This window comes from Syngnathus typhle, linkage group LG12, assembly GCF_033458585.1.
Source record: "Syngnathus typhle isolate RoL2023-S1 ecotype Sweden linkage group LG12, RoL_Styp_1.0, whole genome shotgun sequence".
Classification (NCBI taxonomy): Eukaryota; Metazoa; Chordata; class Actinopteri; order Syngnathiformes; family Syngnathidae; genus Syngnathus; species Syngnathus typhle.
This window is the reverse complement of record NC_083749.1, coordinates 2,657,705-2,798,460: the sequence shown is the minus strand read 5'-3', so window position 1 is coordinate 2,798,460 and position 140,756 is coordinate 2,657,705. Positions and strand designations below refer to the sequence as shown.

The 140,756-nt window shown below is 41.3% G+C and overlaps 12 protein-coding genes and 1 long non-coding RNA gene across 28 annotated transcripts in view; 7 read left to right on the top strand and 6 right to left on the bottom strand.

The window, feature by feature from the left end:
- The window catches only part of lpar1 (lysophosphatidic acid receptor 1), a 14,040-nt gene extending 6,945 nt beyond the window's left edge, over nt 1-7,095 (bottom strand). Inside the window, exons 1-2 of one of the 2 annotated variants that reach the window (XM_061292837.1) lie at nt 6,748-7,095; nt 851-1,599 (exon numbers count right to left, since the gene is read on the bottom strand). In XM_061292837.1, the coding sequence (XP_061148821.1) occupies nt 851-1,589 (739 nt within the window). In that variant the 5' untranslated portion in view covers nt 1,590-1,599; nt 6,748-7,095. The remainder of the gene's footprint in view (nt 1-850; nt 1,600-6,747) is intronic. The other variant, XM_061292836.1, reaches the window with a different exon arrangement.
- LOC133163199 (dynein axonemal intermediate chain 2-like) overlaps nt 1-11,172 on the top strand; it is a 15,349-nt gene extending 4,177 nt beyond the window's left edge. Inside the window, exons 3-14 of the mRNA XM_061292845.1 lie at nt 8,355-8,552; nt 8,634-8,795; nt 8,874-8,995; nt 9,074-9,216; nt 9,281-9,394; nt 9,450-9,580; nt 9,645-9,767; nt 9,881-10,104; nt 10,229-10,364; nt 10,437-10,583; nt 10,667-10,837; nt 10,909-11,172. Of these exons, the coding sequence (XP_061148829.1) occupies nt 8,355-8,552; nt 8,634-8,795; nt 8,874-8,995; nt 9,074-9,216; nt 9,281-9,394; nt 9,450-9,580; nt 9,645-9,767; nt 9,881-10,104; nt 10,229-10,364; nt 10,437-10,583; nt 10,667-10,837; nt 10,909-10,920 (1,683 nt within the window). The 3' untranslated portion in view covers nt 10,921-11,172. The remainder of the gene's footprint in view (nt 1-8,354; nt 8,553-8,633; nt 8,796-8,873; nt 8,996-9,073; nt 9,217-9,280; nt 9,395-9,449; nt 9,581-9,644; nt 9,768-9,880; nt 10,105-10,228; nt 10,365-10,436; nt 10,584-10,666; nt 10,838-10,908) is intronic.
- An 8,525-nt stretch (nt 11,173-19,697) lies between these two features.
- LOC133163023 (uncharacterized) lies at nt 19,698-22,784 on the bottom strand. Of its 2 annotated transcripts, XR_009716315.1 has the most exons (4): nt 22,635-22,779; nt 20,786-20,882; nt 20,361-20,473; nt 19,698-20,156 (listed from the first exon to the last, which is right to left on the bottom strand). It is a non-coding gene; the product is annotated as an uncharacterized LOC133163023 (long non-coding RNA). The 2 variants fall into 2 exon arrangements; XR_009716314.1 differs by having other exon boundaries at nt 19,698-20,473; nt 22,635-22,784.
- Nucleotides 22,785-22,837: 53 nt separating this feature from the next.
- Nucleotides 22,838-26,893, top strand: stbd1 (starch binding domain 1). Of its 2 annotated transcripts, none has more exons than XM_061292534.1 (3): nt 22,838-23,169; nt 23,657-24,000; nt 24,202-26,893. In XM_061292534.1, exons 1-3 carry the CDS (start codon nt 22,980-22,982, stop codon nt 26,227-26,229), a joined length of 2,562 nt encoding a protein of 853 aa, XP_061148518.1. In that variant the 5' UTR covers nt 22,838-22,979; the 3' UTR covers nt 26,230-26,893. The 2 variants fall into 2 exon arrangements, with proteins under 2 accessions (XP_061148518.1, XP_061148517.1); XM_061292533.1 differs by having other exon boundaries at nt 22,839-23,253.
- Nucleotides 26,894-26,895: 2 nt separating this feature from the next.
- On the bottom strand, nt 26,896-35,935 carry LOC133163020 (phospholipid-transporting ATPase ID-like). 6 transcript variants are annotated; one of them, XM_061292526.1, is made up of 29 exons: nt 35,796-35,935; nt 35,113-35,195; nt 34,922-34,980; nt 34,737-34,850; nt 34,570-34,668; nt 34,416-34,477; nt 34,225-34,297; nt 34,090-34,160; nt 33,927-34,009; nt 33,705-33,863; nt 33,556-33,644; nt 33,270-33,463; nt 32,999-33,207; nt 32,881-32,924; nt 32,659-32,824; nt 32,406-32,594; nt 32,160-32,275; nt 31,925-32,089; nt 31,705-31,816; nt 31,485-31,590; nt 31,242-31,392; nt 30,990-31,173; nt 30,708-30,931; nt 30,550-30,633; nt 30,238-30,483; nt 30,026-30,164; nt 29,808-29,938; nt 29,332-29,583; nt 26,896-28,706 (listed from the first exon to the last, which is right to left on the bottom strand). In XM_061292526.1, the coding sequence occupies exons 2-28, from the start codon at nt 35,165-35,167 to the stop codon at nt 29,332-29,334; spliced, it is 3,576 nt and encodes a 1,191-aa protein (XP_061148510.1). In that variant the 5' UTR covers nt 35,168-35,195; nt 35,796-35,935; the 3' UTR covers nt 26,896-28,706. The 6 variants fall into 6 exon arrangements, 4 of the variants coding, with proteins under 4 accessions (XP_061148510.1, XP_061148509.1, XP_061148512.1 ...); XM_061292525.1 differs by lacking the exon at nt 26,896-28,706 and having other exon boundaries at nt 28,851-29,583; XM_061292528.1 differs by lacking the exon at nt 26,896-28,706 and having other exon boundaries at nt 28,851-29,583; nt 32,659-32,821.
- LOC133163021 (phospholipid-transporting ATPase ID-like) lies at nt 35,916-41,709 on the bottom strand. 2 transcript variants are annotated; one of them, XM_061292531.1, is made up of 26 exons: nt 41,651-41,709; nt 41,468-41,581; nt 41,290-41,388; nt 41,160-41,221; nt 41,015-41,087; nt 40,861-40,931; nt 40,705-40,787; nt 40,458-40,616; nt 40,271-40,359; nt 39,999-40,192; nt 39,719-39,927; nt 39,593-39,636; nt 39,364-39,529; nt 39,105-39,293; nt 38,899-39,014; nt 38,674-38,838; nt 38,437-38,548; nt 38,256-38,361; nt 38,016-38,166; nt 37,764-37,947; nt 37,478-37,701; nt 37,323-37,406; nt 37,011-37,256; nt 36,815-36,953; nt 36,589-36,719; nt 36,293-36,514 (listed from the first exon to the last, which is right to left on the bottom strand). In XM_061292531.1, the coding sequence occupies exons 5-26, from the start codon at nt 41,066-41,068 to the stop codon at nt 36,293-36,295; spliced, it is 3,138 nt and encodes a 1,045-aa protein (XP_061148515.1). In that variant the 5' UTR covers nt 41,069-41,087; nt 41,160-41,221; nt 41,290-41,388; nt 41,468-41,581; nt 41,651-41,709. The 2 variants fall into 2 exon arrangements, with proteins under 2 accessions (XP_061148514.1, XP_061148515.1); XM_061292530.1 differs by lacking the exons at nt 41,468-41,581; nt 41,651-41,709 and adding an exon at nt 35,916-36,057 and having other exon boundaries at nt 36,282-36,514; nt 41,290-41,363.
- Nucleotides 41,710-42,866: 1,157 nt separating this feature from the next.
- Nucleotides 42,867-77,711, bottom strand: LOC133163019 (protein unc-13 homolog B-like). 3 transcript variants are annotated; one of them, XM_061292522.1, is made up of 41 exons: nt 77,470-77,711; nt 73,587-73,616; nt 71,484-71,583; nt 70,139-70,265; nt 69,865-69,988; nt 69,385-69,458; nt 69,242-69,299; nt 68,291-68,501; nt 57,964-58,233; nt 57,771-57,861; nt 53,824-53,870; nt 53,604-53,682; nt 52,697-52,771; nt 52,397-52,616; nt 52,096-52,323; nt 51,893-52,034; nt 51,533-51,702; nt 50,819-50,934; nt 50,580-50,743; nt 50,345-50,495; nt 50,149-50,217; nt 49,962-50,051; nt 49,621-49,758; nt 49,402-49,532; nt 49,205-49,290; nt 48,990-49,116; nt 48,819-48,915; nt 48,604-48,747; nt 48,411-48,488; nt 48,243-48,320; nt 47,360-47,386; nt 47,235-47,285; nt 46,174-46,262; nt 45,947-46,093; nt 45,741-45,864; nt 45,618-45,671; nt 45,472-45,549; nt 45,242-45,389; nt 44,797-44,889; nt 44,552-44,711; nt 42,867-44,484 (listed from the first exon to the last, which is right to left on the bottom strand). In XM_061292522.1, the coding sequence occupies exons 1-41, from the start codon at nt 77,489-77,491 to the stop codon at nt 44,199-44,201; spliced, it is 4,794 nt and encodes a 1,597-aa protein (XP_061148506.1). In that variant the 5' UTR covers nt 77,492-77,711; the 3' UTR covers nt 42,867-44,198. The 3 variants fall into 3 exon arrangements, with proteins under 3 accessions (XP_061148506.1, XP_061148507.1, XP_061148508.1); XM_061292523.1 differs by lacking the exons at nt 47,235-47,285; nt 47,360-47,386; XM_061292524.1 differs by lacking the exons at nt 47,235-47,285; nt 47,360-47,386 and having other exon boundaries at nt 70,148-70,265.
- A 548-nt stretch (nt 77,712-78,259) lies between these two features.
- stoml2 (stomatin (EPB72)-like 2) lies at nt 78,260-80,650 on the top strand. Its single transcript, XM_061293650.1, has 10 exons — nt 78,260-78,430; nt 78,709-78,861; nt 78,933-79,032; nt 79,113-79,171; nt 79,238-79,339; nt 79,427-79,561; nt 79,631-79,775; nt 79,882-79,961; nt 80,045-80,173; nt 80,235-80,650. The coding sequence occupies exons 1-10, from the start codon at nt 78,386-78,388 to the stop codon at nt 80,334-80,336; spliced, it is 1,050 nt and encodes a 349-aa protein (XP_061149634.1). The 5' UTR covers nt 78,260-78,385; the 3' UTR covers nt 80,337-80,650.
- Nucleotides 80,651-81,043: 393 nt separating this feature from the next.
- On the top strand, nt 81,044-87,868 carry pigo (phosphatidylinositol glycan anchor biosynthesis, class O). The gene is made up of 11 exons (XM_061293648.1): nt 81,044-81,230; nt 81,326-81,804; nt 82,805-82,948; nt 83,018-83,141; nt 83,362-83,521; nt 84,014-84,196; nt 84,262-85,843; nt 85,905-86,108; nt 86,274-86,458; nt 86,541-86,611; nt 86,849-87,868. Exons 1-11 carry the CDS (start codon nt 81,217-81,219, stop codon nt 86,976-86,978), a joined length of 3,276 nt encoding a protein of 1,091 aa, XP_061149632.1. The 5' UTR covers nt 81,044-81,216; the 3' UTR covers nt 86,979-87,868.
- Nucleotides 87,869-93,791: 5,923 nt separating this feature from the next.
- On the top strand, nt 93,792-104,976 carry phf24 (PHD finger protein 24). Its single transcript, XM_061293498.1, has 9 exons — nt 93,792-94,176; nt 98,679-99,082; nt 100,089-100,274; nt 101,308-101,386; nt 101,600-101,802; nt 101,874-102,040; nt 102,608-102,640; nt 103,007-103,084; nt 103,666-104,976. Exons 2-9 carry the CDS (start codon nt 98,681-98,683, stop codon nt 103,760-103,762), a joined length of 1,245 nt encoding a protein of 414 aa, XP_061149482.1. The 5' UTR covers nt 93,792-94,176; nt 98,679-98,680; the 3' UTR covers nt 103,763-104,976.
- Nucleotides 104,977-106,507: 1,531 nt separating this feature from the next.
- prkab1a (protein kinase, AMP-activated, beta 1 non-catalytic subunit, a) lies at nt 106,508-110,310 on the top strand. 5 transcript variants are annotated; one of them, XM_061293787.1, is made up of 8 exons: nt 106,508-106,639; nt 107,227-107,412; nt 107,643-107,812; nt 107,900-107,993; nt 108,060-108,174; nt 108,316-108,449; nt 108,554-108,622; nt 109,088-110,310. In XM_061293787.1, exons 2-8 carry the CDS (start codon nt 107,263-107,265, stop codon nt 109,163-109,165), a joined length of 810 nt encoding a protein of 269 aa, XP_061149771.1. In that variant the 5' UTR covers nt 106,508-106,639; nt 107,227-107,262; the 3' UTR covers nt 109,166-110,310. The 5 variants fall into 5 exon arrangements, with proteins under 5 accessions (XP_061149771.1, XP_061149769.1, XP_061149770.1 ...); XM_061293785.1 differs by having other exon boundaries at nt 106,511-106,639; nt 107,205-107,412; XM_061293786.1 differs by having other exon boundaries at nt 106,513-106,639; nt 107,182-107,412.
- Nucleotides 110,311-110,466: 156 nt separating this feature from the next.
- On the top strand, nt 110,467-111,817 carry LOC133163681 (phospholipase A2, minor isoenzyme-like). The gene is made up of 4 exons (XM_061293789.1): nt 110,467-110,697; nt 110,798-110,945; nt 111,024-111,157; nt 111,560-111,817. Exons 1-4 carry the CDS (start codon nt 110,649-110,651, stop codon nt 111,676-111,678), a joined length of 450 nt encoding a protein of 149 aa, XP_061149773.1. The 5' UTR covers nt 110,467-110,648; the 3' UTR covers nt 111,679-111,817.
- A 1,111-nt stretch (nt 111,818-112,928) lies between these two features.
- On the bottom strand, nt 112,929-114,604 carry ppp1r3c2a (protein phosphatase 1 regulatory subunit 3C2, duplicate a). The gene is made up of 3 exons (XM_061294087.1): nt 114,380-114,604; nt 114,161-114,238; nt 112,929-113,995 (listed from the first exon to the last, which is right to left on the bottom strand). The coding sequence occupies exons 2-3, from the start codon at nt 114,172-114,174 to the stop codon at nt 113,215-113,217; spliced, it is 795 nt and encodes a 264-aa protein (XP_061150071.1). The 5' UTR covers nt 114,175-114,238; nt 114,380-114,604; the 3' UTR covers nt 112,929-113,214.
- Between the last annotated feature and the right edge of the window lie 26,152 nt (nt 114,605-140,756).

The following is a 140,756-nucleotide window of genomic DNA, read 5'->3' as shown; positions in this document are numbered from 1 at the left end:
TAGAAAATCAAAATGGAATTGGATCAGTGAATTGTTAAGAGACCGTAAGGTGCTTTGACGCCGTCCGGCTGCCGGCGCTGCTTGTGAAATTGAGAAATGTGTGATGGGCGTATTCTGGAAAATTCTCTGCCTCAGCCTAAGATGTGTCAAGATGAAGTCACTCATCAGAATTTAGAACATAGCGCTGTTGTGAGATTTTTGGGAAGCCTTCCTGATTAGAAGTGTGGACTCGTTGTTCTGGTAACAGCAGCATAAGAGCTTGGTATTTCTTAGCAACAAATTCCCACCTTGTGTCCATAGTTTTAGGAGGTTGTGACAACAGGATGAGATAGCAAACACATCAGAGATAAATCACATGGAATCCTCTGGTATGTTTTGTCTAGGACCAACACATCCTGCTTTTCCAACATGTGCTTTTCCCACCACTTGAATTCACTTTTTTGCTAAGCTTCTTAGTGAACTGTAGCCAATTTGAAAAACTCTAAAAAAGCTGCTGCCTGCACAAGCAAAGAGTCTTGGAACCTTGCAAAGTGGGAGCCTTTTCTCTATGGAATGCTTGGACGTAAAACTGTCAAGACTTTACACACTGCTCAACTGGAAGATAATCCAGGCACCCTCAAGAGTACAGCCGTGGCGATTTACAATGCCAAAGCAGTGAAATGTAGCTAAACATAATTATGATTGAACATAAAGTGAGTCTTGTATACATAGCTTGACCCTAACCCTAACCCTAACCCTTGAGAATTTATCATCTGGTGCGGAGTATGGAATACGTCTGTTCGAATCACATTCAGTAATTTCAGGAACCATGCAATCCACAGATTAATATGAACAAGAGGATGATGCTTACCTAAAACGATCACCACGGTTTTCAGCAATGACATCATCGTGTCTTTGTTACGTCGTGGTCCGGAGCTGTGACGTGACATCCTCATTGTCCTTTGGCGTACGTAAACAAAGATGTGCGCGTACAGCGTCACCATGACAACAAACGTCACTAAGTTAAAGACAGCCCAAAAGACCAGGTAGGAGTTACTGTAAAGCGGCGCCATGTTGGAGCATGACTTGATACTACAGATACAATTCCAGCCCACACTTGGAATGGCTCCCATGACGATGGACATGGTCCAGATGATAACGATGACCACCACCACGCGGCGGTTGCTCATGCGTGTGTGCAGTTGCATTCGGAATACTGTGATGTGGCGTTCGATGGCGATCGCCAGGAGATTCGCCACCGAGGCCGTCAGGCTGGTATCGATCAAGCCTTGGCGGAGAAGCCACGTAGAAACGGTCAGACGCCTCGTGTTTGGTCCCGTGTTGAACATCAGGTAGAAATAGGCCAATCCGGCAAAGAAGTCTGCAGCTGCCAAGTTGGCCATCAGGTAGTAGATGGGGAAATGGAATCTTCGGTTGACGTAGATGGCAATCATCACCAGGAGGTTGGCCAGCATGATGAAGATGCAGACCGTGATGCCCAGACCCATCACCAAGCGACTGACCGTGTTCCAGTCGGTAGCTAGGTACTTGCCGCTGCGGTTGTAGAAGAAGGCGATGGTCTCGTTGTAGTAGCACTGCTCCTCGTCCATTCTGAAGTCTCTGAAATGAAGAGTCACATCGAATTAGTTCCTTGCATTTGACATATGGAGCCTGTGGAGCATCTCATAATGGCACATATAATCATACTCGCCCCCACCCCATCCCACAAACACTTAGGAATGAAATGTGTCTCATTAGACCACTTGTCTAGGACACTCCCTTTTACCGCACCCGCCAGCCGAGCTTGGCGGAGCCCGGTCTTCCAAATTGCCAAACTCCACTCATCTGTAAACAAAAAGAACAGCCCTCCCCCTCTTGGACTCATTTTTGTAAATACTTTGCTAATTAAAAGGCAGCATAATGGGGCCACATCGAAAGACACGAAACTCACACTCTTCTTGTTTGTTGCATATTAACTGTAAAAGAAGTTCCTGATATGTAACACATTTATGGTTAGCTTAAAAACCATAACACAATTCCTGAATGGATATTTTTTTTTGCCCACATTGCACAATAAAATCCAAATTTGGCCCATTTATTAGGAAGCCAAAGACAATACAGTACTGACCAATATACCGGCTGGGAATGCTGGCAACGTAATATATTCCAGTATTCCTCGGCCAAAACGGGGGTGTGTGTTAGGCATGGCAGTCCACCAATAATAGCAAAAAAGTTCTAATCAATCAAATAAACTTTATTTTGGGATGGATGTGAAATCCCATTTCAGTCACTGAATAAATTCTACAACCGCAATAATGCAGATGATTGGATGATCAGTCTCAGCGAGAATTTGAATTACAAAGCAGAGAAAGCTTCATCCCAATGGAACAAATTGCATCCTGAACATAGCCAGACACTTCATGTCACATTTTAGTGTTCTGTAAATATCGATCTTGATATTTTATCCAGCCTTCCTGTAAACCGCACTTGTTGCATCTCCAGAGGGAGTCGCGGCTTGGCCGTTAAAAGCACTCAAATGAGAGTCTGAGTGACAGCGGCAGCCCTAATGTCCGATAGATCCATAATGAGGCGGGTTCTATGACAACTAGCGCCGCAGATGAAAGCCCATTTCGTCCACTTGTCATCTTTACCCATTAAGTATCTGGAGGAAGCAGTTTAGCTTTTAGATGTCTCGGGCCAGTTGTCAGGATTAAAGTGGATGAGGAAGTGACATCATCAGAGTGCATTTTCCACTTTGATTTGCTTGGTGCCATTACAGGAATTGTGGAACATTAGGGAAAGTGTGTGTGTGTGTGTGTATTCTGAACCCTAGGCGTTAGACAGACACAGAACAAAATGCTCACTGTGTCGACACACTCGTTGCATGCTTGTTAGCAATGTGTGATAAGGTCTGGCTTTGCGGGGAGAAAGAATAAAGTGTGTGTGTGTCCATGTGAGCCCGACAGGCAAAAAAAAATGAAAGGGCCACCCACAAATTGCATGAGGTCATTTTCAAAGCATCCAAAGTTTTTGCACGTAAAACATGACCTTTAGCGCGACTCCCAATTGGACGAGCATTTTTGCGCTTCTCGCGGAAAAGTCCAAAGGTCAAGAGGTCACGGTTCACAACGACACGCGAGCCCTGCGCTCCGGTGTATCTCTTGAGATTTCCGCGTGTGTGGCGTCACCATTGAACAAAGAAACAATATGATAATGAAGACTTAAATGAACCTTTGACTGTGAGGATAAGCTGTAAATTCTATCCGAGCCCCCTCGTCACGGAGGGGCTAACGTAAGAGTGACAACTCGGCCATATGTCTTCAATCATTCATTGACTCTCTTTGTTTCATTTGCTTAGTGTGACCTTGCGCTCCCTTTGCCTCACTCCTCACTTACTTATCACCTTGGGAGCTTTTTTTTTTTTTATGCACGATACAAAATTACAAAAATGAATTCTAATCTAATGGCGCACTCCCTTTCAAACTTCTCCCTTGTACTTAACTTTCTCCTTGTGTTTCCTCTGCTGCTCCATGGCCCCCTCCACCCCTCCTCAGCCCCTCCCTCCCGGTCCACTTTGCCCTTCACACAATGTGCACATTGTTCGCATTCCCCCCCCACTCCAGAAAGCCAAGAAACGGCGACGTCTAACAACCCAGAAAACACACACATACACACATATACAGTACGTACATACAAGCTTTTCATTCTCTAAGTTTCTCTAGTGCGCGGAAACCACACACGCTCACACATAGGCTCGGCTGATTAGTGGCAGGGCTCAGCACAAGGGATGGATTGAGAGTCAGAGGTGAGTCACGCGTGACTGCCAGCGTGACTGGATTCTCGTCATCGTACCGTACCCCAAAACACTTCCACCAGCTACTACGACTACACGTGGTTCAGTCTTTAAAGAGCATGTGTGAGCTAACTCGTAGAAAAGCTAGTTTGTAAAATCAACATTTTCTTCTGGTTTGTCAAGCGTCTCTAGCTGTGTTGTCGAGTTTCTCCAAAACATCCAGAGTCATTCATATATCATGCAAACCCTTTAATTTAGCTTCCCGTTTTTTTTTTTCTTCTAAGATATCTTGGGAAATCATGGGGACAGCTGCAATCTGACCGACCGACAGGGGGTTGGAGAAGCCAACGTCGAGCCCTTTCATTTTGCTTTTCCACTTTTTGGTTTCTATGAGCAACTTGCTGAAGTGGACCAGCAAAAATTGCGTGGATTGCATTTTACATCCTAACACGGTGGTGACATCATGTTGTCATTCAGACCTCCCAGAATCCGACCCATTAAAAGTGATTCTTTCATCTGCTCACTTGCATTGATTGATTCCAGAGGGTGTTAAAATAACATACAAAACATTTCTCAGGAAAACAATTTAAACTACTCTGCCTCTCTCCATCGCAGAAACACAATTAACAAGGCTGCCATTGTTGTCCCATGACAACACAATGGGATGAATGCAAGCCAAAAAAAGTATCCCAGAGGGGGAAAGTGCTGCTTTTGCATTTTATTTCGTAAAAGTTTCCAAAATAAAACACAAAGCTGACATGCAAAGTGTCATCTCGAGGTGTACTAAAATAAAAAGTACACAACTGCTCCTTGAAGCATATTTGAAGCTTCGTTTCCCCACCATTGCTAACAGCAATCTGATTTACAATTGCAAAGCGTAAAAAGTAAAAGCCAAACACTCTACAGAGTAAAACCTGCTCTTTGCAAGACAAGACAAAATATGATTGCGAGTGTACGCAGTCACACCCTAATTGCCAGTTAGATTGACAAACGGCCAAAGCCGTCTGCATTGTTTCCATTCTAAATAGATACATTGTGACAAGACAGCTTATTTTAACACCCTCGGGTCAAGATAAACTTCACTATGCGTGTCAGTTTTATCGGTAGTGTAATGTCAGCGTGTCATCTCGTCTTCGAAAGAAGATTCCAGAGATTACATAAGCAGAAACTCAAAGAGTCAGTGAAATATTTCATGGACAGTTCTGGAATCATTCAAGATTGCTGACATCCCTCCTAATCGTGAGCTTACACCTTTTGCAAAACTGTAAATAGAAGACAAGCAAGATCTTCTTGTCAGGGATTGACCATGGAATGTTTCTGGCTAGCTGCTCCAATTAGCTCCCCTCAGGCCGTCTGTCAGTCAACGTAGGTTTTTCATGTTCTAGTGTAGACTAAGGGCAAGCAAGCGCATCACAAAGTACTTCACATATTCAAGTATTGGATTTTCTAAAAGGCTTTTTTTTTTCCAGAAAGCGTCTCTTAAAGCTGCTTCGGGACAGAAGTTGAAGGCACCAAAGTGCTTTCTTGGGTTTCTTCCAGTCATTATGTGCTTTAACAGTAAACCTTTGCTCATCTTTAAAGGAACACCACCCAGATTTAATTCCACCTACAAAATGGAGGCGGTTATTTTTAAGCAAAAAGCACAGACTTGCTCCTGATGATGTTGGCTCGTCTTTGCAAAGCTCATCCGATGCCACACGGAGCCAAACTCCATTTTGGCTGTCATCATTTTCCATCGGCTCAGGCTCCTTTAAACACGCGTGGCATCGGTCAGCTTCTAAACATGTATCATGACATGCTGGAGGTTGCTGGAAAGCTTCTTGGAAAAACTTTGTTTACTGCTGAGGAAAACACTGAAGAGTGTGTTGGGTATGTTTGGGGAAACAAATGTCCTCCCAATTTAGACACTGTAAGTAGAATTGCAAAAAATATTATTTTTTTTTTACTGTTTTATGCCCCAAAATACAAGCTGTGTTTTTTGTTTGTTTTGTTTTACTGTGTTCTTACTACCTGCATGAATGTGAAAGCAATCTGCACTCTAAGACGAAGAATGGGTGGAATGCAAGTCTTTAGGCAAGGAGGAGGAAGCTTGGAATAATCACAACACAGATGTTTCAAGGACCCACTTTTTTTTTTTTTCTTCTGACGGATGTCAAAGTCCATGTCAGGAAACATAAAACAGTCTTCCCAAGAAAAGTCAAGGAAACATAAAACATTCTTTCCAAGAAGAGACAATCAGTCTTTGCAAGCGACCTTTGTTTGATTACCAATGTCGGAAATCAGACATAAAATAATCCTGTCACTTTTAGTTTTCTTCGAATGTGACTTTTCAAGTAGATTTAATGTCTGTGCAGCTTCTCTGGTTGCCAAGGAAACCAGTGAGCTCACATCAAACCCTCACATCATATTTTGGCCGCTGGTTTGTGTTGGTGACAGAGTGTCAAGCAGAAAATAAGAACTAAAAATCATTGACAGTACAGCCAATTATTATTATAAAGTGAAAGGGGGGAGGTGAATTTAATCTCCATGATTAAAACATCTTGAAAAAGCACTGACCCTGAGCCAAAGTGTAAATGCTTTTCACACTCTTCAGTATCATCAAAGACCCCCTGAAGGTTTTGGTCTTAGGTGGTAAGTAAACAGTGACCTGAAATGCCTAAATTTCCAACACAACTGAATCTAGTCTTACAAGCCTGTTTAGATGATTAAGAACAGTTATTTGGATCCACGCAAGATCCCAGCCTCCGTGGCGCAATAAGTCGCGCTGCTGTGCTTCACAACTGCGCACAAACAAGCGTCAACTCATAAAAAAAAAAAAAAAAAAAAAAAAAAGCACAGGGCACATTGAGGCATCTGCTTATGTCATTATCAAACAAGCCTTTATCAGAACCAAATGCACGTCTACGTGGCAGGTAAAAAATGCCCAATAACCAAATTATTTTTTTCCGCTGTATGAATCAAGTATTCTTTTATACCTACACTTTGTTTTCCCAGTGAGAGTTGTAGAAAGATGCTACTTCCCGAGTGGCTCCTGGATGTCCAGACCCCAAAAGTTTGATTCGGAGGGGGAAAACCCGAAATTCCTCCCACAGAGTTTACAAACTCGGGCTGCACTCCTGTCAAAGTGGCGAGGTGTCAAAATCCAACATAAAGCCAAGTAGTCGCATTGTATGTCCCGCAAAACACGCAGCACTTGTTTTTCCTGCAGAAAGTTGCTGTTCTCCTTCCCACATGAAGTCGCTTGATGCTCTCCTCCTGGTGCCTGGCGCGCCGCGCTCCCTGCGACTCACTTTCTCCCCCTCCCTCACTTGCTTTTCGCTCAACGTTGCGCGCGCGCGCACGCTCCAGGAAGAGCCCCTGTTGTCTGCTTATGACGTCACCGACGCGCGCACGACTGTGGAAAACGAGTGCTAAATAAACTGACGCACTCGAGTTTGCTGCCATGTGTGCAAACAAATACAAAAATGTGCCTGTTTGGAAATTTGATCATTTGTCTGCATGCAAAACGTGCAGAAATAAATGAGAAAAAGCCACACAAAAGTCAAATCAAGTCATCTCCTTTCACAAAAGCACTAAAAAGATCCTCCTGGAGGTACTGTGGACTAAGCGGAGCCTCAGCGGGGATCGAACTTAGGTGTGAATGAGTGTCAATTGTTATTTATCTACATGTGGCCTAGCAAACATCCAACTACTATGGCTTCCAGTAAAAACAATACAACAAAATATTCTTAAAAATGAAATAGCCAAGCATTGCTTCAAGCCCGTTTTTTTCCTACAGTAGACCAAAATCAGCTTTTCGTCCCTTAAAATTGCCCAGCAGTTGCGAGTCCATCAACCCCCCCCCCCCCCCCCCTTGTGCTTAATTGGAAACAGATTTTTTTTTCCCAGTAACTTGTTAAACGAGAGAAACAGGAAGGGAGTGGGGAGGGGACCCAAAACTCTATATTCCTTCCCGATTAACCTTTTCTATATTATCAAAATATTTCCTCCTGTCTGACTATGCTGGCTCAGCTTGTATATGTCCCATTGATCCTAAAAATGGTCTCATATTGAATTTCTCCTGCCATGAGAAACTATTTGCCATGGAGACATTTTCATCTGGCAACTGAGCGAGCGCCATCTGTGAGCACTTACTAAGGTGTTTTAACCTGCTGCTTCTCGCGTATTATAAAAGCGCTAAAGCCGCAAAACACTGAACAATGTGCTGTTCATTTGTCTCGCAACAAAATGACATGTTGCTTACATTTATTCGTTTGAAAGTTCTGCAGCCTCTTTCTAAGTTGTCTGGCTTTCGTGTGGCAACTGAAACCATCGATTCTTCACGTGGCATGTGAACTGAAACTACCGTTGAAGAAAATCGACATCACAAATGTCATAGTTCCTCTCTTTGACATGCTGTTTGTATCTCTATGACATTAGCGCCCTGATTTTTTATTGCCCTTGAGTTCAAGGCTTAGTCAAGTTTGATGTCATTTTTCCCTTGAAGGCGATCCTTTCATTATCAACGACAAAAGTAGAAGCTCATAAATTCCCCGTTTCCCGGACATTGCACTCCTTCCTACCTTTCTGATCTTCTTTGAAGGCGTTCCTGAGCGGGATGGAGATCGTCCATGAATATGCGAAGGTCCGCAGTGACTTCGGCCGTCAGTGTCTCTTTTCAGACCGTCATGTGGAGATGCTAGTCGATATTCCTCCCAACCCAAAGCTGGCATCGCAGTTTGTCCTGAAGACGACAAGAGACCTAGGAGTGCAAGGCTGCTATGAAATGTCTGAGCATGAGGTGACCAAAACGCAATATCACATCATGACAAAAGATATGTTTGGAGAAGTTAGCAAACTTCTTGATTATATTTCCTTCCAGGTAAACACAGATAGATTTGAGTATGAAAACCAGGGGATAAATCACGTGGAAGGAGGCTGGCCCAAAGATATCAACTCACTTGAGATGGAACAAACTATTCGTTTCAAAAAGAAGGTGGAGAAAGATGAAATTTACATGAATAGCGTCCTGGTGCTCGGCGAGGTAAGTTCACAAATGTGCACCTTCAAAGAGAATACCTGATTTTTGCTCCCACAAATCTCGAAATGTTCTGTGATTCAGCTTATAGCACAATGTGTTGGACAGAACAACGCTGTGGACATCTACCAAGAGTACTTTAAGAATGAGCAATTATTGGACGAGCTTCAGGAAGTCCCTTCTATCGAGATTGTCAATAAATACAGGCATTTACGTTCTCCAAGGAGCTCTTTCCAATTTGACACTTTCCGTCTCTAAACGTTGATTATGAAATATTTCCTCAGAGATCGCAGTAAGGTTAAACGAAGCATCACCTGTTTTTCTTGGCAACCTGGAGGAGGCTCAAAGCTGGCGGCTGCTTACTCCTGCCTCGACTCGCGGAAATTTACAGCAGATATGAGTGCAGACTCGTACATCTGGGACATCGGTGGGTCAAATGGACAGATTGAAAATCACACAACAATCTGTTGATAACCATCGCTGCTTTCCAGAGAGTCCCAACTACCCTCAGGCTATTCTCCAAGCGACGTCTCAACTCGTATGTCTGACTTACAACCCTCGAGACTTGAACACGCTTGTCAGCGGGTGCCGCAATGGACAGATTAGTGAGTTCTCCTCAAAGAGGTTCTTTGACCCTCAATGACGTCTTGTTTCTTTCAGTGTTATGGGATGCCCGTGCTGGACATCAAGCTACGGGGGTTTCCCCTTTGGAGGAGAGTCACACAGATCCTGTTTACAAGGCGATGTGGTTGGAATCCGATGAAGCCTTCTCTGCATCCACAGATGGACAGGTTGATAGGGCAATGACACACTGAATGTTTTGTTTGGATCATTTAACTGAGTCTTCTGAACCAGATTCTGTGGTGGGATGTTCGCCACCTGAGCAAGCCCATAGAACGGCTGATTCTAGACATCAAAAGGAAGGACGACCTCGATAACGCTTTAGGAGCCATTTCTCTGGACTACAGCGCTACCTCGGTGAGTTCCTGACCTTCCACTTCTCAGCATATTGAATGTTAAGAAGGTCACACCCTTGATCAATTCAGGTTGATTCAGAAGCTCTTTCTAAAACCGTCCCTGTTTGTCTACAGCCAAACACGTTCATAGTGGGGACAGAACAAGGGTCAGTTTTGTCCTGTAAAAGAGCCGCTGAGATTCCGACCGAGAGGATTATATGTACGTACGATGGCCACCATGGACCTGTCTATGCCCTCCAGAAGAACCCTTTCTTTCCCCAGAACTTCCTAACTGTGGGAGACTGGGGGGCCCGAATTTGGTCCGATGAAATCAAGGAGACGGCAATCATGTGGACAAAGTACAATTTTAATCTCACGCCTAATTTCTGTCTTCATAGTCTGTCATTGTCTTTACCATTGTTGGTTGCTTAATTCTCTGGTTCTTTTGGGGAGAGGTCAGTGATGAGTCTTTGTTGTGATCAGGCACCAGAATGCAAATCTAACAGATGCCTGCTGGAGTCCTGTCAGACCCTCGGTCTTCGTCACCGTGAATATGGACGGATGGCTGGACATCTGGGACATCTTGTTTAAGCAGAACGACCCCACTATTAGTTTCAAGGTGTTATGAAGTTCTCTCATGTTTCTGTGACGGTATTTTGTTCTCACTTAATCTTGGCGACGTTGATTTCAGGTGCGGGAAGAACCTCTGTGTACCGTCCAGGTGCATGAGGCTGGGTCCAAGGTGGCCTGTGGTTCTCAGCTGGGTGTCATCTCGCTCATGAAAATCTCCTCAGGACTGTGCATCGAACAGAACAATGAGCAGGACCTCCTGAGCGAAGTGAGATATGCCAAATGTCGACTTATAGTTAAAAGCAAAGATTCGTTTTTGCTAAAGGGGATGTCTTCATCTTGATGTTTTAGATATTAGAACGTGAGGCGAAACGCGAAAAGGTCCTCAAGGCTCAGAGAGGAGGGGACGAGAGCGAGACAGACGATCAAACTCTCAAGGAGCTGGTCCTGAAACCCGAGTATGACTTCTACAATTTGTTGGACTCGGAGCAGAGGAGGAAGCAATGGGAAACCAGACAGCGGGTAAAGCCACATTTACATCATTTTGTAGAAAATTCTGTCATCCCATCTTCATCTTTATCTTCTTGTCACAGCATTACAAATAGAGAAGCAGACAGCAGATGACGACAAGAGTCCAAGAAGGACTGGCAGAACTTTGTGGTGCTCAGCAAGATGATCATCATTTCTCAAGTTGCATGAAGAAATGCACCGTTATGCAACAACGGGGGAGATTATGCTTCTCTTTGGGTAATCTTGATTTTATTACACTTGTAGTCGTTTTTAAATAACGTGTATGCATATATTTGCCTGAAGATTGTTACCCAATTACAGTTACTACTGCAATTTCACATTGGATCGCTGGTTTGTAATTTACTTTTAATATTATTTTTAATAAACATTTATGTTAAAACTTGTCTGGTGTTTTATTCCTTGTTTTTATATTCGCCAATGAAAACATAAAAATCAGACATTTGGTTAACCTTATATGACAATATGTGGAGGTACACCTCATGGACATTTTAATAGGTACACTACACGAGGTAAACAAAATAAAATAAGTGGTTAATAGTACAATCAAAGAACATTCAGATATGGTCTCTCACCTGGGATCGAACCAAGTCCCTACCGAGCAAGAGCCCTTGTCACTAACCAGTTGGCTATTTCAACCTAGCCTTCCAGGGTCATCTGCACTGTTTTGTACTAGTGATGTGCATTGCAGTTTGAACACTAGCATACATTCAGTCATACATGCATGCATACATTCAGTCATACATTCAGTCATACATACATACATGCATGCATGCATACATGCATACATACATACATACATACATGCACGCATGCATACATGCATACATACATACATACATACATGCATGCATGCATACATACAGTCATACATTCAGTCATACATACGTACATGCATGCATAAATTAATTAATACATACATACAGTCATGCATACAGTCATGCATACAGTCATGCATACAGTCATGCATACAGTCATGCATACAGTCATGCATACAGTCATGCATACATTCAGTCATACATACATTCAGTCATACATACGTACAGTCATACATTCAGTCATACATTCAGTCATACATACATACATGAATGCATAGATGCATGCATACATTCAGTCATACATACGTACATGCATGCATACATTCATTAATACATACATACATACATACATACATACATACATACATACATACATACATACATACATACATACATACATACATACATACATACATACATACATACATACATACATACATACATACATACATACATACATACATACATACATACATACATACATACATTCAGTCATACATACATACATACATACATACATTCAGTCATACATACATACATACATTCAGTCATACATTCAGTCATACATTCAGTCATACATTCAGTCATACATACATACATACATTCAGTCATACATCAGTCATACATTCATTAATACCAGTGCTTCTCAAATAGTGGGGGCGCGGTGCTATTCCTGGGGGGGCGCGTGTGACCCTGGGGAACAGGCTTTTTTTTTGGCAGTACTAGAATAAAGTGTAATTGCACGTTTACTACAGCAGGGGGCAGTGGCGCTCTCATTGTTACTTCTGTCACGTTTGCGACAGTGCAACATTTTACGACTTACAAGACAAGTTAGGATAGTCACGGTGGGGAGGGGGGGCGCGAATAGTTTTCTTCTTGCTAGGGGGGGGCGAAACAGAAAATAATTGAGAAGCACTGGTTTAAATAAAGGTTAACCTAAAAAAAAAAAAAAAAAAAAAAAAAAGTGAACCCTGAACTTTGACCCCGCGGTGACCCCGCGGTGACCCCTGGTGACCCCGTGGTGACCCCGTGGTGACCCCTGGGTGACCTTTGAACCCTGAACTTTCAACTCTAGTTAAAAATCGAAAATGTGCACATGACCCCGTGAACTTTGAACCGACCTTTGACCCCTGGGTGAACTTTGAACCGTAAACTTTGACCTTTGACCCCTAGCTAATTACGTTTTTTTTTTTTTTTTTAAACCGGCATAGCAGAACGATCCATGGTCTTCAGATGCCGCGCTGTCGCCATCTCCTGGTCAGTTAGTGAAATGCTTTTGCTGATGGTTTTTTTTCTCTCAATTAAAACAAATCAATTAGCCAGTTGGTTTTCTTTATTTAATATCTATTATCAGACAAAACCAAATTGTGAATCAGTCACCTAGGCTAAAAAAAGTGAACCCTGAACTTTGAACCCGCGGTGACCCCGCGGTGACCCCGTGGTGACCCCGTGGTGACCCCTGGGTGACCTTTGAACCCTGAACTTTCAACTCTAGTTAAAAATCGAAAATGTGCACATGACCCCGTGAACTTTGAACCGACCTTTGACCCCTGGGTGAACTTTGAACCGTAAACTTTGACCTTTGACCCCTAGCTAATTACATTTTTTTTTTTTTTTTTAAACCGGCATAGCAGAACGATCCATGGTCTTCAGATGCCGCGCTGTTGCCATCTCCTGGTCAGTTAGTGAAATGCTTTTGCTGATGTTTTTTTTTCTCTCAATTAAAAAAATCAATTAGCCAGTTGGTTTTCTTTATTTAATATCTATTATCAGACAAAACCAAATTGTGAATCAGTCACCTAGGCTATAGCAGAACAAACAATCCATGGTCTTCAGATGCCACGCTGTCGCCATCTCCTGGTCAGCTAGTGAAATGCTTTTGCTGTTTTTTTTCCCTCTCAATTAAAACAAATCAATCAGCCAGTTGGTTTTCTATATTTAATATCTGATATCAGACAAAACCAAATTGTGAATCAGTCACCTAGGCTATAGCAGAACAAACAATCCATGGTCTTCAGATGCCACGCTGTCGCCATCTCCTGGTCAGCTAGTGAAATGCTTTTGCTGGTTTTTTTTCCTCTCAATTAAAACAAATCAATCAGCCAGTTGGTTTTCTTTATTTAATCTCTGATATCAGACAAAACCAAATTGTGAATCAGTCACCTAGTACATACATTCATTAATACATACATTCAGTCATACATACATACATGCATGCATACATTCAGTCATACATACATTCAGTCATACATACATGCATACATACATACATGCATGCATAGATGCATGCATACATTCAGTCATACATACATACATGCATACATACATACATGCATACATACATTCATTAATACATACATTCATTAATACATACATACATACATACATACATACATACATACATACATACATACATACATACATACATACATTACATACATACATACATACATACATACATACATACATACATACATACATACATACATACATACATACATACATACATACATACATACATACATACATACATACATACATACATGCATGCATGCATGCATGCATGCATGCATGCATGCATACATGCATGCATGCATGCATACATGGACATGCATACATTCAGTCATACATTCAGTCATACATTCAGTCATACATTCATGCATACATGCATGCATACATTCAGTCATACATTCATGCATACATGCATGCATACATTCAGTCATACATGCATGCATACATTCAGTCATACATTCAGTCATACATACATACATGCATGCATGCATACATGCATGCATGCATACATGCATACATACATACATACATGCATGCATGCATACATGCATACATCCATACATGCATGCATGCATGCATACATACAGTCATACATTCAGTCATACATTCAGTCATACATACATACATGCATGCATACATCCATGCATACATTCAGTCATACATACGTACATGCATGCATGCATAAATTCATTAATACATACATTCATTAATACATACATACATGCATACATACATGCATACATACAGTCATACATCAGTCATACATTCAGTCATACATACATTCAGTCATACATACATTCAGTCATACATTCAGTCATACATTCAGTCATACATTCAGTCATACATTCAGTCATACTTTCAGTCATACATTCAGTCATACATTCAGTCATACATTCAGTCATACATCAGTCATACATTCAGTCATACATTCAGTCATACATCAGTCATACATTCAGTCATACATTCAGTCATACATACATACATGCATGCATAGATGCATGCATACATTCAGTCATACATACGTACATGTATGCATACATTCATTAATACATACATTCATTAATACATACATTCATTAATACATACATTCATTAATACATACATACATACATACATACATACATACATACATACATACATACATACATACATACATACATACATACATACATACATACATACATACATACATACATACATACATACATACATACATACATACATACATACATACATACATACATACATACATACATACATACATACATACATACATACATACATACATACATAGTCCCTACCGAGCAAGAGCCCTTGTCACTAACCAGTTGGCTATTTCAACCTAGCCTTCCAGGGTCATCTGCACTGTTTTGTACTAGTGATGTGCATTGCAGTTTGAACACTAGAATCGGTTCATTCAAGTCTACCTAATAACAGGCCACTTTATTAGGAAAATAGCATGGTCAAAGGTGACAGGTGTCAAGCTCTAGTAAAGCTCAAGACACCTACTGGTTGAAGTCATATGAACTGAAATCACTTTAAGAAGTGATTCGTTCACTCTCGTTCACTGAAAAGATTCGTTCTTTTAAACCCATCGGAGCAACGTGGAAAAAACATTAACATGTTACAGAGGTGCCTTTTTTTTCCCCACATCTAAGCTCAGGTTAACATCAGGAACCAATTACTTCCAAGTGCTCGTCTCCCCCACTTTCTCAGATCTCGTCTTCTCTCCTGGGCCAGTAGCGCTATCCTCTATACCTCTTTTTATTCCTCAATTTTTCTCCCTTTCTCGCGCATCACGCAGGCACCACCACTCTTTATCCAACCCTCCTTTTCCTTCCTGTCTCTATATCCCCTCGCTCTTTTCTCACCCCACCCTTTCCTGCCAAACGTACCTTACTTTTTTTTTAAAAAAAACTGTTGACTCGTTCCTCTTCACTCCATACCTCCCTCTCTTCCACTGATCTTTCTGCACTCGCTTTCAAGTCTTATTCCACTCCCCGTTTTTTGTTCCCTCCGACCAAGCTTTCGCCGGGTTCCCACAACTCCCTTTGCCTCGTCTCCTAGCTTACTGTGCATAATGTGAAAAAAAACACAGAGATAATGTTGTACTGTGAGTGAAAAAATTACACCCTGACCTGTCACCGGGGAGACATTCAGCACATTCTTGTCTGCTCGGCAGATTCTTTGTTAGAGAAATGGAATACTTGGTGTTCATAAAAAATACTTGTAGTGATCTGTCTTTTTCTCCACTTTTTCTCCAGCAGACAAATTCTATCTATTTAGTTTACTCAAATGTCAATCATTTCGTCTCTGAAGTGCATGCCTTGACTTATCGGCAATATGATGACGTGCACATCACATTTGTCTATTAATTGTGAATGTACACACCTCATTATGTGAGAAGAGGTCAAGAAATGTATGTCTGTTCTTACAGGCACACACAGTCTGCACCAAAACAGGGAGACATTCTTGGATAAAAAGCTATTTGTTTTACTAGCTGAGGGGAGGATGTGGATCGACCACCCGTTGTGATGCTGTGCTGACTGCTGTGCTTCTCAAGCAAAGAAAATCCGTGATAGATAGGGCTTAGGGGTAGGGTAGGTAATTAGCTTACGCGCTTACGCACTCACTCACTCACTCACTCACTCACTCACTCACTCACTCACTCACTCACTCACTCACTCACTCACTCACATACAGTCATACATTCAGTCAGTCATACATTCAGTCAATCATACATTCAGTCAATCATACATTCAGTCAGTCATACATTCAGTCAGTCATACATTCAGTCAGTCATACTCAGTCAGTCATACTCAGTCATACATTCAGTCATGCATGCATACATGCATGCATGCATACATTCAGTCATACATTCAGTCATACATTCAGTCATACATTCAGTCATACATTCAGTCATACATTCAGTCATACATTCAGTCATACATCCAGTCATACATTCAGTCATACATCCAGTCATGCATTCAGTCATGCATACATGCATGCATACATACATGCATGCATACATGCATACATACATTCATTAATACATACATTCATTAATACATACATACATACATACATACATACATACATACATACATACATACATACATACATACATACATACATACATACATACATACATACATACATACATACATACATACATACATACATACATACATACATACATACATACATACATACATACATACATACATACATACATACATACATACATTTTATTTATTGTTTATTGTTACTCTTATTTATTGTTTGTGCCTTCTTGTTTTTTATATTGCGTTGTTTACTTGTGTGTCTATTGTGTAATATGTCTTGTCACCGTGGGATAGGGAAAACGTAATTTCGATGTCTTTGTGTGTCTCGGCATGTGAAGATGTTGACAATAAAGCAGACTTTGACTTTTTTGACTTTGACATTCATTAATACATACATTCATTAATACATACATACATACATACATACATACATACATACAGTCATACATACAGTCATACATACAGTCATACATACAGTCATACATACAGTCATACATACAGTCATACATACAGTCATACATACAGTCATACATACAGTCATACATACATACATACATACATACATACATACATACATACATACATACATACATACATACATACATACATACATACATACATACATACATACATACATACATACATACATACATACATACATACATACATACATACATACATACATACATACATACATACATACATACATACATACATACATACATACATACATACATACATACATACATACATACATACATACATACATACATACATACATACATACATACATACATACATACATACATACATACATACATACATACATACATACATACATACATACATACATACATACATACATACATACATACATACATACATACATACATACATACATACATACATACATACATACATACATACATACATACATACATACATACATACATACATACATACATACATACATACATACATACATACATACATACATACATACATACATACATACATACATACATACATACATACATACATACATACATACATACATACATACATACATACATACATACATACATACATACCTACATACATACATACATACATACATACATACATACATACATACATACATACATACATACATACATACACACACACACACACACATACCCACTGATGGCGTGTAAATGAAAGACTGTCTTAATTCATTTGGCAGAATCTTCAGAGGGAGATGGGAAGAGAGACAGATGGAAAGAGCAAAAGGCTGATTGAAAAGAGCCGATGTGTCATCTTGGAAGACGACAAATGGGGGAGGGATATAAAAAGGGGGTGAAGAAATGGAGGTACAAGGACCCCTTGTCTATTTTTAACAAAGTCACGATTCAGGTTTTACTCTTGCCCAACTCTTTCAGAGATTGTCATCAAATAATAAAAGCTCTTCTTTTCAAATATGTTTCAATTTTCATTGCTCAATACAAACTGTCTGTTATTTTTATTTCTGGCATTTCAACTATTAAAACAAGTGGAAAAGATCTGTCCTTTTCCTTGTCTCTTATTTTGCCTCCACGTCCTCCACACCAATATAATCGACTCCGAAATGTTTTAAGAATAATTGCGAGGTAGCAAATAAGTTCGAATTGAGTTTTGTCTGTCACATAACCAACAGCGGTTTGCTGTATGGATGTGTGTGGTCCTGGTGGTTTGGAGCTTGCTTTAACATATGTTCTACAAGAAAGTCGGCGTGTATGTAGGTCTGTGTGACATTCTTCGTGGCATGTTAGGAATTCTTGAATGACGACACGCACACACATGGCTTGTTGTACTTTCACTTCAAAGTGGTGACATTGAGGATACAACTTCAATAAAAAAAGGTCAAGCGTAGCGGATCACCCACTGTCAAAGCACCGATAGGACTATAGCTCGTACGTATGTGTGAGGGTGATTCAATCAAAGAGTTAGATATTATATATTATTTGTATATACAAACACATACACCAATACACACATACATACATACGCACATACATAATTACATTAATGCATGCATGCATTCATTCATGCATACATACATACATTAATACATTCATTCATACACACACACATGCATGCGTTCATTCATTCATTCATGCATACATACATTCATTCATACACACACACATACACATCCATACACATCCATACACATACACATACATACATACATAATCCATCTTCTTCCGCTTATCCGAGGTCGGGTCGCGGGGGCAGCAGCTTTAGGAGGGACTCCCAGACTTCCCTCTCCCCAGCCACTTCATCCAGCTCTTCCCGGGGGATCCCAAGGCGTTCCCAGGCCAGCTGAGAGACATACTTACATAATATAATTAATATTATATACACATTATATATTATTGTGTAAATATGAATAACATATAATTAGACGTGTGTGCTATTTCTGTCCGTTTGCATGTAGTTTAATTGCCGCTGGAGCATTTATAACAATACAAACCTTCCCTGACGTGAAGAGAATCCCATCACAGCAAGAGTCGTCACAATGATGAGATTTTACGTTCAAAGCGGGATACATAACGGTGAAATATTGGCGGTTTGCGCGGTCTAAAGCATGGCTTGTGAAAATACGCTGCAGGGTTATTGGCAACCATTAACAATGTGTTCTTTACCACCGCAATGTGTTAGTGGAAAAGGGAGCAGGGGTTGTAAAAACGGAAAGACAGCGAGGGAAAACAACAAAATACATCAACGCTCCAAAGGTGCGCTTGACAAATCAGGAAACAAGGCTATTGTGGTTATGGAGAAGTCATATTTTTATTCGGTGACTTTACAGTTGTGAGGCAAAACTCAAGTCCCACTTAAGTGCAATGTTCTGGCACTCTGACCTGGATTCTTTCTATCAGTGGTTCAATCTGAGGTCAGCGAGAAAGCACACGTTGTTCTCTTCTGTCAAAGTCATTTGCTGCTGTTTTTTTCCCTCATATCTCCGAGATGAATAATCAACCCAATTTTATATTTTATACCGAAACATCTAACAACTGAAACCTGGACCAGAACCTGAAGTTTCTCAGCTTCTTCACGGCATCTTTCGTTGTCTCATTCTTCACACACTACTGCTCCGTTAAATGAAATGATAATCAACTGTAGAAATATAAACAAATATATGAAGTCAACCTCCAATATGTAGCATAAAGAGACTCCGAAAATGAGAAGATCTTTGTGATTCTGCCATCAATTTTCATTTTATTGTCAAGCATGCTGACCTTAAAGTGCACAACTTTCACTGTATGGATGCATATGCATGCTTTGAGGGCACAGACTGTGATTGTTCTCTCTGGGTGTTACCTTTCGGAGCAGGAAGTGCACTCTCGGGTCGGGGGGAGTGGGGGCACACTCAGTCTGCAAGCACAACGCCGACGAGCTTTCAATCGGAGGTCACGTTGAACATCTGCTGCATTCTGAAACGACGACACAGACAATAAAAAAAAGTCAAGCCCAGTTTGAAAATCTTTGGTTTGAATTTTTTTTTTCTATGCTAGTCACTAATAGAAGTGTGCATCCGCCATTGCAGCCCAAAAAAAAGAAGTAAAAAAAATTATAAAATAACTCTCCACTGCATGGAAACACAACACAGAAGACAAATAGTCAACGTCAAAAGAGCATCTGGTTATAAAATGACTACAAAGTCAAAGTCTGCACGGAGAAGAAAACAGCTGGTTGCCATTCCGTTTTAGTGTTTAGTGAGTCCCATATGGTTTGTCGAGTTTTACCTTTTTTTTCCTCACCAAAGCTCCAACATGCACGTTGGTTTTATAGTGTTGGAGTAGTCGTGTGCTTGGCTCTGACCGTAAAGAAACATCACAGGAACTGCATTTAAAATTGAGAATAAAAAAAATGGTTAGGCTACTGAAGGTGTAACGGTTCACTCACTGGACTTACAGTAAGCTCAGGCAGTACTGACTCAGTTCAGATGGATACAAATAAAAGGAACAAGCTGAATGTAGCTTAAGGTAACCAGAGGCGGAGCTGGGGGGGGGGGGGGGGGGGGCACCCCCTCCGCACACACACAGAAAATATGCTTGGCTAATTTGGGGAATTATTTTCAACTTTCCCATCTGTCTCCTGTAAGGAACATGAAGTGAATTCTCATCGGCATTTTCGGAAGAATTCTTTGGGTTTGTAGATAATTTTTTTGAAGACTCCCTGAGACATCCTGGACCCCATCCGCATGCCCCCTCCTCAGGAAAACACCCTAGTGAATGTGACAGTAAAATTAATTTGTCTCACGAGGAAAATACATTTCATTCTAAAAATGACTTAAGATGTTAAAAATCTGTCTCTAGTCCGCTTCAAGTGGCAAAGACACCGTGTCGAGTTGAGTATTCCAGCACATTTCCAACATCTTAGCCCGACTTTAAAAATGAATCATGAAAACAAGATGGTGAGAAATTGACTCATTTCGCATAAAATTGTCTGCATTTGAGTCTTCAAAGCAGAGTGTTGTGGTTTCATGCGGTGAATCAGTACCCAGCAGGGTTTAACGATGAGGACCGGTTTACATCTACGTGGCACCGCGTCGACATGGTAGCTGTAATGCTGTTAACATAACAGGGCCAGACATCACACGTATGTAAATGCACCAAGACTGCATGATGAGGGTTTGTGATGGCAATAAAAGACGTCTGACTGCAACCCACCCCGTTGAGTAATGCTCACTTGGTGTGGTGTGATGGTTCCGAAGGGTGGAGGAAGGCAAGAGAAGCTTTCAGTAAAATCGGGACGGACATAAAAGGAGCCGGTAAACGCTACAAGATGTCGTCAGATAGAGACTTTAGAGATAGAAGGGCCTCATTTTTTGGTTTGACTGGATGGAAACGAGGAGTGGGGTGGTTGGTTACAAATATGAAGTTGAATGATTGGGCCCCAAACTACCTAACTGTTAGGTAGTCTGGTGACCAGACTGATAACTGTTAATTGCACTTTAGGTCCCTCTAGCGGACGCAGGTGCTTACTACACTTAAGCAAAAATGACCCATATTAGAATCAGTGTTTTTAATGCCATTTTGGTAAAGAGTAATTCACTTCTATAATATTAGGTATTATATTTAGTTTCGCTGAGTGGTGCCAAAAGCTGGTTAGCAGATCTGCTCAGTTCAGAGGTTAGGTAGAGGTTCTGGGTTTGAATCTTGTCTGCAACATTCCTGAAAAAGTGTGTCGATTTATCTAACAAACTGCAATAATTAAAATTATTGTTGATAAGGAGTGACTGAAGTTATGAAGGTGAACTGACTCTTGTATTGAGAATCTCAGCAGCGGAGATGCCAAGGTTATGTAGTTATTTCTTTGATACTACCGTTATTGTCCGCTAGAGGGCAGCATTGCTCCATAGATTGACTGAAAAAATCTTTTGGGGCTAAATGTGTTTGGTCTTTTTTCAGTCGACAATTTGAGGGGTTTTATTCTCTTGCATCATCCATTTTGATATTTTAAATAATATTTAAGAATCACTTTGCTCCATTCTATTTCACACTAGTGCGTCTTTCTGTGTTTCTGCATTGATTATTTGAAATGCAATGAAACAGAGAAGGGGAGAAATTATGTAATGACCCATTTACTTACAATATATGTTTAAAAATCCAATCCTAGAATCCGACACGAAGAAGTTAACAAAAGAAAATGCATGCACTATGCGTGAAATAATCGATCCTCTGCATGTGAGCTCAACGTGAATGCATACGTGAACTATTTTTATGAATGAGTGTCGCGGTCCTCGTGACGCGATCAGCCAATGAGCCGCACCTGCAGCCGCCTGCATCAACAAGAGGTGCATGCCCACGCCACGCGCCCATCGTGCACGCTGCACAAATCCCGCAGCAATCGCAATCTGGCAGACTCGCTCGCTCGCCCACGCGAGCACGCACGCACGGACCGATCACGTCACGCCCCAACCATCGCTCGAGCACGATGTCTTTTAAAGGCAGTAACGGCGTGGCCGCGGAGAGACGCGTCGATCTGGCGTCCCTCTTCTGCATGATCGGGCGACACGGTCCAGCCGTGGCTCTGGCCGTGTTCGCCATGGTGTCCGTGCTGGCGGGTTTCGTCATCTACCGAACCGTCAGGGGGAGACGAAGGGGGAGGAAGAAGGCCACCCCAGGTGAGGGAGAGAGCACCCCCGGGGAGACCGACGAGGCGGTGACGCAAGCCGGGGGTGAACCGCAAGCGTGTGCGACTTCCACAGGTACGCATGTCAAGTGGGCACGATGAGCGTATAGGCTTTTTAGTTTTTGCACATAATTCTCTCATAATTAAAAGCAAATGACATTATTTTAAAACAACCTTGACCTTTAATCCTTCCTACCATTCCTCATTTTTTTTTCCCCAGCGCGTTTTTTTCCCCAACATTAACTTGCGTCCATTCCCACAGAAATAAATAAGAAGCAAGGTTATTATAGTGAATGGATACTATCAATAATAAAAAAAGAAGTAATTGTGACATCTTATGTTAAAGAAACTGTTAAAAGTAACTGAAATGATTCAATAAATTAAAAATGAACTGTAATGACAAATCCAGAAGTGTGATTTTTAATGACACCAAATTAAAAGTAGTTTACAAATTTAGAAATATATGTTTTGTGCCATAGATGATGGTGATGTGGCAAAAGAGGAAGATGATCCCACTGGCACTCACCTCCAAGTCAGACGCCGTGCTGCTGCCGTTGTGAAGAGCCTGTCACCATCTGACGTCCAAGCACCGCTCAAGCAACATGCCCCATCGTCACAGCGAGTGGAACCTGTGCCGACATCTTTCACGGAAGCCCGGCTGTATTTGGAGGAGCCCAGTCAAAGTTCTGTGGCAGAAATACAGGCGGAACCTGCCACTGTTTGCCATTTATATGCAACAGAAGACTCATTAAAGGATGAAGAGATTTCAGAAGTTAGCTTGAAGGAGCTTGAGTCTGGTCAGGCTCACATCGAGCATGAAGAAGTAAGATTTTGTCATTATTTATTGTTCAAATTATAATTTCACTTTAAAAAGAGGGCAGTAAAATTGTAGGATTTTTTTAGCATTTTCAAAATGATAAAACTATTAATTTTTGCATTGTATCAGATATTTGAAATTCATTTAAATGTTAATAATAATTTCAAATAAAAATAATCATTTCAAATGTCATATTTTCCCATTCAGGGATACTATGCAGAATGTCAAGAAGGTGAAGACGTGAGCACGAATGATACCACACAAGCGGAGGAAAACGATCAGCCTTCCGCCGAGCAAGACAACGAAATCGTGGCGGAGACTGGGACAGTGGAGCTCGGCGACGACGAGGTGATTCACCACCAAGACGGTGCAGATCCCAATGAAAATGATCACCTCGCTGAGGAAGAAGAAAAACACAATGAGGAGCTGGAGAAAGAATTTGACGGCAACATTACTTTGACCGATGAAGCAACTGTTGCTTTTGATGCTCAGTCACTGCAAGTGGAACATCCAGAAATCCAAGCTGAGCCTAAAGAGGAACATAACCTGACAAGAAACCAAGAGATGGACCTCATAACCGATGGCGGGCTTGGAGAAAGTTCCGATATTGTTAGCAACAGTTCAAGTGTGCCACCTATACTTGGCGACGACACCTCTGATCCAACAACCCCAATTGACTCCGACATGTCAACTAATGATCAAGAAGCAGAGAAAGTAGATGTTCCAACTCTTGAAGATGAAACGGAAAATCTTTCTGCCACGACTGCAGAGGCCGAGGAACCTGTTGAGCCGTTACGCGAACCCTGGTCATCTCCCGAAGCTCAAGAAAGTTTTCCAGAACTTGACATCGAGGTAATCCCAGATGGTAACAATGAAGACCCGAATGGTGATGACACCAAAAAATCCACAAAGTCAAAGTTTGAATCGGTGGGTGGCAAAGATGAGCTCTCCCATGAGGACATTGAGTCTTCCTCTCAAGACCAACAAAATGATCAAAACCTTGATGAAGATTCCTTTGTCTTCGCGGCTCCTCCTCCTATCGTGACCAAAGATCCAACAAATCCACCTGAGCTTCGAGTTTGCCTGCCACTCTTTGAGCCGAGCGAGCTGAGGGATGACAACGTAAGTGGCGGGGGTGAAGAAAGTGGGATCTCCAGCATGGCCGTCAGTCCCGAACTGCCCGATCCCTCAAGTAACTTTGACATCATCGAGATGCCGGCGACAGATCACGAATCTCCAACTGAGGCGAGTCTGGAGCTTCAAGCTTGCCTTTTGCTTAACGACACAACTCCATCAATCTTGGAGGAAGAGGCAGAAGTTTACGAGCCTCACCCGCCTCCACTGCCTGAGCAGCTAGATCCCTCGAGTAACTTTGACACCGTCGAGATGCCGGCGACAGATCACGAATCTCCAACTGAGGCGAGTCTGGAACCTCAAGCTTGCCATTTACTTGACGACACAACTCCATCAGTCTTGGAGGAAGAGGCAGAAGTTTACGAGCCTCACCCGCCTCCACTGCCTGAGCAGATATGCAGTTGGAACGTTAAGTCATCAGCAAAAAACAAAGACACGATTGGCCACGTCAATGACAACCAGAGAGAAACGGTCCCGGTCCAAAATGATGAATGGGAAAGACAGGTAGATGTGAAAGTTGTTGAAGTTTCTTGTGAGAATGAGAAATTGGAAAGTGCAGAAAACAAAGAGCCACAGATGGAAAACGACGTGAAGACCGAAATAAATATCATGGAGGCAACTATGGACCATAACGAGTGGATCACAGATGGCAACCCAACGTTTCCCTGGATGAATCTCTCCACCCCAACTTTTGGAGGTGAGAGCCAGCAGCTTCCCACTCAAGAAACCAACTACCCAGATTCCGAGCCTCAATCTGTTCCTCCAGTCAAACAAACCGATAATTCCGAAGAAAACAGAAAAAGCCAAAAAGCAAACGTCACCTTCCGCGTCCACTACATCACCCGTTCACCGTTCCAGATGTTGGCCGTAACCGGGAACCGGCGGGAGCTCGGCAACTGGAAGAGCTTCGTCCCTCTGGAGGACACCAAGGATGGATACTGGTCGGCCGTGGTGAGCCTTCCCGCTCAGAATCACGTGCAGTGGAAGTTTGTGGTTGTGGAAAAGGGGGAGATGCGTCGCTGGGAGGAATGTCGCAATCGGCTGCTTGATACGGGATGTGGAGAAGACCTGCTCGTACACAAATTGTGGGGATACCTGTGAGAAATGAAATCACCGGGCCTACTATGTTCTATTGAAACGGTAACTATGTGACTGTCTACAAATAAAATGGATTTAGAAATATTAATACGGGCCATTTTAAAACCGGGACAGGTTACGCAATTTTGGGAGCATATCGGATAATCAACTAATTATCTGTCAGGTTAACTAACGATCGGGTTATCGAAGAGTCTTCCTTTACCGTACGTCATCATAATAGTGTCCACAGAATAGCAGCTTTGCTAAACGTTAGCCGTTGTACTCTTGCTCAAATGCAATCTATTTACGCAATTTTTTTTCTTCTTAAATTCGGCGAGTTGCAGTGCAAGTGCGATGAAATAATTTGGAGACTGCAAAACTGTTTCTGCTGCCGGACCCACCCCGATGTGAAAACAAGACTTTTATACTACCGCAATAATCAAAGCAATAATTAGTGTGAATTAAAGGCCAGAAATTGTAAACGAGTAAAGTGTGATGCTGCTTTTTTGACCAAACGCATGCCTCGTCGTTGCTCGGATCTATACTAGTGCCTTGATGAACATTGAGAAAGTTTGATATGTGATTTTTAAATCTGTCTGGTCTCTTGTAATATTATGCAATCTTGTGATGTTGTACCTTATGTAATTTCATAGATGTGATGCGTTTATTAAAGGCCAGTTATTTGAAAGGTTGTCTGCCACTTGTGATTTTTGACATGAGCATGTTTGCATGTGAAGTTTTTTATTTGGGGGGGTGCAAACAAAAAGGAGCCACATAACGATCTAAGTTCAAACTGCAAACATTCCTGACAAGACTTAGCTTGCATATTGAGTCCAACGTGCACCAACTGGAACTGACCACTGTTACTAGTTCTAATGAGTAAACACATTTCATTTTATTTTCCCTTGAGGCGAGAACAAAAAACTTGAATATGCATCCAAATAGCTAATTTGGAATGACTCAGAGGGCAAAAAAAAAAGTCGTATTGTGCTGGAGGTTTGTTTACAATGGCCAACTCTGCAAATCATTAATCTGCACTGTTTGTTTACAGAGAATAAAAAAATAATTGCAATTCAACAAAGCAATCAAATACCGTGAGCTTGCATAATGTTTTTCCATTTTTCTTTTTTTTTCAAGATTGCTAGTTTGAACTTCTAACTCTAAATGGAAGCGTATTGAAATAGGATCCCTGAGGTGCCTCTTCATTTAGAAGGCCTTTTTTCTTCAGTGTGAGTCATACGCGCATGAGCTGCCGCTTCGATTTTGGACGTTGAACCTTGGTGGGATCAACAACCTGCCTCTCTTAGCCAAGAAAGGCCCGTTGGACTGACACACTTTAAAGGAGGTCATCAGGACTTTGCCCTGATTTTTTTTTTTTTATCAGTCCAAAACACGAGTTCAGGACGTTTTTATGCATTGTGCCAAAATGACGAAGCAATCTCCCAGGTAGAATCCCAAAATCTGATATTAGCCTCATTATGATTAAGCAAAAACAATTATATTCCGGAATAACTGATAAAAAATCATGACAGATGGATCACTTCCAAGTGGAGATTTGCGACGGGTATAATTCCTGCCGATAACGGTGTGGTTTAGAAATCTTCACATGATATCTTGGGTCTTCTGACATGCATTGCACTCCCTTGCCTGCTAATGTGTCAGTACAGACTGCACACTTTATAAGGTCGGGGGGGTAATCCTTTATTTAGATCTGAGGTTTACAACTGACACCGCTTAGTCTCGAGTCATTCGTCTCTCTGTGTCACACTGGTCTGTCAAGTATACTGAGAATGAAACCGCTGCCGTGGTTTGATCTTAACCCAAATGACGGACGAAGAGGCTTAGCTTATTCTAGCGATGTGCAAATGCAAACCCCTTTGGAGTTTAGAGAATCCCTAGGGCAGTGGTCCCAATCTGCCATGATGCGGACTAGTCCTAGGTGGGATTGAACAAAACTTTTGATTCATTATAGCGACCGAAAAGGGTTTTATTTATAAAATCAGGTGCATCTAAAGGAAAGTTTGCCGTCTGTAATGTAAATGGATCGATGGGCTGTTCAATTTAAATTGTGGGCCAAATTGGGTTAAGCCAATTGAGGAATAGAATTAAATAGGACCGCATCAGATGGCCACTCCGGTCCTGCTTCCAATCTGACTGCGTGTTTAACTTGAACTTTAACTCTTTGAAAAGTTTATATAAAAGGTGAATAGATTTATTCCATTCAGTTAATCGGCCATCTCATGCATGTCTTGCTGAGTCAGTGCTCAATGCTACCTATAGCCTCACTTGTAGGTAAACATAATTTCAGAAGACCGCATGAGATGGTTTGGGGGGGGGGGTGAATATGTTAGTGTCATGTTTGTGGTTAGCATGAGGCTATTTATAACACATGGCGGCGCCCACCATGCAGCAGGATCATGCGGTGACCTTCACTGAAGGATGGTGAGCCATCTGACAGCACCGCGTGGCCTTTTGGGAATATGCATGGAATTTGAATGTCACTGTAATTCAAATAAGAATCAACATTCATATATTTTTTAATTGTCTCAGTGGAGGCTTGTACACAAATAAGACCTGTGTGTCTTTTTTATAGCTTAGATATAAATTAGTCTGCTTAGGTGAAGTGACGACCACAGATGCAATGCTCCTTGAAATGATGCCCAATTTAATGCCTCTGAGAAGGTAAATATTAGTTTAAAATACAACACTGCCCCTTGGTGGTATTTTAGTAGAACTGCAAATGGGAAACAAGTTGACTGTAAAAGTCTCTTGTGGACAAAGTGAAAATGAATAAATGAATCATTACTCCAGAATATGTAAAATAATTTTGTCAATACTAATCATGTAAACAACAAAGCTGACAAAATGAAAATAATAGAAAACACAAAATGCATTTAAAATTACAACTGGCACAATGACAGTTCAATATAAATATAAAAAAATAACCATGCTGTAAAATTAATCAAATTCATCCCAAATTAGTGAATGTGCCAATCACAGAGTGCATCACTGCACTCATTTTTGCGACATCATTTTTAAAATTAAAACCAGTACTGAACTGTATAAACTGCAGCAATTTTTCTCATATACATGATCCCCCACATCAAAACCTAATTTTGTTTGTACCTAGTGCTGCTCTGACTCCTCTGTGATGGTCCGGTAGTGTTGCGGCTGGTTCTGTGCCAGGGGAGAGTCCGTTTGTCTGAACAGGGCGGGCCGATTCTTTCGAGGACGCAGGAATCTTCCAGATGTCACCAGGTCGCCGTAGCCTTTAGCATGAGAGAACGCGTAGCCCGAGCGCCTCGTGCTGATTCGCCGGACCGGTGGACGACGAGGAGCAGGGGCTGGCAATGCTTCTTTACGCAACTTATGTCTCACCTGAAGAAAGAAAGGAATTCAATGAATTTTTGGGAAAATTACGACAAATTAATGATGGGGAAACGAAGCTTCAAATTCGCTTCATGAAGCAGTTGTATTTTCTGACTCCTCTAGATGGCGCCATTGATTTCATTAAAGAGGCAAATCAGCATGAAGGAGACATGCAAAACAATTTCTGCGAGCCAGGTGCTAAATGAAACTCTGACTAATCAAGATTTTCATACCTTGTCATTGGCGGTAGGACGAAGCTGAATGACAATGAAACGGAAAGCAACCACTGGCAGACTACACAGGAGTGTTGTCAAGAGTATAAGCAGCCACACATTCGGCTGGTTCAGAGAATTCCTCGCTGTACCTGCAGCCCCCCCAAAAGAACACGGGAAAGTGTCAGTTCAGTACCAAATTGTCTTTTATTTTTGTGTAGCAAGTTGCAGTGACTTACCAATGAAGGGGAACGTGGAGGTAAAAATTAGAAACATTCCGTTGCTGTACATGGTGAACGTGGTCGCAAAGTAGGCTGCAAGGCTGCCCCACACGAAAAACTGGTTCACGGCGGTCCAGTAATGCGTGTCGAGACACAGCTGGAAGTACATCAAAATAAAGTATTTATGGTTGAAAGAAAAAAACGATTGACTAAAAAGTGGATCTTCTTACCTGGATGCTGACCACAACAAGCAAACACGTCTGCGCCAGTAAAGCGAAGGACTGATAATCCGCAATGTCTTTGCCATCGTCTCGGACCGTGTCATGCATAGCCGCCCACGGGATGAAGAAGAGGATGAGGGAGCTATAGCAACTGTGGATCATGCAGCGGACAAAAACTTTCTTATTGAAGTAAATGTTCAGAGGCCCTGGGGAGTAGAGCTGTGGATACTGGAAACTCCATCGGTCATTCACATCCTGTGGCAAAAAGAAAGGAAAAAATGTAGTATGCAGGTGTACCTAATGAAGTGTCCTGTTACATACCTGGTCAAAAAGACTCATGCCCAGGACAGGGAGAGCCGTGTACACGAGGTTGTACAAGGTGATGAACCACTCATCATACACAGTCTATGAATCATAATACCAAAAGGTAAACAACTTTATGCTCAGTCATCAACTTTGAGCTCTCGAATGTTTCTCACCTGTGCCGAGAAACCGCAGAAGAAGGCGTACCAGAAATGCACAAAGGTGAAGGTGAAGTTTTTATAAAAGAAATACTGCAGAAACTTGCACATGCGCAGGTATGACCAGCGCCCGTGCACCAGCAGGAGGCGCTGTAGATAACGGAACTGAGCAAAGGAGAAGTCGCTGGACAGAACCGCCTGCATGCCTTCTTGACCGCTGATCCCGACGCCGATATGTGCAGCTGCAAGACCAGAATTGAACCGGGAACTTTTTCTTGCATTATCGGTGCGTGAAATTACCCTTGATCATGCTGACATCATTGGCTCCGTCCCCGATGGCCAGAGTGACCGCCTGTTTGTATTTCTTCACCAGTTGGACGACTTGGGCTTTTTGCAGTGGAGTGACCCGACAGCAGATCACCGTTTGGCACATGCATGCGGTTCTCAATAGTTCCAACTCCAAATCTTTCTCCAAGGCAAAGGCCTGAGGAATGCAAACGGAGGATAAGGTAGAAGACCAAGAAATATGAGGGGCGATGAAAACCCTCTTACCAGACTGTGTCCATTTATAACAAGGGCGTATTCTCCATCCACTTTGTCATCATGCACAGTTTCTGTCTTCTCAAGCCAGAAGAGGCCCGCACGAGCTTTGGTCACAGTCGGTGCATCGGCTCCTTCTGGACACATTTTCCTCCTTGCACACCTAAAAAGAGTACAGCATGGAATCATCATCAAGTCATGATAAGAAAACTTCCTATATATACATATTTTTAACGTATATTGGAACTCACGTACACAAGCTCCTTTTTCACTTCTTCTGCTGTATTTGCTGACACAGCAAAAATGTCCTTCATCTCCTCTCGCAGCATGTTGCAGGAATAGCCGATGTTCTCTGCCGTCTCTGAGAGATTGGTGAACATTCAATTGAGCAAAACGTGCAACATAAATTTTGGCAAAACACTGAGATTGCTCGTAAAGTAGGCCGAAAACCGAATAATAATAAAAAGACACCAACCTTGTTTATCTCCGGTCAACACCCAGATTTTGATACCAGCTTTGGCCAGCTGCTCGATTGTCTGAGGGACACCATCCTGCAATTTGTCTTCTACAGCCGTTGCTCCCAGAAGCTAAATCAAAACGTGCCAGTATGGCGTTTGGTAATTCAGCTTGACTTTAAATGGAACATTCATGCAACCAAAACAGTCTAAACCAACAGAAGAAGTCAGCGTACTCACCAGCAAGTCTTTCTCAATCTCTTCATACAGCTCATCGAGTTTCTCATCCCTTTCGTCCATGGCAGTGCTGGCCACATGGTGACGCTGCATCCACTCCTTCAAATAGCTCTCATCCAAATCCTTGTAAGCCAGAACCAAAGTGCGGAGACCGTCGCCTGCGTATTCCTAAATTAAGGGTTAAAAACATCAATGAAGATCCATGTGCGACTTTTCCGAGGAGAAAATAAAAACTCACGTTGAGATGTCCGGTGGTGATGCCCATGAGTTTGTTGCAGGAGGTGTGGAGCCTCTCGTAGATGATGGTGTCTGCTCCTTTGCAGTACAGAGTCAGCTTGCCTTCAGGATTCCGCACTGGAAATCAGAAGATTGATAAAGACAATTTAGTCTTCAATTAACAGAACATTTGGGAAGGAGCCAGATGAACCAGAGAAAAACCATCGAGCTGAGACTCGAGCCGAGAACATTCCAACAATGGTCTCACCTATGACTGACATCCTCTTGCGTACATTATTGAAATCTAAAACAGCCAAAAGATCATAGACGACTCGTTCGCCCATCTCCACCACCGTGATGGTCTCCGGTGTACGTGAACGGAACACAAAGCCGAAATTTCTCGCGGCGGTGACCAGAGCGCCTTCATCAGGTGACTGAGCCTGGTAGTAAAGCTCTCCTGGAAGTAAAAGAGATATTTAAAATATGGTTCCCGTTTCGACTTTGCTTACAAAGAAGCTCACCCTCTTTCTTTTCTTCGGGCATGACGGTGTGGCACAGAGCTAACAAACGGAAAAAAGCCTGAGCTTCCAAATTGCCCTCCCTGATGGTATCTGCCAAACTGCGGTCATGAAAAATGAATTTTGGATCGGCCAGCTGGTTCCACGAGAAGTCGACCCTTGGTGTCTTCTAGAGAGGGAAGGATGTCAGAAATGATTGCCGAACCAATCACAATCATAACTCACCTCTGTAATTTCCATCCTTTGTCCCGCAAAATCTAAAAGCTCACCTGACAAATAAAAACAGCACAGCCAAATATTATTTTCTCTTATATTTGCACACCTTCAATTATTTGCTCCTCACCATAGTTTTTGCCATTGATGGAACACTTATTAAAAGCCATGATGTTCTGCGTCAAGGTGCCAGTCTTGTCGCTGAAGATATATTTGATCTGACCCAACTCCTCGTTCAGAGTGGTGGTCCTGGCCTGAGCAGGAGTGTCGCTTTTGGGGTAATACATCTTCCTGTCCCAGTCGATGTAAAAACTATTCCCAAGACGGATGATCTCCACGCTGTCGTATCAAAAATAATTGTCAGGAAGTGTCGTTGTATTTTCAGGCGCCCAAATTCATACCTGACATAGAGCGATATCGGCACCACCGTGTTGAGAACGATGACGTAAGACCAGAAGGTGAGGAACGATGAAAGATGAGCGTCAACCCCGGGTTCCCGTGGGAGGAACATAGTGAACGCCGAGCCTTCCTTTATCTCCCAGATTGCGTTGCCGATGGTTAGAACGGAGCACATGGTAGCCAGGAAGCCAAAGATCTGAAAGAATTTCAAGGAGTTCAAGAATGAAGGTCCTGAATTATATCTCAGAGTTTTGAAAAACAAACTTTATAATTCAATTCATAACTCACACAAAGCACCAAAACATTCATAAGGTGATCAACGCTGGTGCGTTTGAACGTCGTCTTTCCGCTGTTCTGCATCAGCTTTGTGTCCGGGCCTTGAAAAATAAAATCGTGTTGAATCGGACTGCACCTGAAATGAGTCGTCAATGGTCTACCTCCAAAAATAACCAGTCCGAAGCACCACTCTGTGTTTCTCAAAGTGCATCCACGTAGAAGCACTTTGTCGTTATCCAAAGAGTACGTTTGTCCATCTACTGCTAGCGTCCCTTTAAATTTGTCCAGGCGGTTGTTTGGCGGTTCGCATCTGACTTCACCTGAGATTGAGAAACATCTTTGAGATTTGTCACTCTCAAATAACACCTCATTAAATGTGTCACCTTTGAAGCTGGCCAGTGCTTCGATGGTGTCTCCCATCTCTCCAGTGAGAGTCAACGCCTGTTTCACCTTCAGATTGGTTTCACTGGGGAAGACCACGAAAAGAAGAATTAAGAGAGAACCAGACGGCAATACTTATCGATCAAATATATATTATGGACTCACCCGTCGAGTTCTGCAGTTTCCACATAGACTAGATTTAGAGGCTCACTGCTCGAAAGCAGGAGGAGGTCTGCCTGGGGAGAAGAAAAATTAAAAAAATCCACAAAGAGATGTATGAAATGTTATCGTGGCACTTACTGTAACAAACTGGTTATTTTCCAGTTTAATGACATCTCCAACCTGAACATTCATCCATTTTTCACTTTGAAGTCTGCCAGAATGAAAATATAAATTTAATTTTTGTGTGATTTTAGTTTAAAAATACAGTTTGGAATTAGAGGACAATAAAAAAAAATATATATGTATCCCAAGAAAAAAAAGTGACTCACTCCCCATCGATGAGGACGTTCACTTTGCGGTTGTTCACTTGGTTGTCACTCTTGTGCCTGTTCTGTTTCATTTCAATTAAGAAATATGTCATTCTTACAATTAGACATAGTTGCGGCTTATAAAAGTGACTTTGTATCAAAAATGTCCTCTCACAATATCATCTGTGGCATCTTTGACGGCTGTTATGGAAAGCACCAAAATAAGCGGCACGGCTGTGGTGAACCACGAGAGCGAGGCGATTTGTGGGATGAGCTGGAAGCACACGTACACACAAATTTGTGTATCTTAAGATGTGGCTGCTATCACATTATCTGGCTTACCTGAAGTACAAAGAGGAAGAGGAAATAGCTGTTGGCGAGCCTCCTGAACTGCTCAAAAAGGTTAAGCGGAAGGAAGGTAAAGATGTTGTATTTGGATGTCTTGATGGCGTTATTCTGAAGATGGAAGAAGTGACAAATGAGGGTTCCATTGCTGCTGTGTTATTTCTTCAATCTTGTGTACTTACGGCATAGTTGTAGGACAAGTTGAAAGGTCTGTCATTGGCTCGCAAAAGTCTCTCCTCCTCTGTTGGTAAAGAAAAAAATAGAAATATTAAAAAAATAAAAAAATAAATATAATATATAAAATGAAAAAATAAATATGAAATAATAAAGAATAAATAAATACATAAATAAATATGAAAAAAATCAGACGTACCTTTGTTTTGCTGTTGCCCACACAGCCGTCCAAAGTAGGATTCCACTGATCCCATTTTATTTCTGTTTCTTCATAATGTACAGCTAGAAAAAAAAAAAAAAAGTTTTATTACACCTGTACGAAATCATGGAGGAAGCAGAGAGCTATTTGATTTGCAACTTTCCACTCTTTGTTAAATACAAGAATCCTATCAGCAATCTTGAGATAACGATAGTCGGGGATGATAACTGTGTACTTTCTTGTCTTCCAATAGAAGGGCAAATGTGGGCCAGGTATAAAAGCTGTGGCGTCTTAATTTATGGGGGGAAAACTGGAGTTTTTCAGAACCAAATAAATGCAGCCACTCCCCACTCAACACTTTGCACCAAAGTAAAATCTATATGGTCGGATAGTTTATAACCACAAAGATTATAAACGGTGATATGACCCAACCATGGTCATTTAGTTTACTTGTATTTATAATCCGCTAAAAGGGGGAGAATGGAAATGGTTTCAAGAAAAATAATATTTTTAGTCAATGAATCAGTTTTAACTCTAATATGCAGTTTACTCAAGACGGAACTCTTGATTTGATTCAGCTAGGAGAAATAATGTGGCTCAAATAAAACGTCGAGACATTTTTTGCATGTACTGTAATTTTTTACAACTATGCTTTAACAAAGAGATTAAACAAGAAGACATACCTCCAACAATAATCCTTTAAGGTCTTCCACATTCATGGAAACATGGCTGAAAGAAAGAAAAATGTTCCCTAACAAAGAACGCCTTCACTTTGGACTTTCAGACTTCAGCCTGGTACAAAGTACTGAACAATTATCGCAGGATGGAGCAGGTGCCTCGCGAGGAGCCACCAGTCGTTGTTTTGGATTCAAAAAGGAAGAACAGAGATTCCCGGGCGAGCTTCACTGCTAACCGCTTGGGTAAACAATAAAGTGATCTTTGGACCTGGATGGGCAGTAAAACAACGGTCGTGATGAACGGCCAATCAGAGCAAACAATGTAGCTTTGACTTGACTAAGCAGGTATGAAACACACCCCGGGGTGAGTGCGCATGCCTGAAAGTGACATTTGGAAAAACTACTTTTTCATCCCAGAAAATTTATTTGGAAAACAAAAATACACAACGTTGACTAGAATTTTACAAGAGAAAAAAAGAATACTGTACAAACATCAACTTGTGCTACTGTGGTTGAAGTTCTGACTCCCTCGTGATGGGCCGGTAGAATTGTGGCTGCTCTGTTTGTTTGCCCAAACCATTCTTGAATCTTTGCGATGTCACCAGATCGCCATAACCCTTCGTATGAGAGAAGGCGTAGCTCGAACGCCGAGCGCCAACTCGCCTGACTGATGAACGGCAAGGAACAGGACCTGGAAGCCCCTCCTTCCGCGCTTTATATCTCACCTGCACAAAAAAAAGTCACACCTCAAGATTTGTTTCAATTATTCATCAAGCGGTAAAATATACGACTGCCATACTTTGTCATTGATGGTGGGCCGAAGCTGAATGATAATAAATCGAAAAGCCAGCACGGGAAGACCGCATAAGAGACATGTCAAGAATATTGTCAGCCACACATTAGGTTGCCTCAAAGAGTTCCTTGCTGTTCCTGCAGTCCAAAAAAAACGGACGTATAAACGTCCTACATAAAAGCACAAATAAAACAAAATGGCGGCGGTGTAACGCCAACTCCGCGTGACTCACCGATGAAGGGGAATACAGAGGTGAATATGGAGAACATGTCGTTGCTGTGCATAGCGAAGGTGGTGGCCAAGTACACAATCAAGCTGCCCCACATGAACGACTGATTCACAGCGGTCCAGTAATGTGTGTCGAGACACAGCTAAAATGTTGACAAAGTATCAGAGGTCTTCCGAGTATATATGTACTTCATCCTCACCTGGATGTTAACGACAACGAGAAGACACGTCTGCGCCACTAAAGCAAAGGACTGATAATCAGCAATATCTTTTCCGTCGTCCGCCACAGTGTCGTGCAAGGCCGCCCACGGGATGAAGAAGACAACAAGTGAGCTGTAGCAACTGTGAATCAGACACCACACCATGGATTTCTTATTGAAGTAACTATTCAGAGGTCCCGGTAAGTAGAGCTGAGGATACTGCAAACTCCAGCCATCATTCACATCCTGCAGAAACCAGGAAAGCCGATAAAGTATTGTTGACAGGAATAGTATGATGCTAACGTTGCGTACCTGGTCAAACAGACTCATTCCGACAACAGGGAGGACTGTGTAGAATACATTGTACATGCTGACAAACCACTGGTCGTAGACAGTCTAGGGATTAGAAGAGACAACAAGAGTTAGGTGTCAAAGGTTTTTCTTAAGAATTCCTTCTTGGTCCTCACCTGTGCCGAGAAACCGCTGAAAAAGGCGTACCAGACATGCACAAAGGTGAAGGTGAAGTTTTTATAAAAGAAATACTGCAGAAACTTGCACATGCGTAGGTATGACCAGCGCCCGTGCACCAGTAGGAGGCGCTGTAGATAACGGAACTGAGCAAAGGAGAAGTCGCTGGACAGAACCGCCTGCATGCCTTCTTGACCACTGATCCCGACACCGATATGTGCAGCTGCAAGACCAGAATCAGTTTGAACACGGAGCTTTTCTCGTATTATCGGTACGTGAGTTTACCCTTGATCATGCTGACATCATTGGCTCCGTCCCCGATGGCCAGAGTGACCGCCTGTTTGTATTTCTTCACCAGTTGGACAACTTGAGCTTTTTGTAGTGGAGTGACCCGACAGCAGATCACCGTTTGGCACATGCATGCGGTCCTCAATAGTTCCAACGCCAAATCTTTCTCCAAGGCAAAGGCCTGAGGAATGCAAATGGAGGACAATGTAGAAGACGGGCAAATATGAGGGGCGACGAAAGCCCTCTTACCAGACTGTGTCCATTTATAACAAGAGCGTATTCTCCGTTCACTCGGTCATCATGCAGAGTTTCTGTCTTCTCAAGCCAGAAGAGGCCCGCACGAGCTTTGGTCACATTTGGTTCCTCCGCTGCTGTTGGACACATTTTCCTTCTCGCATTCCTAAACATAGAGATGGAGATGATTCTTACTCGTTTGATTCATGATGACCGTACTTGATTAAATATGCCAACGTGAGATCGTGAACATACCGAAGCTCCTCTTTGACTCCGTCTGCTGTATTTGCGGATACGATGAACACATCCTTCATGTCCTCTCGCAGCATGTTGCAAGAATAGCCGATATTCTCTGCCGTTTCTGGTGGGAATAAGATTTTCAGAATTTCTTAAACTGAACACACGCAAAAAAATTAATCCTACAGGACGGATTAACCTTGTTTATCTCCGGTCAACACCCAGATTTTGATATCAGCTTTGGCCAGCTGCTCTATTGTCTGAGGGACACCATCCTGCAACTTATCCTCTACAGCTGTTGCACCCAGAAGCTTAATCAAAAGAAAAGTAAATTTTCTTCCAAGTTTGATGAACCGATTTGACCTCAGCTACCTCCACCATCTTGTGTCAGATAAAAGTCAAGGTTTCTAGCAAAGTAGTTAACGGTCGAACCAACCAACAAGTCTTTCTCAATCTCTTCATACAACTCATGAAGTTTCTCATCTCTTTCTTCAATGGTGGTGCTGGCCTCATGGTGGCGCTGCAGCCAATCATTCACGTAGCGCTCATCCAAATCCTTGTAAGCCAGAACCAAAGTGCGGAGACCATCGCCTGCATATTCCTATTAATTAGGAACAGGGATTACAACAGACTCTTCCTTTTGGAGGAAATGAAAACTTACATTGAGGTGTCTGGTGGTGACGCCCATGAGTTCGTTGCAGGAGGTGTGGAGCCTCTCGTAGATGATGGTGTCTGCTCCTTTGCAGTACAGAGTCAGCTTGCCTTCAGGATTCCGCACTGGAAATCAGAAGGAGCATATCAAGACAAGTTAGTCTTCAATTAACAGAACATCGACTTGAGCCGAGAACATTCCAACAATGGTCTCACCTATGACTGACATCCTCTTGCGTATATTATTGAAGTCCAAAACAGCCAAAAGTTCATAGACTACTCGTTCGCCCATCTCTACAACCGTGATGGTCTCCGGTGTACGTGAACGGAACACAAAGCCGAAATTTCTCGCGGCGGTGACCAGAGCACCTTCATCAGGGGACTGAGCCTGGTAGTAAAGCTCTCCTTGGAGGAAACGGGACAGATCATCAAACATGTTTTATATCCCAAAAGCAGTTCTGAAATTTTTGCTGACCATCTTTTTTTCCCTCGGGCATCACAGTGTGGCACAGAGCCAATAAACGGAAGAACGCTTGAACCTCCCAGTCGCCCTCCCTGACGTTATCTGCCAAACTGTGGTCGTGAAAAATGAACTTTGGATCGGCTTGCTGGTTCCACGAAAAATCCACCCTTGGTGTCTTCTACAAGAAGAAAGACGTGTCTGGCAAACTGAGATGTTTGTTGTAACTCTTACCACATCTCACCTCTGTTATTTCAATCCTCTGTCCTGTTAGGTCCAAGAGCTCCCCTAAAACAGAAGAAGAAGAACACCAAACTAAAATGTGATTCATTTACTGTTTGCGTTGCGTGGCGTTGAATCATCCACTCACCATAACGTTTGCCGTTGATGGAACACTTATTAAATGTCATGATGTTCTGCGTCAAGGTGCCAGTCTTGTCGCTGAAGATATATTTGATCTGACCCAACTCCTCGTTCAGAGTGGTGGTCCTCACCTGAGCAGGAGTGTCACTCTTGGGGTAATACATCTTCCTATCCCAGTCAATATAGAAACTATTCACCAGACGGATGATCTCCACGCTGGTGGGAAATAAAAACAATGGAAGCGTGACAAAAACGGAAAATGTGTTAATGATGCTGTCAGTGCGTACCTGACAAAGAGAGACATGGGCACCACAGTGTTCAGAAGGATCATGTAAGACCAGAAGCAGAGGAATGATGAGAGCGGAGAATCAACGCCGGGTTCTGAAGGGAGGAACGCGGTGAAAACCGATCCATCCGTCGTCTCCCAGACTGAATGACCGACGGCCAGGACGGAGCACATGGACAGCAGGAAAACAAAAATCTGCTCGGTGAAGGAAAAAAGACATTATGAAGCAAAACCTGCCTGCTGGTTATGCTTTTACGTGATTCAAAAACTCACACAAAGCACCAAAAGGTTCATGAGGTGATCAACGCTGGTCCTTTTGAACGTCGTCTTTCCGCTGTTCTGCATCAACTTGGTGTCTGGACCTGGAAAATTATTTAAAGTTGAACGCGATACAATTTGGAATCGAACCGAAACAATTGATTAAAAATGACTGAATAAAAAAAAAGACATGATAGTTGACCTCCAAAGACGACCAGTCCAAAGCACCACTCTGTGTTTTTTAACATGCATCCACGAAGAAGCATTCTGTCATTATCCAAAGAATACATTTGTCCATCGACTGTCAGCGTCCCTTTAAAAATCTCCAGACGATTATTTGGAGGCTCACATTTGATTTCCCCTGTAAAAAAAATACGGGCTTCGTTAATTTTGTGTTCATTTGAAAATACCTGGAAAAGCTGAATTCAATTGCTCGTTGAAGTTGTCACCATTGAAGCCGGCCAGTCTTTGAACGTCGTCGCCCATTTCGCCAGTGAAAGTCAACGCCTGTTTTACCTTCAAATTGGTTTCACTGGCAAAGACCGTGAAGACGTTCGAAGGGAATTATCAAATTATTAAATATTCATAATCCATCCATAACTTACCCGTCCAATTCAGCTGTTTTAACATAAACCACATTGAGAGGCTCGCTGCTGGAGAGCAAAAGGAGGTCTGCCTAGAAAGCAAACACGTAAAAAAAAGTAGCAGAACAACATTTTTAAAGAACTCCCAAGAGTTTTTATTTTGGGTGGCACTTACCGTGACAAACTGGTTATTTTCTAGTTTGACGATATCTCCAACCTGGACATTCATCCATTTTTCGGTTCTAAGTCTGTGAAAATAAAAGCAGACACTTTAACAACTCAGATTGACAGGTCATTTTGAAAAGAGCCAACAGACTCACGTTCCATCAAGAAGGACGCTCACTTCACGGTTATTCACTTGATTGTCGCTTTTGTGTCGATTCTGTTCATAAAACAGGAGTGAAGATGTTAGATTGCTAAAAAGGTCACGGTGTTTTGTAATCTGCTCACAATGTCATCTGAGGCATCTTTCACCGCCGTTATCGAGAGCACCAAAATGAGAAGAGCAGCTGTGGTGAACCAGGCCAGCGAGGAGATTTGAGGAATGAGCTGTCAAAACATATATCAAGCCCATATCAGGAACTGTATTGCAGCATTAGAGGGGCAACTGACATTTCAAAAAGCCCACCTGAAGTGTAAAAAGGAAGAGGAAGAAGCAGTTGGCGAGCCTCCTGAACTGCTCGAAAAGGTTCAGCGGCAGAAAGGTGAAGATGTTGTATTTCGATGTCTTGATGGCATTGTTCTGGAAAAATAAAGTCGTGAGAAATGTAAAACAATTCCATTGTCACTTCTTTCCATGTTGTGGACTCACGGCATAGCGGTAAGAAAGGTTGAAGGCTCTGTCGTTGGCTCGCAAGTTTCTCTCCACCTCTGTTGAGAAGAGGGGGGGGGGGTGGGGGGAAACATAAAAGAAAACACAATACATGTAAAAAAAAAATAAAATAAATAAAACTAAAAATAAATAAATAAAACTCACCTCGTGATTTCCGCTGCCCACACACCTCACCGAAGTAGGACACCAGTGATCCCATCTTATCTCTGTTTTTCTATCCCAAAACGTGGAGGAACAATTCTGATTGTTAATCTTTACAAATATAGACTTAGTTGGATGCCTGACTAATGTCGGGCTACTCCCTGCTCAAGCCTTTGTACCAAAGTTAAAGATTTATAACAAGAAAGATAAAGGTGGCGGGTGATATGATTGCAGGATGGCAGTCACTTTTCAAACAAACTCTCTACAAAGCACGTTGTCTCACATGCGGGACGCTGGAAAGTTGCTCCTGGAGATTTGAGTAATAAAAATGTTAAGATACAATATCTGCAAGTTCAGCGAGCACTTAAATCGGACAGGCGAATGCACAAAAAATAAGGGACTGTTAAGCGGATTTTATTTTCATTACTAATTGCAACCATCAATGAGTTTGGATTGTTTTCTAAATATTAAAAAATAGATTTATAAATTAAACCACAAGTATAAAAAGTGGTCAAGCCTAATTTTTGATTTGTTTTTTTTTTTCTCCTTGATTTTCAAAGAGAAAAATCATATCACATCAAAAATAAATCAGTACTTGCATAGTGACACATGGAGAAAAAAAAAAGAATGAATTATTTGACAACAACAAAATGAAACCAACAAAAGCAAGTCATTGCATGGACTCACTTTGGACTTTCAGCCTGGTCCAGAGTTGAGAACCAGGAGGTTCTCCCAGCTGGATGAAAGACCCACAAGATGGAGGAGGTGATGAGAGTGGAGCCAGCGCTCAAGCGTTTTTGCATCAAAAGTGAAGAGCTGTGATTCCAGTGAGACTCCCCGCTAAGAGTGTGAGTAAATAATGAAGCAATCTTTGGACCTCGATGCTGACACAGCATGGGCAGTAAAACATTTGTTGCGATGGTAATTACAAGCAATGCTTGCAATTAAACTTATCAATATCATTAAAATATCAATTTATCTTTCAGAGGTATTGAAAAACGATTCAAATTAAAAACAAATCTCATGAAGGGCTGTCAGAAAAATCAGGTAGACGTTTTGATGGACGTACACTTTATAGAAAATGAATAGGAATGTTTGAATGACAACATATACATAGCAACAAATCAATTCACCTAGTGGAGAAAAATGCAAAATTAAAAAATGGCACAAGGATAGTATATTACAGAAAATATTTAATCTCGTTTCTTTCTCCAGGATATTTTGTGTTAAAAACAGGATCGCTCCACCGCTGAGGTGTTCATATTGAAAAAACATAAATAAATACAACCGTCATTACTCGTTATTTGTCCATCAGTTATAAAACACTTTGATGGCACGTGAATTCATGTCAGCATCGAATTCAAAACGTATCTTACGGTCACATTACGCATACACACAAACACATACATACATAATACCATTAAGGGACAGAGAAAGATCAACATTTAGCATTTGTAGAAATGATAAAAGTAGAAAAAAAGGAGATCACTTATTGGAATACAGGAAGGGAAAGTAGAAAACCTCACAGTAGGTAGGCAAAAATAAGACAATAAAACAAAAATGTTCAATCGCAGTAAGGCAAGTGAAAAATAAAAAAAAGCACGAGCAGAAACAAACAAATCAGGTTGGGTGACAGATTCTTCTTCACATTTTTGGAAAGCTGGAAGCTATCCAATGGTTTTTAATTTCTGAAAACGATGGACTGTGAAAGTGAAAGACATTTGCTGTACGGGAAGCATCGACATTTGCTCTAACTTATTTATCCCCCTTCTAACATGTAAACCATCGGTAAGTAAACACTTTAAAAATCAACTCAGACGTCGTGCTGCTGAGTAACAACACTGCAGCAGGAAAAATTGTACACCATGGGCACAAAAAATAAATAATAGTTTAAAAAATAAATAAATAAATAAATTGTCTTTCCTACCGTGACTGTGCTTGAGGAGTTGGGAGTTTTGATTTTATACACTTTGATTAATAAGTGTGTCCCGAAGGAAGGGGGGGGGGGGGTCTTTCACATTGTGGCATTAAAAGAAGCCATTAGGAGGCACATATTCAAGTGTTAAAAGACGACTGGATGAGGTCTGCTTCCAAAATTCGATCGCCTTTGACACTGCGTGAGATGAAATTGATTGTCGTCTTTACACGACTCGGAAAGCGCAGGTCTGCACCTTGAGCTGACTTCATTTGACACTTTCACTGTTTGGATTTGGGAGTGTAAGGCATCAAACTTATTGACATTTGCATTGTCGGAGGTTTAAACAAACAAACAAAAAAAAGGCGGGTTAAGAGCCAAGTAAAATTTGAGGGACACAAAGTATGTGAGGGACCTTGGTCAGGTGCCACCAAATAGTCAATTAAGAAATGTCTACCGAGGGGGAATTCCTCATCTGCCCTCTTCGGCCGATCTCGTTTCCGATTTAAGCCTCACGAATTCCTTCGCCACATCGTCATTGGTGCGCTGCGACAAGATCCGCATGGCGGTGAGGCCCGTGTCGTCCATGTGGATGCATGAAGCAAGTGGGCACCAGCAGGCGCAGTTGCCCTTCTCCATGATGTCCCTCAGCTGGATCACAGACAAGCCCACCACCCGGTCGGCTCGACCGAAGCAGTAATCCTTGACGCACACTTGCAGCTCGTAGCATTCGAAACCATCCTGGTTTCCCAGAACGCTGTGAGAAAGAAATCCAAAAGGTGAATTTTTATGAACAGCTACCAGAAGAACTTTTCTTTACTCACAAGTGGAATGTCTCGTTGAATTTCGGAGACCAGCTGTTGTTCTTGGATTTGGTCTGGAATTTACGTTTCTTGTCACTGAGGTGAGGTCCGATCATGGTGAGCTCCACAAAGGGTCGGAACATTCCAGTGGTCTGCCATTTCAAATCAGTGGCTGCCACAACTGGAAGAAACAGAACAAGTGAGCATTAATTACTGACTTTTTAATTTTTTTTCATGACAACGCCATTGTGTGAGTAATGTGCGACCTTTGGCGGAAACCTTGCGTTCTCCGCTTTTGGGATGAGTGTGGAGCTCAACCTGGACGGACACCTCGCCAATAGGGTTGGACACGCCTGATCCTATTTGAACACAAACACACACTTAGCCCACTTTAGCTGCTTTGAAATTACAAAGTCGGGATGAGATGTGGATGTGGATGCTGTTTTTTATTAAGGTTGTGTTTGTGGTCGACACACTTTGGGGGCACAACAAACACAGAGCAATGGGGGGGATGGGGGAGGTCAGATGCTCTATGATGATGAAACCTACCCCTGCTGGGCTGTATTCTTTCATTGGGAGTTAACCTAATACCCTTTCCATTGTGCACTAGCACATACGTTGCACAGGAAATAAAAAGAAAACAGCTTGTCAAGCGTGGGGTAGAATTTTTTTTAGACAAAATCCGGGGATTTTTTTTTTCTAATTGCTTACCTTGTGCCTGTTGACTGGTCACAAAGGTCTTGATGAGTGTGTCAGTGGTTTGAGTGTAGAGGGACAAGGTGTGGCGGAGTGACGACAGCTCAGCACTCTTCTCCAGGAAGGCCTTCTTCAGACCATTTCCTCCCGCATGGAAATATTGCTGAGAAAAACAAGTTTTTTTTTTTTCTCATAAGCAGATGTTCGGGCTTTATCTAAAGTGTAGACTGGTTACGTCATCTGACCTTAATGGTGTCCAGTGCAACATCCATAACGGCACACTGCCGTGGAGATAGACTCTTTGCCTCGCCCGCCATATGATCCTACACGAAAAGCTGACTTAGACTAACTAAAAAAAAAAAAACCTCACATCGAGTCACTATATTCTTACTTTGAGTTTGGAAAGTTGACCGAGCTCCTTTGCGGCCGAGAGTATCTGCGCACCCTGAAAAATAAACGATCTTGGAAACTGTAACTCCAAAAACGCACGATAAGAAAGACAAAATCAACTTACAAAGGTGTCAGTGCCCTGAGGCAGAACAATCGTTTTCTCCAGGTTGACCATCACAATCCTCCACAGCTCCTTGAGCACACGCTTCAAAACGGTCTTCTCACAAATGGTCGCAAACAGCATCAACCTGCGCAATTACGGGCGTGGAAGAAAACGCATTTGAATGTTTCCGTCCGTTACGGCACATCGGGGCAAGCGTGACCACTTACCTCCCATCCAGGAAATCCATAAGAGGCCGTAGCATGTTATCAGAGTCGGCCTCCACCTGGCTTTTGGTGTTTGCGTTGAGTGGCCCTTTTATCTGGTACAGCAGAGACGCCATCTGACGCATGCAGTCGTTGATGCGGCTCTGGAAACTGCCGTTTCACAAGGAAGTCGGCGTGAGCGAACGTCTGATCAAGCGTGGCGCTTTCAAATCTTGCCAAAGATTTGCTACCTGTTCCCAAATGTACTGCTGAGCTCATCTAGCACGCTGTTCAGCTTCACCTGCAGGTTGTTGAGCAGATCACTTGCCTCGGTGTCCATCTGCAGAAAGGATACACACAGAAAAAAAAGTCTCATCAAAAAATATGAAAGTAAAATGGCTTTCAGATATTGGAAATAGTTCACAAGCTGGAATGTAACATGTTTTTGTAATACAGCATTGGCAATGCAGCAATAAACTGAGATTGCCTTTATTATTCCAGTGATTGGAAAATGAAGCTTCAAACACGCTTCGTGAATCAGTTGTATTTTTTCACTCCTCTAGATAGCACTCTCTGCAAGCACAGAGAATTGCCACTTCTGGAGTCCAAAAATAGAACAACTGGTCCACAAAGCAAATTTGACGCTTCGTTTCTCCATCACTCAATACTTCCACTCAATTGGAAAGAAAAGGGAAAAGGAAAGTATCTCTACTGTAGATAACCCAACTGACAGTATAGAGGCATCATCTAAATAAATGTGATGTTGTGGGCCACATTATTTAAAAAATCATGACCTGGTAAGAAATGCACAGGGACATTAAAGGGCTATTAAAACATTTTTTGCTAGGTGGCACTGAGGGAAGGCTTCAGGGGAGGAACGGCAGTTACCAATCATTTGTCATGCTTCTTACCTTCTCGACTGGAGTATCCCGCTTAATGTGAATGTTAGACAATATTTTAGTAACTAAACAATAATCATATTCAAATATACGCTGGAAGTTCATATATAATCGTGACACCCACCTTCTCCCCATCAGTCTATTGCGGAATATATTTAGGGTGGAGGCAGAGATTGAGAAAAGGTAAAAACAGTCAGCAAAAGCTGTTCAAGAAGTCATGAGTGAATTGATTTGGGGAAAGGTCTTGGAAAAAAATTGATGTCTATTGTCACCAGAAATGATAATCCAATGTTATTACACAGCCTGAAAAAATTCCACAGCTGTCAATGAATTAATGATGTCACTGGGAGCAGAATTAGGATGGAAACAATTCACACGAATGATTTGGGGCTGTACTTAAGACTGCAACAAACCTCAACCTGAATTTTGTCACCTTCCTCTTCCTCCTCCTCACTCTCCTCAAACTAACAGTGAAAAGAGAATGTTAAGTCTCATTGCCAATAGGGAAAATAATCAATGCAGACATGTTGGCACTTGCCTGACATGCTGGTATTCTATTGTTGAACTAGGGAAGAAAAAAAAAAACATAAATCCCTTTATTTAAAAAAAAAAATACAACTGGTTCATGAAGTGTCAGGGTTTTCCAAACTATCTTGATCTATGATTATGTTGGAATGTATATAACCGGTAATAAATAACTTAGGTAGATTAGTTTTATGCTTACGTTGGTATGTAACCGGTAATAAACCACCTAACTCTGTCCCATCCTAAATAATGTCGTAAAACATCCCCTGCTCTGTTTACCTAGAGGTCAAGAGCTTTAACTTGTTTATTCAGTCTACTGTCACCCCCACCCTTTTCCTCTTAATAAAGATGCTCTTGTGGGAAGGGAGAGTTAGACTTCATTCGACCATCGCTGTGACAACAGCGACGAGTGAACTCTCCACCTGCAGGTGCCCAAAACGACTAACTTGTCTCCGTGTGGTTTTTGCAAAATAAGTTAGAGTGAGCACCACTCTAACATGAAGCAAATATGAAGCTTCATTTCCCCATCACTACCACTTACTACAAATAAGCCACCATGCCTAATGCATCTAGTTTTAAATCTAACCACCACTAACAAAAGTACGCACCAGAACCTTTGCGCCGTTAAATCGGCCTACTTTTTCGTGCAGAAAACCTACCTCTTCTTCTTCTTCCTCTTCCGTCACCTCATTTCGCTTTAAATGTACATTGAACACACAGGTTGAAATTTAAATTAGAATGCCTAACAGAAGAAGCTCCACAACATTTGCTGGGGGTCAAAACTAATTTTATTCCCTACACGCGTCGCATTTGGGAACTGCTTAGTTATGATAGAGCAGGAGGACATTTTATTTTGAGCACCACCTAGAAAAGTCATTGTCCGAACGGAGGCTTACCTGTGTGGCACCCATGCACTCAAACATCTTCTCCAATAGGATTCGCAATTGTTGCACGTTATTCATCAGGACGCAGGGCTGCGGGGAGAGAGTGAGATCGGTAGATTCAAAATATTGCAGAAGATTGCAAATAATAGGATTCGCCTTCATTCATTTATGTCAACTTACAATCTTCTCCTTGTCGATGTAGGAAGGAAAACTCTTGTTAAGAATGGCACTGTACTGCAAAAGAACTTTGGCAATAGTCTGCAAAGATGAGGGAGGGAAAAAAAAAGTTAATTTTTAGGAAAATGAGATGGTTCCATGCATCCTAAAATATTCTCCTTCATGGAAAAATAGGATATCAAAATACCGCTCCCACCTTGGAGAAGCGGCGACTGTACTGCCCCATGACATTGGGATCAGGGCATTCCAGTTTCTTGATGATCTCGAAGCTTTGGTTGAGTTGAGTAAAGATGTCCACCACCGAGCAGGAGAAGAGAGCGTGCTCTGACGTTTGCTGGAACTGCATTGGAACAGGATCACCACGCATGATTTTTAGAAGTCCGTCTTAAAAAGGTCCAGAAATATTCTTACCCCATCTTTTTTATCTCTCTCTAAAGCTCCATGCATAAATTCCATAGACACATCCTCATTTTCATCCAACCACTGCAGCACAAATTGCAAGAACCATCTAGGCCAAGAAAAGGACACAATAAGCATTTTGAACATCTCTGATATTGATTAATAATCTTATCGATGACTTACGATGGGTAGTCTGGAACGACATCCTTGAAGCTGGGAAGCTCCTTGACGTATTCGTTATAGAGCCATTTCACTTTGAAATGCAGATTCATGTAGTCTGTACTTTTACACAATCTCTGTTTTTCATGTTCTGGAAGACACCAAATGCACAGAGGTTTGGAAAAATAAAAATCTTGCAGAAACTGCAAATGTAACTTTAATAAACCCAAATCACGTACCTTCCATAGCATACTTTATGTCTTGTGCAAACAAAGTCCACATGACCTCCGCTGACACCTTCCCTACATTCAATTCTTGCGGAAACCTAAAATGAATGGAAAGAAATGCAACAAATGAATCGAGGAATTCAAATTAAGACCAAACAGTGGGACAAAATATTTATTGAAACCCATTCCGTTAAGCTAACGCTACTAACTGGTTCAGCACTGGCGTGTAGGAGTTCCTGTCCTCTTCAATAATGGAGACAATGAGCATAATGAGTTTAGGCCAAAAGTCCAAGTTCTTGATACTCGGACCTTGATCTTCCAAAGAGAGCTCTTCCTTGTTCTGGATTGGAAATAAACAAAAAGCCACACTTGAGTGTCACTATAGAGCCATTCCGGGTCATTGACTGTCTCATCAGTTTGTGACTCACCATTTCCACCGGCTGGTACTGTTGGCTGTAAAGATCGTGGCAGTTATTGAAGACGTAGTCGTAGGTGGAGTTGAGACAGGCCTTGACACAGTCTCGGACGACTTGGCTGGCTCTGGGTGGGGACTGTAATTCCTGGACCTGATCATCATATGGTGTAAGAAGCACGAGCAGTTACAATAACCTCACACAAAACTTTATTTAAATCAACAGTGCCACCTAGAGGAGCCAAAAAATACAACTGGTTCATGAAGCTTTTTGAAGCTTCATTTTCCCATCACTAAAATATCTATCTATTAATAACACCAAAGTTTAAATTCTGACAACGTATGTGTGTTGGATACCTTCATTCTGAAGAATGTGATACTGGTTAAAAGATCCACAGTGGATTTTAAATCCTGGAGGCGATCCTTGTTGCTGGCAGGGAAATGGTTCTACAAAAAAAAAAAAAAAAGTAGACTTAATACGCATTGCTTTGACAGCTTTTGTCTTAAATGGTGGGGAAAAAAAAAATAATAAAGAATATCCTACCCTGTAGGTAGAGAGGTCTATTCGTAAGGAATTGTGCAACTGGTCAAGGAGCTTAATAAAACGTTCTTTCTGTGGAACAAATTGTATGAAAGGTTTTCAGAAAAATACATCCTGAACTGTAAAGTCAAATAATATTGTATATAACTGAAAAAAATATATATATACATATGGGTGTGTATTGTGCTCCAGTACAAACCCCAAAATTGGAGGCCGCAAAACGGTCAGAGGCGGACACATTGGTGGAGGCGGTTGTGTGGGCGTAGAAGGCATTTATATTGGCGAGCAGCGTGCTCATCACCGCAGGAACCCCGGGACACATGTATTTAGAAGACAGGCAAGCAAAGTGCCTGAAAATAGCAACATTAGAAGAAAGAAAGAAAAAGGCCATTACGCAATGTCTAAGAGGTATGACAGAACTTTTCTGATCGTACGTCATGGCCTGGTAGATTGACTCGATTCCGTAACGCATGGCAAACTCGTCCACGATATCTTGCGCCACGTCGTCGAAATAAACTTTCCATGCGTCGTCTCCACGGGCCTCGGGGATTTTCACCACACCGTGTCCGTGGATATCCGTAGAGTGGTGGAACAGGTTCTAGAATGGAATAAAAAGGGTTTGGCCCATTAGTCATTCATGAGTTATGTTTCTTAAAATGATCTCATCAATTACCTCATGCAAACAGGTATACTGCACATGGTATGGAGCCACCTTCTCCTCCCCCTTAATCTCCACGTTGATTTGGAGGCGGATGGCCCCGGACACGGCTGACTTGTCCGTCCTCTTCTCTGTAATTTAACGCAAACTCGGTCAACAGTCGATTTACACAGCATGTCAGTATTTGATGGAGTTGTTGAGCACTCGGGAGCTACTAATAAAAGCTTTCCAAAGTGAGGTGGAGGGTGGGGGGGTTGCTGACTGAAGACATGAGCGGGGGGGGGCTGTAGGCGGAGAGTCTTGCGATTTCACCCCCTGCTATTTACTCTGACAGGCTCACCATTAAGGGTAATTCATACATGTCGTTGGGAACGGTCGGTTTTTAACTCAAGCACTTGTTAATCACACATAAGGACGAGAAGGTGGTGGGAGGGGGTTACTTTGGAGCAGATGATGGAGAAAGAACAGGGACACCGTGTTAAATGTACCAGAATTTCTTTGACTTTTCCAAAAGTTCTATAAGCACAGCACGTCGTGCTAGCTTGGTATGTTAATTTCCAAGCTCTGATTTATAGTTTCATCTGTACCAATGGATGGACTAGTAAATATTTTGGTAAAATCTTTTTTTCACAAACTTTCAATTATATCCACACGCTTAAATCTTTAGGGCCAGAGCAATTAATGTTTTTTTTTTTTTTTTTAATTCTGATGTATCGTAAACACACTCGCCTAGATTGTACCAGACGTCCATTTCTCCACTCAGTGTTCGGACTTCAATAATACTCTGGCCGAGGAAATCGTCAGATTCTCTCTTAAGACGCTGCTTGACTCTTGATTTGATGTCATCGTCCTCATCCCACACGCGCACTTTGATTCTGTCTGATGAATTGTGGCATTCGCTAAGACAAGGGAAATAAATAGGAATAAACAAATAGAGTGTCTCGAATTCATTTACCGTAATTTTCTGACAATAAGGCGCACTTGAAATCTTTTAATATTCCCAAAAATTGACCAAAATGTCTTCACTTTATTATTTGGTGCATCTTATGGTCAGAAAATTGAGGATTATAACACATAAGTGTTACTCACAAGTGATATTTCTCCTCCCACACTGGATTGAGGTTGCCAAAGATAGTTTTGGTTCTCTTTTTTGTCTTGCCCACCTGCACGGTGACATAGGGATCACTGGATCCCGTCTTATCCTTTGCCTGAAGTCCTTGTGCACAAACAACTAGACGGAAAAAAAAAGTCATCTACTGTGTGGAATCAAATATTTGATATGACGGGCATACCTGTGATGGTGACCTTGGCAGACCACTTTGAGGTACCGTCCAGTACGTTCTGTTTGATTGCCTTCATGTGTTGCGAATGGGAGGTTTTGCTGATGATAAAAACTTCCCTGATCAGTTCAAAAATTTCCGGTTTGTTCCTTTCCCTGATTTTCATTCTGTCCTTCATTGCCATGATGATATTTTGCGTCCGGTCCTCAGCGCCGTGTTTAGAACTCTTCTCGGCAGCACCTAATTATGAACCGATCGAAGAATCTGTGAGGTATGGAATAAAAAGTACGGGAAAATACCAAAGTGTACTCACGTTGTAAACAGTCAGCGTTGAGAAGTTCCTGACACTTTTCGTGACACTTGACGCCGCACTCGGAGCAGCGAACGCCCTGCCGTGCGATTCCCCACAGCAGCCCCTCACATTCATAACAGTATGTGGGTGTTGTGGCGGTCCACACTTCAAAGTTATGAGGCGTGGTGCATGATATTGGGTAGATCAGAGCTTGGAGGGTCTTCTTATACACGTGGTTTTTCTGTTTTGAAGTTTTAGGAGACGATGAAGAGAATAATTTTGTCCAATCTTAACCCCGATCTTATTTTTTGCAGCACTTACCAGTTCCTCATCCTTGATGGAAGATCTCGCAGCCAACGCAGATGCGATGCCTGCTTTACGGGCTTGGACAAGGGACTGGAGAACAGATAGAGTGTTAGGGTATTTTATAAATGAACCAAAAAATATTTATGAATATTAATATATTAATAACCCACAACCAAGGCAAACTGTGAGATATTACTAAAATGGAGGTCATTGTTTTGAGTGAGGTGGAACGTCAAAAAGGCTTGTCAGTCGGTTTAGTCATTTTCACCCAATGGTCAAAAAGCCAAAGTGAGTTTAAAGGAACTACTGAAGAGAGGATTACAACAAAGTGTTAAGTTGGATATAAAAAACAAAGAGCCGCAAGAGTGTTAGTTATCGTTTTGAGGAAAGCGGCAAGCCTGTGAACACACTGGCAAAATTATTCATGCCGTTAGAAAAAAAAAATGAAATAACACTGGTCAACAAATTATCACTACATTTTTCAATCAGAGATTACATCTGCTGTTGACCAGTGTCATAGGAAATATACATGCAATTGTTATAATTTCCAATTAACATGGATTCTCCAATTAGATAGAAAAAAAAAATCATGCTGCAGTTATAAGAAATTGAAGCGAGTAGTGTTTTGTTTATCCAACTTGTTAGCTTACTGGATTCTAATAACTTACCATAGCCTGACCAGGCAGAGAGAATGCATTCAAGAGAGTTGTGGGGAATAGTTTCAGGTTTAAGAGAGGAGGGAGAGAACAATTAGCAGCTTGCTTTCAAATACGTTTCAATGATGAGACTCTAATCAAATCCCTCAAAACCAATAAATAGCTGCTCTCTCAAACAGAGAGATGAACTCACAAAGACACAAAACATGCAGTCAAAAGAACAAGAATAAATATATTTAAAAAGAACTGAAAATGCTTATACTGACCACATCGCTAACCAAGGCGATATTTTTCTTTTTACGAAGGTCTGGCATACTATCAATCCCATACAGCCCTGGTCCACCACTGTTCTCAAAAAAAAAGAATAAAATAAATGAAAAAAAAAAAACAGCATTAGTGCAAAAATGTATTTTATTTGAGATAATCTATCAATTTAAAAGGACAAACTAAATTAACCGGATTTCGCCACGATGCTGTTTGACTTACCTTGGTTTTACCCAGGCCTGTCTTACACTCGGTTCATCATGACAAACCTGTAAAGAAAAAACATGAGCTGTTAGATCATTTACAAAATTTAAATCATTTCATTCATTTGAAATGAAATGAGTAATGGAACATGCATTTGGATAGTTTAATACTTGCCACAAAGAAAGAAATGGAACTAGGTTGAAGCACAAGTTTCCACCCCTCTACAGGGTTATGTTTAATGATAAAATAAATAATGATGAAAGACATTTGTTGAAATATTTTATCATACAAATTATTTCACAGTCACCAAAATAATCCAAAAAAAATTCTCCCAAAACCTTTTTTATGTTAAGACTTCCAACAGTGTTATGAAGCCTTATTTGCTGTAAACAAAAACTGACGGCAAAAATAAAAACATACAGCACACAAATAAAAATTTAATATGGAGCTAACAGAATTGGAGCAACCTGATTTTCTTCTTGCACTGTCTCTGTGAAGAAAGTCACGAACATCTCATTAGAAAGACTTTCAATCAAACTTGGAAGGCATTTCATTTTCAAATTCCCGTATTACCTTTAATACACATCTCCTGAGATCGAAATCCTTGAGAACCTTGAGAACCACAAGACCCCTGAGACCCTTGAGTAGACTGGGAGAGCCTCTGATGAATCTGCTTCTTTTCCCGAAGAACGCGCTGAAAGTTAGCTATACGTGCTTTGTGATCGGAATCGAGAGGTTTTCCAACCTCCTCCACCATGTTTTCAGGAGGACAACTGAAGGGTACTTCATCTGAACTGTACAAAACATCCAACGGACTCTCAGCTTGGATGACGGGGCAATCATTTGGGTTAAGGTAAAGGTCGGGCATTTCCGAATTAGTTTTATAGTCTTCTTTGATTTGAATAATCTCTTCATCACTTCTATCTGTTACGATTGACAGAGAGTGGCCAGACTCTTGCTCCATTGATTGGACAGAACATGACGGTTTGTCCGATATCTTTCCAGGATCTTGAACGTCTGAAACTTCACTGACCTCCGTTGTGGGGACACATGGAGTGTGATCGTTGGACACATCTGTGTGTGTAATGACAGGCAGAGATGCCTCCAAGATGTCATCATCCAAATCGTCAGGGTTGAGGCCGTCAAACATTTTCCAAGCCCCCTTCACAGAAGACTTGAAATTTAGCACAGCTTTGCTAAAAGTCCGAAGATCAAATCCTACACTGGAAGAAACCTCTAAAGAATGTTGTGACGCAGATTCTCCTCCATCATCTTTTGAGATGCTGTGATCAGTCCAATCCTGGTCCAAACTCTGTCCTGATCCAAGTTCAAGAGTGTCTCCAGATGATGTGTAGTCATCACACAGGTCCCCACCATCACAGTCTGTCAAGAAGATATTGGAGCAACTCCCACTAATGGAGGAGCACCTACCCTCTGTATTTTGACATTTGTCCAAACTAGGAGAACATGCGGGAGAGTTGTAATGAATTCCAAAAAGTAATGAGAGGTGTTCCGAGCTAGCCCCTGAAGAAGGACCTGGTGTGTTGCTTTGTGTTTCTGGACAACAGTCGTCCCAAACATGTGGCTCTTCAATATTTCCATAGGAGGGTTCACTCTCGCTCCAACCTCCCTCTCCACAAGTACTGAAGTGTTCAGAAGGCCACCTGTCATTTTCTGGGTCAATACAAATAAATCCTGACCTGGAGTAGTCACAGGATGACAAAGAGTGGTTACGTTGGTAGTCCTGACCTTGAGGAAGACGAAAAAGCTCCTGTATATTTGAGCTTTGTAATTCTTTGTCCTGAATAGGTTGTTGGTTTGATTGGAGTGTAATTTGACCGCCAATCGATTGCTTGGAAGGACCGTGAGATGTTTTTTTGCAATCAGACAGCGGAGATGTCGGTCTCTTGAGAGGTGACGTAACAGCGTTCTGTCTTCCTAAGCTTCCTCGCCTGAGTCTGTGACTTTGAGAAAGTGGACTCGAGTAAGGTGCAGCTGAAGCGCCGGAGTACAACTCGCCAATTTCACTTAGCACCGCGTCAACGCAACACGAAACTTCGTCCACTGAGCCTCGCACGGACGTTAAGTACTGCCTGAGGTCTGATATTTCCTCCTGGATCTTATTTATGCCTTTGAGCTCTTTCAGGATATGATCCACTAGATTACTAGAACCTTGCTCCTCGTCTTGTTTGACATCTTCAATGTGGAGCTTTTTAATTATCTGGGGTAGCGTTTCCTCCATAGCAGACTCACAATCAGAACATGATTGGCTAAGGGACTGATTGGACTCTAGTTTGTCGTTTACTTGCGGTATATTCAAGCTGTGTTCCACCATGAGTGATTGCGGAAGAACGTCAAGGTCTTTCAGGTTGCGCTCATCTTGTCCATCGAGGCGTCCGTTGGGGAACATCTCCATGAAGTAACTAGCTATTCCCAAAGAATATTGTGATTGCCCAGTAATACGTCCCGAGATTGGTGTAAGCAATCATCTTCGGTACCTGGCAATGTCAGACCAAAGAGAATCAGTTTTATGATTTCTAATTTGGGTTTTGAGAATAAGCAAAATACAATTTCAAATCTAGGTAACTCTGGTATGAACAATACACAATAGGCTTGCCTGCACTCTCTGTGACGACAACTTGCTAACAACTTGCATGCAGCTGCTTCGATCTCTGTAATTGCAACGCTTTGGAATCACAGCAATTAGATGACGGATCAAATCTCTGCTCTTCACGTCCTGTTTTAACGTTACCAGCTGCTATACTGGATCGCTCCGGTACGACCCTTTCTAGATACCAGAGTGAACACTGATCAGTATAAAAGTAAAAGAAGAATATATTGTATGACATTACATCTTTCCAATTCAAAACTTACTTTAGCCAATCAAAATAAATTTTAAATGCTAATTTGTTAATTTACGTATATGTCGAGTGATACATCTGCTGTCCAATGTTCTGTCTAAACTTGCCTAATAATTAACATTACACAATAACAATTGCAGATAAATATATGTATCTTAAAGAAGTTTATTTGAAAAGCTGCAAATTAACATATTAAAAAAATCCTTACCTTATAGTAGAAGAAGAAAAATAAGAGGAAGATCCTGATCCAGCATCATCACATCTGATCCAGTTCAATAATTGATGCGATTATATGATTCACACGTATTTGAATTTCTTGCTGTGCCCGATTTAAAAATATATATATTCGTAAACTTGTTGAGGACAGAGTTTCCTCATCGGTACCGCTGCATTGTTAAATCGTACAAGTGAGGGGAAGCAGTTCAGACATCACATGATAATCTCGACACCCCCCCACCCCTCGCCCGTTTGCACGCTTTCTCACTCCCTCTGGCAGCGTAATTCAGCACAAAGACGATTCGAGGTAGATGCACAGCCTCATCGTTTCCCTCTGTCTGGTTCTGCCACATTCCTAATTTACTCAGCATTGCGTTTGTATTTCACTTTCCATTAAAAGCTTGATAACAATCACATAATCAGAGTACAATAGAATATGAAAATAGATTATATTAATCTTCTTGGAGCTAAAGAGTTGAGCAGTGGCTAAACCTGCCCAGCCACTTTTTTTTACAAATTATATATTTTATATATATTTTTTACGTTTTTGCTCCTCTTATTTATTATGTTATTTGTTTATTTATTATTTATTCATCAGTCTTATTCATTCACTGTTTGTGCCTTCTTGTTTTTATTTTGTTGTTTACTTGTATGTATCTTGTGTACTATGTCTTGTCACCGTGAGATAGTGGGAACGTCATTTCGATTTATTTGTGTCTTGGCATGTGAAGAAATTGACAATAAAGCAGACTTTGACTTTGAAAGTGCATAAGTCAAAAATGGAAAAAAAAAGATCGTTGGAATAAGGAAAAGTGTCATTTCTATTTAGAGTATGAATGATGGAGTAAAATGATAATATCATGGAGGACGGGTGTTTTGACTGCATACCTCTCGTAGTTGAACTCTGACTTTATTGATGGCTTTCAGCCAACGAACTCTGGATGGAGAAAATGGTAAAGGTGACCCTTCATCGTGAAACCTGGGACACACAAAATTATGAGCGTAAATAAAAAAATAAAAAATAAAAAAGTACAGGGAAAAACATTGCATATTTTCAGGTACGAGTTAATCAAAACTGTACCTGTGAAGTTTAGACACAACTTTCTCTGCTGGGGTTTCATTTTGTGAACTCCGTCTTGCGTCGAAGGCCGGTTGAGGTTGAACCTTCTCGCCGACAGCGGAGTGTCCGTTTGTTGCAAGATTTGAGGAAGGATAGAAGCCGGCGCTGTGAAAGGAGTGGAAGCATTCTTCGATTTCCGACCCTCCGGTGCTTTCGTGACCGATCTCGCTCAGCTGAGAGCTGGTCTGACTCAGGTTTCCCGATGACCCAAATCGACTACTTTCCACTGGACTGAATTGGAAAAAGAGAGAAATGATGTCAGATTTATTTTGTAGATCAAAACTTTATAAATGAATGAGTTCTATCACTTTTGTTAGATAAGTGGGGATTTTTGTGATAAACTTTTTTTCAAAACATATTGAGTTTCGATTTTTAAATGACCGAATAAGTGAATGTTGAACAAATTTATGCTAAGTGAGCCCCACTGATCTACTAACAATTATTTAATATTCAATTTTGCTTGATCAATATTTGTTCTACCTACTAAAACACGTGTTGCATAGATACAACACACAACCTAAAAAGATACCAAACCTTGAAAGGTGAGATTGTGGCATGTTAAAAATAGTGAAATACGCAAGTTGAAGATATGTTAGCAGTTATAGATCCTAGTTATATATTTTGGAGGAGTTTATAGGAATACTGCACAAATATGAAATGTGAATGATGAAATATGAAAAACCAATGCACATGCACTATGAATATGGAAAAAAAAAACAGACTCCCATGCTCAAACACATTTTATGTCGACATGCTGTAAATAAAAAAACAGCAAGACATGAGACAGATATTTTTTTTTCTTTTTTACTCTTCTTTGATATACCAATTGAAAATAGTTATCAAATCGAGGCCCATAAAATAGAGTAAAATGTGTTTGACGTTGGAATCATGTTTTGTAGTGACGTGAATATTTAATGTACTTTGAATTAAAGTAAGGAGGGTTGCAGAGCTGAGCGTGTCATTTATTTTTGGGAGGGGGAGGGGTGTAATTGCATCATAAATGGTAAGGAACACGTCCATTTATAATGCTTTTACTAGCCTTTTGGTATTCAACAGAATCCTCTTAGATGAGTCGTCCAACGGCTCGTCGGCGGTAGGACCTGCAGAAGGGTTTGTTTCTACAAGCTTTTTGGTATCTTTGGAGGTCAAGGATGTGGAGGAATCTAGGTCAGGGGTGGAAATGCGTACCTGGGGGTGGGCTACCTCATCTGTGGAACCTACCGATTCAGCTTTTGAGGGGTCAGATGTGGAAACTTTTTGTGTTTCGCCACTTGTAGGCTTGCTATTGTTCTTTGGTTGAGTTGTTATTACCGGAGCGGCGGCTTGCTCCGCTTGCCACGGAAATCCAATCTTTGTCCGAAATAATGAAGGAGTAACAGTTTTGTCCTCTTGAAATAAGCCTCCAGATAGTGTTTTTAATCCTGAAAAAAGAGAACTACCCGTTTCTGCTGAAGCAGGAGATGACGTTTGTGGGGAAAATAAAGAACCGAGTGATTTTCCTGCGTCGCTCTGTGTTGATATAAAACCAAACAAAGGCTTGCTTTGAGGTGGTTCTGCATCTTTTTGCAAATTGGCAACAGCTTGGGCTGTATTGGAATTATTTTTTGGAACAGATTTGTCATCTTCATGCCTAGACGGTTCCTCGGTGCGGATGATGTTTTCCTCAACAGTAGGTGTTCCTTTTTTTGTGTCGTCGGTTTGACCGACCTGTTCACATTTATTTGTGGAAGATGTTGAGTCTTCACAAGCAGCCTCAGCTGACGCTACAATATTTTTTGGCATGATGCTTGAATTCTCCTGAGTGCAACTTTCGTGGTTGGAGTCCACCATTTTATTTGAATTTGTCACAGTAGTATTTGGTGCCAAATTGTCATGTGGTTGTGAGGTAGTCGTAGTTTTTGGCTTCTGCTCAGTTGGCATTGATTCAGATGGCTTTGGTGGTTGCCCCATACCCCGAGGTGCAGCCCCTCCACCTGGTGTTCCAGTTTGTGATCCTGCAGTCTGGGCCGCGAGACCTCCAAACATTCCGCCGAGGAAAGAGCCCCCAGACTGTGCAGCGGTAGCAGTCCCTCCAAAAAGCCCACCCAGTAACTGCCCACCAGTTTTTGGGACATTTGGCTTTGCATTGGATTGTCCTCCGAACATTCCAAAGATTGATCCTCCTGGAGAGGGTGCGGTATTAGATTGGGGAGCAGAACCCTTGGTTAAATTTCCTAATAAACTTCCACCTGAGTTAGGAGGTGCTGTCGGAGTGTTGGAACCTCCAAAAATACTCCCAAGTAGAGAAGCTCCAGGTTGGCTAGCAGTGGATTGAGGTGTTGATCCTCCCAGTCCAAAAAGTGAACTCCTCTCTTGAGACTGAGGACCTGCATCTGAAGACACTATTGGTTTAAAAAGGGAGGACATAAATCCTGTGACTGTATCTGTTCCTGTATCTGTTGATAAGCTACCAACAGTTTTGTCCAATGTTGGTGTCTTTTGAGGCATCTCAACCACAGGTGTGGTTGTCGCCCCTTCGTTTTTCTGAGGTGTTTTTTCTAGAGTGGATTGATCACTTACAATCGTTGCTTCTGTGGGTTCTTGCACTGGAATACAAGTTTCATATTCAGCCTCATGATCTTCTTGGGTTGGTTTGTCGGTTTTATCAAGGTCACCAGGTTTTTGAAGTGGGCTTTCGACTGGACCTGTAGATGCGGCCTTCTGCAATGAGTCTGTGTTCTGTTCTGTGCTTTGAGGGACAACGGTAATTGTAGACGATTCTTGAACATCTAAAGATGGAGCGGTATGGTCATCACATGTCTTTTGTATAGGTTCAGAGAGAGCGGTGGTTTTCTGGTCATCATTTAAATTTGGTTTAGCTGTTGGTGTGGACGATTCAATTAAAACTGAATCTTTGGATGCTGGAAGCAAACTTGCACCAGGACATTCAGCAGGAATTGAAGCTTTGGCCTTCTGGACTGTAGCTGATCTTCCCAGAATACCTCCAGAAGCAGAGCTATTATTTTGAGGGACTGAAGTTTGTGTGGCAGCCCCACCAAATAGTCCACTCAATGCCCCACTGGCCTGTGTTGCTGTGGTTGACGATGCTGGAGCTCCAAATATCCCTGCTAAAATAGACCCTCCAGTCTGAGATCCAGGGGTCCGGGTAGCAGATCCACCAAATAAGCCTCCAATGAAGGATTCTCCTGCTTGAGGTCCTGCTGTCTGAGGAAAAGAACCGCTATTTTTTGGAGTCTGCAGATTAGACTGCTGAGTCTGCCCTCCAAATAATCCGCCTAGTAATGATCCTCCAGGTTGTGAAGTTTGAGGTGAAGAGCCTCCAAACATAGCCCCCAATAAAGAACCTCCAGACTGAGATCCAGGTTGAGGGGACGAGTTTCCAAACACAGAGAATATACTTTTAGCTTCTGCCTCGTTGGGCCTCGGTGATCCAGATGCTGTTGCTGTAGGAGATGAAACTTTTTGGTTTTCACTAGGTCCAGAAAATAATGAAAGTAAGCCTTTTACTGGACTGTCTGAAATGAATTCTGTTTTTGAAGATGTCTGATCAGGTCCCTTGGCCTTAGACATCAGGTCCGTCGCTGGTTTTTCCTCAAGGGGTGCAACAGCTTCAGGGGTACTATTAGCGATACTTGTTTTGGGGACACATTCAGAATTATGTTCTGAACTTACAGGATCCTTTGTAATAGACTGAGGTTCTCTTGAGTTACTTTTTTCATTGCTTCCTGCACTTTCACTTGAAACCTCACTCATAGGTTCTTGAACCATGGTTTTGGACACAGATGGACCTTGGGAAGACTGTGGAGGTTCTTTAATAGAAGAACTATTGCTGGGTGACAATTTAGGAGTTGACTGTGTAAGTTTGCTAATGTCTGAAATAGAGGGTGCAGTTTTACAGGGTTCTTTGGTTGGTGCAGCAGTATTTCCTACTGGTCTTGGTGTTTCAGAGGCATTGGGGGTACTGAACATGGAGAATAATGATTTTCTGGGACCTTCACTTGAGGTAGACAATCCCCCTAATATACCCCCTAGAACTGATGTGGCTTGGGGCTGCTGTTTTGGTGTCGGAGCTTCTCGTTGTTGTTGAGCTTGTGGTTGGACTACTTTTTGGTGTGGCGATGAGGTCCTTGGGGGTTGGGTTGGAGTGGGACTGGGATCGCTAAATATTGAAAACAGACCCTTCACGGGGTTTTCAGTGGAACTTGATCCAGAAATAAGTCCTCCTAAGAGAGATCCTGTTTGAGATTGAGACTGCTGGGTGTTAGAACTACCAAACAATGAGAAAATCCCTGGGGTCTGCTGGTCTTTTGGAGGACATGTTCCCTGTTGCGGCACCTCATCCTTGGTCTCTCTTTGAGAAGGAGGAGGTGTGGAGTGAGAGCCTCCAAACATAGTCAGTAAACCTTTACCAGGTGATTCGACTTGCGGATGATGTGGAGTGGTGTTAGGTATATTCCCTTGAGACGGCCCAGTGCTAGGTGTAGATTGTGCTGAAGTTGACCCACTTAGCACAGAAAATAAACTTTTTCCAAATGAGGATTCTTGTGGAGGTGCAGATGACTTTGTGGTTTGAGTTGTAGGTTCAGATTGTGTTGCTGCTGTTAGCATTTCGCCAATTGAAAAGCCAAACAGGCTTCCAGAGGGTTTTGGTTTGGTTTCTTGTTTCGTCTGACCAGGAAGTGATGAAACCTTCGATTGAAATGTTTCGGATTTTGAGGAGGGGAGGTCTTTTTCTGGCACAGTTGTACCACTTTGGTTCAGTGTTCGTTGTCTTTGTATACTACTCTTGGGTCTAGCTGTGGTTGGCATGGGCGTGTCCTTTTGTTGTGGCGGAGAGGGCTCGTTGTTAAATAAACTGCTAATTGATCCAAATATATTTGATACTCCTGTAGACTCTTTGTTTGGACCAGCACTTGCTTCTATTGAACCAGTATTGATTTGCTGATTGACGGATGTCTGTGAAACCTTCTTCGGCTCTTGCTTGGGTTCCTCTATTCCAACTGCAGATTTGAGGAAGTTCATGAATCCAGGTTGCTCGGAGGTTTTTTCAGCTGCTATATCCACCGGCTTTTCAGTTGCTAGTTGAGGCAGCCGGTCTTGAATTTGAGATTCGTTTGATCTCGATGGAATTGTGCTGATCTCCGTTGTGATTTGTCGGGGTAGTCGAGATTTCTGTGAATTGATATGAGATTGCTTTGCTGGAGGGGTCACTGGAATTTGGGGTAGAATTCTTCCCTGTGTTTTTTTTGCTGAACTCTCAGGTGTACTTTCTTCTTTGATTATCTTTGCCTTCAAACTTTGTAGGCCAGAAGAAAACACATTTTTAGAATTTTTATCAGTTGTATTGTCAGGTTCTCTTTGATTACAGGAAGATAAGCTCGATTTTATCGATTCAACTGTTGTACTTTTGCCCACAACCGATGAAATGAGGGAAGAAATCTTTTTGACCTGACGATTCGGTTGTGGTTCTCCCGGAGCGACTCTCTTCCTCCAGTCTTCTTCTGATACATCATCAACATGTTTTACGGTAACACCAGTGGATGAACGACGTCGTTGACTAGGCTGGTAACAATTGTAAAGGATCTGCTGATTATTACTCACAGTTGCAGTGGAACTCAAGGAAACTGCAACTTTTTGAGCAAGAAATGTTCGAGTTTCTTGGCTATTCCACCGAGGACCCTGATAGTCGTTATTATGGCAGGAAAGGTCAATGACATCTCCTGGCATGCAGTTGGGTTGCCTTGGATCCATACGAACTTTGTTCAAGGTGTAAGATCTGAAATCTACACCTTGTTGGTCTGGTAACAAAAAGGAATCCTCAAACATTTGAGCAAACTGTTCTAGATTTAGATTCATGATTTGATTTCCTTTTCTATAAGCCGCAGACAAATCTAAAGGGGCGTTGAGGAGTTGAGATTCATTCACATCTTGACCGGGCAACCACAGAAGCTCATCTTCATTGTAGAGTGGAATTTTGAAGCCACACACTAAAACCGTTTCGTTGAAAAGCAGAGCACTGGGAAAACTATCGCACGGATTTCCGGAAGAATTATCTTCGGGCGAACATGCGTATACATATTCACCCGCTGAATCTGTGAGTAAGGCGTAAATATACTCGTGATCCGTATAAACAAAGTAACCACAGTCACCATCTTCAGCTGGCCACCACATTCCTTGCTCCAACAGTGTAAGCCACTGCTGGTACCATTCTACGTCTTCTAGGTACATTGAATCGTCAATTTCTTGATGGACATTTGAGTGATTTGAATCTTTTAACGGAGTGAAATTATATTGCGTTTGCTGAATCGTGTTATCTATACCATGCTGCCAATTTGGTGAATAAGACAAGCTCGGTGCCGTTTCCTCGTAGTAGCCTTCATGGTATGTAATTCCGTTCAAGCTGTAAGTGCTGCCGTCATGAGACGAATTCCATTTTCCCGTATTTGATTTGGTTGTTAAATTCAATATTCCTTGTTCACTAGATGAATGCTGTAGGTTTGCTAACTCTTCGTGACTAGTCCAAAATTTCGGAGGGTAAGAACCATCATTTCCGGTCGACAAATGTGGCTCATTATGGCAAATTGCACCTTGCCAGGTGGTAGAGGAAGAAAGTTGCTGGTTGATTTTTGGAGAACTGTACCCAAGAGCTTGCAATGACAAATTTTCATAGCTATGAGAATAACCAGAGTCCTCTCCTTGGAATTGAGAATTTAAAGATTCATTCTGGAACTGCTGCCATATTGTGCTACCAAGGATCCACTGGTTTTCATCATAGGAGGGACTTATCTGATATGAAGAAAGTTGACTGTTATAAATATTTTGGCTTGTTGGTTCATACAATGAGGGCATGCTCCCACATATATATGGTCCGATGGTCTTTACTGAGCAGTTTGTATAAGAGCGAGAGGAATATAACTGAGGTAAATTACCGGTACTAAATGACGAATACGTGGCGTGACTCTGATGTGATCTTGCAAACGTAACAGACGTTCTTAAGTCGAGACTGTCAGAATCAATTGCGACGGGTGCACGTTTGAAATCGTGTCTGCTCGGTCTTGGAATGAAATTATTTGGACCACTAACCTGACTGACACTTTTCCCAGCACTAGTTGTCAATCTAGATGAGGGATGAAGTTCCTCAGAACTCTGGTTTGATATTTTATGCTGTTGATAGCCAGTAGAGTCCGTCGAGACGTTTTTATTTTCAAGTCTAGTAAAACTTTGTTGGGCAGTTTTTTGTAAAGATTTTGGAGAAAATTGTGCCTGAGTCTGCAATGTGGTATTTTGGACTGCGTGTTTATGGCCATCTTGAGATGACAGTTGGTCTAGTGATGAATGGCTGGTTACGTCATGGTCCTTAGATGATTTTGTTAACTTGTTAAACAAATCTGAGAACACTCCAGATTGAGTTGAAGGCTCTTTGGTTTGTTGGCTACTTTCCACATGAATCGATTGCTGCCTATTCTGAAGTCTGGATTGTTGGTGAAGCTGTTTTTCTGCAGCGGACTTATCTGCTCCAAAAGAACCACCTGCTTGATTATTTTCTTTTGAGTGGTCAGGTGGTTGATTTTGTTCGGATTTTTGAACGTTCCTCACTTGGGCTTGTTCTGTCCTTTGGCCAATTCCATGAGATTGGGTTGATGGTGGATTTTGTGTGTTTATGCTGTCAGCAGAAGCAAATTTCAAAAGACCTGATAAGAGGCCACCTTGTTTGGATGGGGGTTGCTTAACTGGAACTGTTTGTTGTCGTGGAATCTTTGATTCGTTTTGTCTTGCGGTTTGATTTCGGAGTTCTGCTCCTTGATTTGGACTTTGCATGTCGGGATGAGTCAAATTACGATCAACACTGCTTTCCTGCTGAACTGAATGGTCGCTCATATTTTGCCGATGTTGGTTACCACTTGAATCAAGAATTCCTCCTTGCTTCTGTGGACTACTATCTTCGGGGGAGCTCCCACGAAACAATCCTGATAAAAAACCTTGACTTGGAGCTTGCTGTTGAATCCGATCATGCGTTTGTGTTGTTTTTAAATCCGATCTATGTTCTGGATGTGAGCCGGGTGACACGTCACGGCTTTGACATGGAGGATTATTTGTATTATTCTGGTTTGAGCCAGGGGGAGGAGAAGCTGAGCTAAAAATGCTAGAGAACCATCCCCTTTCTGTGGGTTTCTGTTCTGTGGCAGAAAACGATTCTCGCCGTGACTGTTCTGGATTTTTCGTGTTTCCAGGGGAGCGAACATCCTCACTGGATGCAAACTTCAAAAATCCAGAAAACACCCCCCTTTCTGGTTTTGGTTGTTCCAGATTCGAGATATTTTCAGAGGACTTTGAAGGCGGTTTAAGATTAGGATTTGCTAATGGCTCATTAGACTGCTTCGGAAACACTGGGTCCTCTGAAGATCGAAATATTGGATAGACTGCCACAGGTGACGTTTCCTGAGCTGGCATGGAGGGAAAAGGTGTGATGAGTGAACTAATTGACTTCCTCAGACTAAAGAAATTTGTGTTTTCTGATTGGGTTTCAACATTAGGCTTTGCAGAACCAGCAAAAGATTTGCTCAGTTTGCTTTCCGTAAGTAGTTTCTCTTGATAAGCAGTAGCATGATCATCATGGCTTGACTTTGGTTGTTCCTTGTGATCATCTCTAGATGAAAACAGCTTTAAAGGATTTAATTTTTCCAAAACTGAATTTCCTGGAGCTTGGGATTTTGTTCCCAAGTCCTGTTTGTGCTCGTTGATATCACAAGCTTGTCTGTCCGTTTCATTCTGGTTCTTGGCCTTGCAGGGTGGTTGTGAAGGCAAAGTAAAGACATTTTCTGAAGTTTCCACAGGAGAGACAACAGCTACAGGAGTGGAGCTGTTTGATTTTGGAATGAAGGAGAGCAGTTTTGTAATGCCAGTCTGAGGCGGTGGTACATTTGACGGTTTTGTATCGACCACAAACGGTTTGTTACCGACTCTGTCCGTGAGATTACTAAATAAAGAGCTCATGGCATTTTTTACACCTGAAATTCCAGAGGGAGTTTGTGACTGACTTTCAGCTTTAGGTTCCCTTAAAGTGTTGTGTTCTTCTCCAACAGAATCCGTTTTGCTACTTCCTTGAGATGAGAGCCTCGATTTACTTGATTTAGGGAGGGAATCGTATTTACTAATTTCCTCTTCTTTCTCCGCAAGATATTCGGAAACCGTTTCAACGAGACACTGTAGCTCATCCATCGGGTCTACGTATTCGTCGCTGGGTTCTTCTACAGGTGAAAGGACTGCTTCAGGTACCCATCCACTTATTTTTGATTTTCTGTACCTTTCCTGAAATCCTTGGGGATTGTCCATGCCGCCATCATAGGAGAACGTTTTGTCTCTTCTGCGTCTTGGAATCACCGTCTTGGAATCATCAAAATCTTCTTCTGCTCTAAACAAATGATGATGGTCTTCAGAATCCATCGAATCAAAATCATGGAGTGATTCCATCCTTGCATCTTGCTCCTTTTTGTAAGCCACATAATTCTCAAAGGTGGCATCCAGTTCGTTTTGCGCCCACATCCTTGTCTTATACAGAAGGCCGTTTTTGTATTGCTGCGGGCCGGATGTTACACGGTGCACCTCTTCATGCATCTCGGATGCATGCAGAATAAATTGATCCCCTCGTTTCCCGTAGAATGTCCCAAACTCTGGCGGGAAAGCCTCTTCGCTCAATTTGAGCGTCTCTCGGTTGAGAAACCCTCCCGGGTCCCGGATTTTTTTTTTCCTCCGGCGATCTATCGTGTCATAGCCCTCGGGATAGACTCCAGGCACGTGAGCAATTTGTTGAGTATTTCGAAAGACTGAGATTGTTGGTTCAAGGTAAGACGTTAGCGTTTGAGCAGTATTTTGCTGATCATCTAAAAAGTCACTCAGCCGAGGCTTTCCTCGCCGTTTATATTTGCTTTCCCAATCCTCGCAACCCATTCCCGAATCGACAGGTATAATTCGGACTTGTCCTTTTTCATTCAGTGACCTACTTTAGTGCATTTTTTTTTTTTTTTAAGAATAACAACATTAGGGAGGAGGAAAAGAGAAAACGGAAAAGAAGAAGCAGAGCAAGAAACAAAGCATGCAAACAAAATCTTTATCAGTTGGAAAAAAAATCATGCCAAAGTGAAGACAGGATCGCATGCAAAAACAAAATAATCATAAATAATAATTCAAGTATTAACTTACTAAATTGTGATTAATGATTACAATTATTATTTATCCTCATTAAATTGCTATAAAAAAATGCAAGGTGTGATGTGTGCCGCTTGTGTACCTGATTCTCTGGTCTCGGTAGTCCAGTTCGAAACTGTGCAGGGAATCCGTGCACGAGTCAAAGTGTCGGTGTGGCCGAGGCCCGATGGGATACTGGTGCACGGAGGAGTTGGGCTGAGTTGTTGTATGGTAACGTGGCGGCAAACTGTTACTAGTCTCGCTGCGGTAGTCGCTATCCCGGTCATCGACTGCACTGTCCTGGTCATCCAAAGCTGAAAAAAAAAAAGGAACATCTTATTCCCTGAAACACAAGTGTTTTTTTCCAGATCATGGTAAGCTTTTTAATAATTTGGTGTATAATCAAATTAATCCTAAAGCTGAGAATGTAGCTGCAAAGAGATACATGAATAAAAGAGTAATTTCATGGATACAAAATTTGAATTAAACAACACGAAGCAAGGAAAAAAATAGAAAGGTGGGAAAGGGATGTTGAAGTAGGAGAGCAGGTATAAAAAGGAAGTATTGGCAATAAAAAAAATGCAATTTTCTTGTGATGCAGGGATTGATTTGGACACATTTTTATTTCAACTTTATATGGACAAAATGAGGGATATGGAGGATTGGCTTTAGGGGAACATTTTCAATCAAGTGCTGCTTTTACATACTTAGTGAGTCAGCCCATCCGAAATAGTTGCCTGATGAAAATATAACAAGAAGTGAAAGTGAAAACAAAATTTGGTGTCTGTGTGGAAGAACTGCGAATACCCACCGATGGCTGTCAGAACTTCTGTTACCAAAACTGACATGCAAGAAAACCTTTAACAATGTCATGAGGCGGAATGAATCGATTTTGGTAACACTGTAAACCTTGACAAACAACACTTGGAAGAATGAGGACTACATTTTTCTATAAAGGGGGTGCAGGAAGGAAGAACAAATGCATGTCAAAGCCTGTGCGATACAAGAAGGTAAAAATGTCTCCCTCTTGTGGTTAAAGGTAGAAAATACTTACAGCACTGGGAAACTGTGGGGGGCAACGGATGACCGTCAATGTCGTCCGTAAGAGTGTACTGCATGTGAGCACAGTTATCAGAATAAAAATTGATTATTAATCATGGCCTATTAACTATTTAAACCTATTCAAAAAAGTCCTACCTCATCATGAATTTCCGTGGAATTGATTTGTTCCAGTTTGTCTGTCCAGTACCGTGCTTCATTTTCAGGGATGTCTGGTGGCAAAAAATATCATCTGGATTTAAAGCAATTTAAGTCGAGGCCAGAAAGCGACTTTAACGATAAATGTACCACTTTGTGTAAACGTTCTAAAAAACAAAAGAGGTTTACACAAGATATTCTTGCATTAACCAATAGGAAAACAGGCTTCGCGATGACGTCCTCAAACTCTGACTCATGCCCCGGGCGATTTCAAAACCAGCTGCTGACATTTCAGTCCTCTACGATTGTGTGGGTCACGGCTGATTTGCTCCAGGTTAGCACGAGTAGCCAGATTTCTACTGATTTTACAATATCAACTCAACGGGAGTAAAAATAATAATAAAAGCTTAAATAGTGTGACTAAACATGAGGGAATCCAAAACCAAAGTCTTGCAGGGAGACGATTTTGAAATCTCTCACCAAAAGGCAGCTCAAAGCGAGTGTCCAATAAGAGTTGATGAGGGGTCGGGTTCTTGGTGCCGTATATCTCATCTGCTTTCATCAGGACCTCTGAATACAATAGAAGCCATTCTCCTTGGCCCTCCTGCAATTGAGAACAGTTTGTTCAATTTCCACAATAGAGCAAGGAGGCGGGGATTCCCCTGGCATGACCCGCCCCGCAGTGCAATACAATTATGTGCCAAAAACAAATGTGAAGAAAAAAAAAAAAAGATTGATATATATGGCTATTCACATTTCTAACCTCCTCCGATTGTTGAACACGCTTTAAGGGGATCCAGGAAGTCCCCACCATGGTGTCCCAGATGAGGCCTTTGTTCCACACCTCAACAATAAGACCGAGATCCAGCCGGTTGATCTCACTGTCGGAAAAAATACATATATTCAATATCGACAAAATTAAGTGCACCAAAAAAATCACAAGAAATGTAGCCAAGATTTGACAAGAGTCACAATCTTATTTTTTGTTCAAAACCTTCTTCACGATTCAAAGAGTTGGAATCCACCCTGATACTGGCAATGAAATGGATATTAATTTTGAAAAGGGAGCAGCAGAATAAAAGCATTTGCATGCTCGTTTCTTTACGGCTTTTTCTGGGCCAATCAAAAGGAAGATGAGAGGAAGGTTAATCAAAGCGGACAGCTAATTGACAAAAAGCACAGAGGGGGTGGAATGTTTAGTATCCAGTATCCATGGTGTCCAGGTGCAGGAGATAAAGGCTTTTTGTGTCATGTCCTCCTCAAACAAGATAGCAGACTAAATCAGTCATGCAATGAAAGTAATTTGAAGCGGCACATTATTATTCAAACTCAAAACAAATCTTCCGCGCTCCCTCCGTATTTGTGCTAAATGTTTAACGCTGAGCACTTAAAGTATCTGCGCTTTTAATACAGCGCTTGTATTGACAGGTGTACTTAATATTGTGGCGCATGGAACATAAAAACATCCCGGTCTATGTGACATCATCATGATTGCTCGGGTGTCGGCTTTCAATGAACGCAATTCTCTTACTGGTATCGGAGAGTGTGGAAAAACAAACACCGGCGCGGTGTGAGTGTTCACAAAAAACAAACACGCTCGCCAGCTCCTGTTAGAACTCTGAACACCACGGCTACCGTATTTTCCGCCATATAAGGCGCACCTAAAAACCTAATTTTTTTTCAAAAACCAACAGTGCGCCTTATAGTCCGGTGCGCCTTATATATGGACCAAATTCCTAAATTTAAACTGGCCCAAAGCATTGTGTCATGAAATCAATCATAAATGGCCCGCTGAAGACTATGAATCATGAATCAAAAAGACTATGGATCATTATTTTATGATTATAAAGTAATTTGTTCCGTCTGAAGTTGAAATAAAAAAGATAAAATGGAGAATTATTTGATTTGGATTAAAAATCTGACATGATGCATTAATGGTGCGCCTTATAGTCCGGTGCGCCTTATATAAGGATAAAGTTTTAAAATGGGCCATTCATTGAAGGTGCGCCTTATAGTCCGGTGCGCCTTATAGGCCGGAAAATACGGTACCTTTGAATGATGTACGGCGAGGAAATGAAATCAAAGATTCATTGACTCACAACATGAAATCTTGTTCCCAGGATGGCTGATCCCCTCGCACGGTGATTGTCGTGCTTTTGACATTCTGCACCTTCAGAGTCACGTAAGTGTTGAATTTATCTGGAAGAAGGTTCACAATCACGTCACGCACAATTAGGGTTGACATTATTGGATATTTTCAGAATTATTATATTGATCATCCTGTTGATTAATCGGATAATCGGGTGATCTGTATTGGAAATCATTTTAAAAACAGATTATTTTGATTAAAGCCAGAAGGTAAATTAGTCTGCTTTAGTGAAGAGAAATCAGAGAATTGTTACTTTTGAGAACCTGGAATCAGAATATCTTTCATTAAATAATATCTTAAACGATTACTTGATTATCGGAATGTTGTCAATTCATTTTAACATCTCTGCACATAATACATCCAAAACTGTTGAATGCTTAATTTTTACAGATGGGGTTTGTCACAGATTAAAAAAAAAAAAAAAAAAATCCTTTAAGACGAAAAAAATCCTGATATGTAAGGGAGTGCCCTGTTTCACAAAGTCCATCTTGTAAAGAAAAGAAACACCTCTCTTTAAAGCAACTCAAAGCAATGTTAACCTCCTAGAAGGGATTTTAAAAAATATTTGGACACACCCATGCATGGCGCGCACACACACACTCACACACTATGGGAAAAATAAGCAATGCATCAGCTGCTTGCTTGCACTTTGACATTAGCCCTGAAACACATCCAAAACATTTATCCTGCCTTCACCAACAATCAACACACAGCAGGATTTTTTTTTTCTGGTACTCCCCAAAACAACGTGCACCGAGGGGACCCAGAGTGGAAAAGCGCCATCCTGTCTAAAATCGACACAAGTGACAGAGCACAGACCTAATCAGTGTCTCGAGGAGACAGACGGCAAAGAAAAGCCAATAGTACATAAGAGCCTGGGGATGCAAAAGACAAACAATTACATTAGCCTAAAATTTGTGGTCGGCTGAATAGAAAAGATGCGATAAAGGACGAACATGTATGGATTTGCTAACGTCCACCAGAAGCTGGCTGTCAAAATTACACTGACCTAGCACAGCGGCCATTTTTTTTCTTTTATACCAAGAAGGTCGACAGCCCACATTTCTTCAACCATTAAAAATCAATGCCGTTTTTTTTTTCCGTCATGAATTAGTCAGGCAGTCGGAAGAGTGACATTTTCATGCCTGACCTCTTATTGACAACGAAAGACATATCCTGCTTTTCATGCTTTACGGGTCAATTCATCACTCTCCAGTCTGGCTCAGAGTTGAAAACACGCACTGGAGTAACCCAGCAAATACAAAATCTCTTATCAAGCTCAAGTTTCCTGAGGAAGTGAGGCGGAACGCAAGTTCCAGAGTGAAGCCGAACCGGAAGTGTTGTGGAAGTACAATGGAAAGAAATTGGAATCATTTATTGTGAGCTTTATATCATGCTGACCTTTTTAGATCCAGTTTACCTTGTGTCTAAGAGAGACAAAAGGATTAAGTGAATTATCCATGTTGTTTGCTTTGGGGCAGGTGTTACATGTGACGTGATCCGGGGGAGGGAAGCGCCTCATAAAACACACACAAGACTTCAAAAAAACCTTAAAGCCAGAGGTCGGTTAGTAATTGCGAGTGAGGAGTCAAACGTCACTGTGACATTTGACGTCACCGTGTCGGCGGCTCCGGTAAAACGGTGTCGCTAGGCTTAGAAGATAGGTGTGAGGTTAAATGAGGGATTGGCACGGATGGACAGCGAAGGGATTTGGAATGAGCGGCTAGTGATCTTAAGACGTGCTGGCAAGCAAAGGATGCAAGGTTGCAAGATTTAATACAAAACCGTGACGCCTGACATGGCTAAAAAAAGTCTTAAGTGAATTGTCAGACATAGAATTTGAAAAAAAAAATAATAATAATACTGTATGGACCTAATAAGTCTCCATTGCAGTTTGTGCTTCTCATCAAGTGTTAATCCAGCTAGGATGAATTTACCCGACCTGGCTCACATTTCATCTGAAACAAACAAAGCTTTCAACCAAAAGTAAATATTGGAAATGTGTGACCATGCGGAAAAGAAACGTTTGCCCCCCCCCCCCTCAATGACTCACCTGAAGGTCCGTGGAGCTTGGCTTTTTTCACTGCAAATGAAGAAAACAGAACAGTTTTAGTTTGGGAACATAATAAAGGCATTTTAAAATAAGTCAGAAAAGTAGCACTAGTCACAAACACTTGTGAAAATAAAATTCTTCTATGGCAGGGGTGTCAAACCATTTTTTTTCACAGGCCGCATTGTAGTCATAGCTTCTTTCGGAGGGGCCGTTATGACTGTCAACCCAAATAAATGTATGAGCACCTCATATTATATACCGTAAAAGCTCCAAAACAAACTGATAAATAACTTGTTTTAGAATCAGACGAGTAAAAACTGGTCAAATATTTTTTAAAAAACAGATGTGATTAAAAATGAACACGATTTTAAATTCTCGTAATGACACACGAATTTCATAAACAATAATGTGGCGGGCCGTATCTGGCCCCCGGGCCTTTAGTTTGACACCTGTGTTCTATAGAATTTAACAATACTTTGGAATTCATTCATCATGTTCATCATGTTAGAAAAGTCTACTGCTATACTTGTCTTTATTTCTGTTTTGCTTAAACATGTTGCTATTCTCAAGATACCACCGACAAAAATAGGCCCCAAAAAAGCGAGGAGACTTTATTTTCCTCAAAGTCGCAGTTAAAAAGGATAAACGGCAAAAACGTTTACCTTCGACACAAAATGTAACAGGATTTACTCAATTGTAAATGAGCGGATTACTTGCTGGTAAAACAATCACGCGAGTTTGCCCACATTTTTGCGCTTCACCAATTTGTCCTCTGTTCCTTTAAAGACAATAGTGGTTTGGAATGTGTCCGAGCTCGATGATTACCGTAATTTGACGGCTATATTTAGCTATGACTAAAAACATCCGGACTCAATTGCTATTGAAGCCCGGCGGTGTGATTAATATGCAAAAAAAAGCCATGACTCGGAAACAGGCACGACGGACACGTGACACGTTTCCATAAAAGATGCAGCTTTCCAAAAAGAGCTGGCGTGAGAAGTTGGATTGTTTTATTACTATAAATAAATCGCTTCAGAATCACACAGTGGATTTCATAGAAAGAGAAACAAAACAAATTTCAGAATGATATCCGAGGTGTTTTTCCACCATGACTTCAGAAGTTCTCGTTTTGAAATACCTAAAATTCCCATAGACCAAACTATTTTAAAATAACAAAAATAATAAATAAGAAAATAAATTTTAAAGTAACTCAATCAATTTGAAAATATGTTAAACAAAAATACTAAAAAATATATATATATATATTTTTTTGCTGTGGTTTATTTTTAGACCACCCATCTTTATTCTCCACTATAGAACAACGTTTGTGAGATTGAAGCGCTTTAGAGGGGATTACTGGTGATTGCTGTAGCAGTATTCGGGGCATATACCCTCTAAACCTCTGGAGCCTTCCATGGCAGATGGACCCAAACAGGATGATGGAGGGACAAACGTGTTTGAGTGTAACATCTCGTGCTAGGTGATTCAAATCTTTAGGATTGCATTAAAAAGCCGGGTGTTAGAATGTTGAATGCAAGATGTGACAACAAACTATTTCAAACTGAGATCACAATTGTGGAAAAAGGCCAAAACACAAGCAAAACTAATTGATTCCACAAAGTATTTTCGGATGAGTTAATTACAGAGGGCGAAGAGGTGAACCATTGAAAACAAAAGTTTTCCGTTTTATTCTGTCACAGCAGTACATAAGCAGCAGGTGCTTTCATTGGAATGACGCGACTTCATTGAGGCCTGAAGGCAATAAACCGTTGGGCGCTAATGGTGGAAACTGATGAGTATCATGGTCTGGCCAGGGCCTCTGTGAATCTATTAAAGTCACTCTTTGACTGGGTTCACTCATTGCGACTGCAAATATTTTTTCCCGGCAAATAAAAATACGCAAGTGGTGCTCCCCAATATTTTGTGTCCAACACATAAACATTAGGATAAATTATTTAAATAATAATATAGCATAAATAATTCTATTTAAATAATTATTTGATTATAAAAATATCTAAATGTATAAATATATTATATTTATTATATTTAAATATAGAATTCTTGTAGAAAATTGAGAATAATTGTCTATTTGTTTTGTATATGTGAAACCCTTTGAGACTGCTTGTGATTTAGGGCTATATAAATAAACTTGACTAACTTGATATTTATATTATATTTATATACCTTGATTTTAATTATAAACATTTATAAATAATGGTATTTAACATACAATTCTTCTCAAACATAATCTGCGTAACCCGGTGAGTCTTATGTATGAAAATGTTTTAAAATGGACCCATTCATAACAATATGGTGGTCCGTAAAATGCAATATTTAATTTGTTAGCAGTATTCCTATTTAAGTGTTTGCATTGGCAATATCAAATGTGTTTTAAGTGACACATTTTAAAATGAAAACCAAAAGTAACTTGTGCATTTCTTGTAAGCTAAATGCTAATTTCCTTTAACTGTATTTACAGGAAAACTGGAACAGGAAGTGACGCTATATTCTCCTAATGCTGCTGGCAGCAGTGCACTTCCACTGGTGCTGGTGGTTACGATCAGGTGGAGCGAGACGGAGAGCATGAGAGAGAGAGAGAGAGAAAGAGAGAGAGAGAGCAACAGATGGTCAAGGGATTACGTCCACAATCTCTAAGCGCTCTCCCTGCCTCTGCCTCTTTCTCACATAATTCCACTATGCTGCTCCTCCATGCACTAAACCTGTCCGTGTGCAGTTGTATTATTTCCATAAATTCATACTTTACTAAAATCCCAACACTTGGTATTTAAAAACCATTTTGAGAGAACATCAAAGTTTAATTTGGTTGTTGCTCCTCATTTAGACCGAATGTAGACAACCTACAACAATGCGTGTCCACTCAACCCTGTCCTTGATGGACGGTCCAATTCTCACCCTCAAGCCCACTTGTTGTGATAAACCACTTGTGTGTTAAGTAACACATCGCCATGGAGATGGAGCTTCTTGACCCAGCAATAAAAACAAAACAAAAGCAATATTGTCAAGCTACTGTTATCACAGCATGAGTCACCACATCAGCAAAACACACCGGCCTCGGCTTGAGCCACATCTTTCCTGTTATCTCGGACGGCATAACACCTCCTGCTTTTTATTTGCCAACACAATAAATCAATTGGTGACACTCCAATACAGAACATGGTCCCAACTGCAGACAATGGCTCTTGATTACAAGGATTCACTTTGAGCACGTTGCACAAACATTGACCCTAGGGGACAGTCTACCAAATGTCACATCATGAATAGACAAATCGGGTGAAAGATGGCGACCTGCACATGCTTCATCATCCTGTAAGGAAGTCTATTCCGACTAATGCCAACAACCAGATGAGTGCTGGAACTAGAGTTTCATCCATGACTCCCCCCCCCCCCCCCCCCTATAAATAAGACTGATAACTGAAACACAAAACCTTTGCGCCAATGAATATCCAATTTTGGTCTAATATAATTACAATTTTGTGGTTTTTGTTTCCCCTATACGACCTTAATCCTCCTTACAGTACTTTGGTTTGGCATCCTGGTGGAAGTGGATCAAAATGGAGAGCAGCCTGACACATTGATTATTGCATAATATGATTTACAACTGCAAAATGCTCTTTATCGGGACTTTTTAGCCTTCATGCAAACATATGTTTCATTGTGCAAATCAACAAAATACAAACGCTTGCCCAAAATAGCTGTACATTTAACAATAATGCTATATTTCAAAACGCCACAAATAGAAACTTTTTTTTTTTTTTTTAGAAACCCGGACAGTTTTTATCAACATGTCAAGATTAAGTGCAGTGAAGCGCTGTGTCGCTTCATGACATAAAGCAGGTTTTAACCTAGTTTAAGCAAAACTTACCTTTTACACAAAGTAACGACATGAGCGCTTCCAACACCAATCCAGTAGTTTCACTCACTTTGGAAAGAAAGCAGACGCTTGACAATATTTAAGCGAGTGTGACAACATGATACTCGCTATTAATTCATTTTCCTAATCGTAGATGCTTTTGCGTAAGGCAAATTGCAGGTGCTTTCCCGACAGGGGAGCAATCAAACTGCACGACTATTAAAAGTATCTTCATGCAACCGACTTGCTGTCAATTTGAGCAAATAGAGGGCGGGGACAGGAGAATAAAAACATTTGAGTAGCGTCTTTAGAGCCAATAGGCACTCGTTATTTAGACAAAAGGCGTGATCTGTCAAATAACTCTGACCAATGATCCTAGAGCTGTTTCGCGGAAAGAAACAGGTGACGCAGGCAATGTCTGAATAAATCTGGATTTATGCACCTAAATGAAACAAGGTTGTCATTAATTATGGCATAAAGTACAATACACACAAGTCATGCATTAAAAAACTTAAAATATTAAATCTCATGAAAAGTCTGAAAACATCAAAAATAAACTCAACGGCGCCTCTACGTGCATAAAATGATGTACTACATTAAACTGAGCGTAAAAGGGCGAAAAACACATCCGGGTGTTGACAGCTATATAAAATTAAAGTATTTGTTGGCCGATTAATCAAAATAATATTTTTTTTTCTGCAATCTATATCCTTTATGTTTTTATTTCTTGACTTTGATGTTGCTGCGAACTAATAGGAACTACAGACGCCACCTTGTTTCTCGTAGTGGCGGACTTTCTACCGTTGCACCAATGATGTAACTTTCCTGATAGGTCAGTAGATGAGTGGCGAGTTTTTACGATCGGAGTCTCGTTACGTTTAAAAATTCCAATTACATAGCCTGATTCATTCATTCCCTTTCAGTTTACATGATGATACGAACACTGTTTCGCACCGGCGGGTCTCTTCTCCAGGTAAATTCTAATCATAGTGCATTTCCCGTGTTTACTGGTCATTCATTTACTTGTGGTGAACACGAGACGATCAACTTATCAATGAGTGAAGTATTTTATTTTGTCACCATGCTCAATATCTAATCAGTTAGGAATTAATATATTTGAATAGTATATATGTATCTATGTAACTGTATTGTGCATATATGTACACATTTAATACTAGTAGTACTAATAATGCATAGTATTCATCTATGAATCTGTATTTATATACATATGTGTGTGTTTGTGTTTTCTAGCAAAGTCGACAAACAGTGCCAAGGTTGTGTGTGTCCCCAGTTCAGCAACGATGGGCGTCCAGTCTGCCGATGAACACGGTGGTTCTGTTTGTGCCCCAGCAGGAAGCATGGGTGGTGGAGAGAATGGGTCGTTTCCATCGCATCCTCGAACCGGTATGTTTCACCGATTTTGTCCAATCTTAAAATATATGAAAACTAATGCTCTCCTGGTTGACCTCCTCTAGGGGTTAAATTTCCTCATACCTATACTTGACCGAATCCGCTATGTGCAAAGCCTCAAAGAGATTGTCATTGATGTCCCCGAGCAATCTGCAGTATCTTTAGGTCAGTCATATAGTCTTTTACTTTGTGAAAACTTGTATGAAATTGGTTTGGGTATTTTGTAATTGAAATTTGTTCTGCAGATAATGTAACGCTACAGATTGATGGAGTTCTGTATTTAAGGATCCTGGACCCTTTCAAAGTAAGATTTTAAAATGGATGTGGCCATTTTTTTCTGGCTCTATTTGAATTATTTTGATAATTCCAGGCTAGTTATGGTGTTGAGGATCCTGAATATGCCGTCACGCAGCTGGCACAGACCACCATGCGTTCAGAATTGGGAAAACTCACACTGGACAAAGTGTTCAGGGTAATCAACCGGCCGTTAGGTCTCACCTTGTTTGTGTCCCACCTTTAAACAAGGACATGAGAATAATCTATATTGTTTCCCTTTAAGGAAAGAGAGTCCCTTAACTCCAACATTGTTCACTCCATCAACCAAGCCTCAGACGAGTGGGGAATCCGTTGCTTGCGGTATGAAATTAAAGATATTCACGTTCCACCTCGTGTGAAGGAATCGATGCAAATGCAGGTGAGGTGGACATTTGAAACTTACTATTCATCTAGAAATGATCTGTTGACCATGCGCAATGTTCCGTAGGTGGAGGCTGAACGCAAGAAGAGAGCCACAGTGCTGGAGTCCGAGGGAATGAGGGAATCGGCCATTAATGTTGCAGAAGGACAAAAACAAGCTCAAATTCTTGCATCGGAGGGTGAAAAGGCGGAACAGATCAACCAAGCGGCCGGTTAGCTTCCATATTCGCTTTTTGGTTGAAGTGACTTTTTTAATAATAATTTGCTGAATAATTAAAATAATTTTGAATTAGTTTTACCAAAACTATTTGTCTCCAGGTGAAGCCCAAGCAGTCTTAGCCAAAGCTGAAGCCAAAGCCAAGGCTATCCGTCTTCTATCCGATGCCCTCGCTGAGCAGGTGAAGAATATTATCTTTTTGGGTTAGTCTTTGCATTGGGTCGTCTCAATTTCAAACCTCTCTGTTTTTTTTTAATCTCACAGAACGGAAATGCGGCAGCCTCACTCAGCGTGGCCGAGCAGTACGTGTTGGCATTTTCCAAGCTCGCCAAAGAGTCCAACACTGTCCTTCTCCCGTCAAATGCAGGGGACATTAGCAGCATGGTTACGCAGGTATGAACAGACAGTGGTTTTTGAAATTGTGATATTACTCATGGTGTTTTCCCACCCTTAGGCCATGGCTGTTTATGGTACATTAGCAAAGGCAACGCCAAAGATCCCACCAGCAGAAGTGGAGGAGAGTGAAGATGTTTTGAATCAGCCGGAATCGAAATAGCACAGGACACAATCAATGAACTCACAAAGCAGTTGGATGTGTAAAACTTGGAGTTGCACGAGTGGAATTTTCACCGACTGTCACATCAGCAATTGTTTTGATGACAGTGACTTTTGGATGCGTGTCATGTTTATGATTTACCTTTCTTTTCTGGAAGTTACGAGCTCCGATATTAATTTGCAAGCTATTTTGGTTTATCAATGCTGAAAATTTGATTTTGTTCACTCAGTTAAAATTGGTTAAAAATGTTTTTTTATTGGAAAAACTTTCCCTTTGTTCTGTGGTTAGTAAATAAACACTGTGCCCAACCTTCACCTCTGTATTCAGCCCTTGTCCATGGATTTATTTATTACATTTCAAAGTGATACTGTAGTGCTTTTTTCCTGTCTAATTCGTTTTATGCAAGATTACAAATTTTGTGAATACAACCTGCAGACACTGATCCAGGTTAACTTTTGATTGCTTTATTCTGAATGCGAGTACAAATGGGACAATTATCCACATTTTAGTTATAAAGAAAAGTTCCAAACGTGCCCTTTAACCTGTATGTAGTATTAGACATTAATTGATCGTCACATGTTTTGTACAAATGGCGTGAAACAGATTTTCTCATAAATACACAATAAACGCGTTGGATCTTTCCTGCAAGGCAAAAAGAAGGGGAAAACATAACGGCCGTAGTGCATCACGGAAATATGTCCGTACAGAAATTCTTTGCGCTTTAAAGTTCCTACACCCGGTTTTCGTCTTGACAGTCCCGAACGTAGTACTAATGAGGGTGGGGTTAAGCGTGCCTGTGTGTACCTGAAACACCTAAACTCCCCTGGTCCAGCCCAACAACCGTCAAGTCCGCCCCCTGATCCAAGGAGGGGGTGGCAGAATGACGATCACAAGGTCAGTGTGTCAAAGCGAGGCGACCCCAGACCTACAACTGGATGACGCGAACATGAATGGAAACAAATAGTATTTTGTCTTTTAACTGTTTGTAGGATGAAAGGGCTCCGGGTGATCTCCTTGCTCCTCTGGGTGTGCGCGGTGTATTTTGTGGGAATTTACCTTTTTGTGGGTGGATTCCTTCTGGTTCGATTGGAGGTGAACCGTACCAGCACCTGCGGAGACGTACTCGAGCCAAGGGGAGAATCGAAAGACTTTTGCGGGGCAAAGCCACGTTTCCGCAGGGCTGTCCTCATCATCATCGACGCCCTCAGGATCGACTTTACACACTTTGACCCCAACAACACGTCGCCACAACCTTTTGAAAACAAGATCCGTGTGATTGACGAGATAACATCATCCAAGCCTGCCCAGTGTCGCTTGTACCCCTTTCGTGCAGACCCACCTACGACCACCATGCAGAGGATAAAGGGATTGACTACTGGGTCTTTGCCCACTTTTGTAGATATTGGTAATAACTTTGCATCAACGGCCATCACGGATGACAACCTTATCCACCAGTTTGGTCAAATAGGTGGGTAGTGTGTAAACATGCATAATAAGAAAGCAAAAATAGTACCGTAATTTTCGGACTATAAGTCGCACCGGAGTATAAGTCGCACCAGCCATAAAATGCCCAAAAAAGTGGAAAAAAAAACGTATATATGTATATAAGTCGCTCCTGAGTACCGTTTTTTTCCGTGTATAGTGCGCCCCCATGTATAGTACGCACCCCTAAAAATGGCATGCTGATGCTGGAAAAAAGCTTGTACCCATGTATAATACGCACCCAATTTTTATGAATTTCTTTAAAAAAAATTTAATTTTTTTTTTTTTTTTTTAAGTCCCAATGATCGTCACACACGCAGGGAGGCAATGGGTCCCATTTTTATAGTCTTTGGTATGGTCTTAACCAGGCTGGATGTAATTTTTTTTGTTGGCGTTGATTTCTCCGACTGCCCGTAAACGCACCACCGCGCACGGGAAAGAGGCGGCTCTGTATGGGAGAGACGTTGAAGAGGAATAAAAACACCCTTGGAAACCAAAACTTGGCCCTCGTCGTGACTCGGAGCCGCAACAAATGTTTCGGATTTGTGTAGGGTACATTGTGAGACAGCAAACGAGCAGGTGATCGAGCAAGCCTTGTCTGATACGAGAGCATTGCGGTCGCATGGAGCGTGTTTGAAGTGAACAGCAGAGAAGAAAGGAACAAGGCAAAAAAAAAAAAAAAAAAAAAAAAAATTAAAATTTTTTTTTGTACCCATGTATAATGCGCACCCCAGATTTTAGGACAATAAATTAGTTAAATTTTGCGCACTATACACGGAAAAAAACGGTATAAGTCGCCCCCCCACCCAACCTATGAAAAAAAACGCGACTTATAGTCCGAAAATTACGGTAGTAATAGTAAAAACTTTTTGGCGCATAGATGGATGTGCATGCATAATAATAATCAAAGGCAAGTAAATTAGGTTTTACTTCTGATGCTACGCCACTGTAACTTTCTTGGAAACAACTAACACACTCTCTCACAGGCAAACGCGTGGTGTTCATGGGCGACGACACTTGGGAGAGTCTTTTCCCAAAGAAGTTCCACCGTTCTCTTCCCTTCCATTCATTTAACACGCACGACCTGAACACCGTGGACGACGGCATCCTCCAGAATCTCTACAAAACTCGTACGATTTGTTTAGTAGTAGTCGGTCCTGTTTGTATTTTTCTAACCGTCCTTTTGTTGGCTTTGACAGTGGTTGGCGACGAATGGGATGTAGTGGTTGCTCATTTCCTCGGGGTGGACCACTGTGGTCACAGGTTTGGTCCTGATCACCCGAGGATGGCAGACAAGCTCATCCAGATGGATGGAGTCATCAGGTCAGACAATGATGCAACGTGAATTTAATTAATGCGTAAAGTTACTGATGGGAAAATGAAGCTTCAAAATTCCTCATTTGTCTTATTTTGACTGGAGTAAAAAATAACTGGTTCATGAAGCATCTTGAAGCTTGATTTTCCTTTCATTGCTATTATTTTGCATGTAGTTTTTCAAAAGAAGCCTTTGTAAAAGTTACTTTCTTCTCCATTTTGCCTGCAGGTCTGTGATCGACCACTTGGAGAATGACACGCTTTTGGTGGTGATGGGAGATCATGGAATGACAGACACTGGTGATCATGGAGGAGAAAGTCAGAAGGAGACTGAAGCGGCCCTCTTCCTCTATAGTTCTGCCCCACTCTTTCCTGGACCCCCATCGCAGGTCTGATCAATTTAAGAGCTGAGAATAAAACTGTGTCATTCTTTCAGATATCCGGAAAATGTATTTTGAGGCAATGAAAGAAAGGAATTACCGTTTACGCTTTGCCAATGGATTCTGGTAGTTGTTTTTTTTTCCACTGTCAGCAATGAATTCAGTGCACCTCCCACCAAAGTGTTAAAATGCAGAACTCATTTAACATAATTGCTTTTTAAATGGAGCATCACATTCTGGAATATACACTGTGCACAGACTGTGTCCTCAAGACAAGCAGCGGGGAGATAATCAGACATCTGCCGCATTAGACACCAAGACAAATTTATTTTTAGTTATCGGGAGCCTTTTAGGACATTATACAATAATTTAATCCTGTTGCAGATATAAATTCTTTAATTTTCCTAAAAATCAACAACGGCCCTCATTGGCTGAAAATTACAATATCTAGAGCAGTCCATAAATAATGATGTTGCAACTGTTTTATATACCTCTTTGCAGGATGAACCAGATGTGGTGCCCCAGATCGACCTGGTTCCCACTCTGGCTCTGCTTCTTGGAGCACCCATCCCATATAGCAGTGTGGGCCAAGTTCTCCTGCCTTTGTTTCCTTCGGTCGGCCCTGCACAAGGTGCAGTTGCAGGTCCCACCCAGTTGGAGGCGCTGTGGATCAACGCAAAACAGGTTTGGCACAGAAGGTTGCAAAATAAATATCTACTTTTCAATCTGTGTGTATTGTGTTTCTGAAGGTGAGCCGTTTCCTGATGACCTACTCCGCCATTGCCAAAGACATCCCGACGGAGATTCTGACTCTGCTTAAGGATCAATTTGAAAACCTCTCGTCCGAGTATCTCGCATTTGTCAGAGAGGGCCGCTCATCCTCCCGTGAGCTGTCGGCGGCACTGCGGGCCTACCTCACCTCCGTCCAAGACGTGTGCCGAGCCACCTGGGCTCGCTTCAACTGGCTCAAAATGGGCGCCGGTCTAATCATCTTGGCACTTGCCAGCCTGATGTGTTTCACCGTGTCCGAAATGTCATCCGTGCTCGTCAGAGAGAATCACTTGCGACTGAGGACACCTGTTGCGGTCGCTCTGCTTGTCGGGTTCTGCGTGGCTGCTGGTCAGCTGCTCTCATTGGGTTACGTGGAGTTAACGTGGTGCACGGCCGCCACCGCCTTCACCTCGGAGCTCTTCTTCCTGGCCTGGGCCCATCAATTCAAAAAATCTGCCGCCTTTAAAAATGAAGCTAAAGCTCCCAAGAGCGCAAGATGGAGGAACTCAAGTTATCTTCTTTCCCCACCCATGGTGGTGACACTCCTTCACTTTGCCTCTTTGTTCTCCAATAGCTACGTGGTCAAAGAAGGTCAGGTCATAACCTTTTTGGCTTTCTCCTTGGCTCTCAGTGTTCCCCTCCGTCTCAATTGGGATGGCCTCCTCCTGCCCGCTAACCAAGATCCCTCCAAGCACGTTTTGCAGCTACCCTCGCCGCCTTCGACGGTGCGAAAAGAAAGCGGGACACTCTTAGCCTTCTTCGCGCTCCTCGTGGGAAGTCTCTACTTCTCCGTCTTCTTCCACGGTTGTCGAGAGGAGCAGCGCGACTGCCAGCCGTCCCCTTTCCTTTCCTCCCTCGCTCGAGTGAAGGACAATCAAGTGAAGAACCTTCTCTACATCTTCTCAGTTTTCTCCCTCGCCGTGTGGACGTATCTGTTGAGGAGATGTCTCCGCCACTACGGGAACCTCAACTCCTCGGGCGGAACGGTATTCACGGCCCGCTGGATCCTACCCCTGCTTTCTGTGTGTCTGGGCCTCTACTGGGCCGTTAGCGCCTCACCGGAGGACGGTTTCAAGAACTTAGCCGAGCTCATCAAACTGGCCCAGCTGATTATCCCCAGAGCCGCCTATTTCCTCCTGGGACTGGGCCTTATCCTGATCTGGCTGGACCCCCTAACCGTGTTTGTGAAACACAGGCCCGCAAGCGTGCCGAAAAATACGTCCGTGCCGCGCTACCGAGCCAGCACCGGTATCAGCCCGCAAGCCGAGCTTCGCCACCTCATCCCGCAAATCTACCAACGCATGCGCCGCTCGCTCGACGACGGAGAGCCGGGCGGAATCGTCGAGGCGGACAACAGACCTGCCGTGGAGGCCTATGGTCTCGGGACGGTCTACTCCGCCCCGCTGCTTCTGTTCTGTGGGCTGCTGGGATTGGGTTTGCTTCAGTTGCACCCGGAAGGCATGGCTCTGTCTTTCCTGCTGCTACTTTTGGAAATGGGGGCTCTGCTGCACATTCATGCCTCCTCAACAAGCCTCCGCGACCTGCACGGAGTCAATTCTGGTGAGTTGACACCATTGTCCTCTTGTCTGCACTCATCCAATATGACACCATTTTACCTCAGGTGGCTTCAATGTGCCCTGGACTCCTGTCGTGCTGTGGTCCCTGGCCGCCACCCAGTTCTTCCACGCGACAGGTCACCTGCCCGCCTTCCCCGCCCTTCAATGGGGAGCAGCTTTTGTGGGATTCCCAGATGGGCACACGGGCACCTTACTGCCGGCCACATTGGTTACTCTCAACACCTTCGCTTCACACATCCTGTTTGCAGGTACAGCAGAAAAAAAATGGTGTTGCTTGATTTTTTTTATTCTATATCCTGTATATAAATAAGATGCATTACTCCAAGTCATCCACTTAAGGGATACGATTTAATTAGCATTGTTTTCCAATGGTTGAAAATTTCTCCGGACAATTACCGCTTTGTTGTCTCCAGTGGGATGTCCGTTGCTTCTGTTTTGGCCCCTGGTATGCGAGGTCAGAGGAAGCAGGTCGGCAAAAGCCAGTGGTGAAGGAGGAGAGGAGGCGGTGATGGAGATGAGACTGAGAGAGAAGCCTCAACTTTTTAGCTTGGCTCTCCTGCAACTCTCCACACGCTACCTTTTTATTCTCGGACTGGAGGTACAGCGATAAAGTTCATTCATACACGTTACAATATGTTTAATTGCTCGTGCCATTGTAGTTGTGTGTTTCTCCTTCTCAGGTCTTTGCTTCAATGTGTGCCGCTGCCATCCTCAGGAGACACCTAATGGTGTGGGGTATTTTCGCACCCAAGTAAGTGCCCGAATACAATTTCCCGCTCGCACAGACTCGCCGGCTTTTTCGGGATATGGACGCCATGGAAATGCCTGGCACTTACAAAGTTTTCCACCATGCGCGCATTAGCGCACGCAAATCCACCTCGCAGTAATGGACCGCCGTAATAGATATTGTTGGTAGTTACAGATATCTGACGATTTCAACTAAGTGCCGTTCCCCCGGAAGGCATTCACCTGGACTTTCTACTTTCAGGTTTATGTTTTCTGCCTCGGGGTTCCTGGTGAGCTGCGTGTGTTTGCTGCTCGGCGTCTCGTTAGTGCTGAGAGTGGACGTGGCCGTCGGACGTTGGTTCGAGAGACTCGTCCCCGAAGGGTCCAGGTAGCCTAAGCCACGCCGCTCGAGCGCACTATGCCATTAAAGAAATAAACAAGGTGGAGGAGTTGTGTGGACACTTGATAAACGGAGTGAAGACTCAAAACCACTGACAAATTGAAAGTTGCAAGAGCAGGCTAAAATGTTAAGTCTGCATTTTTTCTTTTTTTTCTTTCCATATAAGACCTGAGAAGAGTTGCACTTTCTGATTGTTTTTTTTCTTTCCCCTATGATTTTTTTTTCTATCAAGTAATCAGACAAATAACAATTACAATAAAAAAATAAATGAATAAAATATAAAGAACAATATTCTAATCACAATATTTAGTTTATAAATTACAAATTAAATAAATGTCTTAACGTCTTTTATTAATGCCTTTTGTTTTCCAACGATGTCTTACAAGTCATTTATTTTCTTAAGAATGTCTTGAATCACTGTCAAGGGTGTTTTGTGTAATGTGCTGCTAAAAGTTCATAAAGCTAATGCACAATATTGAAGGCATGTCAAGCTCAGGTTGAACCAAAATTGCATTTCTTCAATTCACCCCAAATGATGATTTAATCATGTTGTTATTGTGTTTTAGATTAAATTGATCTCTATGAAGAACTAAAACGAGTGACTAAAAACAAACTTTTTCCGTGTGTTGTTCATGAAAATAGTTTTTGGACTTGTCAACTTGAACTTTATGCACTGCTAACTATTTATACTTGAAAGGTGCTATTAAAAAAATTGAACATGTTTATTGATCAGGGTAGAAGATGGAATATTTTACTACCCATCAGTCAATGTCTTTCATTCATTATTCACAAGGGACTTTCACGTTTTCAATTTCCATACTGTCTCTCTTATACACATTAGTGAAGCTCATGTTTTGTCCAAAAATAAATAAATACAATCTGTCCCATTTCATTCCTTAATTTAAAATGTGAAATACTGTCATTTCCTCTTCCAGATATTGGTGTCAAAATACTGACAGATTCTCATTTCATTCAAAGAAAAATTAATAACTCTCTACAAAGGATTTGGTCGGCATCACGATGATGAGCGTGACGGATTGTCTCGCTTATTGACAGGCAACCTGTGCAAGCTGTTGTCTTTGTAATTAACTCACGTGCTACAAAGGTCACGCATAATCTCAAAAGTCAAATGCCAACTCTGCACCAAACGATGCAGAGCTCTGACGACAACGCTGATGGGAAACACAGATGGGCCGAAACACCTTTGCAGCTACGTTTGGCACCGCACAAACACACACACCGAAGCTCCAGGAAAATAAAGCCACTTTTCTTCTTGAGGCTTCTTAAAAGCACTCGCTGGCAGGGATTGTTTTCACCTATTTTTTTCTTCTTGAAGAAGTGATAATAGCGTCTGCGCGGTCAACACCACTCCATTAGAAAAAGTCTGTTATTACCTCACGTTGAACGAAAACAAGACACGACAGGTTGGAAGCGGCCTGGATGTGAAGTACGAAATGATTTCGACTGATAAGAAAAAAAAAATCAAGTAAACATCAGTTAAGATATGCAATATAAAATCGATTCAATTTAATAAAGCTACTTCCTTCTATTTTTCCTGAAAAACAAAATTCAGACATCTCCTGGCTTATTTGGAGGTCAATCCTTTAAATCGGCCCCAGCTGTTCCTTCGGCTTCTCAGGGAATACTTTTCTGCTTGGCGTCTGTCGTAATTCCAACTGGTGCACTTCACGCATGCACACTCCAGATGCCTTCTTATCACAGATAAGGCAGCAAAAACAAATAATAATTCCTTACAGCTTCAGGAAGGATACCAAGCCAATCGCTACGTCATGTGACCAGTGTCAATTATTTCTATTGCCCAAACTAAAGTCCCTCCAGTGCCCATCGTACACACACTTATCACTTCCATCTTCTACTTGTCCCTTCGCTCCGGACGACACGGCAGTAAATAACTTTTGCTGCTCTCACTCACGTCTCGGATAAATCAGTCTCATGGGATGCCTGCCCTGCCCGCCTATCGTGTGAAATTAAACCGAGTAAATCTTTGGTTGTCTTCCTGTTTCGAAAAATGTCACTGTAAATTATCTTCTATTTTTTTTTTTTTACCCAACAGAGTTTCCTATTCTATGATTGGCTAGCAAAATTTCCCAAGACAAAAAACACATTTTTGGAAGCACAATCTAATCTAGACTTTTAAACTAGACAGCACAAAAACAACCCTCCTCAAATGTCACTGTAATTTCTTTGTCCTTCGATTCCCGCCACCTTAATATTCTCAGCGTGTTCGACCTCACTGCTGTGTTTGACTCCATAAACTGCTTCTCCCCTTTGGAGACCTTTTCAGTTAAACATTACAACCCTCTTCTAGGTCGGATCATAAAATATCTAAAATAACATTTCTCCAGGAGCAACTACAGGTGTTCCACAGGGCTCAATGCTTGGTCCCCTTTTATTTCGCATTAGTTTTCGCTTACTTTGCTGATTGCTTGATTTTAAAAACAACTAAGTTACATTGCATTTTTTATTATTTACACTCAGTAGGTCATGATTTCAGTTGCAAAGGAAGATATGGTTGGATCTTTCATGAGTGATTTCTATCCCACATATTTGCAGCATATAAGGAGTGACTTCTGGAACTCTCAGCACCACGGACAGCTGTCAGGCATATGCTGCTGGAGTTGCACCAGATGTCTTCTGAACTGTGTGATAAGGAGGACACTTGACCAATTGAGTCATATATGTGAAATGTGTCTCATTACGAGCAACTACAAATGAAGCTCCTTTGCAGAATAGCAACCTTTTAAAGAGCGCCAGGCCGAGAGCAATGATCAGGGCATTGCTGGGGATTTGCCACGGCGTGGAAGAAGAACACATTAAGATAATGGATCATTGTGCAATCTGGCGGGCACTTCAACTTCCTCCCGCCCTCCAAGCCTCCAAGCACCTATCTTCAACCTCCGCTCGCTAATGTATCACGCAGCCGAGGCTTCCCGAATAATTGCTATTGTCCCTAAGAGATAGTAATGTTTTCTCTTTTTTTTTTTTAATCACTTTCCTCAACTGCTCACATTTAAAAAATAATGTTGCTTCATCCACTGTGTATTTTTTTTTAGATGGTACTTAAGCTGTCATCTGACTGGGACAATCATCCCAGCTTTATCGGTAAAATACAGATTTTGCTTGGGAAACAAAAACGACACTATTGGCAGTCCTGATGTTTGGCTCACATGCACTCGAGAGACATGTAAACAAAATCTTCATTCAGGCTGGAAACAACATGGCCGAAAGCAGCCCATCACATTTATGTTGTTGTTGTTGTTGTTGTTGTTGTTGTTGGAGCAGTTTGCTGCCAACAGACAGCATGAGGAGGATGAGAGTGCAAAACAATATGCTGGGGCTTCTCTCACCTCAACTACTCACTTGCAGATGGGATGGGCGATCGATACAGTTAGTGAGCTTTAATAGAGCCGAGAGAGGAAGGACATTTACTAGTGAAGAAACATAGCCTTTATATTACTGCGTACTGTATTTAAGCTTTAAAATGTTTATTTTGGGTCATTAAAAGGAACCCAACCCAATTTCCTTTCACAATGAAGGCAAAAAAATCTCATTTTTATTTTGTATCTGCTTCTTGTTCTGCACAACATCAACATTTTTTTTAAATAATCTGATTTATACAGAAAATGCTTATCAAAGTTAATTTCCCCCTCAGTGGGCCTAATAAAGGATTAAAGTTATTACAGTTATTATTTTCCCTTCATCCATTCTGCCATTTGTTATCTTTCAAAAAAATACGTCACATAAACACAATTTCGTTACGGCCTGGTTTTGATATCAGGCTCATTGTTTGGAATCAGCTCTTTTATTTTCATCTTATTGGGTTTAAATGCTAAACATTGGAAAAAGTTCACTCCGAGCTAATTTTCATGCTGCTGACCACAACTTGTCAGTCTGAATAGTTCCTCCATCAAGATTATGTCAAACACGTTTCCATTACAGGAAAAAATCCTATCAAATATTAAATCGCGCAATTGGGCCATTGCCATGGAAATATGGTTCATACTCAAAACATTACATCAAACGACTTGTAATGGTAATGAGGCCGGGTGGTTATGGTATTCGGGGGCTAATGGCTTTTCCTTTCATTACCGTCTTCCTGAGTGCACAGGAATTAAGTTGTACTTTGGATACAGGATGCGGATGTCAGTCAGGTGTGGAGAGGTGAAGGCTTCTCTCCATAAACAAGAGTACGCCGACATTGAGAAGTTTGGGCAGCTTTTGTCAGAGTTGGAATTAAATGGCGCCGTATTTTGAAGGCGTAACAGTTTGCCGTGGTATAATTCATTCAGGACAGTCCCGGTATGAAATTAGCATGTGATTATCTGAAGATAATGAAAACTAAATGAGATGATTAGTTCATCGGTTGTTATCTATTTCAGTGGGGTTGAATCATTCTAAAATTTTAACCTGTTGTCTGCCAGCACATTTAAAATAGAACTTTGACGTCTATATGCGTCAATGGTAGTGAATGATTTCGATATGAATAAATTATTTTACAGAATGAGCTGTGTTTTATTATCTATTTCTCTAATAACATGATGTTCAGCAATTAATAGCAACGATTCTCTTGGCTCATAATAATCTTCGCTCATAATAATCTTTCCTAAAGTAATATTTAAATAACATGACACTCAAGATTCCTTATAATCTAACTTCAAATATTTTTGGAACTATATATACTCTTTGTGGGGGTTGTTGTACAACTAATGGAACACCGACTTGTCTAACAAAGACTTCTTCTGATTGCTTTTTGAAAACAAGACTGGTGCAGAGAACATGGCCTTGGACTTCTACGTACGTCACTGTTGCCATGCCGACCTACTTTCAAGTGCCATTTGCTGAGAAAATAAACTTGAACACAATAACACCACAGGAATAAAATATAACCTTGCGTAATTCTACACCCCCCTTAAAATCCCTCAACCTGAATATAACATTCATTTTAGCAAATTACGGAATGCTAAACTTTATTAGCATCACGTTTGATTCAACAGATGATCCCATTCTATTACTTTACGAACATTTTACGATAATTGACCTCACGTTTTGTACTTGAACCGTTCATCCCAACGAGACATTCACTGAAACGAGCCAGTCCTGATTAATGCAAACCATCTCAGTGTTTGGCCAAGATCAATACAATCTCTCCTTATGAACATGAAAGGGGGCATTATGCTCGCTCAGTGCCCAACTCTCAACGAATAAAAATAACATTGTTCCCTTCAGTCCACCCCGTGAACATAATTAGATTCTTTTCATGTGAAACAAAGGGACTCAAAGATATGTTTGAGCACAGAACAACGCCATGTTTGATCCGGCTCGGTGTTAGCTGAAGGCCGTCCGTGTGTTGAATCTCTCAGTACGCTGTAAATGATGTACAGTATGTCAGAAACATGTTGGACCCTTTCTCCATATAGCGTACATAATGAATAATTTATGAGGAAACGTAAATAAACGTCTTTAGGGTGAAATATGATAATTGCGTTCTCAGTGCGCGACAGGAACGAGCAGACACGATGTCGATACGTGACATGGGACGGAAATTTGTCAATAATCTTCGAAGGCGGCGATTGGTGAGCTCAGCACATTTTCCACTCAATTACCCTACTGTCACTTTGTATTCTTTGTCTTGCGTGCACTGATTAGAAAAATCCCAAGTCTGTATTTTTCAGCCCTGCTCCATTTGTTAATGTTTATTTATGCTTCTTAGTGGTACCGAGTAAACAATCAGGGCTAATCTGAAGCCGTGCGGCGAAGGCTAATCGACACGTTGCCGCCGGTTAAACACATACTTTTTATGCATTAGCGCATAAAACATGTTTCGGCCGCTGGGATGGAGTCATTTCTAACTGAAAGCCTTGCAAGACTGAATGTAAAGGGAAAAGTACAATGGCTCCTTAATTGGACATAATCAGGCACTGCGAGTCCTATTTTTTTTCTTCTTCTCCGCCCTTAAATGACTCTGAGCTGAAAGGACAGTGATTGCAGCGCTCCAAGTCCATGGGAGAGCAATTAAGCACACCATGGACAACTTTTTCCTTTTTCCCTCCATCCAATTGTGAAAAGAGAAGATCAAGACTGTCAGGTCAGCGTGCACTTACGTCTTTATCAATAATGCAAGGTGGCTCCATTTGAACCAGCAAGCTTAAGAATGACACAGAGGGGCACTGAGGATGTAGATGTTCATACATAAAGTGGCTGCGAAAGAGAAGCTGCTGCGGGGATGCTGAAAATTATCTTCTTTTTTTTTTAAATTTGGAAAATTTGCAAAATTTTTACAAATGTTTTTGCAAAATTTATTGCCCTGAAATTTCGAGGAACTCTCAAAAAAAGATCCCGCCCTCTAGTGGAAAAGCATTTACTAGTTAGCATAGATGGAAAAAAAGCGACATCATCTTCCCTGAATTCAAACTTGTGCCTCGGCGTATTGATTTATAATCCCTGCTGTAGCTAATCCAAATAAAAAAATGTGACCTGTGCACACAATTTGCATTACAATACACAGTCAAAGAGAAAAAGCAGAAAAAGAAAGTCACAGTTTGACCTGTCACGCTTAAAATGTGCTAAAAGTTAATTGGATGCTGAGGACGCATCCTCCCCAACGTCATTAGTTTGTCGCAGTAGCCTGTTTCGGTCCAATCAGGGCGTCCCGCAACTTTATTAACCTCAGTGGTCGCTTGACTGTCTCACTGAGGTCGAGGGAGGAACGTGAGGGGGGGTTCTCTGGATGACTCTGGCTTATAAATGGGAGATGTAACTTGATTGGCTGCCTGTGAGTCAGCAGCGCCAAGGTCTCTCCTCTTGACGCGAGCGGCGACGCGCTGCGTGGCCGCTCACACGCACTGGCGGAGCAGCCCACGGAAGGAAGGCGAACTCCATTTCAGCACCGGAGCTGTCCATTGCTCCTCCGAGTCAAGTCTCTGTTCCCACGCTCGACCTCCCTCCCCACCCTTGCGCAATTCTTGTTTTCGGAGGCAAGAAGCTGCTAATTCTTCTCTCGGAGACTGGGAGACGAAGGAATAAATTAAAAAAAAAAAAAAAAAAAACCCGGGAAGGTGCACAGACTTCATCCGAGCCAAAGTCCTGCCATGCTTAACGGCCCAGTTTGAGGGCACCGGAGTGATCAAGTCCTTATTGAACGGCTTTTTTTCTCACCCCCTCCTTTAAAGGTGAGTTCAGTCGGGCTGCTCGAGCTCACGCACACACTCACAAACCTTTTTGAATCATGTTACATAACAAATTGTAATGCAGGCTACTAGTTGGGAATCATTTTGTTGGAGATCCTCCACTCTTTATTATTTCTTCTTTGTACGGCAATGGGGTTGATTATCTGATTGTAGAAGGTGTCTAGTCCCCGTAGTTGTAAAAGGTATCTCAGTGTAGCTCATTCATAGAAAGCACAGAGCCTCCAAAGCACATTTACGTCAGCATTCACTCGGGTGGTGGATTGTTTTGACTTTGCACCCACAGTAATTACATGTCACACAGTGGCTGTATCTTGAGTTCTTTTTTTTTTTATGAGGGCATGACCTTCCTTCTAGTATACCACAGATGGGATGCGGTGAGGAGAAAACATATCTCAAGAAGCCCCTGTTCAGTTTTTGTCATCAGTCTAGGCTGTTTTTATCCTTGCCCACATTGAGGGAATTTTGAGTGCACGCCTCAGCGTGTGACAGATTCCTCACAGTCTGATCCTCCTTTGCTGCCGTTTATTGTTTGACTCTGGGAGTTGGCACACACACGCATGCTCGGTTCTGGCGGCGCCTGAATGCCAATGTGATGTCTCTTAGACTACGCATGTATGGAGATTTGAATTCTTCTGCTTTTTATTTGGCTTGCATTTTCAAATATATCTTTTAAACTACATGTCAGGTAATGCTTAGTTTTAATTTTTTTATTTTCATTTTATTTTGTAGGGATTCACTTTATAAGTTCATGACAGTTAGCATTAGCAATGTTCTAACGTTACATCATTTCCTGTGCAGTTCATTAAGGTTTTAATTGCAACGGTTTGAGCTAGGAAGTAATTATTTTTAAAAAAATAATAATTAGAGCGCAAATTTCGTTCGACTTTGGAGGTTCAGTCGTGATTATGACTTTTTTCTGAAGCATCGTTAATTCAATTCACTTTGTACAACTGCATGTTTTAAATGTTCAGCTAATGATTCCAGTCACTCTTTCACTAGAAGGCTCTGGCTAAACTCATTAGTGTAATTTGTTCCAGGTCTCCGCTTCCCTGGTCCGTGGGTTACTTGTGTGGCTTAAGGGGGGGCGGATTCTTTCCCATGAAAAGCTTTGTGGGGATTCCATGAAGAAAAAAAAAAAAAAAAAGCCTTCACCCTCTCAGGCAAGGAATGAAAGGAGGCACTGGTTGGGATTCTAATCAGCACATACCAGTGACATCTAACAGCTTTGGGAAAGCAGTCAGGAGTACAAAGCCCGAGTGCCCACTTTGATTACACATTTTAAATTCATTCAAATGTTTTTTATTAATTCCCAAGTATTGAACGTCAACCCTAACAAAAAATAATTGAATCGGAAATTTTCGTGACGAATTTTGCTACACGGGTTGATTTAAATAAATTCCCAGTTTTGCTATTGGCAGTGAGATTTCTCGTGGGGTTAGACGGGCTACTGAAAAAAATAAAATAAAATCCAATTCTAAATCATATTACCTCTCATCATAAAAACAACTACTGCTATTCCCAATGGGAGAGTGTGGTAAGACCAGAAAAAATATCTGCCGAGTTCAGAAAAATAAACGAAAGGGATTTGATGAGTTCTTTGTTCTCACCTCCCTTTTTAATTTATCAATATTTAATCAAACCAAGCTTGTCCTGAAAGTGCCGTCACCATCAATTGTAGAGAGGACTCAAGAGGGCCAATGAGTATCGAATTTGTACTTTGCCCTTCTCGCTAAGGTTTGTCCGAGAAAAAAAGACAGAGTGCACTTTCAAAACGTACTAACGGCATATATTTTTCAGGAAAGTGTAAACGAAATCTTCTGAATTGCAGCTTTGAAAATAGCATTCCCAAGTTGGGATACATCACAATCTATCAGCCTTAAGGAGTGATCCTACCTTCCCTTGCCTCCCCTCATATCTTTTTATAACCTGAGGCCTGTAAATCATTTAGATGCGTCTGGGACGGGGAGGAAAAACTCACACGTCAATTTGTGACACATTTAAGACTCAAATCTTGGACAAATTGTGACTCAGTTATAAATCTTGAGCCTCAGTGCCACTTTTTAAAAGCATTATTTGGATTATTTGCCACATTCTGTCTTAAATATGGAAGCAGTGTGTCTACTTCAAAACTAGTTTGAGATGCCTCAATCTCATTAAAATCAGCAGTGCCGATTTTTTTGGTTCAACCCGCAAAAGAAACAAATAAAATAAAATACCGTAATTTTCGGACTATAAGTCGCACCGGAGTATAAGTCGCACCAGCCATAAAATGCCCAAATAAGTGAAAAAAAACATATATATGTATATGTCGCTCCTGAGTATAAGTCGCCCCCCCACCCAAACTATGAAAAAAACCCGCGACTTATAGTCCGAAAATTACGGTAGCTGTTTTAGAGTAAAGATATCAAGCTTGAGAGGTGACAGACTGTCAGGTCAGTGAACTCCGACAAATGAAGGTATCAAAGAGAGGCATTGACCCACTTTTGTCAGTATAGATTTTGCTTGAGTGTGGGGTAAAGGTCTTATTTAATATTCAGGAGTTAACCTGGAAATGACAAGCTTCCGTTTGTTCAGCAGGTACTTCAGTCATCTCAGTGTGGAGAATATAAATTAGCATGCTTCTGATATGTCATACTTGCCGTGCAAGTGGAAGTATTAAATGCTTCATGGCTACTTTTAACTGGGTCTTCTGGGTTTTCTTGATTTTCTCTTCTGTGAAGCACTTTGTGTTACTAACATGTATGCAAAGTGCTGAATAAATCAAATTTGATTGATAGACAAGAACCATCGAACAGCCATGATCGAAAACAGTCAGCACACTTGATACTCACAGAGAAGAAATACACAACCTACCTCAAAAAGCAGAAGCAAGGAAGTACTGAGCACACAGGGAAGCAAATGGATTAGCAGTTTCAGCTCCACCTAAATAACCTCAATTCACGCCAGGTGGCCACAGGAGGCTCCGCCCACCGACACTCACCTGGGCAATGACACCAAAACACATTCAAATCTTCTCACTGTGCTTGATTATCAAGGAATAAAAGTAAGGAGATATTTATCTGGATTTTGTAATGGCAAATTAATCATTCAGTCAAATTTAAAACAGCAATCACGTATTGTTATTTTAACTGTTGAACACGCTCAGTGAGTCAAATGAAGCTTCATATTCGCTTCATGAACCAGTTGCCCGCATCGCACACAGACTTGCCATTCGACCAGCCACTGGTTCATAAAGTCATTTTGAAGCTTCATTTTCCCCTTCACAACTTTGTAGTCTGTTTGAGTGCATCGTAACCGTAATTCACTGGACCTTGTTTTGGGAGGGGTTGTCCTTGAGGATAACAAGCCATGTGTCACACTGCACAATGTGTGCCTTGACAGGAAATTTAGGCTAAAGCTTGTGAGGGCACATGACCTGATGCTAGAAAAAAAATAAGCCTATAAAGTTCACAGGCAGCCTGGGACCAAATGATGGGCTTGTTGGCTATTAGGGTAGCCCGGGAGGAAGAGAGCGAGAATGACTCCCATTTCACTCCAGATAGATGAGATTGAATTTCATACAAGCACTTACGTGGAGTGAAGATGGATGGGATTGAATTTCACAGCAAAGAAACATGTCCCACAAGAAAGCTTCAATCCATGATGGCGCCTTTTTGTCGAATAATACAATTCACTGTCTCACAGGACAAAACGTCTGTGCACTCCAAATAATGATGTAATCACATCTACCTGGGAAACATCCTAATAATGCTTGTAATTGACACTGTTATAGAAGAGGAACCAATTTTGATCCATTTGGTGTAGTTTTGAGTTGTGTATCTGTATTCTACAAGATTCAATAAGAAGAAGGGCAAAAGGTTTCTCTCATGGGATTTATTTAACGACAGTTGAGACAAAGTTGGAAATGACTTTGAAGGGCAAAGCCATTAAACTCCTCCCAGACTATTTATTGGTGTCACGTGTTTTGTGATCAACAAAATCCTGGCTCGTGTTAGCAGTTGTTGAAGAAATTATTTTTAAAATAGCCGGAGAATAAATTAGTTTTGCCTATTCCACATCGCATAAGGAATAGATGTTTCTCGTTGGGTCTTGACATTAAAAAAAAAATCGAAAACACTACGAAGGTTTGTTGATGCACAAATAACAGAACTGGCAATGATTCGGTATCTGAAAATAATAAAACATCATTTTCCACACAATACCTGTGAGAACACAAGTACGAAAAAGGTCACTTATGTTTTGTTGCACAATTCCTGATTACCATCCAAAAGACGTTATTCAGTCCTTCAAATCATTTTTAAAATGAAAGAACCAAGATGGATCTTGAGCTTTAGAGACAGAACATGAAAAAGCTCAGATGGTGCCGGACTGATGTTTTTTTTTTTTTAATGGATCACAGATGGATTTACGACATGAGCCTCAGGCTTTTTTCCGAGTACTCATGCAAGTATCCCCTGTCCCTTCCTTTCTCCATCTGTGTGCAGCCATGGGTGTGCTCATGTCAAAGAAGCAGTCTGTGGACAAGGTGCAAAGATGCACCGCTGTGGTCTCAGCCTTCCAGTCAGGCATCAAGGACCGCCCGGCAATTGTCAAGCCGACGGAGGGCGACGCGGAGGATGCCGACGTGCCGGCTAATACCTCGAGCGGGGCTAAGGAGAAGAACACGGAGGAAGGGGAAGGCGGGGAGACGGAAGGTGGCAGCGGCTCGTCAGCAGCTCAGCAGGCCTCTGTCAACCAGGAGGCCTGGTCCAGGTTACGAGACGGGAAGGGAGTAGAACCTGAAGATCTGGAAAAGAGGCATCAGCTCACGCCGCCTGCTTATGTGCGGCCCAAAAGGGAAGCTGATGATGATCAACCTTTAGAAGTCGAGCTGGCCAAAAAAGAGCAGGTGACCATAGAATCAATATGTCAATCAATATATGTGCATGAAAGACCAATACGTACTTCAGTTTACACATGTCAAATCCGAGAGGGATAGGATTAAAGCGCTAGTTGTACCATGTCGGTCTCCATGGCAACAGCAGCAAATGATCCGGTCTCCTCGTCCAAGCGATTCAATGAGGAAATCTTAAGCTTTTTTTTTTGTATTCTCAAGGAAGAGAAAGTTGAAAAGTACAAAAACTCAATCACACAATGGTCCAGCATCAGAAGCCAAAGCACAACAACCTTCAGCGGCAGAAATCCCAATTGATCATGGGCATGTGTGTTCCCATAGTTACCAAATATTTGCTTTCATATTTCTTGTTAAATCTGCTCCCGTGTAATTATAGTCAAGATATGCAATGTCATTTTAATGAGGAAAACAGCATGGTTATTTAGACGAAGGTCACGAGCAGTCAAAGCCCTAAAGCTTCTGTGGCATTTGAAAGGAGATAAAAACGGGTTTGGTGCTTGATTTATGCCGTGAAATAGCCAAGCATCACGGGGTTATTTTCAATCGTGAGCCAGCCCGGTAGCTTTTGATTGCTAATGGAAGCAGCAGGAAATTGACAAAGAACGCAACTAATTAGCCATCGAACAAAAAGTAGTCACGTCTTGCTAGGTAGTAATTTCAGGGAAGGTGAACTACCGTAATTTTCGGAGTATAAGTCGCGTTTTTTTTCATAGTTTGGGTGGGGGGGGCGACTTATACTCAGGAGCGACTTATATACATATATATGTTTTTTTTTCACTTTTTTGGGCATTTTGTGGCTGGTGCGATTTATACTCCGGTGCGACTTATAGTCCGAAAATTACGGTAATTAAATTTGGGCACAAAATTGGGCGGCAAATGTTAAAAACAAAAAATAAAAAAATTAAAAATAAAATAAATAAATAATAAGGAAATAAAGAAAGTATATCTTAGATTTTCATAATGTTGACATGTAAGTTTTTTTTTTCTCTTTCTTCCTTAGCCGCGAGGCGACGAGATGTGCGACGTGTGCGAGGTGTGGACGGCCGACGACCTCTACCCGTGCAGGATCTGCACTCGGGTTTTCCATGATGGTTGCCTGAGGGAGTTGGGCTACCTTCGTGCTGAGGCCTTGCAGGAGATGCGAGACACAGCTCACACAGTTACCGGCTGGAGTTGCTATTATTGTGTAAGCACTGAAAACGAAAAAAATCAGCCAGTATACATGAACCTGTGTTTTTGCTGATCCTGCTGAAAAAATGAAACTATTTTAAATACTGTGAGAGGCCGAAAAGTGTTTTTGCTCAAGAACCCTTCACTGTGAAGTGAAGGCTTTGCTGCGCCTAATCAGCAATGGGAAATTAAACCAAATGCCAAACACACTCAGAGGCGGTTTAGGGGGGCTTTTAGCCACTCTGTGAAAGAACCCTGAAAGGTCCTCTGTCTTTTTTTTTTTTTTGGTTGGGTGCTTCACTGGGAGAGGAATGCAGACCGGAAGACATTTGTGTCTCGGAGAGGGAGAAAGCGCTTAAATGTCACTTGTTGCCCCCCCCGCCAACCCCCTAAAATCTATTTGTAGCATCTATTCCTATAGATTCCTTAAATGTGGATTTATAAGATCAATATAATTTTTTTGTGTTGATGGTTTATGCAAATCAGAATGTCTAAAATCGATTCCTTCTATTATTGCATATTACAACAAAATACACAAGGATTAATACGGGGCACACTCTCGTTTCATTAATATATTTGCTTTTTTCTTTGCATGTGCCTTGAAAATGTATCAACTCGGTAGCAATATTTAAGGCTAATGGAGGTTATGCTACCAATTCCATTCATCTTGAAAATACGAGCCAAGCAGTGCATTCATTACTCTGTGACACTTTCATTGGAATCTGCCTGAGTTTGTGAATAATGTCACATATAGGTACTTGATTCAAAGCTCAAGTAGAGACTTAAACCACAAGACCACATTACACCTTTGTCCTTATATTAACTTCCCGTTTCAAAATCCATTCCGAGATAAACCTTAAGTAACGACACCTTTCCCGCAATGTCTAAATATAACTTTTATTCTTTAAATGTGTCAAAGACATCGTGTCATTAAATCACCTATGTATATCGTAGTGCACATTCGGTTGCTACGATCCGTGAAAGAGCTTATCCGATTTGCCAATTAACCATAAAATAACCTCGCCTGCCTGCCTTTCCTATTCTTATAGGATAATTTGAACCTGCTGTTAACGGAGGAAGAAATGTACAGCCTTATGGAGACCTTTAAGCAGTGCAAGATCATCCCAGGTGAGTTCCGGAATATAATTTAGGAGGCAGAATTGCATTATAAAATAGTATTTATTGTTTTTTATTTTTAACCGATCTTATTCTTTTATGGACCAACAGGGAACTGATATTTCATTTTGTCTGAAACGTGTCATTGGGAGTTCATTATAATTGGAGAAATGTTCTCAGTGCCTAATGAAGGTGTATATTGTGTTATTAATTGCGCCTTGTCAGAGTCGTGCCTGGTATCGGACGAGTTGCTGCAGTACCACCACTTTGTATCAAAGCAGCAGTTTGATAAAGACCTGACCGATGAGCAAGAGGAAGAAGTCCTGGCCCAGTTTGCAGCCCTGGACCCCGACAAGAAAGGTCACGTGGAGTGGTCAGACTTTCTCTACTTTGAATCGTTGGCAGTTTTGAAAAAGTTTCGCACTGAGGTAAACAAAATGTGTTTTCACACTCCAACACGTCTCAAATGGCATTACTTGATTCTTGCTTCCCCCGCTAGAATTCACTTGTCCGCCTGCTGACCGCTAAAGAACGAGACGCTGCTCGGTTAATGTTCTTGAATCTGGATGTGGATGAAGACGGATTGATCACTAGAGCAGAATGCCGGCAGGCCCAGCAGTCTTGGTTCAACAAGTTCAGCAAAGACTCGCAGTCCTGCAACGTGAGGTGAGAAAACATTCAGCTCATTGTCACAACTACAAAGCTTTTTTTTTTTTTCCTCATTTTTATAATGAATACATTGACTGGACTGGACACGGTCTCTGTTGCATTCATCGCTACTGTATTGATTCTTCATTCATTCGTCTCAAAGCGCTTTCAGGAAACACGCTCGATATTGCGCAATATGAACTCTGTCTTTGTGACTGCACATTCGTCACGTTAATATCCGCGGGGACAGCTGAATATATGTTTGTAGCATCTGACATTTTCTACTCACTGTTTGCCATATTATTATCTGTATGTCTGTGGTGGACAAAAATAATAAAAATAAATAAATAAAAAATTATATTATTAATTAAAAAAATCATCTAATATACTAGTATAAATAAAAAAATTAAAATCAGATCAATTAAAAAAAACCCAATTATTATAATTATAGTATTCCTCTAATATACTAGTACAAAATCAAACCTTCCACCATCGAGACAAACTTGCATGAGCTTCATCCACTTGGTCTAATGTCTTATTTCACATGCACCATTCCATCCCTGTTCATCATGTGCAACCGCACAGACTCATGGGACTCTGCGCTCCTATGAATTGCGGGTGAGTGTGACTTCGCTCACTTCGGCACCTCTGCAATCTCTAGCATGCATGCTCTTCTTATTGTAAGATTCATAAGTAGTCCCAAAATATATATTTTTTTTTCCTGAATGTATGGCTTCTGTGCTAGCATAGATTAAGAATAGACTACGCCATTTTTTTTTTTTTTACATACAGTCAGGTGACAGCTAGCGCCTTGCCTCATTGTGAAGTACGGATGGGAAAACGAAGCTTCAAATGTGCCTCGTGAACCAGTTGCTGGTTCATGAAGCACATTCGAAGCTTCATTTTCCCATCAGCAGTGTAAAGGAATGTGGTCATTATAAAATGCGATTTTTTTTTACATCTTGTTTTTCTTGTGTACAAAAGCATAAGTCACGTCGGGCCCATTTGTGAGAGCAGCCCGGCCAGCTCAAGCAGTGAACAAAGCAAGACTGATGACAATCGGTTTGTACTCTTCTAGTTTTTGCATTTTAGTAAATAAATAAAGACGCACTGTATTTTGACGCTAATGATGAAATTGAAGATAATTATGTTCTCTTTTGACAGTGCAGGAAGAATAATTGAACAATGTTCATAATGAAGTTTGGCGAGCTGCAATGTGCGCTAATCCAAGTGTGTTTAATATTTTGCCCCTCGCATAAATCTAATTAATGTTACCAAAAATATATACGTCTCTCAGACGGATGGAAAATGTTCTGCCTGTTGCCACGCTAAATATTCATCAGAGAACATTTGGACACGCTGTCAAAATGTGATTTTCTATTGGTAGCATTTGTCACATCACTAATGAAAGAGGGCAGACATATCAGGATGATCTTGAGAAAGAAATTCTAAGAAAAGAAAGACACCAAAAATAGCTACCTCAAAATAAAAGTGATGTTTTTATTTAAAAATGGATCAAGGGACAAATAGATTTGGTCTCAATACAACATCAGAAAGGTTTTCAAAAGGTTTCGACTAAGCTTAATGGACAAATGATACGAGTGGATCAGTGATGTGTTTTTAATAATGTTTATATTCAATAGGCCGACATCTTGGGCAGACTTTCTCAGGGAGAGTTCCATCTACATCTTGGCCGCACGTCCCAATAGTTCGGCCATGCACATCCGTCTTCCCTTATAGTCCAGCGCGAAACCCGGCAGACAAAATGGAAGGAGGAGGGCGAAGACGACGAGCAAAAATCGAGAAGAGGCAGCGGTTCGAGCATCTGGCCTCCTCGACAACAACAAGAACATGAAGTGACAGCAAGAGGGAAAGACGAGGCTGTGTGAAAGTTTTTGAAAACCTACAGAGGTAGATAAACATGAACTGTTTGGCTTCTCGCGCTTTTTCAATGACAAACACTCGACTCAATGGCCCTCCGGCTAGAGCTAACCTCTCCGTGCGGGTGCGTTACTTTGACAGGCTGTTACTCTTCAAACATTCATTTTCTTTGGGCCTCATTATGTCTTTATGAGAGTTTCTTGCTACTGTAATAGAGTTGTGTTTATTTGCTGGCCCGTTGTTAATCACACCACTCAGAGGCATATGCGAGATTTCGTTTTTGGCACACCGTGGATAGGCTTCTGTGAGGGTGGTTGACCTTGCAGGCAAGAGAACATATATCAAACAGAAATGTATGAAATAGAGCTGCTATACACACCAGTCTAATTTATTCTCAATGGATTACAAATCTATATTTATTCATGTATCCTCCGATGTGCACTGTCTTCACTTGAATCCATAAATCTTTGTTTTTCTAATGTAGTTTGAATAGGGATGTGATCCTATTTGGAAAATAAGGCTTCAAATTTGCTTCATGGAGAAGCTGTTGTATTTTTGGACTCCTCTAGACGGCATTCTCTGCTCTATTATGGGCTGAAAGCACACTGACTTGCCATTTCGTAAAACCCTTTATTTCAACCAACAGTGCCATCTAGAGGAGAGAGAGAAATACAACTGGTTCGTGAAGCACATTTGAAGCTTCATTTTCCCATCACTATGTATATTGCCTTTAATTATATTTGTTCCTGTTCCTGCTACATTTTAACGTATTGGAAATATCTGCAATTAAATGCGCCTCATAGAGACTGTGACATTTATGTGGATAAATTGCTGGGGCTTTCAAGTCATGGGAAACTCGACAAATGTCTCTACGGAAGTTTAAATACACACAAGATTGCTACTACAGTGACTGATGAGCAACTAGCATAACAACTAGAGCTTCGTGTCTGTGTCTATGGCCTGTAATTAAGATTTAAAGCTAGTTCTACTTTGTGAATAAATTATGATTGACTTCAAATGTGATCATGCGAGGGATGTCACAGTGCTAAAATAAATGCATGACATTAATTCTCCTGGAAAGTCTTGTGTTTCTGTTTTTGCTCCGTTTTCGTGACTAAAATAAAGACACAAAGTGCAGTTTAAAATGAAAACCATGTCTCATAGTCAAAATTCTGACTATAGGTAATGACAACAAATGTAGATTAAATTTATTTGAGTAAATAACTGCAAAACTGTTTATGTGTAAACATAGTCAAACACACAGCGATCCGATTTCAGCTTGTTTTTGTTGATATGAGTTAAAGCTGCAAGAACTCAGTCTAGGATTTTTTTGATAAACCCAAACAGTGAGGACCTGCTAGTTTTTACAACATATTATCAACACTGACATTATATTTTTAGAACCACCTCCACCAGAAAAAAAATGTCGCATTCAGGCCAACCATTTGCTTCTCGCATGCTGTGACTGTCGCAGGCAATTATGGCAGCCTTCTCACAAGCTGATACTTATTCTTTGGAACAAAAAAGATACGCCATGCTCATACGTGCAGAATCCCAGATGGAATATGCTGTAATTTTAGAGTGTATCCAAAAGGAAACAAATAAAATAAGGAATAAATGCTCTGGAAAAAGAAGACATATTTATGAATGGCTTGTAAATGTCATCTCCTGAGACATTTTAAGGAGGTAAAAGGGCCTTTCATCTGTGGTTCAGTCAAGCCTAACCTTCTTCCCATCCCCTTTCACTGCCTTGTTGGACTTTTCTTTTTAATTTAGCGCCTCGTTATGTGCCAAAGCCCCAAGCTTACCCTTGGGTCCGGAGGATGTTGGAGTCCGCGGGGGCCATCATTAGCTTCATTACATGTTAGTGTAGAGCGAAAATATGGAGCAAAACAAAGATGTGGTTTTTTTTGCCCTCGGTTATTGCAAGCTTTATTTGACAAAATGGAGACTGAGGTGTGCACCCAATTAGATAGGCAAAATAAGACCTGATCATTAACAGTATATTAAAATAGTTTGCCTTCCTTTGGAATACACTGGTGGTTTGCAATATGAGTTTAATTAATCCCTTCCAGCATCCTGAAGAAAATCTCCAAATTTCGTAATGAGACAAGTATGACGCTGTGATTGGTGTACTTTATAAAACCATATTGTACTAACATGGCAAAATTTAATTAAAAATAATTGCATTGTTTGAATAACCATCGTGCCGCTGCCTACCTTGACCACACGAGGGCAGTATAGCTATTTATTTGCCAGTAAACCTATATTTGGGTCAATATTTAACAGGTTGAAGCCACTTTTTTAAATATATTACATTAAATACAGTACGGCATGAACCAATACCTTTTGTCTCGCACATTCAGAACTGTCATCAGCACATAATATCAGTTATTGACTGCATTTGCAATGTCTAAAGCAATTCAAGGACCGACACTGGAATTGTGCTGCCATCTTGTGTCAAACCTCTATATTACAAGTAATTACCACGAGTATTGATTATTTTCGGACATTTAAATAGCTTAATATACTAAAACAAAAACATTTGCGTGATAGTCGCACGTGCGTCAAACGCCGCAACGCTGTTGCTTGCGCGCAATGCGCGGTCGACTGCGCATGCGCGAGATGCAGGAGGCGCAGTTCATATGTTTATGTTTATGCTCACCGAATGAAATGGGGCCTGGGAGAACTAATAATATATGATCAAAGTCATCGATCACCACCGCATTTCTGCAGGTAAAAATGACCGCATGCATAGACGGATCAAAGTGTTATTCGTTGGAATTTAGCCTCTGAGATAACAGAACAAACCGATGACGCGGTAGCGCTAGTCTTAGCCGCCTGTTAGCAACGGTTTGGTGAATAAATGTAACGGTAAGGAATATTGCTCATATCACTTTATAAATGCCTGCTGATTTATCCTGTAAACGTTCGACTACAATGAGACTGCTGTCGGTTTGTTTTCATATGACGTCACAGTCGCGCCGATGGTTTATGACCATTCAATATACATCTTTATTTATATAGTACTTTCACAACAGCTTTCGCCATAACAAAACACTTTACAAAAACAAACAACTGATCCACACACATTTAATTAGATGCAATCCACAAGCTATAATCAACAAAATGCACCTCCATAAATAGTTATTTATATAATAGTTGTATGAATTTTGTTTCCCAGTAAGTGTGCCTATCACTGGAGGGAAAAACAGTTGTTGCCTGTACTCCCAAGTCACAGCTATTAATGATTAATTAAGTCATTTCTGAAAGGTCAGGATTTGCACATTCCCTCCTTCAGCAGCCAAGTTTCCTTGAATCAGTCACCTTGAAGAAGCAGACTACCCAGAAACAACGCAATGGGGAACACAAGCAGTGAGAGGGCTGCATTGGGCCATGGAGAGAAGGCCCAGCGGAGGGACAGCAGGGGAACTAAGGATGGTGAGAGGCCCAAAATTCTCATGGACAGCCCTGAAGATGCAGATATTTTTCATGGCGAAGACATGAAAGTAAGTTCTTTCTCTGGGATACGTTGACTTTTAAAAAACAATAAAAAAAAATATTTATTGCATATTCAATTTATTGCATATTTATATATTTTATCTTCTGCTAAAAACAACTCATATTTGCAGCTTACTGAGCAGTGGTGTTTGAATTATACTGCCCCCTGGTGGCTAAGGTGCACACATCAGAAGGAACCATTTTATCATATCTTACTGTGGCTTTATGCTCACTGCAGGCTCCCTTAGAAAAAGAAGAGTTCCTTGCATGGAGGCAAGATTTGGAAGCGGAAGACAAAGACCCAACTCTAGACCGACCGACCGTCTTTCGCTGGAAGGGGGACGGCAAAGAGGTCTACCTGTCTGGATCCTTTAACAACTGGGCCAATAAGATTCCCCTGATTCGAAGGTGAGGAGTTTGAGAGTCACTTCATGTACAATCTATAAGTTGTCTCTCTGTTTTGATTTTTGTTTATCCCCTCATTACTTGTCCAAGTCAAAACACCTTTGTGACCATCGTGGAGCTACCTGAAGGGGAACATCAGTACAAGTTTTACGTCGACGGCCAGTGGACTCACGACCCAGCCGAGGTGTGCAATAAATCATTTTTTCTTTTCCCGCTTTCTTTTATCGACTTTTTTTCTTCCCGCTGACAGCCTGTTGTAACAAGTCAGCTGGGTACAGTCAATAACATCATCCAGGTGAAGAAAACAGACTTTGAGGTGTTTGACGCTCTCATGGTGGACTCGCAGAAGTGCTCAGACATGTCGGGTGAGTCTGAACAAATCGTCTCACGTAGCGAGACCTAAACAACCTACAGTTTCCCTTTCTCGCCCCAGTAGACCACTCTCTGAAAAATGTGTTATTATTGAGTGGCCAAAGTACTTGATTCAACACTTCTTCTTCCATTAGACCTCTCCAGCTCTCCCCCTGGTCCATATCATCAGGATGCGTACATTCCAAAACAAGAGGAAAAATTCAAGTCCCCACCTATTCTCCCACCTCATCTGCTTCAAGTCATTCTCAACAAAGACACTGGAATATCCGTAAGTTGTTATCGTCACTCAGATGAGCGTATTTTTTGAACCATGAGGCGAACAAGGAAAATTCAAGAATTTTAAGTTGGCCTCATAATAAATTTCGTTCCTAGTGCGATCCAGCCCTCCTTCCAGAACCGAACCACGTCATGCTCAACCACCTCTACGCTCTCTCCATAAAGGTACGCACCCCGACGATTCAAGGGTTTTCTCGTTATCGTTTTCACCGGGAACCACGAGCGGCACTCTGAACCGACGAAGATGCTCTGTTGAACGCCAACGATAATGACAAACTGCAGTCGGAAGAAGTCAGCAGGAGAGATAATGTGTTTTTCCTCGAAGCGGGGCCGGAAAAATAAACTTGACACCTGTGCTAAGATAGAACACACGCGGCGAGTTGAATACGGGAATGAGTCGGAGTGAAAGCACACACTTGTGACATGCTTGCACCTTCCCAGCTGAGTCATACTTAGCGCTTTCCATATCAGTAGACAGCTGCTCGGACCGGCACTTTTTCCACTTGGATACATATGCAACCGTGTGTGTGTGTGTGTGTGAATGTTTCTTTAAAGTGACACAGGTGTTACATTGCAAATAGCTGAAGTCTGTAAACGCTGAAATATATTTCAAAACGATTTCTTTGACAGGACGGCGTGATGGTGCTTAGCGCGACGCATCGCTACAAGAAGAAGTACGTCACCACTTTACTGTATAAACCTATCTGACGGGAGACCGGGCCAGGATTAATTCAACTGATGTGAAGTCAAGTAGCAATACTAGTCCACCTAAGGCTGGATCAAACGTTCACTTTTTTTTTTTTGGTATAATCTAGTTGTAGAAAAATCACAATATGTTTTATTTTAATCACATAAATTGATACATTTTAGGGAGTCCCGTAAACAAGATGACTCATGCAATATTCCGAATGATCTTAATTAATTCATCCACTGCCGGTCTAGTAAAAATGCATCATTTATAGCAGCACAAAATGAGTTTCCATGTAAACATGCTGTGAGATTGCGTCACATGACCTTGCACCAATTTTGACTGTGTATCCTTTTTATTCATTCTCAATATGTTCCAGACAACAACAAAAGACTCAGCCAAAACCTTCCTTTTTTTTTTTTTAACTTCAAAAAGAACACGTCATACCAAAACGATATAAAAATAGGCATTCCAATTTATTTTTCCTTTTCAGGGGTTCAGAATTTTCAACCTGGTTTTAGGGAATGTAGCAAGAGAGATTTAAAGGGTCATGTTCGATAGTTGAATACCCTAAAAGTGTTCTCAGAATTTTTTAATCATTATTTACTCCACAAATTAGAGCGCACTTCTTTTTGAAGTATGAAAATGTTTTGTTTTTCTAATTTTAAGGTGACAAAGTTACTTATTTTACGTAGCACTTACTATTGTATCATTTTGCATGACACTGACCAACACTGAATGTAGAATGCGTGTACTGCGAAGTCAGCGGAATTGAGTCGAATGCAACCTAATTAGCCGAAGATCTGAATTTATTCTTTTTGAGCTGGTTGGACAAGTTGACAATCAAAATCAGCAGTTAAGCCCAATGAAGAACTGTCTCAGATCATTCTATTATTTACCATGAAGTTGACTATATTTTGTTTCCGTTGACAGATGGATTGTCTCAAATCGCGCGATGGCTCGAAATACGCTCACTATTAGATAATATATGATTTGAAAATCATTATAACTTGCACTTTCTTATTTATGGTTATTTATTCACATCTTTGTTTGACTTTCTAGGCCAGTAAGCAATCATTCTAACGATTCCGTAGAACATACGATTGCTGACTTTTTCAACCTCACTTGCATTATCACTTCATTTAATAAAGATTAATATATTAAATGGACTGTCATTTTTTCTTCCCCTTCTGGGTTCCATTTTTCCAGAATTTTCATGACCTCACAATCACCCTGTGACGGATGACTATTATGTTGAAAAAACAAACATGGCTGCTATCAATCTCAACTCCAGACAGAACATCAAACACACTTGAACAAGTTCGGTCGGTTCACACGTGAGAATCGCCATCTTCTTCCCATACGTATGTTGAACTTATGGCGTGCGACCCTGAGCAGTATGAACAGCTGACGCGGTAGATACCGAGGTTCTAACTTATATAAAGAGGGTCTGATGCGAGAGAATGATTGTGACTTCTGCTGCCAACCTTGAGAACACTCAGGATGAACACCCTCAACACTCTGCTTCTTTTGGCTTTAAGCCTCTCTGTTGGTAAGTCGCCGCAAGACTGCTGTGCGCTTTGCCATATAATCCGGTACACATCCATGAGGACACCGTGAGCAGGCTTGTTGCTTCATGTTCTGTCCCGCAGCTCAATCCGTGGATTACAAGTCTCTCAGCCAATTCAGAAAAATGATCCTGTGTATGATGCCTGATAGTTGGCCCGTCTTGGACTACGCTGACTATGGTTGCTTCTGTGGAAAGGGTGGCTCGGGCACACCTGTGGATGAGCTGGATAGGTCCAATCTTAATTTCACTTTTGATTTCGGCCACGACTAAATCGCACTGTGCCTTATATGTTCTTTTGCCCTCGACAGGTGCTGCTATGTGCACGACCAGTGTTATAGTAACGCAATGCAGCACCCCGATTGTTGGTTCATCATAGACAACCCTTACACAAACTTGTATCACTACAGCTGTGATAAGGAGCAGAAGAAAATCACCTGTGGCAGTGAGTAGAGCAGATATTTTATTGTGTCTAAAAACAAAACAAAAAGAAACATTAGTATGAATTCAACTAAAATATATTATAATATATTATATATATATTGGTAGTGACGTCAATTTTACAGCGGTAGATAATTGGCTGCTTGAATACGTGACTTATATGCGACACAAAAGGACTACAACTCCCAGGCAACCGTTTCAACGTATTGATTCCTTCCGGCTAATAAGAAATAAATACATTTAAAATCAACCCTAATGCATTAAATTAACTAATAAAGAAAAAAAACATTTTTGCTATAGTTACTGTTCTTTCAAAAGCATTTTTTTGTTTTTTTATTGCATTTTTTTTAATTTTATTGCAAGACAACAATAATATCTAATTCAATATTGTCAATTTTCTCTTTAGGCAAAAACAACGTCTGTGAGATGTTCATTTGCGAGTGCGACAGAAAGGCAGCAGAATGTTTTGCCCGGTCTCCATGGATCCCTGAGCATGAGCACCTTCCCAGCCACATGTGCAAGTGAAGACCTCAGGTTACTCATGCAGAAACTGGAGCGGAACAACTGGAATGTTTGGAGGACTATATTACTGTCAGTAAGCCTCCATAATGATGATTTTGATTTTCTTTCCATTAAAACGGATGTCATACTTGGCAATCAATGACACTGGTGGCATTTATTTAACAATTGCACAAATTGATTTGATTGATTTAGTTGCAAAATAAATTTTATTTATCTCATCTATCTACTGTCTTTCTTTGCATTTTTCAGAATTACATTTAGAGTTTAATTTAATGGAGTGATCATTCTAAAAGGCAGTATTTATTTGGACATTATAGGAAAGTGTATTACAAATCTAGTCAAATAACTTTTTCAGTCTAATTAAATCCACATATTTGACACAATCAGTATACTATTATATTTAATTATTATTATATATATAGTATATTGGTAAATTGAATGGGAAAATGGGAAAAACTGCAACCGTTTTATGAGAAGGAGAGAAAGATTAAGATATTCAATAGACAGGTGACAAATCATTATCCAGGGGGGGAGGGGATACTCTCACTGTCTACTATCTCACAATGACACAATTCTTGCATGTGGGAACAGGTCTGCACAGTACAAAGAAAAGGAAATGCTTGCCCCAAGTCTAGTGCACCGACACTCTCCATTATTTTACTTTTAGAGGAAACTTTTAAAGTAACTTTTAACATTCTGAGCATACTTGTACATTTTTTTTGGCTTTAGAATACAAAGTATTCTATCATGTTATTCTAATATATTTACTATATGTACCTACATAAAACAAATGCGTGTTTTCTATAATTATCTCTGTAGGATACATTTGGGTAAATTAAAAAAGATACTTTCTAATTGTTCACTGCAGTTTGGGAGTGCCCAGAACAAGCTCACCCATGCAGAGCCACATTGCCCAGAGCTTGCTTTAGTAACCTGACTTTACCTGTCAGGAATGCGTGATACATCCTATGAACCAAACAACCTGACATGTACGTACGTGCGTGTTTTTGTGTCAAGAGACAATAGATTGTTGGTACAGCTATGTACAAACGTTTTTTTTTTTTTTTTTAAATGAGATTTTTGGATACTGACAGGATTCTGTACGTAAAAAGGTTCATGAAGGAATTCTAAAGCTTCATTTGCTCATTACTAGAAGTCGAACAAAAATCGATTTGAATCGAAAAATCGTACTTTAATCGACTTTAGAGTCTAAAGTCTGGAGTTTGACTTATCGTGGAAAAGTATGCTCAAGATTTACTGGTGACAAGAGCTTTATTATCAATTCAACACGTTTAAATATTCACATTCCAGCAGGGTAGCTGAGTTACAGCATTTTACAACATCCGCCCAAGTGTGCAGATTTCACAAGACATATTCCTCATATCCATTATTTATATGTCTTCGTAGCTCTTTCGAGTGGACTGCTGTCACCTGGTCTAATCATTTGAACAAAGGGATCTCCATTCCACTCAGATTCAACAACCTCCTCTGAAGTAACTTACATGGCCGTGGTTCTGAATACCCGAGGACATAAGAGGGTCAAAATGGTAACCCGTCCTTTTCGTCTTTTTCCAAGTACACTTTGTAATTTTTTCCTCTGTTGTTGTCCCAGTGCATAGAAGTGCCGCATCCAGGCCTGAAAGACACGCAGAACTCGATCTCCTCGATCAGGTCAAGGTTCTGAGGTAAGCTCAGCTCGAAGGTAAAAACATCCACATCGAAACCGAGACACCGCTGCTGTTGTAAGAACTTGCATGGAGTGTCAAAGTGGTGCTGCCAGGAGTCAAAGGTGAGCCTTAAGTGGACCGCCTTGTCGCTGTTCCCGTGGCAGACGTGCACTTTGCCGCTTAGGGAACATTCGGAAACGTTGCAGCTTTCCAACTGTATGTTTGTCTCTCGCAGGCGTGTCAGGAACGCTTTGGAGTCGAGTGACGGCTGAGGGAAGCCCAGACGATACTTGTGGTTCTGTATCACGGTTGGATCGGGCGGTTCAGTATCAGGCATCAATAGATGTACCGCAGTGAGGGCAAGTCCTTTGGAGTCGGCAAACACAACACGCTTTTTGCCCGGCTTTCCGGCTTTCCTGAGGAGGCAGCTCTGAAGATCAGAGGGTGAGGGTGAAGATGACTGGGAGGAAGAAGGTTGATTGGAAGAGTGAAAGCTGGTTCTCAGCGGACTGCCAGTGGGAGGATTATAACGCAAAGTAGGTTTCATGGATAGAAGTTGGTAAAGTCTTCGACGCTGGCTCAGACTTAAGCACATGGCGAGGTCGACTGGCATCCCAGTTGACTGAGGGTGACTGCCAAAGGTGGGCAGGACTCTGAGGGTCAAAGCAAAAGTTTTATATTAGCACCTTATGATGCTAAAAAACACATTTTATAAAACTTTTATTCAAACAGAATTTGCTTATCGTATTAAGGATCGATATTTGTGTGTGTTTGTTTTGGTTTAGTTTTCATAGACAGCCAAGAGAAGTAATGCTTACCTTGTGCAATTCATTTCCAAACTATAATCAATCAATCCGCCATAGTATTTCCGTCAATTCCAAGTCATCCACTGAAAACTGAGAAAAGTGCCCCAACGGGTTAGTTGGGAAAATCACCGGATTCTAGCAATACTAGTTAACAAAGGAGCATTTACAAAAAATGCTTTTTAATAATAATAGAAAATATTTTAATTAAGATAAAATATATACATTACTCACGTTTCATCAGTGAGAGATAGACGGAACCAAACTCTGCTCTCACCTTAGCTCACATGAGAAGTTTGAGGTTGAACCTCCAGTGGGAGTTCCAATGAACCTGCTTCATCATGTCCTGCCCCTAAACTACATCTGAGGTAAGAGAGCAGTTTTCAAAACCTCAGTCTAACATTACCATGGCATCTCCTCCTTTCTCCCGCTCACACATTTCCAAGCCGACGTCAAACTGTGTCATGATGACTGCACAGTGTGTCATCACACGAACGGACAGGTGGGCGGCTAGACTTTCACTTGTCATATCTTGCTTATGTATGAGGTCACACAAGAGAATAGTCTGCGTTCATACCTTTTATGGCAATCTTTAGATTGTATTTGCCTTTATTTATATATTTAATGACATAACCACTGGTTCATGAAGCAATTCTGAAGCTTCATTTCACTAATGATACAGTAAGTTGATACATTTGTTGCCGTATCTTTGCTACGCCGCAGCTAAAACTTTTGTTTTTGTCTGAACGTAAGTTTCCGTATTCATCTTTTGATGTGCTCTCCAAATATTTTCACTGTGTTTAAACAACAACCACCAGTTGCGGGGAAAACATGAAGGGAATAAAGTTCAAAGCCCAAACATAGTTCTGGAGAGGAGGGAAAATACAAAATCTTCAAAGTCCCTCAAATTGTATTTCCACGAGCAAAACGATTAGCTTTCCACTCAGAGGAAGAATGATGAGAGAGGCTGATGTAAGCTTGCAGGGAGGGGAGCTTTAAATTGCAGACTGTAGCCCAGCATGAGCAGGCCCTCCGTCGATGCCTTCCGCAAGTAGGCAACGGGCAACGCTGCCCCCCTGTGGAGAGAGAAGGTCCTCGCCGATACCATTAAATCACTTCTGGTTTACATTTGCAAAATACACGATTATAAATAAGCAGACCTCCCTCAAGCAGATATCGGTAAGATCTAAATCTGCCATGCTGCAGGCATCACACTGTATTTTTTATTGAGCCAGAGATATTTTACCCTGCAGGCTCCTATTTGAAGACTAAAAAAAGGAATCAAATTGAGTCGAAAGCAGCGAGAAGTCCCATGCTTGAGAAAATGTCACAGTTTTCTCACAAAGCACAATCGATAATCATATCCGGTAGGTCGAGTTGTTCAGCTTACTCGGTTGGATATGGGATAGGAATACCTTCCTGAATTACAAAGCAGAAATCCCGCATAACACTGAAGACATATTTTGAAAACAGTATTCTCAATTCACTGCATTGAAGTGTCAGGTCTCTATTTTTTTTCCAAATCCCCCCCATGGCACCCCTCCCCTCCCTGCCTATTATATACTTCCATATTCTGCACATATTATTGCATGCAAAGCAGTATATAAAGGCAGCTGAGTGCTGAATGGCATCAAAATCCCGGGAGGAATAACCCATACGTCTGATTTATAATGCACTGCATGTATTGTATGATTTATAATGGATTCAGCTCAGTTCTGAAATGTGTAACTTTTCTGACCCCCCATGTATTCCATTGTGGGTCACACTATAATTGCACATACCGTCTCGTTATAATATGCATGGAGGCAAGTGTAGTGTAATGTATTCTATCAAGTCTCAACCATATGAAAGCGTTTTTTTTTACATAATACTGAAAGGAATTTTTTATTTTTTTAATTTGTCTCAATGCAAGTTTATTTCACAGGTCTTATAGGAGACTCGTGATGTCATCAGCAAGCCCATTTAAATGTGTTTTTCAGCCATACTGAACCTCCATGCATTTCAAGTGGCTCATTTTGTCAACTTTTCGAGAAATCTGTGCCATTACAAGAGCAGATGTGTCCTAATCTTCACATTACACTCCCATTTCACTCACCAGCTGGGAACAACATTTGATGTATGCTCACACAGCTGGAGAATAAACGGACCGGTCATGTGTATCCAGGTGAAAGTGACCAATATTGCCGCTTTCAGCAATCAGTTTCCGAATGAATCATGAGAGAGAGGAAAAGAAAAAAAAAGACAACCGCAGGAAATGAATGCTGATCATATATGCATTACATATTGTGCAATTTGTGTCTTATACGTCTTCCTCACTTGATGGCAGTAGAGTACCAAGCCGAGTACCCGACTAGTTTCCCTTCCCTGTGTTCCAATGGAACCAAAAAAACCAGAAAAAAAAATCAAAAAATGGCATCGACACCCGGCCTGTTGATTTTTTCTACCCCCCGTTCTCTGCCAGCTTGTCTAATTAGGACTGATGGACATCATCTCCACTCAGTGGACACTTCATTAGGTACTCCAGCACTTCATTATATACGAATGAATTCAACAATATATTTATTGCCATATTTTATTGTTTGCAATTTGGTCAAAATGCCTTGCATGCTCTCCATCAGTGTCAATCAAAGCGGATGGCGTCGTGGTTTATTTTCCATACCTTTTGCCGGCTCTGCAACATTGAGCAAGGTGTAGTAAATTGAAAGCAAGAAAACATTATGTTAATGGGAAATCGTTCACCCACGAGCATAACGTACAATGGGAAAGGTCCGCGATGTCGTTGGGTGCACACGTTTCACCACGGGGGAGCGAGAAGGCGCCTACTGTATTTACTGCATGAATCGCTGCGTGTTCCCATGTGCTTTATCCAAAACGATTGCAGGTAAATAATGGATTCACATCTCACCGAGCAACTAAAGGCACACCTACGCCGCTGTTGAATCATTTTGCAATCACATGCTGCAATGTGTTGACCTTGGGGGCAGGCAAATGGGCATCATTTTTTTTTTCGGTCAAATAATACCTTTAATGATCCCCGCATGGCTGAGTATCGAAGAGATTCGGCGGATTTCTGCTGTATTAAAAAACACTCCAGAGTCCAATGGTAAGTGAACTCTGCTAATGAAACGCCGTAGTTGCCCTGGGAGGATGGATATGTATTTTGAGAAATGCAATTTCCTACCTGGAAATATAAATTAAGGAGTTAGTGTAATAGTTTGGGATAGCAATTGGAACTCAAAAGAGAAAATGAGAAAACATTTTTGCTAAATGTGCCCGCAAATGACATCGTTATTTGATGATAATGATAAAATGACCAAAAGCCAAATTATCAAGGTCTTTTTATTTTCATTTTAGCACACAAGGAAACACAACACAAACAAAACTGGCAGTAATAAAAATAAATAGCAAAATAAGAAAATGAGTTTGCAAATATTTTATTTATTTTCTTATTTTTCTCGAATCATCGTGTTGATTTTTCTCCTTTTGATTCTCCTTGTACATCTTAAGATATTGTACCACCCTGTTTTTATTATTTATTACTTTATTAGAACTTTCCTCATGTAGATTCAGATGATTTGCATTTGCTTTAAGCTCAGAATGTTATAAAATGAATTAACCATGTAGGCTGGCAAGCAAGTAGAAGCACAGCATTAAAATTCCTTCTAAATCCATCATTCCCTCTGTTGCTTTTTGATCCCCTTCTTTAATTTTTTCTCACCGTCCTTCATCACTTCAAATCACTTCCAGTTTAGTGTTATCACCCCGGGAAAAAAAAAAAAAAAACACGTTGAAACTCATAAAACTGTGCAGTACAGCGGCACGTTTATTCCATTTTATTGTATTTATCATGACAGGACAAGCTCCCAGAGGTGAAATCCTCGTGGAACTTTGTTTCCCGTTGTCAGGTAGTGCAGAGGTAATCCATTTGCCCTCTGATAAACGACAGTCCTGAATGCAATTTAAGATTTTAAAGTGAGCAGTCATGCTGATTCAGCACATTAGAAAATTGAATTCTATTAAAACAATGGGAAGCTACTATAACGTGCGAAAATGGGCATTTCAAAATATTAATAATAAATCTATCCATCTATGAGCGGCTGGTTGCAGCCAAAACTGCCAGTGCCCATTTTTTCTGTCCCCATCTTCTAGCTCTGCTGATGTTACAGCCATCATGGTGTGCATTGGGTAAAGGCTGAGGGACTTTGACACCTGCTGACTAACTGCCCGAAGCAGGCTACACCTCAAATACCAAAGAGCTCATGTAAGCACGTAAAAAAAAAAAGAAGACCCTCCCGGGGATGGTGGCCGGAAAGAAGCTGACACCGAAGAAACATTTTGCACTACTAGTCGTCCTTTGTGGATGTTCATTTGCAACTAGAGGAGAGTGACAAGCTTCTGCTTGCAAAGAGAATTCTTTTGTCCATTATAACCTCATGTTGCTGATATACCAAAGAAGGAGCAGCAAGTCAAGGACCACTGGCGGAGCTAGGTTTTTTTTCTTGGGGGAGGCTGGGGTGGCCAAGGATATCTTAAAACAAAAACTATATATTTATTTTTTACAAACCCCCAAACTCTTCAGAAAATGCAGAGGATCATTCAACGGGAAGGGAAATGTGGAGGAATTTTTTTTTTTTTTTTTAAGTTTAAGCAAATTCTGGGAGGCATCGTTTTAATGTATTCTGTGTCTATGATGACGCAAGTGTAAAATGAAATGCTAAATTTTAATTCCCTTATAATGTGCATTATTATTTTATTTCAAGGAGCAAATGACAAATATAATCTGAAAATTACCCTGGATGAGACTCGATATCTGATCAGGGCATGAAATTTTCCACGCTATCCGGTCGAAGTTAATTCCATGCCCCTTCCTTTTCACCGCCGGAATTCAACGTGTCTTCCTAATCAGCCATAAGCAGAAGTGATTTGCTAACATTTCATATTTTCATGAATATTTGATTGTCAAAAATTGCCTTCAGGGAATGCGCCGGGCTGGAGGTTTGGTTTTGATTTGCGATTAAACTATCAAGAAATCAATTTCATGTGCATTGAATAATTCAAGCGTTAATGGAATGAGAAAGGGGCACGGGTTACGAAATGATCTGAAGGCTGAGTGTGTGTGTGTCTGTGGGGAGGGGGGGGCAATGAAGAACGATTTATTGATGTGTGCATGGGCGTACGTGTGTCACTCAAAATGAAAACAGCCACGGAGTGACCGGCGGGAGTTTTTGTTTTTTGTCAATTCACCTGCACCACTGGTGGAGCATTCAAAATGGCCACCGCCTGTGCCAATAACACCTTTCGAGTGAGAGGAAATCCGAGTCCTGATTTGTGCTGCTACTTTGTCAGTAGTGTCTTACAAAATCCTAAATGATTTTTTCAAGAGTTTACTTTCCAATATGAGGGCTGAAAAAAAAATGGTTACGTCAAAAATGTTTGATGGTTTCAATTCCACCCCAAAAAAAAAAATTCGCCTTCAAGTCAATTTGCTTAACATTTGATTGACATTTGCCTCATTTTTCGCAATACACCGGGCGGGTTTGTTTTGCAAATGCTGAGATGAGAAAGTTCAAAATATTCCCAAGGCGTTCTATTTTTGGGCGACACCACTTCGTAATACACGTGAACTTGAAATGGCATCAAAATATTTTGGAAGTATCATCACTGGAGTCTTGTCGTTTGCAATTTATCACCACGCTCGACTCGTCTCTGAGCGCGTAAGCCGCATCTACGTTTATTTAACAAGGAGTCGCTGTTGACGGGAAATACGTTGATCGCAGCGATGTCGAGAGATGATCAGACGAAGTCAAAAGTCACCAGTGGGGTGATGAGATTACGAGGAATTGGATGTCACCTTATTCCTGACAGGAATAACAAATAGTTCACGCTAAGAGATAGAAATGTCAAAATCGTACAATTCTTGCTTCTTATACGAAAAGACTGATTCCTAATTTCCATTTTTTTTCCTTTGGTCGGAGTTGTTTGGCTATGTAGTTAGATTTACAGGATTACATGAAAAAGGATTTCAGGTCAGTTTCACGTCGTCACAATGGCAATTGATGATTTGGTAATCTCTCCTTCAAGCGAGGATTTTATAATTTGCCTTTAACATTCTTCAGAAAACTTTCCGCTTTGAATGTTTTACACCTCCGGGTACTTTGAGTTTGAATGTCATCATAGACGTCTGTTAAAAGTTATTTAAAAGTGAAGTTGTGTCTCTGCTTCAAGGCCAGAAAAAAATGATTGTTGGCTTATGGACTTATCTCTCCAGGATATGTTGGTAATTTTCTTCTACTTCACACATTATCCATCCATCCATCCATTTTCTGTACCGCTTAGTCCCCACTGGGGTCGCGGGCGTGCTGGAGCCTATCCCAGCCATCATCGGGCAGTAGGCGGGGGACACCCTGAACCGGTTGCCAGCCAATCGCAGGGCACACAGAGACAAACAACCATTTGCACTCGCACTCACACCTAGGGACAATTTGGAGTGTTCAATCGGCCTACCAAGCATGTTTTTGGGATGTGGGAGGAAACCGGAGTGCCCGGAGAAAACCCACGCGGGCCCGGGGAGAACATGCAAACTCCACACAGGGAGGGCCGGAGGTGGAATCGAACCCGCACCCTCCTAACTGTGAGGCGGACGTGCTACCCAAGTGCGCCACCGAGCCGCCTCACACATTATTACCAGCAAATTTTTCTTTCACCTCGAGAAAAAAAGAAAAAAAAAAACTGGTTTACTGGCCAGCTGTCGATATCTTCTTGTAAAAAGTCGCTGTTAGAGCCAAGTAGTTAGAAAAAGCCAAGAATCTTTTGAAATTAAACCATCCAGCCAAGCTGTCTTGAGCATATCGCAAATATATATTGCTAATATATATGTTTGTATAAGGATATATGTAGCAACAGGAAATATGACATTTATTCAAATTAGCCTGCAAAACAATAGTTGACGTGTGTGACACGCAATTATAGCTTCATTTGCTCCAATGCATTTTTGCCTGTATTTGGATCATTGCTGCCTTGGCTTTAAATTGCTCTGTCATTTCCCCTGTTGTGATGAAACGTTAATTTGCATTTTTAGAAGCCCTTTGTGGACATTTAAAATGGGAAGGTGATGGATAATGAGGTCTGCTTCATTTAAATTCACTTTTGGAAGGAGGGGTAGATTTTCACGACCAGACTCTTGACCTCCTGTCAACAGTTTCTTCGCTCTTGATTGCGGAGACTCGCGTGATGTAAATTGAGGAGAGAGTGCAAACTTTTTATGAATGGGAAAAAAAAAATGAGCAGATGCAGCTGGAAAACAGTTTGGGGAATGGAAGTGACAAGTACTGTTGACACACCATCAAAACTGAGACTGATTGCTTGAATAATTGCTTCGTGCCTAATTATATTAGAGTGCCTTCTGGGGGGGGGGGGGGGGGTAGGATTATGCGTGTAGCGTTTACAATGGGATAAAGAATGGCCGGAGGAGCTTTGCTGCAAGGAAACTGGCGGATTTGCTTCCTAGCGAGGACTTCGATCAGATTCACAGAGCAATTCTCCACTACGGCAATTACATTTTGTAACTTTACAATCACGTTAGGGAACTGAGGAAAATGAGGGAAGCGCTGATGGGGGCCAAGAGTGTTTGTTCTGAGCCTGTGATAAGAAGACCACAGCTAAGTGAGTTAAATCAGAAATAGCATTGGCACAGCTGTTGTTCCATTAAAGCCCCCCAAGGAGACTTGAAGAGGGTGGTCTAGGAGGATCCTGCTTGGGCAATGTGCCAGCAGGCCTCGCTGGATCCCTAACCGTTACTCAGATGCGCCCCCTCGAAAATAATTGATTCCAATTTTTTTTGTTTTGTTTCTTATCCACCTGTTTTGAAGTCAATTACAGCAAGCCAAAATGGCCGCCTACTGAGATGGTGGTTTTTGATACATAATTCATATTACCGTATTTTCCGCACTATAAGGCGCACCGGATTATAAGGTGCACCTTCAATGAATGGCCCATCTTAAAACTTTGTCCATATATAAGGCGCAACGGATTATAAGGCGCACCTTCAATGAATGGCCCATTTTAAAACTTTGTCCATATATAAGTCCATATATTTGGATACACCTGCTGTAGTGGCTCAATATTGGTCCATATATATAAGGCGCACCGGATTATAAGGCACACTGTCGGGTTTAGAGAAAATTGGAGGTTCTTAGGTGCGCCTTATAGTGCGGAAAATACGGTACACAACCACAATATTCATCGGAATACCGTGTTTAGACTAGTAGGGCCGTATAGAACATCCATCCATCCATTTTCTGAACCGCTTAGTCCCCAAGGATGTCGCGGGTGTGCTCGAGCCTATCCCAGCCGTCATCGGGCAGTAGAACATACGTATATAGAACATATTATAAAAAAACGTTAGGAGTCGACTTCCACTTTAAGAACGTTAGCTAAACACACCTTGAAACTAACAATGACATGCTAAATGTTAGCAATATTAGTTCCACTTTAACAATCTTTCAAAGCACTCACAGATAATACAACAATACCCACACGCAAATACTTGACGTTACGCTTTTTCTTAAGTGTCCCTTGAATTTCCACTGGATAAGAATAAGCAGGCAAGAAAACTAATATATATTGGAGTAGCAATAAGAACAAATAAAAGCGATTTCTGCCTGCATTAGATTACAAGTTGATCTCGTCTCTTAGCCCGTGTAGGGCCGCTGATCCTATACAAGTCCTGCAGGAAGATGGGGAGCTTTGCATTGCTTAAACGAGACCTACACAGCCGCGCGTGTCCCGAATGTTTATTGCAGAATCCATCTCGCCTACACAGTATGCGATACTCCATACTAAATCCGTGAATAGTTTACAAATCACCTCACAGCCTCTTCCGATTTTCCTCAGTTCTACTGAGCAATTTAGAAACACAAGCTCATTATGGGCAACACTATTGCCAGTTTATTTTCACTGTTACGGGAATTTATCTTACTGTCACAACAAAGGCTGATGGGGGGAAAAACTCATAATTGACTCTCGGATCAAGACTGATGCAAAAATAAACAACTGTGATATAAATTTGTAAAAACGGTATGGATGTATTTCCTAGCAGTCTTTTGTCTTTATTTAATAGTTGTTTGTGTGTTATTGTAGGATAATGAAGTTTCATGAAGCACTTTTTTTACTCCTCCAGATGGTCTTCATTTTAGACAAACACTAGCGTAATAGGATTTAACCTTTAGTGGCTCCATAAACCAAGAGTGCCGTCTAGTGGAGTCAAAATATATCACAAGTGCTTCATGAAGCTTCATTTGCCAATCACTACAGGGCTACCATTTAAAGTGCCTCTCATTTACCCCACATAAAGTGCAGCTGTTCTGGAATCCCTTTCCTGGGTTTCATTATTTTTATTTCATGCTAACGCAGGGATAGAAACAAAAACTAGTCCCGTCAATAAATCAGGGTATAAAACATACCTCCTCCACACCCAAGGTTAATTCAGTGTAAAATTAGAAATAGAACCCCACCTATTTAAAAACACACACGCACAATAGTTAGCCGACCTTTTAAAAACAACAACAACCTTGTGAATTAACGTGTATTTATGGTCGTCTCCCCTCGTGTCGGTGGAGGTCTAGCATCTGCAGCACATTTAAATGGCCATAAAAAGTCTGTGATCCAGACGGTGTTTGTCTTTGAAAAGTTAGTCCTCCTACTTTTGTTCTTTGCTCATGCACATGCAGTCTCCCTCGGGGTCATCTCTACTCAGAGAGCCTTAAATCCTCGCTCTCGCACAGACTGCTGAAGATATCTATGTCAGGAGACACATTCATTTTCCCCCCGCATACACATTTGTCGTATCTTGAGCCCCTGCGACCATAAAAATTCGCTGGCATGTAACGGGAATCTCTCCTCAAGAGTAATTTCTTTGTTGGCTACTTATCTTGATTTCCTCTCATGTCGGACTAGGAAACGGAGCCTTTAGTGGGGAGGAACATATTCTAAATGTAAAAATGATATCTGACTTAGCAGCCTCCCCTCTTATCCTTAAGCCATTTTAGGCGGCTGATAAAAGTATATACATACAGAGATATATTTATTCTATTTCACTTTCATTACTTAAATTTAGCTTGACTTAATTCAAACTTGCCATTGCTTTTGACATCACTACTGACCAAATGTTTTCCACAGGCTTTCATGTGCCGGCTTATTTACAGCCTAAGTCACTGGCGTCTTATGTATTTCATCTTTGTTCCAGTATCCCAAATAAAAAAAATATATATTCAGGCTGACATCAAGCGTGCTTTCTAACATGACTTTTTCTCCCCCATCCTCCCTCCCGCTATTATTATCCGCCCCGTCAACAACTAACTTTCACCTTCAAGATTATCATGCTTTCATCATCGTGTTTGCTTGTCCGTACTTTGCTCCCACCCACGTGCCCCGAGCATCTGGTGCCGCACGTGGCGTCCCATTGTTCCACCGAGCAATATAAACAAGCAAACGGAGGACGTCTGTCTTTGAAAACGACGGGTAACCCTGAGAACCGAGGAAAACGATGGCAGAAATACTCCCAAATATTTCACACAAAGGGTTATTTGCATGGGGCTCAGTGGAAATTCAATTATTCCGTTTGTCTCTGAGAGCATGGAGAGTGGGACGGCTGGGGATTAGAGTATATAATGGGGTTTGGAGGATTGTTAGGATTTCAGATCTGGAGCGATATGGTGCCGGGGGTAAACACCAGGCTGGGGATTTAGCCAGCAAGAATCCGCCTCCACGCGGACCTCGTATCACTGCGTTGGAAAGTCCATCCATTTCCCACAGTCATTTGCTCAAGCATCTCCTGTGGGGATTTGATTATCCTATCCGAAAGGGCACGGTGGTCTTCTAATACGAGCTGGCTGAGGTAGATACTGATTCATTGGTAGGGACAGAGTGGCAAGAAAAAAGAAGGAAAAGAAGAAAGGAAAGGTTCGAAGCTTCATATGATTTGTGTGGATTAAAATGATTTAAAAACTCTTTCTTTACTTACACAACACGGTGTAAGTGTATTTTATTCATTCTTCGCCAGAGTTTTCAAGTGGTAGAACTCAATAAACCAAGGTTGAAATAATATAAAACATTTTTTAGAGTGAATATGTCTTGCTTTGGTGATAAGAACTCATTTGAGCCTTGAAGTTGTCTTCGGGAGCGAAACAAAATTCATCCCACCCAATAATCGGCTTTGGAAAAGAAAAACTCTAAACCGGCGTGTATTTTATCATATATATTTTTATATCATCATATTTTATTTTTATTATTTATATATATATATATATATATATAGCCGACAGTGCGCCTTATAGTCTGGTGCGCCTTACATATGGACCAAATAGAGAATGATGGATGGATGAAACTTTACCTTTTTAAGTTTACCGATCTATCTGACTGTTTTGTTTTGTACTTATTAAAGTAAGCTTTACATGTTTATTTTGTGTGTTGTGTGATATTAACATTATTGATATATTGTTATTGTTTTCACCATTTCAAGTTATTAGATTGTGATTGCATTAATGGTGCGCCTTATAGTCCGGTGCGCCTTATAGTCTGGAAAATACGACATATAAAAAAAATAAATAAAAATAGTTATAGAGTTAGCAAGTCTTATCCCTTGATTGGCTCAAGATGACTAAAACCAGAGGCCGTCTTAACGGCGCAATACCGCGAGCAGACACATTTAGAGACAGATGGAGCCGTCCAGCGTGTCGGGACCGCCGGAGAGAAGCTCCACATCTGCCGCTCACAAGGAATCAGGCCACAGACGCTCAGGGATTACATGGTGGAAAAGAGCGAGTCAGTACAACTAAATTCAACTTTCACCTCTCTGACCCGGGGGTGGGCGTGAGCCGAGCAAAGCGGGCGGAAAAGCCACGGCGGGAGAACGACTTTGGGAAATTAACAGGTTTAATCATGCGTTCATCTCACGCAGGTTGACACGGGCGGAAATGAACTCTGCAGTTGTCTCTCCTAAGCATGTATTTCCTTAATTAAATCAATGAAAACACACTCAAGCATTGTAAATGACATACTTTTCAAAAGTCATCTAATTACATTTAATAAACGCATCGCACTTGATTAATTATCAAGCGTGGAGCTCAGAAAAGCATTCAAGCAAACACACTTTGCATATTTGATATAACGCGACGTGTTCATCAACACTAAATTGTTCGGCGCCGAGTTTGGACTTTGTGTCCGATAGTCACACTTATTTGCACACAACTCATGCGAGGATTTATTTCAATTTCAATGATTAAAATTAGGAAATTAGTACGACCGTACTGTGAAATGCTTCGTGTACTGTGAAATGCTTCGTTCTGGAAAATGCGAACTCACAGGAACTATATATATATCATTCAACATATATATATATATACTACCGTTCAAAAGTTTGGGGTCACAAAATTGTTTGGGTGACCCAAAACTTTTGAATGGTAGTGTATATATTTATTTAGATAACTATTTAGATAATTATTCATAGATATATAATCTTCTGTGGAAAAAATCTTATAATATATATGTATACTTATATTCATAGATTATATATAATCTTATACAAATATAAAATATAATTTAGAATATTTAATTCATAATATTTTATTATAATAATATTTATACTAGTTTGGTCACCCAAACGATTTTGTGACCCAAACTTTTGAACGGTAGTGTATATATATATATATATATATATATATATATATATATATATATATATATATATATATATATATATATATATATTGGGGTAAAGCAAAAGTCTGGAATTAAAGCAGGTGGGGGGAGTTGGGGGAATTTTATATCCACTGTATACAAATGGAGTTCATTAATTCTGTGCCTGCAACTCAGAACTAACCGGCTCTAATATTTGCACAGTGTTTGCACATTATGGCATCAGTAATTATATTCGTTGGAAAATATTATGCTCCATATCATCACCTAAAGAGGTTAATTATCACGTGCAACTTTGTAGCAGCCACTCTGTGATCCAATTGTTAGGCGTCACAGTAATGACTGGAAGTTTATAAAGGGAATGACAACCATAAGATACTAACAGGTCCAAATTAGTGATTGTGTTGTAAACAAATCAGCGTTTATAGAATACAAGTGTTGAATGACGCTTAATCTATTCACAATTGGCAACCATTAAAAGACAGTTGGATGAAACAAGTAGCTGGACAGAAGTAAACAGGTGGATAGAAAAATCCGACCAGACGGACAAGGACACGATGGAAAACATGACTAAACCAGACCCGGTCAATACACAAACATGGACAATGGGGAAAAATGAAGGCTCAAGGTTGACAAACAATGGGCTGAGAGTCAGTGGACACGGAAATTCCTCACACATTGGCGAAGATAGAAATGAGCACAGGCAGTGTGTGAGTCGTCTCCTCAAGACGAGCGGCGACCATCTTGCGCATGCTGTCAGCGCATGGGAGGACATGCCTGATGGATTCGGATGATAGATGTGTAGACCAGAGAAGCCGCGGCCTCAGATGCTGGGATTAATGAAATGTGTCCCACGACAAGATCGAGCGCTCTGATTTAAACACATCCTGCCACGCTATTTCTCTTCTGCCTAATGCAGCCCACGCCACAGTGGGGCACCTCTGTTTGTCTTCCCATTTGGGAGACTTTCTTTTTTTTTCCATTAGCAATCGGTCCACCGTTGCACGCCTTATCCATAAATGTAAAGTCTCTGCATCTTTACATCATCATCCGAAATTATGTTTTAAAGACATGTACAGCACTAGAGGGAGAACAAAAATTGATTCGAATCGAAAGTTCGTATTTTAATCGTCGAATCAAATCAACCGTATTTTTCGGACTATACCGCACCGGATTATTTAAATCTCATTGGGAAAATTTGTTGGATTGCATTACAAACCCAGTTGATCAATTCTGTGATTATATTTGGAGGAAAATACAGACGTAGGCTCGTATCAAATCATAATCCCATTAAAATGAACCGAATCGAATCATTACATCATCATTATATCCTTGAATCAGATTGTTGGAAGGACGTTAAATTATATTGCCAGAGTTTGGTAGGCTTCCATGTTTTGCCAATCCAGACTTTATGGTTGTTTTGATTTTGATTCTAAATGCTAATTACAAGCATGTCAGTAAATATGTTATTTTCTACGCCGATTCTCCTTTGGTTTTATCGACTGCTGCTCCTCCTCACCTCCGGCATCCACCTTTTGGCTCCCCCGTCTTCCCCTCGCACACATTGTTCCCCAACACCAATCTGTATCTCCACCTGCCTTCTTTTCTGTGTCTATCAACCTCCCTCAGGGCTCAGTAGTTCTGTTTTGCTGTGGGAGTTTGCGGCGTGAGGCCAAGGAGAGTTCTCGTCAGCCAAGCGTTTACAAAAGCTTGCTGCCATGTCAACAAGGACAAAGCGTTTCTCTCGCTCTCGCCCGTTTCCCAAAACTCCAGTACCGCTCTTCATAATCTTACTTTCAGGCACAACAACATTTGGACGATCAATGTGCTTTTCTGTATTTTTCCCGTCATTTGTGTGTACGTGTGAGCTCTCGGGGTGGACTGACAAAAGAAGCCAGGCTTCCTAGCCGGAATAATTGATTTAACAAATTGCCGGCCATGTTTCATTCTGAGGAAGTGACAGGAGCAAAACGGGGAGATGGAGCCAGGAGATTAATTAGGAAACAAAGTCATCTTTATGGAAATTAAATGCATCCTCTGATGATCGCATTGCTGTCTGCAGGGGGTTCGTCCCTGGTGCGGAATAAAAGACTGGGAGGCATCCAGAGCATCACGGCGATGTCTGTTGACTCCGGAGCTGAGTACCCCTACGGCACTGACAGAGCCAGACCCCATTTTCATGGGTGGCGTGTTTTGGGCTACATCAGTGGAAGCCAATGAACCCAAAAAATACAGCTGCTCCCTTAAAACATCTCTTCAATTAAAAGTGGTAAACACATCGAAATCAAAAATATTTTTCAGAGTTGTTGACAGCAATACATAAGGTGCACTAGATTATGTCGAATTGTGAAAAAAATTCAAATGTGCCAAATACTATGGAAAATACGGTAAATGTGTGCCGTATACTACGGAAAATACGGCAAATTTTGTCGATTTAACACATTTGAAGATCGAGACTATGAATTGATCCATGTATGGAAATCAGACCGAATTATTTAGACAATTTTCTTGCACCATGCCCGCAACCGTGGAAACGAATGGGTCCAATTTCTGTCTGACATTTTTTTTAGCACATTCCTGAATGCCATTTTGAAAATAATTTGAATACTAGGAAAACATATTTTTTTAAAGGTTCCTGGTATTCTTGAGCAGTCATTCTCTCAACTCAATCAAAACTATTTTGCTCAAGGTGGTCACCCTTGCTGATTTTTATGTTGGTTAACGTTGATAAATGAACCAAAGGGTACGCTTCCCGAAAAGTAATTATTGTTCTTTTGGCTAATGATCCAAACCCTCATTATTACACTTCCTCATTCTCAACTGCCATGCAAGCTGTACTCACACATCTGGCGGACCTCTGCAGCAGTTATTTACGGGTCAGCGAGACATGCAGGTTCCTTGAGTTGATGTGTAGATGGGGCACCAACCTCAGGGCTGTTCACATGGGGGGATCGATTGACACTACGATAAATCACTTTTCAAACAGGGAACGAGGCGCGGACGGTGTGACAAGAACATTTTCCAAGAAACATTCCGCTCGTGTCTCATGTAGGATCCAATACATTTTTTTTCCATGCAATTTTTTATCATGACGCTTGACTCCAAAATGTAAACGAGATTTGTGTGAGTATAATCAATGCAAATCTCTCATTGGCGCCATCTTTTTTTTAATGTTGCTTGGAGTGCAAATGATCATGCAAAAGTGGAGAAACACAAGGCCCATTAGTAAAACCATCATTACTCCCCAATCATCTGGGGTTGCGCACCGAGAAATTAAAATGCCGATGACGCAGATTTTCCCAATCCCCGGGGGGGTCTCGCCGCATCTTCCCGCTGTCTTGCACTGCCTTCCAAGCTGTTAGCGTCGCGCTGTGCCATTTCTGCGCCTGATGCGATTCCACCCACCCTTTTCTCATTGTTGGGGATCTATTTCCGTTTTAACACCCCTTCTTTATTGCCCTTGCACAGCCAGAACTGCTCAGCAGGTCTTGTTTTGGAAGAGCTGTCAAATGCACTTCATCCCCAGGTAAATTTAAAGTTGTGGCAGCCCACGAGTTGGTGCGACACGGAATCCAATGAGGGTTTTCCATTTCCTCCAGCAGTCGTGTCCCATGACGCCTTGTGTGGTTCTAACTGAAAAAGACCAATTGGGGACAAATACAGTGGCCCCAATTCAAAATAAGCTGATTTAGATTCTGCGGGAAATGCGAAAGTATTATAAACTGAACTTGGGGAAAAGAAAAAAAATGCCGTCACTATAACAGAAATGCTAGGCTTCTCTTTTCCGAATGTCTTTTTCCCTCTGTGTGTTTATTTTGCTTCCTCAATTTCATTTTAGTTTTATACAAGGACTTTATCTGAGAATAAACAGGAAGCTCTGTATTGTTTGTAATATTTGAATATTCAGAATAAAAAATATGTAGTCACATTTAGACGATAAGACGGAACATATCCTAATCGATTAATAAATTAAATAAATTAGAAAAAAAAAAAGAATGTACACAAAGTATAGAACATGGCGATGGCAACGTTAAGAAAATACGACTTTGAAACCCAAGACGAAAACATCTCGGCGCGTAGACATGAGCGTTTGGGCAACGAGAACATTTCAGAACACGACAGCCGCGGAATAATAGAACAGAAGCGGAATGAAAGGCAACCTTTAGTGAGCCGCTCCAGTGCACACACTCCAACATCCAAGCACGCCGTGGGAGGGAGATAAAGAGACGGGGGGAAGATGGACAGATGCTGAATCAGAAACAAACTAAATAAGTCATGAAATGGACTGCTCGCAGAGAGAGGAGATGAGAAAAAGCGCACAACGGCGGCGGCAGACTTCACACGCTGCAAACATAACAAATGGTCGTCTCAGTATGCATTCATTTAATGAAAGCTAATGAATTCCTCCGCCCGTTAGCTTGTGTCCGCAGTAGGCATATCTCATTTGTCATTCAATTCTTTTGAGAAAAGAGAGAAAAAAAAAAAAGGCCAACAAATGTCTATTGGATGTTTTCTTTCAACTCATTCATTTCAAGTTGGAAATGTGAGGAAAAAGTTCATCTGGACAACCAATCGTTAAACTGGTATCATGCTGACATAAAATGTTTATGATATGAAGGTTAAAACTACAAAAGGCTGCGTTGGAAAAAAAAAAGCACAGTAGGAAAAACATAGCTCCAACTAAACTTTTTATTGTTTTTAAATCCATGTAATTGACGCCAACGCAAGACGGCTAAGAGTCAACTCAAGATAAATATAAAATTCAAAATTGTGACACTTTGCTAATGAAAATCCCGCGGGACATATCAGCGAGAAGGAATCCGATCAAATAATTTAATCTGGCTCCCTCTTTATTGGTCCGCCCACAGAACCGAATGAAATAAGTGTCGGGTCCAATTATGTAAGGACATTCCTCTTCCTGCACAAAAGGAGACGCACCTGAGCTATGCAGAATAATATCGATTTATTGTTGGCATTTGTGCTACATTTTATTGTGTTAGAATTACTAGCGAATGCTGTGGATAACCAAGAGAGATTTGATTAAATATTAAGGTGAGGGATCCAATAAATATTTAAATTAACCTAAACTCTGTTTTGCTCATCTATGTACACAAGCAGCTCTGTTTTGCTCAAGGCATACTTCCATAATTAACTTTGGTATACCTGTACATTATAAATAATTTAAAAGAAATGTGCAGAGGTAAATAATGATAGTTATTGTCTGTATCTTTAGCATCATATGAGAATAAATGAGCAAGTTCATCAATAAGATAAAGCAATATTGAATATATTCTATAATAAAATAAATAAAATAAAGCAACATTGATTATATTTAATTATGTTTCTTAAGATGACTTTTATGTCGTTAATATTATTAGCAAAGTTTTATAAATCCCAGGCGTGTGCGCAATGCCTCACTCGGGCAGCTCAAGTATGTTGCTGTGGCAGGACAGACAGGAAGGTAAGGAGAAGGAAACTAGGTCAGATGGGAGCGTACAGAAAACCTTGTTCTTCTCCTGTAGCACAATCATGTCAAACGGTAGACTCCATTTATATCCCAGCATGTATTTTTCTCATGCACAGCCTGTTCTCATGAGACTTAAGCAGAATTTGACGACAAACTACCAAGGCCAGAAACAAACAGTAAGCTAGCTGGCAACAAGCTAGCTCGGCTATCAAACATTTTATTGCTTGGGATTATCCAATTGCATTTTTTTTCCCTTTGTGCAGCTCCACTTACATCCCAAATGTGTGCCGTTTGCCTAAAAAGCTTGAAGTGACTCCAAGCGAAAGAGGAAGGCCTTGCTATCCTGTGTGAAAAGGAAGTTAATATGCTTCACTTCTTTTTTCCAGGATCTGCTTCATCTTAATGAGGGCTGATAATATTTCTATAATTCATAATCTGATTGTTCTCTCTCATTTGATGCTATCCTTGCATCTTCATACCTCCGCGTTTAAAGCGCCGCCGCATTCCTTTTGAACACGGCAGCGGCAGCTCACTGCAGTAGGACGCTTATTTGACTCAGCATCTGTTTGACAGGCACAGTGTGACACTAGAGCCCGTGTTAAAACACACGGCCCAGTTCAGGCGCCGGCTCGGAAGGTCCATAAACGACTGCAAGCTCAGGCTAAACTTTCCCTCAAAGCTCCCCCCTCATAAAATCTCATTAAAGTTTGATTATCTCAAATTGCGTTCTCAAAGAGCCTTAAGCGGGCTTCTCTAAAATAACAGGCTAGTAATCATTTCAATCCATTAATGAAGAAAATACCCGTCCGTGTTCTTGCAGGCAACGTCTGTTTTGAGAGCTTTAATTGCTGATAGATGTTTTTTTTTTTTTTTCCAACTATTGTCATGAATAGCACCATCTCGTTACAATCAGCCCGAATGTGTGCTTTTATTTTGTTTTTGGAGCGCTCTTCATGGTGCTAGGAAAGCCTTAACTGCGCTTGCCCCACTTTCTCGCTATGTCGCTCTCCATGGTGCTGAAACGACTTTCTCCGTTTAAATTGCATTGCGCTAAGCAAATTTCTGCGCGCAAATGTTTGAAACGGTTGTTTTGAAGAAAATGTCAGCTAAGAAAAGTTTTATCTATTTTTTTGCATCATTTATAATAGTATGTTTCTTACATAAGCACAATGGCAGATACTTTAAGGTCATTTTTCTTCAGCCGGAATGATGTATGAACAGCCCCGACGATATATTTTGCCACAAAACCTTTCGGCATTCGCTTGAAAGTTCAAAAGGTTGAGACATTTCATTTTTCAGCATCACACAGGTTAAAGGCATTGAAATCAACCAACGTACGCCTCAACTAAAGATTCGAATTACGGAATGGCCCAGACAGGTTGCCGAAAACTAGAAAAAAAAAACATCTAATTGCTCTCCACACAAAAACTGCACCTCACCTTCCCACATTTAGGACACTTCCCAATCCACGCCCTTTTCCGACTCCATGACCGTCCCCAGTCAGGCTAATAAGCAGTTCTCAGCTCCACCCAGTTAACCTCCAGATGTCTTCTTCAAACCCGGGTGACTTTTCAGTTTTACATTCCACCCGTGTGCGACTCAAGTGCCACTTATACCTTGATGAATAAATTCAGCAATCACTCAGCGCAGACACGGTCGGAATTGCCCTGCCCGCCACTCCGAGCTCAGAGTGTAATTGACTCGCACTGAGTCAGCATTGCTGAAAAGCATCCGAGTATGGATTTGCTCCCTGACTAGATGTGAGCGCTGCCACTTTTTCATAATGAACATCGGTGCTGCCCCGCAGACGTTGTCGGCGAACATGCCTCTTAGCTCGCTGCGAAGACAACAGACTAATGTGCTAACAGATCATTGTTTGTTTACCACACCATGTACGGACTGTAATCTGTCATTGTAGCGGTGACTAAATCCACACCTACACCGGTCGTTTTAAAAACATAGATCACGCTTTAAAAAGCCATTTGTGTCCAAGGGAAAATGCATTTTCAGCGCTATCTTAGTCAACCGGAAGCCTGAGAAAAAAACAAACAGCCCCCTTGGTAGCTCATTATGACAGCACATCCATTTGTACAAAGACAGATTACATACTGCATATCAATGGAAAAGGCGGAATTAGACGGCACGTGAACCCATTTTTTTTTTTTAAGTGCTGTAGTATTTGATAATCATAAAAAAAATAAGTATTTGGAGTGTGGTCACATGTCATAGTCCAAATGTAAACAGCATCATTTATAAGTCAAGAAAAGAGGGAGATGGGACCCAAAAAAGAAAGGACACATTCAGCCTAAGAAACAATCGGAATGAATAAACAAAGGGTTGGGGGGAGAAAAAAGGGGGGTGGGGGGTTGCAGCTCTGCTAGAATACTTGAACAAGACAAACTGGGACACATACTAAATGAGGACGGTGAATGAAAAGATCAGGCAAGGTGAGATGATGGGACACAGGTGAAGCCCCTTGGGGAGGGGCAGGTCAACGCGATGGGGTAGGGACTGAAGGACATTTTGGAAAATAACAGGCTGTGATGGTAGAATGTGGAACACGATGGGTTGCCATGAAATAAAATTCCCCCTCTGACGATGCCTTAGCTGTGTGTGTGTGTGTGTTGATGATGTCATATACTGCTACAAAATTTGACGTTGCCTGGGATCAACATTAATCGTTACCAACAATTTGGCATTGGACATGCTCCTGGGATAATATATTTTGAATCCATAAAAAAAATTCAAATGGAATATTTCTTCGGACCTGTCATGGGGGTTCTTTGTTTACCTTTTCATGTCAGAGGAAACTTAATTTTGATGTGATTTAAAAAAAATCTCAGTAGTGCATTAGAAGCTTTTTAATCAATAGAAATTCAGTTTCCTCTTAATTCAGGATAATTTTGTTAACATTGAATCAATTGCATTTAAACAACAAAAATACATCAATCACCTTGAAACGGGAATACCTAGCAGATATGGCCGTGACAAATAAACATCACCCTTGACTATTCTAAAAACCCTTCTGAATCAATCAAATGATTATTTATGATTAATCAATGTACTGTGACAGTTAAATATTATTTACCCAGTCCGTCAACAACACTTGCATAATCACAATTACCCAATGAATTATTAGCAAGTCGAGACAGAAGTAATTTAAATTCAGATATCATAATTAATTAGTCTCGGGGATGTGCCACAGAAAAGCAAAATGAAAAGTCAAGTGATTTTCTCTTCTAATTGCGTTAAATTGCAGAGGACAATAAGCATCCTTCATTATCATAACGGCACAATTTTTTTTAATTTTTGAACAGGGTTATGAAGCACACCGAGTTACTAATTTCTATTTTTTTTCCCAACCTTGATCCATCAGTTTTCTATATATAACACATCTTCACCTATTGCCGTGGTAACATCCATTTCTCACATGGCTCTTTCTGCTAGCCGACCTAGCCGCCCCTGACGTAGCTGATCAAAGTGTTTCCTGGGGTGTCATTTGTCATATTTGACAACTCGAATACAAAGTGCCAGAGTGAAAGAGAAACAATTGGGAAGTGGCAGTCCAACAGGAAAGCGGCGAGAGTCTCTCCCATCCCGAACCGCGGAGTGTCAGACACTAATGCCTCCAGATCGACGACGGACTCCAGGGTATTAACTCAAACATGAGCGACTAATGCCACGGGATAAAGCGTTCAGCCTCACTTACAGGGGGGTGCCGGCCTGCACTCCCATAGGATCATCCAGGCTGGGCGCCATGCAGTAAATTAACACAGACTCGTTCGTGTGTTCCCGTGCCAAGGGATAAATACGAGCTTCCAATACTATCCTGAGCCATGATTTTTTTTTTTTGTTTTTTGATGAATGGCCGTTACAAATTGGGTAGGAATACATTGCATTTATTATACAGGTGAGCAAGGAAGCCAATCAATTCATGCAAATGAAGAATAATGTGAATCAAATACTACGATGTGTAACAAAAACGGGTTGAATCGGAAAATCTATTTTATTTTTGCCGATGCATCGGATTGATAGTCTTTTTGAATCTACATACAACATCGAGGACTCATCTCATTATCCAGTGCATTTATTTCTCTTCTATATTCCATTTGAAAAGACATTTAAAACATTACACCAAATTGTTCGGCACCTCTCTCCAGTCTTTCCTAGCATGATTGAACACCAGTTTCATTTGCATATAAACCACTGGTGGCTCTTCTCAAGGTTTGTAATTAAATCTTTAAGACATATATTCCACGGCGACATCAACGGTACCTTCAGACATTGCCGATAGTCTCTGGCTTTTCTTTTTCCACATGGACTTCCACTAACACACCATCAATTTTCACAGGACTGCTGACAGCAACGTTATGTGTGCCTATAAAAACCCAAGGCTCTGTATACGGCTGAAAAACTAAGAAACCGCTCCCTGAAAAAAAAAGTCATGAATGTCACATCATGTTGTGCCGCAACATGAAACCAATTTCAAAAAGTTGTTTTTCTCAAAGATTTAAATTCCGTGTTATTAATCTCCACAGTGAGGGCAGTACCAATTAAGCTAGGTGTAAACTGCTTTGACGGAAAGATGAGCTTTGATGTTTTGGTCCCGCATGGCCTTCGACTGTAGAATATTCCTGGACCGTTTTCATCCTCATTTCAGCAACGGGCTGGAAAAAAATAATACTATTGAGTCTTTGATGTGCTTCTCCCACAGCCCCAAAAAATATTGCTAAATGCAGCAGAACCAGAACAACATCAATCACTTTATTGCATTAGGGTTGCTTTATGTGATCTGAAATTGACGCGGGAAAATGCCAAATGGGGCGTAAACCAAAAGGAACGACTCGGCTGATCCTTACGTAATAAATAGCGTCGTACGCAACAGACCGAAAGTGTCGATTCTAAGGTACATGCCCCGATTGCCGATTTAATTGAAACAAGTCAGCGCTCCTCACTTTTCCGCTGATCCCAAAGCAGGTACATGACCCAAGGTAGACAGGCTGGATGTATGAATAAATAAATAACAATGAATCCCTTACAGCCACAGGGTGGGCAAATTCACACCATCAACACACCGTGAGACGCAACGGGGGGTTCAATACCTTCCTAAAGGATAACGGCTTTCTGCAGGTGTTCGGGATTCTCAAAAAAGGCAGGGTTGAATTTTAATGCTGACTTCTCAAGCTTTCAAAAAGTGCTTGAAACAGCGGCCGTTGTTCGACCAAGACCAAAGGTCGGCTTTTTTTGGTTGGCGCAGAGAGAAAATGGGAAAATCTTGTTTGCTACTCAAAATGGATCACAATGCACCGAGGCTAACTTGCAAATTGGCTGGATTGGATTTGTTCCACTTTGTATGCTGGCAAAAAACATGCAAAACAAATAAAACTTTAAAACTATAACTTGCATATTATTCAATTTTTCTTTTTTTAATCTGCAAGTACGGTTACCGTATTCTTCCGACTATAAGGCGTATCATACGGCAAATTTTTGGAAACTTCCATATATGGGGCACAAAAACCAATACAGAAAATAAGTCAAACTTTACTGATTATAAATTACTCTATCCATTTTTGAGAAAATCTACGGATTTTAAGAGGGCCTTATAATCCAAGAAATATGGTGATTAAAACATGGCGATATTAATAATGAGGTCAAGTCTAACTTTAGCTAGTGTATTAAAACAGTTTCCCTAATCTGATTAATACCCTCCAAATATTTCAAAACACTGTCATGGCGCATGACAGTGGCATGTTTCGGCGACTTTCCACATTGCAGCCGGAGTGTGTAGCCAAGCATGCCGCAAGCATCTCGACGCGGCCCCCTTCGGAAACCCTTCAGTGATGTGATGGTGATTGACATTGTGAAAGTGACACTTTAAGGCTACTTGAGAAACACATTGTACCACTCTGACATTATTGTCATTCCACTTCACATCTCTCTGGGTGAGATGTGAAACAGACCCGGTCTTATTTATTCAGTGGAAAAAAACATTGAGAATATGCAGCACTGTGTTTTTTTTTTTTTTCATTTTTAGGGGGGAAGCAAACCAAGTGAGAAATGAATACTTTTAAGTTTCAGTATGGCGTCAACAAAACGTGTTCTTTAGCTCTTGTCCGTCCGTCATCATTCCCAGGTGGCCTGATGATTCATTTTCTCAAAGAGACACTTTAATGCCGCTTGACAAGTCCTTCCATTTCCTGCCTCATTATTATTCCTGCCCTCTCCACCTCACCTCTGTGGCTGCATCTAAAATGGCCGGACAGAGCTAACCTGCTCCGACTTCAAGTTTCATGATACCTGTGAGATAGAAAAATGCACTTACTCAATCCCAATGGAAATAATGGAAATTTTTGTCATGTAAGGCTTTTCTAGACTGTATTTCAAATGCATTAGCATACCGGCAGATTTATTTTTTATTATTCCCTAGTTGGCAGTGAGAGGGCGGGCCGTAACTGTTTGACATAATTGGGTGTGCGCACGGGAGATACCCAGCGGAACCTTGCAAAAATGATACAAGGCCAAGCTCTACCTTGTCATGCATAGCGTAACAACCGTGAGTCATGACACACATTGAGGTTTTCCTTCTAAGGGCCCGCTGCCTGTCTTCTCTTCCCGGCGCAGCCATTTGGGTTACAGCATAAATCACCTCTAAGTCGCCTTAAGTCCAAATCCTCACGAGCTTTGAATGGCGGCTAGCAGTAGGACTGTGGGATTGCGGAAAATTGAATTTTAGTTCCTGAGGATTTGCTTATTGTTGGGGGGTGGTAATCATTCACGGATTTGCTTTGGACTCACTTGCTTTCTTATTTGCGGGATTTTTTTATGTATACCGCACGGACGCCATTAGAGAGCTATAATGGGCCACTGAGGGCAAGTTTCGCAAACTGGGTGCAAATTAGAACGGTGCAATATTTCAATTCACGCAGTTTATGTCTTTGCTAGGAATATGAATAATCATGCGGGCTACTCCATGATCTGTTGATAATAATACCGTTTTATCACATCGTCAAACAGCCGCCGCAGGCACGGCGCCGCCGTGGGCCAAACAAACGGCTATTGAGGTAATAATTCAAAGCGGGTGTCGTGCGGGCGACGTTGAGCTGGCAGGTGTCCGTCCACCGGCTGCTTAAGTGACTAGGTCAGGGCATCCATCAATAATTCATTGAGCGTGCCAACATAAAGGTAAACAATGGCCGTAATTAAGCAAACTGTGTGGTTGGTGAGATTAATGAAGGTTCACTCACATCTGCAGCTCTTTCAGGGGTTTCACAAAGCTAAAGTTGAGACCCCACAAGCGTACGTGCCTTGACATCTGCTATCGGCTCGTTAGAAATTTCCCCGAAGGACTGCCACTCCGTTCTTAATCTCCCCGACATTAAAATCAAATTCCGCCACCGCATTGCCTTTCCATAATATTGTTCAAGCTACTGAGTCGCGCAGGAATAATGTAATGTCACATTATTATGATACACGTCCCATGTAGAAGTACTGAAAACAAGAAAGCCTCGTGCTGGTTCAGTAATAAAAATACGGAACGACACTTTAGTATTCATATTTCTTCGATTCAACACACAGAAGCTTTTACAACTTTACACTTATTGAGAAAGTGTGAAAAAAAAAAGACCTTTTGGTATTTTTATTGTGTTACTACATCTGCAATGTTATTAAGGGTGAGAGGAAATGAATCACACTCTTGTATTAAAGGAATCTTACGCATCACATTTTTCAAGTTGGAGCATGCTGTTCTCCGTCGACCCATCTCTTTGTGGAGTTCTGGTTCTGGCATTACTCCAGAGACCTCCCACCGTTGTGTTTTTTTATCAAAGACTTTTTATAAACTGAAATTATGAGTGAACAAGCATCCACTTTGGATTCAGTTCACTGCGGCAAAAACATCTTTTGGGAAATTAATGAATAGCAATATTGTGAAAAAGCAAACAAAAGGCGAGCAGTGGTGTGAAACAGTTGTAATGAAACAATCATCAGGAAAGTTTCGAAAAATGATGCAATGGTAATTTGACTTTGAGGACGATTTATTTGTGTGTTTTTGGCATTCATTTTTCTTTTTCCCTAACAGATAGGGATGGTATTTTTTTTCTCTTCAGTAAGTGAAACACATGATTGATTCGGTTGAGTTAGGTGATAACTTGTCACTTTAGGAATTATATTTATTTTCCCCACACTTAGTTTGTTTATCAGTGGTTTCTGAAGAATTAGGGCATCCTCAAAACCAAATTATTATCATTATTTTTACAAAAGCCCTTAGCCCCGCCATGAAAAAATAAAATCCTAGCGCCCCCACTGTGACAGAGGAGCGTCGGCTCAGTACAGTTTATTCCCACCAAGGTAGACCATCTTAAAATTGAACAAATTCAAATTTGCAAAATCCACGTGAGTGTTTATGTCCCAATGTGTCCCCGCAAAGGTCATCAACCATCAAACTGTCAGCGT

Coding starts and splice junctions, on each gene's coding strand:
- pigo (XM_061293648.1), top strand. Junction 82,949..83,017: donor CCAGAATCTCTACAAAACTC/GTACGATTTGTT, acceptor TGGCTTTGACAG/TGGTTGGCGACGAATGGGAT. Junction 86,109..86,273: donor TTCACACATCCTGTTTGCAG/GTACAGCAGAAA, acceptor TGTTGTCTCCAG/TGGGATGTCCGTTGCTTCTG.
- stoml2 (XM_061293650.1), top strand. CDS start 78,386: ATGATGATACGAACACTGTTTCGCACCGGCGGGTCTCTTCTCCAG. Junction 78,862..78,932: donor TCCATCGCATCCTCGAACCG/GTATGTTTCACC, acceptor GACCTCCTCTAG/GGGTTAAATTTCCTCATACC. Junction 79,033..79,112: donor GCAATCTGCAGTATCTTTAG/GTCAGTCATATA, acceptor TTTGTTCTGCAG/ATAATGTAACGCTACAGATT.
- phf24 (XM_061293498.1), top strand. CDS start 98,681: ATGGGTGTGCTCATGTCAAAGAAGCAGTCTGTGGACAAGGTGCAAAGA. Junction 101,803..101,873: donor TGAAAAAGTTTCGCACTGAG/GTAAACAAAATG, acceptor TTCCCCCGCTAG/AATTCACTTGTCCGCCTGCT. Junction 102,641..103,006: donor TGCGCTCCTATGAATTGCGG/GTGAGTGTGACT, acceptor TGTGTACAAAAG/CATAAGTCACGTCGGGCCCA.
- stbd1 (XM_061292533.1), top strand. CDS start 22,980: ATGTCTTTTAAAGGCAGTAACGGCGTGGCCGCGGAGAGACGCGTCGAT. Junction 23,254..23,656: donor AGCGTGTGCGACTTCCACAG/GTACGCATGTCA, acceptor TTTGTGCCATAG/ATGATGGTGATGTGGCAAAA. Junction 24,001..24,201: donor CTCACATCGAGCATGAAGAA/GTAAGATTTTGT, acceptor TTTCCCATTCAG/GGATACTATGCAGAATGTCA.
- LOC133163021 (XM_061292531.1), bottom strand. CDS start 41,068: ATGAATGTCCAGGTTGGAGATATCGTCAAACTAGAAAATAACCAGTTT. Junction 39,637..39,718: donor CATCAACGGCAAACGTTATG/GTGAGTGGATGA, acceptor CTTCTGTTTTAG/GGGAGCTCTTGGACCTAACA. Junction 37,702..37,763: donor TGATGTCAGCATGATCAAGG/GTAAACTCACGT, acceptor CTGGTCTTGCAG/CTGCACATATCGGTGTCGGG.
- LOC133163020 (XM_061292526.1), bottom strand. CDS start 35,167: ATGGGATCAGTGGAATCCTACTTTGGACGGCTGTGTGGGCAACAGCAA. Junction 33,208..33,269: donor CCGATATCGCTCTATGTCAG/GTATGAATTTGG, acceptor TTGATACGACAG/CGTGGAGATCATCCGTCTTG. Junction 29,584..29,807: donor GTCCTACCGCCAATGACAAG/GTATGAAAATCT, acceptor TTCTTTCTTCAG/GTGAGACATAAGTTGCGTAA.
- prkab1a (XM_061293787.1), top strand. CDS start 107,263: ATGGGGAACACAAGCAGTGAGAGGGCTGCATTGGGCCATGGAGAGAAG. Junction 107,813..107,899: donor AAGATTCCCCTGATTCGAAG/GTGAGGAGTTTG, acceptor TACTTGTCCAAG/TCAAAACACCTTTGTGACCA. Junction 108,623..109,087: donor TCTACGCTCTCTCCATAAAG/GTACGCACCCCG, acceptor TTTCTTTGACAG/GACGGCGTGATGGTGCTTAG.
- LOC133163681 (XM_061293789.1), top strand. CDS start 110,649: ATGAACACCCTCAACACTCTGCTTCTTTTGGCTTTAAGCCTCTCTGTT. Junction 110,698..110,797: donor GGCTTTAAGCCTCTCTGTTG/GTAAGTCGCCGC, acceptor TCTGTCCCGCAG/CTCAATCCGTGGATTACAAG. Junction 110,946..111,023: donor CCTGTGGATGAGCTGGATAG/GTCCAATCTTAA, acceptor TGCCCTCGACAG/GTGCTGCTATGTGCACGACC.
- LOC133163019 (XM_061292522.1), bottom strand. CDS start 77,491: ATGTCGTTACTTTGTGTAAAAG. Junction 58,234..68,290: donor TACCGAGACCAGAGAATCAG/GTACACAAGCGG, acceptor TTTCCAATTCAG/TCCAGTGGAAAGTAGTCGAT. Junction 44,712..44,796: donor ACGCAAGGTTTCCGCCAAAG/GTCGCACATTAC, acceptor TGTTTCTTCCAG/TTGTGGCAGCCACTGATTTG.